Genomic DNA, 140,116 nt, shown 5'->3' on the forward strand with positions numbered 1-140,116 from the left:
AATCCAGGTGAAACAAATTTACTTAACAACGTCCCAGTCCCAGTCAGTCAGCGCGCGCGCGCGCGACCCCGAGAGCAGCTGACCCGACGGGAGCCCAGTGATTTGCCGTGACAAGCGCAAACATCTGCTGCGGAGAACGGCGCAGGTGAGCAGGGAGTGACTGGAGGTCCTGGCAGCCGCGCCGTGTATTCATATAGTGAGGCGTAATGAGGCTCAGGTGTGCAGACAGGTGCAGGCCCGGACGCGCGTCTGGGGCAGGCAAATTGTGGCGAACGCGCCGCAGTCGGCGCTTCGTGTAAGTGGGAGTGACAGGAAATGTGGTGGGAGGAAAGGGAACGGCGGGGAAACCCGACGGAGGGAGCGAGCTTCCACGGGAGAACCGGGCACGAGCTGCTAATACGGAGCAATTAAAGAGGACTTCAATCAGGCCACTGTGTCTACGGTAGGCGTTTCATTTACCTTCGCTGCTTTGATTAGTCAATACTTTTGAAGGTCCTTCGAGGGAAAAGGAAACGATTAGGCGTCAGTGGGAGCAGCTGGAGAAGGTCCGAGGCAGTGAAGACACAGCTGGAGTGGGTTTTAGTCATTTAGGCGTGACGTCCACTTGTTTGCGTCTCTCTCTCTCTCACACACACACACACACACACACACACACGTCTGCACATGCTGCTGCTTCTGCTGAAGTCAGGCAAACTAACTTAAGTGCTGCTTCTGCGCTGTGTGTGAGTCTAATTATTCACCTGGACTCCAGTAACAGGATGTGACGTTTGTTTTGCTTAAACTCTGGTGATTTCTCAATAACTACAACCTTAGGTGGGATTCACGTGGGACCTGTCAGCGTTCCCACATCCGTCCCATCGTCGGGACCGTCGCCTTTAAACCCGTTATAAAATGTGCTGACAGGGCACTTAGCAGGTTCCTGACCTGCGCAGCAATAAGTGCTTCTGCACATCTGATGAGTTAAACCTGACTCTGCCGCCTTTAAATACGCAAGGTTCACTTCACCAGCTGCAGCGCCGCTCTCTAATCAAACGGACACAAGGGTTTGTTTGTTTTAATTTCGTCCAGTCTCTGCGCGGGTGTTATCGTCTAAGAGACCGGCCCATAAGGCATTAATGGTGTGACAGCCCCTAATGGAGTGTTTATGTTCTCATGAGCGAGCCATAACAAGGACAGTGGGTGCAGCTGGAAAACATAGTGCTCCCTGTGACAGACCAATGGTCCCAGTGCGTCCATTCTAATGTGACTTTCACTGATCGCATTGGCCAGAACGCGTGCGCCATGGAAACGCCGCAGCATCTCCTCACGCCTGTGTGTCTCCATCACGCTGCCACTCGGTCCCTCTGTCAGAGCCGGAGGAAAGGGTCCAAAAGAACATGCATTATTATACAAAACGAGGGCGAAGAAACGCTCCACCTGCTCTAGCGGCTGGTAGCCCCGGTCCTTTACTGTGATTCGACCAATGTTCTGCAGAGACTGGAGGTGTAAGATGCATTTTGATTGGCAGCCATCCCTCTCGTCTTAATCATTTCAATAATCATTCCATCCAAGACTTTGGAAAAGAAGCCAAGCCCTCTGCTTCCCATCACCCAGCAACCGCTTCAGACCCCCAGAGGAGCCAATAACTGATCATTGTTCTCGTTATTGGGCGCGTATGCTGATGCCAGCACATTGGCAACGCTCCCTCCACCACCACAAAGACTCCATCAGCGCTTGGCTCATGACCAAGCTGGGACTGGGCTTTATTGGTCGATTATTGAATTCAACCCCATAATCGGGTTTTCTCCCCACGTAAGAAAATTGCCAATCGGATCTGTTTAATCAAGAAGTTTGAACTGCCCTCCTGGTTGAAATCTTCACACGTGCAGCGGGAACCGTGTGTTTTATAGACTCGAGCGCTCGCGGGAGCGCAGACCCAAACCTCCAGCGTGGCGCAGTTCAGGTTCAGCTCTGTGATTAAAGGGATGCTGTGTGTTAAGCAGCAGACGCTGCTCTGTAAACCACAGCCTCGAACGCTTTGGAGTTTTATTGTTTGTGTAAATCTTGTGCTTAGAGGTCACGCTGTCCGTTCCTGGAGCCCTGGGACAAGCTAATGAATAATGTCTCAGTCTCCGTCAGCTTTTGTTACCGGCAGTGAGGGATGCGTGTCACCGCTCCGATGATAGAAAGGCCGTAAAACCCAGATGAAGTGTCTGCTGCTGCATTCTCTGAATGGGCCGAGCTCTTGGATTCGACATCCAATCTGCACTGTAACGCTGAATATGCAGGAGGTTTCCTGCATCGCTGTGAATTTCCCAGCCCTGGTGCTTTAAGTGTGAATGAACCACGTCACCCCCCCCCCCCACCCCCCGCCCCCACCCGCAGACCCCCCCGGTTCCTGCTGGAGCTGGGTCACATAGAGGAGGCGAACTTGGTCCCGTGACTTAGAGCTGCAGCATCAATGCATGCAGTACAGTAACACTGTGGACCTGGTGCATGCTGGGAGGTTTAACCTGGAGCCACGACGTCCTGAAGCCTGTTGCTTCAAAGAAAATGAAATGCTTCTGAATTTAGGGATTCAAGCTTCAAACATAAAATGCATTTACTTTAATGAGAACTGACGTCAATGAAGAGATTTTCATGCTAATGTGTGAGTTTCACATTTAGCAAGGACAGGAGTTACGAAACCTTCAAAAGTTTCTAAATCCCTACTTGAGACTAATTATAATTATTGACCGACCTTTTCAAGCTAAGGATAATTGCTGATGTGGCCAAGTGAAAAAGACAAAGCGGTGCGTCACGCCCAGCTAATTGATTCGGCTGCTGCACTCGGGACTTTTCACTGCGATCAGCACTGTGACAGGAAGCCATCGCCCATCAATTCTCCGTGAGCGCTTTCAGAAGGTGCCGCGAAGGAGGCGCCGGTGCCGTCGACAGATCCCAGCGCTTCACACTGCCCCTGTCTGGCTGCAGGAAGCAACGCCGTCTGTGGGAGAGCGCGTTCCAGATCACCCACTCTCTGTGGGCGAGCGAGCGAGAGGGTGGAGAGAGCAAGAGAGGGAGGGAGACAAAGTTAAAAAGATGGGCGAGCGAGAGAGAGAGAGCCAGAGAGTATCTACAAGTCAGTAAATGCCAGATATCGCTCCACACTGTTCCACATAGAGCCTTGAATAATTTTCTGTTTATGTTGTTGCCATTTATTGACGGAGTGATTCATTTCCTGCGTCTATATAAAGCCGTGTACTGTAGCTACAGTGTCTCTGCCGTGGCAGAGCCTCGGTCTGAAGACGAGGACGACTCCATGGTTTCATAAAAGACTCAGATGTGTCTTGTGGGCTTGGCTCCGCTGTGAGCTCGTTGCACAGTCATTAGGCAGAATGCTTCCCACCTACTTTTTTTTTGTTTTTTTTTTACCAACCAGCCCTCCACCAGTTGCATAGAAACATTCCAAGTGAATCATCCTTTTCTGTGCATGTCTATTGTGTTTGCCCGTCAGTCAAAGTCCTGCTGATTGTCAGAGAAGCATGAAGATGCCAGTGAACTTTAAAAGCTGGATCCGTCGGTGCTGGGCCCACTGTGAGATGCTGATGCACGTACTGATGACTTGATGCAACTAACAAAATCCACAAAGCTCCTTTAAAAACATTTGGGTTCTGTTGTCATGGGAACACTGCATTTTTTTCACTACAGACTTTTAGGAAAAGTTGGCAGCTGCAGGTTTCTGTGGAGGGGTTCTCACTTAGCTAATTGGAGCGAGCTCTGGGCGAACTGCAGCCGGGCCGGGCCGGGCCGGGCCGGGCCCCAGCGCCGGGCCTGTGAATGCAGCGCGGCCACTCCTTTATGAATGGGGACTGCCCAACGTAAAGCCTGCGAGTCTTGGCTGCGTTTCTGCCCGAGCAGAAAGTGGTGGCACGCCAGACGTCCGTTGCCATGGACACGCGAGGTGCCCACTTCTTTTTGTCAGGCCTTGTGCAATCGTTTCATTTCCTCTGTAAGTTACTTATCTACTTGTTTATTTATTTAGCCATTTATTTGCGAGCCTGCTGCTTTCATAGTCGGGGTTACTTTAATTGGACTTCTTTTGGTTTCGCTGATTCACTCCAGGAATATTGGAGTACAGGGCTTTGACTATTAGCCAAACAACATTAGTGGAATGAGCTCTTGTCTTCAATAATTATACAGAGTAATAACAAAATCGTTAGCACGCTGTTGACACACTACACAGTGGTAATGGGTCTAGGTTGTTTTTCAAATATAATAATCGCACAGCTTATATGAGCTATTAGCACCTTCCTCCTGAAATGAAGGCGCACAACAGGAGCGGGCGTCGGAGTCAGCCGGCGCCGGCGTGGGGGGACGCCGGGCGCCGGATCTGTGCGAGTGCGTGTGCGAGTGCGTCCGGTGTCGTTTCTGCTGCGCCGCATGCCTGGGTGACTTCTGTTCGCCGTTCTGTTGGCGCATGAAAGATGCATGACGACCGGGCCCGGCAGTTATAAATCAGTTATAATAATGGGTATGACTGTTCAGACGGGTTTAACACTTTGCTCCCCTTGTTGTCTAAATACGCAGCTGGCTGTTATACAGTCGAAGGCTACCGCGGCTGGATGTATGTGAAACCAGGGAGTCCACAGCATGTGAATCCCAAAAGGGCACGTCCCACAAACTACTAAAGGGATGTCTGCACTTATGCATAACCTTGAATGGATTTACACTAAAAGAACAGGACAGCTTTTAAACGCGTGTTTATGGTGGCCTGGAAGAACGTGTGATTTTATTTCCTTGGCAACAGCTAAATGTTTAAATATAGAATCAGATTATTTCATAGGCACAGTCCAATGGGGTTAAGTTTCGGTTCGCAGACTGAAAATGAATGGCATCGTTACGTGTGCTGCATAGCACGCTCTGCTCTTCCCAAGGGGGGTGTCCTGGGTCCTGCGTTTCCGTCACAATGCCTGTAATGGGTACATGGCAGGAGGAGAGGGTGGTGGGTGGGATGCTGGGAAAGAAAGACGGAGCGATTCTATTTGGAACCCTAGGAATTTTTCCTCAAAAGAAAAAGACCATCGTGCACTCTTTGTGTGGTCTTTCTCCCTCTCTTTTATGTCCACGTTATGCAATCATCTGTTTCTTTTATTCCAAGCCTCGGAGGCTCTGGCTCTGACGGAGGAGGATAGAAGGCCTCAACAGGTGGACGTTTTTATTCTAGGGATGGAGGAGGAGGTGGGGGAGGAACGAGGGAGGGTAGCGAAGTCGTCCTTATCAGCCGTCCGCTTATGCTGCACTGTTCCTGCCTGAGTGGAAGTGGGTTTGCGACAGGCAGCCTTCGCGGAGCCCAGGCCTGCTAACGTGACCCCGTGCAGCATCTACACCATCTGTCTGCGATGGGACTCCAAGGCAACACTCAGAGGGAGATGCAGGCAGGGGCGGTGGGGGGATGGAGGGGGTGTTTTGTCAAAGCTCCCTGAGGACCCCCTGTGCTGCAGTGTTGATCTGCTAATTATGTTTAATTGAGGCTGGGTAATTCACTACCGTTGTCTCTCTTTCTCCTAAACTCACTCGTAGCTTTTTAACAAACTGTGGCGCTGACAAGGGAGCAATCATCATCATCAGCGGCGGTGGCATCAATAAACGTTTCAGTGCAGTATTTTTTTTCATTTGAAGGGAACCAGGCTTTAATTTTGGGGAAGTTGCGTGTGCGCATGGGGACCAGTGGAATGGGTTACAACAGTTCAGCGGATATTGAAATATTTTATCAGTGCGCAGTGGATGCTCTAAGGAGCGGAAGAGCGACGCGGGGACTTGTTTGAAGCCGAGACTGGCGTCACGGCGCGCGCGCGCGTGCACACGCTAACACACACACACACACACACACACACACACACACACACACGGAGAGGTGCAAAAATATTTGCAGGAAGGCGCGCACGCCTGTTCGTATATGGCGATGTGGCACCAGGTGATGGTTTAAGGACGAATGATGTGCGTCCACGCATTGTGGATGAGGCGCCCGGCGAAGCCACGCGCAGAGAGCGAAAGAGGATGAGACGCATCAAAATAAAAAAAGCGAGTTGAACTTCACAGCTCGTTAAAACTGGAGGTGTCGACGTGGCGAAATGTCTCCAGCGCGCACCCTCACTCGCCTTTTAGATGTTTTATAATGGACAGATGAAGTCACCCAAGTCCCCCCCTCCACTACACTCTATCTTTCTCTTATTCAGGCCCATGTGCCCATATGTTTAATTAACTAGGCTGATGTGTAAGTACCTTCAGCCAGTGAAGCGTGGGCGGGCGGGCTGCGGGGAAAAGAGACTGCCGGGGAATATTTCCTTATTTCTCTTCGCCCGGGCGCTCGGTCAGCTGCCTGAGCATCACCTCAGCCGCGCGGCGTAGCGAGCTACGAAAATAGCTCGACCCGTTTAAACTTGTTCCGAATTGTTTTTTTTTTTTTTGTTCTTGGGGAGTGCGGCGCTCGTTCGAAGAGCGCGTTACGGAGGTGCGGGTGCGGGTGAGTGAGGAGAGAGGGAGAGTTATTATACGGGCGTGCGAGCGTGTGCGTTTTGATGTTATTTGTGACGGAATCCCCCCTTCAGCCTCCAAGAATCGGCGAGCGGCGCGAGGAGGAGGAGGAGGACAGGAGAGGAGGAGGAGGAGGAGGCGGCGCGCGGACCTGTCCACGAGCCCTCACTGCGGAACGCGCGGGGCTGCCGCCGGAGATTCCGAACCAACGGTGTGTTTTGGATTTTTGCGTCTGACTGATCCCCGCGCGTCAACGGCCGCTTCCTCCGCCCGAGTCGCCGAACGGACGGTGTTTGACGCGTACACGGAGAGGAATACTACCCATCCGTCCTCTGAGGGAGACGCGCTGCTGGTGCGGAGGGGGGAAGGTGTTTGGAGGCAGACAGGTGGATTTATCCGTGGCGGTGTTTTGATGGGGGAGCCCGGATGGAGGAGGAATTGATGGATTAATTGACGGAGGAGAGACGTATGTGATCCCCACTCCTGCCGAGGGCACCCGAATGGAGTAACAGGCTGCAATGTCATCTCCACCTGACCGCCTGGAGAGATGTGTCACGGGAATGGGGTGAGTTCGCCTAATTAGTTTTCTTGCATTTCTTTTTTTTTTTGACCCAGCTCAACTCTCCGCGGGTGACGGGCGAACTGAGCGCCGGTCGTCGCGGTCCAGTGTTCCGGTATCTGTCGCGCAGCCACTCTCCCCAAAGTGGAGCGGCAGCGGCGAGGCGGTGTGACTGGTTCGCTCCCCTCTCTCCGCTCCTCCGCTCGTCCGAGTCCGCGACGCACAACCTGCTGCATGCCCTACATAGACGAGCCCGGCACCGCGCGAGGAGCGTGAGGGGAATATGCGCTGAGGAGCCACAGGCTGTTTTTAACGCGCACCCCTCCACCCCCCACCCCCCTCTGACACACACATGCAGTCCTAATTCATCTCTCTGACGGTACACAATTCTAGCGTCGCGTTCAACTTGTGCTGTCATCACACGACCTTTGCGTCCAATGAGCCCGTTTCCACCGGCACCTCCAAATGAGAGAGGCGCGCACACACACACACACACGCGCGCGCGCGCGCGCGCTCGTGCTGCGACGTGCACCAATATTTAACATAACACACATGCACGCATATACACGGACGCGCAAAACGCGCACAGGCGCACAGACGCCCGCGCTGGGAACAAGCTGGCATTTTGATGTGACTGGAAGACTTGAAATGTTAATGAGTCACGAGGATCGTAATGAAACTGGGTAATAATATTTATGTCTGAGGTGTAGGTCTCAAATATAGGCGAACGGCAGCAGCCTGCGCGCGCGCGTCCTTTTTATAGATCAGTCGAATTCAACAAGTCTGCGCTTTAATTTTATTTCTAGTGCAACGCGGCAACCCATAATATGTGGCGCCTTCTTGTTTTCAGATCAAGTTTGAACACTTTTCCTCTGGTTTCACCGACGCTGTGAGAAGGAACCGCGATGCCGGCGAGCGGACAGGTCACGGCGGCCGCCTGCACGGGCCCTCGCACCTCCGCAGTCGAAATCAACATGCGTCGCACGGACTCCGAAGAAGAAGGCGCAAAACCTCCGCGAGCGCAAACCAGCAGCAGCAGCCGCGCGTTGTGACACGGAAGGTAAGGACCGAGGGCTGGCGACGGCGCACGCGGGGGAGGGGAGGGAGGGAGGGACGGGGGGGGCGCACCGAGAGCGGCGCGGACCGCGCACCGCTAGGAGGCGCTGTTGCATCGCGCTATCCGCCCGCTTGCTGACGCGAGGCCGTGTAATGAATTCATATCTCAAATTACAGTTTTCAGGCTTTGAATGCAGTCACGTTGTAGAAACACATTTTCTTCCGTTCTCCCGTGCCAAGTCTGACACACGAAGTGTCTTCTCCTCCTCTCAGGACAGAAACCATCACACACTTGCGCACACGCACAGATGTTACATGGGGGAAGCTGTAAGAGTTTGACACGTCTGAGTAGGTTATAGACATAATGTATATCCACAGATCCTACAATTCTCTATTAGAATATTCCTTCCCGGTGGCAGGCGAAAGCCCATAATTATTTCTAAACATGGTTGGGATGTGTACACATGTGCGGCAGTGATGCATTGTGAAGCCAGGGTCGTCGGGTGTTGTACGGATCCGGGGAGGCAGGCGCACCCACGGCCTCCTCGGCCCGTTATTATGAATAACCAGTGGGACGACGCAAAGGACGAGCTCTGTGGGGCACAAACGCAGTGGAGGGGAGCTGCTGCGCTCTGCACTGGATTCTGGGTGTGATGTCATGGCACCACTAAACATCAACAGTGTTTTATAGTAGACCTACTTTTCTGTGCGCTTTTCTCTCGCTGTTGTTGTTGTTGTTGTTGTTGTTGTAACTCCAGAGAGCGTTTTCTGCTCAGCTGAGCCTTATATTTCCATCTCTTCCAGTCGGCTATTAGCCAGCTACCGAAACAAAGCTACGCAATAAAAGCATGAAAATGGAATATTCTCAGTGATGTGGTGCACAGCATATTCTGAGTCCCGTTCGGGCTCCAGCATGACACATGGTGTTGAAATGATGTGTTGAGACGCATCTGTCGCCAGCACCGCTGTTAGCAAAGCAGGTATAGAGGCAGAACTTAATTTCACCGAGCAGCTTCCCAGGGTCGACAGACGTAGGCCTGTTGTTCTCCTTCTGTGCAGTTAAAGCTATTTAATCCCTCACATTTATGTGCCTTTCTCAACATGTTATTGTGCTGCCTTTTAACAAGACGACTCTCTCGAGATCATTTTTATGGCACCTACGTGGAGCCCGCGATATTCACACAAACATTAGCTTCTTGTACCTGCTGACAAACATCCAAACAAATGGTGCCGTTTCACTTCTAGTCGTTTCATGGAAGCTCAACTTTGTTTGTGAGACATTTCAAAAAGTGGTTTCCTCTGGAAAACGCGCTTCAGAGGGGGAACGCGGGGAACGCGGGGAACGCTCTGCCGTCCTCGGCAGCGTGCGAGACATTTTTAGACCTAGAGCTCAAAATTAGCCCAAAATCTACATACACTGCAAGTGGGGGAAAGGTTCAGGGAGCAATTATGCAGACGTCTCTCCTTTCATGAAAGATGCATTCAGACTTCTTACCTCTGTTGAACTGTTGGCTTTGCTGAAGTGATCCAAAAGTATTGCAATTACATTTGTGCGTTAAGCGTGACACGGCCTTAAAGAACAGAATCAGCCCGATGACCTCTGATTACTGAGGCGTAGGAACATTTCCGAGGTTATTTCATTGTTTCATGTAGCACAGTTAAAGGCTTCAACACGGTAAATATTAGCCTCAAACCAAAGCCGTCTTCTTTTTACCCCTCGTCCTTTTTTCCTGTGAACAGAAGGGTTTAGGTACAGTCTCAATACAAACAGACTGCAACCTAGAGCTTATGAAGAACAATTACAGCAGCCAAAACGCAGTGGGCGGAATATGCACCTTCCTGCCCTGCATTGTAGCCGCATTTGTCCTGAAGGAGAAGCTATCGACATATCCTCAGATAAGAGCTACAGCAAATAATCCCCTTATCGGCGCCGTCTGTTTCTTTGCAGCTCGCCACCTATTTAGGTTGAAAATACGGCGGTTGAGGCCGGAGCAGCCGCCATCGGCTGAGTGAGCGTCTCAGAGTCAATTAAAGCCGAGCGGCGCCGCCCAGGACGTCGATCCGCGGGTTTGTTTACGCGGCGCGCGGCGCTCTGACCTCACGCCTGCTGTTTTCTCACATACAATCGCGGGTCAAACGCTGCGAACGCGAGCTCTGAGAGCATGAAAATGGGTGTTTTCATGATCCTGTTCATAGCAATTACCAGCGAAAAGAACCGAGTGACATGATGGTGAGTCATTTGACCCCCGCTGATCTTCTGTATATCGATGTGTGATAGTGCAGAGTCGCACAAGTTAATAACCCCTGAAAGCCTCTTGTGAACGTGTACTGTTTAATCATTTAATCAAAACACAGTTGGTGGCGTCATTCAGTGAGTTACTGAGCCATGGTGATATTAGGCAGGGGTTTGACTAATTCAGGGGTTTGAACAGATATTTTTAGTGTGAAGTGGTTTTGTAATCATCTAAATTTGGCAACGGTGTTCTGTAAAACACAAGACTGCCTTATTAAAACTCTGAAGTTAAAACTATTCTCCTCCGGTTTTTATAACGCTACCCGTGTTTGCCGCTGTGGCCAGAAGTGGCTGAGTTGGTGCTTTGACATGAGCCGAACGCTGTTTTCACAACACACCGATTTCCACCAAAGTTTACTGACAGGGTTGAGGTAAAGCGGAGTGGATGAATCAGAGAAAGCGCCTCATTGCTCAGGCGAGGATTTGGGCTTAGCATCGCATCCTATTTTTAATCAATCTTAAAGTGTATCTGTGTTTTTCATCACTCAAAGGCAAATAGTTCTGATGCTGGAAATCAGAATAATCCCATTTGGTTTCGGGGGGGTTTAGAGACATGTCAAGCATAAATGAGCTGTTCCCAGGAAGTAGCCACCTATACAGCATGTCTTTAGTATAGAGAACATTTTATTTTTCTATTTTAACCAACAAATCTGTCAAAACAGTCTCTCAGCTCATTACAGATGGAAGGGCCAGCCGGTCGATCACTACAACAGTCTTAATCTCCTGAAATTGTTATCATTTTTATAAATGTCTTTGAATTACACAGCAGACGTAACAAACACTCTCTTGAGATCTTTGTTGTATTTTTATGAAATCTGGCAGAATCCTGTTGTTGAGGCTGTTTGTTTAACAGGTTAGAGATGAATATTGCCAGTTGGAGAGACCCACACCGAAGCATATATGCACAGCAGGTGTCTGGCTGAGGAAGAGAAACATCCATGCAGGTATTTTTGTTACCGACTTGTTTTTGACCACCTTAGTGACAACATAATGAGCCGTAACCAAGCCTTAACAAATTATCACCTTTTTATAAAGGTGTTCTTGTAAATGTGTTGGCAAACAGTAGCTCGTCTAAACATCCAGTAGGCAACGTTAGCGTTGAAGTTCAGTTTAATTCAGCTCATTTATTTAGCTCCAGTTCACAGTGAATTTTATCTCAAAACACAAAATTCCCCCAAAATAACACAAACATGCAACAGAGGAGACGCTGGCTTTAATGGAAGACGGCTCCAGCAGAACCGGGCTCGGGGCGGGGGCCATCGGCCTCGACCGGTTGGGCTGAAGGGAAGGAGAGGAGGGAAGAACACGCAGGAAACCGAACACCGGCAGTGACTGCACATCGGAGACAAGGAGAGTCTTAAAAGCGGACGGTGTCTGAACTGGAAGTCCGGTATTCACTCCATTATGCTTTGTTGAGGGAAATTTAGTTACAGTGTTTAGGTGAGTGAGTGGTTTTCAAACCAAAAGTCAGGTTAGACACTAAACTGGATGAGCAGAAAGGCAGAAGAACTAAAAAGAACTAAAGTTGGATGATGAGCCATCACAACAAAGATGTTTTAACAGCAGATGGTTATTTGATCCGTAATAGTGCATCGGCTGAGCTTTGAAATCTCTACTTATTCTGGAAAGTGAGTCATGCAGGCTTCATATTGACAGCCAGTGGTCATTGTTCAAAGAAAGATGCGCCCAGATGTGCTCCCCTTTGATGTCGGCATTCATTTTTCAGTGGGAAGCTTAGGGCTTTTAAGACGGGGCATGCCTCATTTTGGATTGTAACCCCCAACGGCGTCTATTTGCATTCTGCTCTTTTGAATTAGCTTGATTAGTATTAAGCACAACATGTGGTCCTAAGAGTGGGAACATTTCCATCTTCCTAGGAAGCTTACTCCAGTTGTTACCTTGAGTGATGCTTTTCACACTTTGTCAGTCTGAGGGCTTTTCATGCTCAAAGAGGCTTAAACGTGCCTAAGTGTGGCCGGGCCGGCCCTGTCATTTTGGCCAACTTAACACTCCAAGCCCATATTCCAATTTAATGCCTTCACACACACCAGATTTCGCTCCAGACTGATAGAAGCTGTCCTAGCTAAGACATTCTTCAGCTTTTTCTCGTCTAATTCAGTTTTCCATGACCGATCGCCACATAAGTGTATCAGTGCTACTTCACCACCACTTTGTCTCCAGCAGAGATGATGGGGAGCGCCGAGGTCTCACTGATGGCACGGACCCCTTTCCTCTCTCCCGATTTACGTGTTACGTATGCTACAGCTCAATTAGCTCGACGTGTTAATGAAATGCTTAATGCATTTTTACAATGAATCTAAAATTATTACACCAGAGGAGATAACAAACGCGCAGCAGGCCTTTATTTAAACAATGGTGGTATGGAGCTGCAGCACCGTCGTCCTACTGGCAGAGGAGGCTGCCAAAAGAATAGTCATTTTAATTCTCTTGATAAGCCAGCAGCTATGTTATGGGGGGGTGCTGTGTGTACAGCACTAACTGTGCCAATGATGTTAAGTCCATAAGGAATTTCATCAGTCAGCTTCAGAATAAGGAAAACTGGCTCTGTTCTCCTCCCCTCATGTTTTCTTGTCAAAATAGACGTTTCTTAAATTCACATTAAACAATGAGTCAAACAGTCGTCGCGTGTAGCGTGAAGGCTTTGTGAACGCGTTCCAGAGTCATGGCATTCGTACGTACGACAGTGACAATATGCTCGGAGTCTTAAAATAATCTCTGCTCCCTAAAGGTGCAGATAATCTGATTGCACCTTGTGAAGCATGCGCTTTACTGAATTAACAGGCTGCAGTTTAGAAATATATGATGTTTCTAATGACTGGAGAAAAAGACCCACAACATTTTTATTACTTTCCAGTCAAAGTGTATTGGAAGGTGCTCACTGGTCCACTGTGCGTCTATTCCTGATTGGTGCTGATGCGTTTTAGGCAGATGGAGCAGGTGGACGACAAACACAACATGCTCCAGATTAGAGGAGATGCTGCTTTTACTGAACCTCGGCCAAGGAGGTTGTCCATGCTGGACATTTGTGCTGCTTTTTGCTGAAGAATGTGGTGCTTGGTTAATTAGGACGCTCATGATCCGCCTCCTAGACAGTCGGTTGGATTTCTACCATTTCATAACTTTGATCAAGTGCCTTGCACGGTGAACCGTTGTGTTTTATAGCACAAAGTCCCACATCATCTGTGGTGTTAACTTGTGAAAAATGGCTCATTGCAGCAAAGCAACAGTCAAGCAGGCAAACACAGAGCCTTTAGCCTCAGGTCTGGGCCTCCCAGTACAGGTCTGATGAGACGGTCTACAGTGCTGCTGATTGATGGCCAGCGCATAGTTTCCCTGACAGCTTTACTAAACATCTTCAGCGCGGTTCCTGTGGATAGATGAGCAACACAGGAGAGAGAAGCTACATCATTTTTGGAGTATTTCATATTTGGTCAGTACACTGAAAGCACAGTGTGGTGATTTCCACTCAGCTGTTGTCAAATCTGTTCTAAAGGACAAAATTACTGGAGCTCTAATTGATATGTTGTGAGCAAAACATAGATTTGAAGTTCACTGAAGAGCTGCTCAAGTTGTTTTTCCTATTCCAGCCATCTGGAGCTCCGCGCTAGCGTTTCTCTAATTCTGCTTCCTGTTTTTATGCGAACACTGAAGACGCAGACAGTTGATGCATCGTTCAAACTGCTCAGACATGCAGTCATTCCATTAATCTGCTGATACGGGAACATGTCGGCTTAATGCCTAAACGAGCACCACGGTCAATTTTCAGTAAGAGTGGGGACGACAATTATTTATAAATTTATGTGCCACATTCAACACGGCCGAGTCTGAACTGCATGATTTCTCATTAATGGATATGCGCCAGGGTTAATATTTAAAATGAAAATTAGCTTGGGCCCTATTAAATGAAGACGTGAGGTCACAATGTCAGTGAAAACACATGGAAGCTGCGCTGCGATTTTTAAATGAATAGTGAGATAAAATGCAGCCGGGTTCCGTCCATCACTTTATTATTGCAGCAGCTTCAGATCACGTTTTTCGTCTGTTTTACAGTTATCGAAAAGAAAACCCACAGCAGGTTGATGACTGAATGAGCTCTAGATGCCAAAGATGCATTTGTGTTCCATGTTGCATGGATGGTGCAGCAGCAGCATAGATGAAAGAACAATATATAGAAGGTTGTATAAATCTGCCATTTAGGAAAATAGAGCAGCTTTATTTACTATTGATTTAGTGGAAATCATCTATGATTTTATGTCCTCCCATTCGAACTGCTGTGCATATAATTAAGTTATTGCCTCACTCAGTTTCTCTCGTCTCCATTTTGTAGACGCTGCTGCAGGAGAAGTCATGGAGACTTTGCCGTTATTGATTCTGTTGTTCAATTTGCTTATTTGTTTGTTTGTGGAAAAACTGTAACAGTGGTTTAAAAAGTGCAATAGAAATATATTAGTGCTTTTATTATCTGAAATGAGACGAGTCAGTGAATCCATAAGCAGCGGCTGCAGTTTTTCTACTTTGGACGCACAGTACACTGAGTTCTAATGTTTAAACCACAAAGAGAAGCCAGTTAAAGCACATTTACAAACCAGGGAATAAGTAGAACATACAAATGACTGATTACAAGGGAAACAACTAATGACTTTTGCTATTAATTCTGATTGTTTGGAATATTTATAAACAAGTTGACATCAGCTCCTCTAAGACGCGTGTTGTAGTTCTTAAGGCAACATCCTGCTGAAATGATGCTACCTGCCAGGAAATGTGCTGATTTCCACATGAATAGGAGCTTGATCAGTCCATGATGCAGAGTGTCAGCGGCCGGTCGGCTTCATTCTGCCTCTTCGACCCGATCTCGATGAAAACTCTGCCAGGCAGCGAGATGCGGAGGCCAAAAATATTCCCAAAACATCCGCACGTCATCCAAAATACATTACTTCAGGTATAATGCTCGCCTCAATGCGGGCGACAGGTGCTGACGGGGCATCTGGTGATGCGGCTGCACTTGAAGTCTGCCAAATGAAATTTTTAATGACACTGAGCAACACATCAAAAAGCATATGTCGACCCGACACTTTGGAGAGATTCTCGGTGAAAGGTTCTGGAACGAGGGCCCTCAAACATCCACACTGACTGCAAACCCAGAGATTGTATTTATAGTAAGAACATATTAAAAGGTTTTAAAAATCTAAATGGCTTCAAGTTAGTGATGATTTCGCTCGATGTCGTTGTGGTGAGTTGGAAGATGAAGATTGAGGGCTCTCGACCCTCTCCCCGGCTTCAGCAGCGCTGGGCTTTAAACCATGTTTTGCTGTTGAAGACTTAATTAATGACCATCGTGTGCATGGGAGACACTCGCGCCCCCACTTCTCTCTATGAATCCCCTAATATGTTCACATCAGTTTATCACAAACAGAACTCTGCTTCCTAATTTCGTGATTTTTTTTTTTTACACTTTCATCTTTCCTTGAAAATTGTCGCTTCTTTTTATGTAACCCATAATTAATTGGAAAGAAATTCCAAGTTAACACACACACACACACACACACACACACACACACACACACACACACACACACACACACACCTCATCTGCTACCAGAACGCAAACAGTGGGAATTGGTTTATTGAGATAACAGCTGGAGGTGCTCATTTTCAGTTGAGTACCATTAAACAATTGCAGGAAGAGACTGTGCAATTGTTTGTAATTAAAGAGCACCAATCAAAGCTCACACGGAGGAAGATGATGTCTACGTGATATTGAAATGTGATAAGACATCAGTTGGTTCCATTCATTCTTTGGTGAACACGATCCTCTATGAATCCTGACGGACCCAAACTAATCACATTGAGACCATCATATATGGAGGTATCCGGTCCGTCTTTAAACCCTTTCGATCTGGCAGATGCTGCAGATGCTGCAGATGTGCGTTTCCATTGCAGCCCTTCCAACCGACCCAGTGTTCGCCGCTTGCTGGTCCTGTTGTCTCTCTCCTTTCCACTCGCCTGAGCGATCAGTGCAGAGACGCCCACCCTGAGCACGCTTCTGCTGGAGGCTTCTTTCGTTCCTTGTTGTTTATGCGTCCAGTGCCTCCAGAGTAGGTCTGTTGTAAACTGGTGCCGAACCCTAAATGTTGGGTGGTTGGATGATGATGTTGATGAATATGATGTGGGAAAAAAATATTTTTGTCACACTGCTTTTTCTACAATATAATATATTCTACATAATATACATTAAAGCTAGAAAAGCAACCAAACTAGTGCAAGCATAAGATTGTGGATAAATCCACTCTGTTCTGCTCTGAAATAGCTCTGCTTGTCTTTTACGCTTCGCCACGCTCCGCACACTGCTCTAGATAGTCATTATTATGAGGGCAGAGCACCTGCTGTCAAGGTGCATAGATGAGGGAGAGCTAACTGAAAAGATCAGACCTCCAGCAACACCTGCAGGTTACTGAGCAACACTCATCAGAATACTACACAGCGGATTTGTTTAATTTCTCTCTGTTTGCTGGCAGGACCTCGCTCACGGACCTTTAGGCAGCGAATATTTGTACGGCACCAACGTGTGGCGTCAGAAGCTTCAGCGGCGCCTCTTCATGTTCAGGTTGCTTGTACATTCTGCAGACTACATCAGTAAAACCTTCAGACTTCTTTCCAACTTATTTCTGCAATATTTAGTCTTTAGAAGAAAATTGGTGAATTAATACATTTCTTGGCTTTCATCAATAATGGATTGTTGAGAGATTGGTGCACTTGTCATGCATGAGTACAAATTCAGTGTTTGGTTAAAATTTAATGGAGGAATTTATTCCATGATTACATCAGATTGTCTAACAAGGCCAACCAATGATTGTCTACAACCATCCTGTGTCATTTTAATGTTTCAGGTCCTTTCAATAATTGAAAGCCCAAAAATTGCATCATATATTCATAAGAATGGCTCAGACTCCTCTCATCTCTAGACTTTACTGTGGTTTTTGGAAATATGGCTTCTTTGTAGGTCAGCTACACTTGTGATGTAAGGCAATATTAGCTGTAATATTATATATACAAACAATTCACGCTTTAAAATTTGTCTCCTTTTAACATTATAAATGCAGATAGGTGCTTCTTTAATGTGAAGTATAATGACACTCCTCAGAGTATCACATTATGACCTCACGCTATCATTTCAAGGTCAGAACCGTGCTGCCTGAGAGCCTGTGCTTTTCTTGACTCGATTAAGCTGCATAATAACTTTACATTCATGCCCTTTCCTTCCTCCCCTCGGCCCGGCCTACACCTTATGCCTTTTAGACGTCTCCACAGGCACTGTGCCTTTCGTTTGCCTCGCAGCCTGCTGCAGAAAAACACACATACTCTCAAAGCCAAACACAGTCACAGAAATTTCAAAAACACACAACGCAGGCCTCCAATGAACAGAGTGTCCTTTCTTGTGTCCTGGTCCTTGTTTATTCATTTTTATTACCACTAAAATATTAATGACCGAACTCTTGCAAATATTTTTTTTGCCATGCTTCCACACATACCACAAAAATCCCAAAAAGATACAACTGGCCAAAAGTGTGTCCCCTTAACACATGTACCCAGTTTTTTTTCCTGCATTGCTGAATTTTTGATATGAAAAAAGGTTGTTGGGCTGTTAAAAGGCTGTGTCTATGGGAGCAGGGGCCGCGGAGCAGGCAAGCGGTTTTATCGAGGACAAGCAGGCAGGCGCTTGGAGCTTGCATCAGTGTTAACCGAATATAAATGTGATATTTCAAATCTGCAGTCAAATCAAGACAACAAAGATTAGTGTCTTGGAATCCTGTATCTGGGTGATGATGCACCCTGTGCTTAGTAACCGCAGTGCAGTCTCTGGAAATATAAAGCCTGACACTCCCAGGTCAAAAAAAGCCTACGTACAGTATACTGTATATGTAGTATTCAGAAGTGATGCACTGCAGATGTTTGAAACTTAAACCATGAGTAGCAGAACTGAGACTTTACACTGACTAAGCCCTAGAATATATATTAAAATGTGTACCTTGATGTATGAGGTGGCTAAATACATTTGCTAAGGCGCACTGTTGAGTATTACATTTAAGTCCTCTTATAGATACACAGTATCAATTACAATATTGGCTTTGTGACAGTTAGAATCACTAGTTCACCCACCTTCAGAAGAGGAAACCTGCACTGATGATTGGAACTTAATCTGAACCAAAGCATAAAAAGTGTAATCATATAAAGACACAAGATACACAGAAATCAAATATCAGTTATCACAGAATTAAAGTAAGAACTTTGTCTGGAACTTCTATCTAGTGCCTCACACTCAGCTGAAATAATTGTAAAAGTAGCTTGGAGCACATTGATATAAAGTCTTGTGTTTAATTGGATATGACATGCTCTGTCCTCCACTGGAAGCCAGTGAAGCTGTAAGAACTGACACCTGTCAATGTGACTTCAAGCTTTAGGCCCCGTTCAGACAGAGTTTCAGTGTGTGTTAGGAATCCCAGGCCTTCACAATCAGTGCGAGTGGGGAATGATGCCACAGGGAGCTTCAGCAAAAAGTTGGCGATGACTGCTTAAACTTTTTCTGTATGTAAACACGCATCATATGGACAATATTTTATTTGTATATTTAAAAAGTAATAAGTAATGTGATTACATTGTAGTAATAGTTTTTTAGTAGTCTTGTAACTTACAAATTACAGTATGTAAATTAGAGTAGCAACAAGTAGTGCTAGTAATTTGACTATTACTATTACAGTAGCTACAGTAAATAGTAATACTTTATGTAAAGACTAACATCTTTCAAACATGGTGATTCATGAATCATTGTCTGCACGTAAAGTAAGGAGCAAAGAAATACGGTGCCAAAACCTGAAGGGGGCCAAAGATACTGCCTTGTGCCACACCATGATTATTTGTGTGTTGTGTTTTTGAAGCTACATTTTCTAACAGTAGTTATGAAAGGTTACAAAATGTTTCTATAAATTACAATGAGATTGTAGTTTAGTGTTTATAAAGTATAGCTGACGAATCCCCCTTTTAATTGTTTAGTTATGATTGATGAAATGCTAACTGATGGATGGAAGGATGCTAAGCTGCCAGTATCAGACTCACTAAACCCAGACGTAGATGTGGGGAGTGGAAATAATGAACATACATGTGTTGTAATGGTTGTGCTAACAGTAAGTTTTTCATTCTAGGGTTTTACAGTGTCTTCTACAGTATGATGGAGTATTTATAACCTTTGTGTTTATTCTTAGTCAGAGCCTTTGAACTGATAATGAGTTAAAAGGAAAGTAGAATACTGAAGTGGGGTGGAAAATGTTTTCAGATCTAGGTGCAAGATACAGAGGAAGTGATTGTATTTTATTTCTTTTCTTAATAGGAATGTTTGGAAGAGTTATGTCTTCTGGTTTTTCAATATTGGCAGAAACGCTGCTGAATGTGCATCTCTTTCCTCCACTGTGGAACCATTATGAAGTTACTACGTAAGATGCTGACTTTGTTGAAACTGAAAACACTTGCTGATGTGTGCCACTCACACTGACTTAGGAAAACTTCTCCTGCTATGTTTGAGTGTGAAAAATGCACCGAAAACAGGCAAAATGTTTTCCCCGATGATTCCACACCTTTGAGATGTCAGACGTCATTCCACCATCTGCAGTGTGTTTGGATTTTTTTTTTATCCAACTGAGACGCAGCTTAGCACAAACTGCCCATTAATGTGATAAGTTTGTCTGGTTTATCACAGCACGATTGCAGCCAAATTGAAGTAAGAAACAATAAAGGTGGGTGGCCTAGTCTTCCTTTAACGTCTGTACACTGTGAATCGCTCCCAGCAAACCTAATACAGAGAGACTACAGGCACTGAGTCCATCTGAGAGTGAGGAAACTTTCTTGAAGCTCAAAAAAATAGAAAGCAAGGGCATTTTGTGTTACAATTCATCAAAGCATTACTTAAAGCCTGATCAAATTAATTTGCCAATATTGTCTAGTCATATTTCTGAGCTAATACACTTGACTGACAACAAGAAACAGAAAAATCCCTTTTGTGCATGTCGTTCATTAAACAGACGCACTGGTCTGGAAGTGTGTTTGCCTGTCACTGGAAAGCCTGCATGTCGTCAGTGAAGTGGAGGAGGATGACAGGATTGTGTAGAAGAAGAAAAGAAAAGTACTGGCATAATAATACACCAAACCATGCATATTACACATTAAGTTTGCTTCTGGTGAATGTAGATTGAAGAATATTTGCAAAACACTGGCCAATACAGTCATTGAGCATTAATAACCCATGTGATAAATAAACATTTACACCACAAATGGAGAAAAAATCAGCAATTGGATGATGCGAGGTTTAATATAATACAGTGGTTTCTCATTAGTGTCTTGCTTAAGATACTTAAAAGTTGGGCTCAAGCAAATATAAAAAACTACAGTACATCAAGCATTTACAACTCATGGACACGCTTCATCTATGAAATAGTTTCAGTTTTAAAGTACATGTACTAACGTAATTACTGAGTCAAGGATAGATGAGATGAAAACTATTAGATTTCTCTACTACTAAGCTACTAACTCTTTACAAGCGTTTTACAAGCCTGCGAAGGTATGAAGCTGAGTGGAGCAGCGCTTTAAGATGTTCTGGGGGAAATAAGGGCCACATAACCAAGAGCCTAATTTGTGTTGTCATCTAGAGGCACTATATAGAGCTGCTTCACTGGCGATGAATGAAAAGAATGAAATTGCGGGCTGATAGATTTAAGCAATTACACCCACATGAGCTTTATTTAATTGGCGTTAGGGCTAACACTGTTGAACCACAAAATGTGCTTCTATGCGAGGAAAATCTCTCTGCGTTGCGGTAGCGTGCGAGACGTCCTCTAATTCCCTGAAGCAGCTTGAGGGGCAGTGGATGCCAGTTCCCATCCGGGCACATGTTGTTCCAGGCAAACTTTAGCCATGGAAATAAACCCATTTTCGGACAAAGGGAAATTTCTAAAACATGGTAAACGCACTTAAAGCATCTGAACATAAACTTTGATCAGTGGTGGGTAAAAACTCTCATTCTAAAGCACACATTTATGTTTAGCTGGCTGTGCCGTATTTTCAGTGTTGTTCTATAAGTTCTAACAAAAAGTAGCACAAACGTTCCCTCTCGACAACTCGTAAAAGCTGATCGCAGGAGTCAGTGCATGATTTTAAGCACATGTGCACATCCTCCCAGATGGCGGGAACACTCAGTGACCCACGGTTCCGCAGCTACTTTGACCGCTTCGGAAGCTGTGGCTCCTAGTTATGTTAGCTGTGATGCTAACTCCAGGGAAAGTTAGTGTAATCTTGTCCCGTTGCTTGGCGCTGACGCTAATTCCCTGGGACAGGAGTGTAGCGGTGTGTGATTTAGCGGCGTATGCTAAGTGCTGCTGGAGCTGCAGGCTAGTCTGTGGGCACCAGGGCAGAGAGAACAAGCTAGCGAGGTACTGACTTGACTAACTGGCCTGATTAGACCGGGTGTGAGCTGACATGGATCAGACACACACACCGAGCCAGCTAGAAATACGGGAGGAATTAGACAAAGACCCTCAAAGATGAAATGCATTAGGAGAAAATGAAGCTGCAGATGATGAGCAGACATGGACGCGGAGCGGAGGATGAAGAGGCGCAGACACACTGGGCTAATTTTGTGGACGTGATGTTTCCTCCTGGGGTGTTTTTCAGCTCTGCTGGACTGTGGTGGTGTAAGAAATTGGCTGAGACGCAACGTAGCGTTCGCATCATGGTTTCATTAGCTCTCACTCAGCCCGAGGCATTTCACACTGCATTTCCTCTACTCATCTGCTTCTCTTAGATCTGCTCACATTACAGCAAAGGTAATACGGAGGAAGCTGAGACTGGAACGCTCTCCTCTGTATCCGACGAGAACTTTACTCGGATTGGTTAGAGTTGTATTAAATGTTCTCTTTTCTTCTCAGCGAGTGCTCTTGATCGATGCAGACACATACGCGCCTTTAGTGATTTTGAATGTTTCCCCTTCGTACACCCACGGACTGGGTAAAATCAGATTACATTTATTTCAGCGTTATTTTAGCCATTAAAAGCTGGAACTTTACTGTGAACATTGCCCACAGATATAGATAATGTTCAAGTAAGCAGACAGTGGAAGAGATATTTGGGGCATCTCATGAAGCCCGATTAGCAGTTTAGCTAAAGTAAAGTTGGGTTAAACCCCGGTTTCCCGATCGCCGCCCACGCGCAGAGTGAATTAAGCTAATTTTTGGACAGTGGACAGAAATGGGTCAATGAACTCCCAGCCCCAGTTTACCCCATCTATCGCGTCACACCAATGATTAAATTCCAGTCACATATCAGAGGCGCTGTTTTTCTCCCAGATAAATGCAGGCTAATCTTGGAGGAAGCCGGCGGGTCATTGTACAGTACTTATTGCATCCTTGAAGCCGTGCTCAGAATACTCCTGACGCTCATGTCCTGCTGGTTCCAAATATTTCCTTTTCACAGCAGAGTGAAGTCGATCCTTAACAGATGTTTCAAGGTGCAACTGAATTTCTGTGTTTTGAAATGACAGCTTTTTGCTCCTCTCCAAGCTAAGATTGCGTGTGCAATATATTTCGGTACGATTTATAGAGAAACTAATCAAGTCTAACTTCTTGCAGCTGCCTTCTCATTCGGATTAACTACATTTGTCTTGTTACTTTTCTTACAGCTTAACACACTGCTCTCCACCGATCCATTATGCATGTGCTGAGGCTGTTTGTTACATCAACAGTCCCTTTCGCCTTCTGTGAAAACACATTGTTGGATTAGAACGTCCTGAAAAGACACATTTATCACCTTTTAAGGCTTTTTATCTTGCATTTATGTTCCACAAAGATTCATGCAGCTCATAAATTGACATGTCAGTATCTTGAACCTATAACCAGCAACACGTCACAGCCGCGTGGTCACATTTCATAGCGTTGTGCTGGTTAACATGGCGCTTGTGTTTGCCTCTTTTAGGGTATGATGGGTGTAGTGGGCTGGATGTTGCTCCTACTCTCACAAATGATGGTGCCTGCGGCGTCCCAGAAGCCTCCGGGGCTCAGCGTGGGTGTGATCATGGGTCAAACGCGCCTTGTATCCGATCAGGAGATCCGATTACCTCGTCAGCCTGATGATCCGCTTGATGTCTCTGTGGTGACACTGAGGATGAACCAGACAGACCCAAACTCTGTGATTACACAGGTGAGAATTGCTGTGAACATCCGGCGGTGCCGCCGTCTCGCAACACCCCTCGTTTGACGCCCGCTTGTTGTTACACTGTGCCCCCAAGGTGTGCGAGCTCCTGTCACGCACTCGTCTCCACGGCATCGTGTTCGCCGACGGCACCGATCAGGAGGCCATCGCCCAGATCCTTGACTTCCTCTCCGTGCAGACTCAGCTTCCAATCCTGGGAGTCCACGGAGGGTCCTCCATGATTATGGCTGACAAGGTGAGTGACCGTGACACCGGTGGGTTCAGGCGACACCTGCCTCGCTTTCTCCACAATGTTTGCGCATGGGAAGTGAGATTACTTTGTTGTAATCCCTGCTCTCAGCCAGCTCTGACTGTTGAAGGATAATGCCTGTCAGCTAAGTTTGTTTACGCAGACATTTATTTAGTTGACAGACAGGAATTCAGCCCAAAATTCCACACAGTCAACAAGCTCCGGAAAAAACACAGAAAACACATAAATTACGCATTTTTAAATATGTCCACATCCGAGACACAGACGATGCCTTCAGCTGGTGGGAAAGGGAAATAATGCCAAACCACAGACTTGGCTTCAAGTTCTAATGGGTGTTTTAACGGATGTGGTTCACTCATGTCTTACGTAAACTGTCTGAGGATGCTGTGTTCAGTGTATTGGTAGATTAGAAGCTCTCTTTGTTTAGGATAGAAACACTTGGATGTTGGACACAATCAAATGAAGCAACCAATCAAATAAAACTATTTATTATTGTAAATAGAGTTTTATTTGAATAAGTAGTAATTAACTGTATTTATTATTGTAAAACGTCAGCCGTATGTAGAGTACAGTTAAAATGAGGGAAGATTTGTTCCTAGTTTCTGAGGCTGGATTCGTTTTGCTTCGGTGCGATGCTCAGTCTCAGTTTGAGATGTGCATGTCTTCCTCAGCATTTCTTTCTCTCTGGTATTGGCTCTACCTGACAGACAGACTAAAAACGCTTTGATAAAAACACAACCGGTTCTTTAGCTCTTAAATCTCTCAGGGCGCAGCAGCCAAAACACAGGAACCAATAACAGCAGCCTTTTGAAGCTGTAGCTGATGGAAAATGCAGCGTGTCTGTGTGAGAGGCAGAAAACAGGAGCAGGGCTGGACGCAGTCAGAGTTTTCTGAAGTTGTTGGAGTGAAGTTGTATTGTGAAGGTCAGCGGTGTAAACCCCCCGCTGAGCTTATAATAATAGGGGGAATAAATAAATTGTGGTCTTCCCGCTTTCACTCGCTGCTGATGTGCCATTAAACGAGGTACTTAACCCCCAACTGCTCTAATTGAACTGCTCCATGGCTAAAAGTACAAGAGTGTGTCCGTTCCTGGCAGCTCCCAGGTGTGTGTGGGAGCATGTGGCCTGTAACTAACCAGCCCCCCTGCAAATGTTCCTGCAGGCCTGTCCTGTTGATAAAAAATCTTTCTGCTTGGTTTAAATTAAGGGCAAAAGCAGCCCACTGGCCAGCAGCTATTGAAGTTCAGTGAGTCAGCAAATAATGGAAAAGGAATTGTTGTTCTTTCTTTTCCTCTTCCTCTAAAGTGTGTGTGTGTGTGTGTGTGTGTGTGTGTGTGTGTGTGTGTGTGTGTGTGTGTGTGTGTGTGTGTGTGTGTGTGTGTGTGTGTGTGTGTGTGTGTGTGTGTGTGTGTGTGTGTGTGTGTGTGTGTGTGTGTGTGTGCGTCGTAGTGGGTTACGTACGTAGACCTGCACGCGTCTCAGAGGATGCACTTCATGTGTGGGGAAGATGAAAAGGGATATTGATTTGTCTTCATCTGCATCCAAGCTCTTCGTGTGAATTATTCAATAATCTTTCCTGCAGTCGTTATTGGAGCTGCAACTAAAAACTCTTTTCATTATTCACTGATTACATTTGGATTATTCATTTATTTGTGTCATCCATAAATGTCAAACTGTCCTTCGATCTCGTGGAAGAGATCCAGGTTGTATCATGAGGCGTGTGATCACTTCCATCATTCATACTTTTCTTATCTGAGACACCAGGAGTCTTTTATTATGTTTGACTAATTATTGGTGATTGAGTGATTGCTCAGAATTGCTGGCACTGTTTCCAGTCGATTACCTAATGATTCATCGATGAATCACTTCAGCACCTGTTGTTTGCTGGAGCGAGTTCCTGTCCTCTGAGCCGCACGGCACTGGGAGTGATGGCGATCTGGGCCGGACACGCCGTGACCTCGTCGTGACCTTGCCCGAGAGGTGCGGCAGCTCCTCTCAGCTCCTTCAGGACACGGCACGCGCGTCAGCGAGGTCAGAAAACAACCTGGACAAGCATCCAGGACAGAACTAAATCTGGCTCCTTGTTCGTGTGACCGTTGACTCACTTGCTGCCGGTGATGCAGTGGTAATTTGGAGTATCGAAGAAACCCCAGGGGGCCGTTAACCGTTCAGCGCGACCACTGTGAGCTTTTTGCAGCCTGAGCGTGCGGAGGCCTCGGCTCTGCCTCCACACCCAGTCCAGCGCTGTAGTAGCGGATGGAGAAGGAGCAGCTTGTCCTGTGGCTCTGCGTCGCCGCTGAGTTCACTCATTTTCCCATACGCCGCTTTTTAGACAGAGAGAAGAAAACAGACGGAAGAAGATGATGCCAAAAAAAAACCAACGTGCGCAGGCAGCCAAGTGCTCTAAAATAATGGATATACGTGGAGGTGGGCAGTACAAGTGTGAAAAACCTGGTGTTAAAGCGGCATTAAGCTGCCAAAATGCAAACTTAACTGTCATGATTATGTCACATTGCAAGAAAAGCCTTTCTCTGGTTGTCATTTTTATCTGTAGCTGGCGGCGAAGCCGTCGCGCCTTATCACAAACAGGAGCTCTGGCTGATTAGCAAAGTTGTGGTGACCAGTAGCTTCCTGCAGCTCAGGTTTGAAGAGCAGTTTTTTTTTTTTTTTCTCAGACGCGTTCATTGTTGAGTTGTGCGTCTGATTTCCAATTACCAGCGCTGCGCTTTGCCTTTGTGCCGCTTTGGGCTCATATATTAGCATAACGCGGAGCAATCCAACACTTCCACAAACAAGTTCCCCTAAATAATTTCTGCTTCATTGGGACATTTATTGCAGGATTGTTGTTGCGGTCAGTGCTCCTAACGCGCTGTCAGGCCGCTATGCATTGGTGAATAATACAGCGCATGCAGTATCTTTAGGGCTTGTTTAGCCGTCGCCCCTGGCAGATACAGCACGCGCCACCGCCATCCTCGCCCCTCATGAATTGTCCACACCATCATTTTAACTCCTGGGCCCAAATTAAATCTTCCTGCCGCAGACGGAACCGCACTTCGCCCGTACTGTATAAACAGCTTTCACAGATGTTTAGCATGAAGAGTCTTGGGGAAAAATGACCTCCTTTCGAGCTCAGAGTCCGCCGACGATTTGGGGCGCGCGCATAGCACACGCGCTTGTTATTGCATTACGAATGCATTCGTAGCCTCTTGTTTGGACACGTGGGCCGTTGCATGTGATTGAGGACGCTAATGTAGCGGCTCGGGACAAACCATGGAAACCTTGCTGACACTGAAATTGTTTTTGCATTACAGACTTGTTTTTTTTACTCTGAATCTCACAATCTGTTCCAAATGCATTCCACCTCAGTTGGTTCAGCCGTGAAAAATCAAAATAAAACCTTTTTGGTTTTCCAAAACCACGGGTTTTCCATCTTGTATTGTAGTATTGCAGCGTTCATGTCAGGTCCACACAGATCTGTCCCAGGCTCTGATCATCCCGTATAATGGATGTCAGTGTGGAACAGTCAGAATTAATCAGGGAGAAGCGGAATCGTGTGCTGTGAGGAGGAAGCCATGTTTGGAGAACATGGAACTGATGGGGAGAAGGGCATGTGTAAACCCCGGAGAGCTACCAGATTAGTTTGGAATATTGTACTTCCATTACAGAGGAGCCGCTTGGGGAAATAAGAAATGTTGTTGGCGCTCTTTTTTTTGACTTGTGTATGAGAGATAGAGGGTGAGGGTCACGGTGTGTAGCATAAGAACACAAGCCTGCTCAAATGGAAGACTGTAAATTAAACGTGTGTGTGTGTGTGCGCGTGTGTGTGCATGTGCGTGTGTGTATGTGTGTCAGCCTGGGATGTCCTGCATCAGTAGGGGACATTTGCTGACGGTCTCTGCCGAGTAGCTTTAATATTCAACGCCCGCTCCGCTCACCTGCTGTCACTCGGAGGAGATGCGCCGCTGTGTCACCGACTCGCTAAGTCCTTCCCTGCTTTCACCACTTATTGTCTCCCTGCGCTTAACTTCGTTTGTGTCTCCATCCATCTGCCTCTCCCACCATCTCCTTATCCACTGCCAGCCCATTCTTCTTCCCTGTCTGTTCATCCTCTGGAGGATGCAGCGGCCGCGGGAGGAGGAGCTAGCTACTGCACAGGCTTTGGGAAATCTTAGCCTTGAACCCTGAGAGAGAGAAGCAGGGATGCTTAATGTGGTTACCATGGCGACTAAACCAGACTAGAGCATTTGGAGTATTTGGTTCCGTTCTGATGACTCCTGGGCTTCTCTGGCTGTGTTTGTGTCACGGGTTTAAAGCCTTGTTCCTCCCGGCTTGACTGGACGGCGCAATAAATGCAATGGTGACTGATCACGTCTTTGTCTCAGTGCAGTAGCGGCTACAGCTGCCTCAACGCAGTGTCTAATTATATAGAAGCTATAAGACGATAAACCTCTGAGGGTAAAAGAAGGCAGTGGGGAGATCTGGAAAATATTCCTAATGACATCATTATCATCAACTGATTACAGCAACAGAATCTCAGCCGTATACACACATTTATGTCTGCATAAGGACGCACAGCTGATGTTTCAGAGTTAGTCACAGCATCCATGCAGAAAATGCAATTCAACTGGACCACGTTATGGTGAGCACGAATATCACAGAGACGTGTTGAAAGAACAGCGTAAGTGTAAAAGCGAGGCCAGAACGCCTCAGTTGTGCTGAGAACACTTGTACTTTCGGCTGTAACTTGGCCGTGACGCCGCCGCTCCTCACTGCCGCCTCGTCCTGGAGCCGCTTTCATCGTCGCACGTCGCTTGAAATATTCACTGTCGCGCTTTGGCTTCGAGACAGTCGCTCCTCGTGATCCCCTTTGAACTTGGAGTGCGTGTCTTTTTTCACGAGCATCGCGGTTCCATCAGTCCTGACCATCGCTGTTTCACCAGCCGCCTTTCGACTCGTTACCGCTAACAAAGCCGATAAAAGGTTCGTCACTGCACACCGGACATCCTGCACTGAGTTGAATGGTTCCAACTCAAGCAGACGCCCGCAGAACGCTCACAAACCCCAGTTCAAAGCAGCGTCTCTGCATCTCTGGTGCCTTGGCTTGTGTTTTGGTCCCACTGCTCCCGATTGAGTGCACTTCACGTACATCCTTGAATTTGCTGCTGCTGCTGCTTACTGAGTGCTTTTCATTGTTGTACCACCGGAGCCTTTACTCAGATGAAAAAGGGTCGACCCATTGTTCTCCTATTAGGATGTAGATCAGATGTATATGTGGAATTCACTTGCTGTATATATGGCCAATTCACAACATAAGGCACCCAAAGGCTGTGCTTTAAGAAATATGTGTTGTATTGAAAACACAACAGATGGACCGGGAAGCAACGGGTCAGGAGTCACACACTGGAAAGAGCCTGGCATCCAGAATTTAGTGGCCGCGAGTCCAGCTCAGCCTCATTTGGAATATCTGCGTTTGCTTGGTTTTGTTAAGAAAGTCGCCCATTCTCACAGAATACTTCACACTAAACTGGAATTGGATTCACATTCCAACAAAACAAGCCTTTGGTGCAACTCTCGGTTGCTGTTGACACCGGCCAACTGGAGCAAAAATCCTGTCCGTCACAGCTGACGTCCGACAGCTCGGCCTCGGCTTTGGCTGGCGGTGCTGCTGCCCAGTCACAACAGCCCGAGCCCGCGCTGCGTCCCCACAGTGGCGACTGTGGCTCACACAAGTCATCTTTGACGCTGACGACCAGTGGCGTTCGTGGGGGCAGGTTGCCCTTTTTCCTCTTGGGTGCAAATTGCCCTTTTCAACTGGCAATCAGAACTTTGCAGGCGCTGCCCCGGCCCTTTCACAGGCCGCGACCTTCTCCGGCTCAGCTGCGTTGGAGTTGAGGCTCCTGTTTATTAATTTATTTCGCCCGTGCCCCTGGAAGCGGCCCTCGCACGACACGCTGACAAAAGTTAGTCGATGTGAAATGATCCGCAGCGTCATCCGCGTGCCCATAGTGAGAATCGGGGGTGAACGCTATCTGGAGAAACCTGCCCTGCAGGTCCTTCCCCATCAGCTGGAGTCAGTGAGTGCCACTGGATCCCAACCACTCTGCTCCATCTGGCCCCAATGATAACGGGCTTCAGTGAATGGGTTACTCTATTAACATAAATACCGTTGGAATAAACTTGAGAATCAGCAAAGTTGTTGGCCGAGACGAGCCTCCTGTTACTTCACCACCTACTGTACTGTACGATACAATCCAGTAGAGTTCCTGCTGCTCCATCTCCTGTCTTGGCCTTTAAATCCTCATATTTCTAAGCCTTGATTGGAAAGGAGACAAGTCCAGATTCCCTATTAGAGCCGCTTTTTAACCTTGTGCACACATGTCGGACTTAAATTCTTTGGGAAACACGGTCGACAGTGTAACGACAACCGTGCGACTGTGTGTTTGCGCCTCCGCGTTCTGTTTATCCGTCTGTGTTTGGCAGCGATTGTCGCCGTCTCGCTGCAAACAGCTGCTGGAGACGCCGGTGTCCCCTGGGCTCGGCGGCTCCGCGTACACCGGGTCCATCGGCGCCGCCGGCGCCGGCAGATTGATGCTATCAGCCAACAGGTCCTCGCACGCAGTGAGCAGACACGTCGGCCGGACCCGCTGTCGCCGGCGCCCGTGAGTGTGTTTGTGACGGATCCGTCAGATCCGTCAGCAGTCGTCTCCGCTCCAGCGCCGAAACGCCGCTCCTCTGCCGCGGCCGCACACTAACAGGCGCCTTTATTATTATTATTATTATTATTATTATTATTATTATTATTATTATTATTATTATTATTATTATTATTATTATTATTATTATTATTATTATTATTATATCTGCTTTGCTTTTTTTCACCGCTGTCATCTCCCGCTCACACACTCACACCCGTCGCTCTCCAGCTTTTCCCACAGCATCTCAGCATCACCCCCCCCCCCCCCCTTCCTCTTGTCATCCCCCAGCTCTCCTCCCACTCTCACGCACCAGTTGGGGAATATAATGCGATGGCGATGGCGATGGCGATGGCCGGGCTGCGCTGCGCCTGTTTGTCTGTGTGATGTCACACCACAGCAGCTCTGTAGTAGCTCTCTCTTTTTTAATCCATGTGCTCACAGACCACACTGCTATTTTAGGATTCCATAAACCTTTTCAAAGGAGCTTCAAGGGAAAAGCTTGTCCGTGTACTGTGTGTGACTGCGTTTCGAGAGAAAAGTCTAGAAGAGCTGTTATTTCATGTGCGCTTATTTTCTTTAGTTTTAGCGCTTGGCTTTAATTACAGTCACAGACATGTATTTAAAGCCCATTTTGGACACAGTATAACAGGCGTGTGGCGCTGGAAAACAAACGTGCCATCAGACTGCTGTGGGTTTCAATCTATTTGGGGATTCATCCAGGTGTCTTTCGTTCGGCGACTGTCTGCAGCTCCCGTGGCAAATTTGCCTTCCTGCCGGTCCCATAAATATTAGAATGTCAAGGAAAAGTCAAGTTGAATATTTAGAAGCACAGCCGTCGCAGTCTTAATAAAACAGGCCTGATCTCCAGACAATAGACAGGCTCCGAGTATATTGCATGCTCATTATTGCCACAGCAATATAATATCTGCAGACTTGAACCGTGGGATCGCGTCTTTCATCATATGTAAATTTGGCGCAGAGGAGCCGTTCTCTCTGTGCAGCTGCGCTCGGTCCACTGTTTCGGAGGCGATTACCCCTTTTAAACCCAGAACCGGGCTCCGGGCTCGCTCCCGGACTCTGGGGAGGCACCGCTGCGAAGCGGGCGCTCTTCCACCAAATTAATGGATTAGTGGGAAAGCAGCAGGTGAATGTGAAGGTCACGACGCGCCGCGTGCTCCAGAATGGCCTCAAACGCGTGGTCCGACTCTGAATGACGCGGGGGCGCGAGTTCGACTTAAAGCAGCACTAACGGAGCTGTTTGTCCACTAGTGGGCAGCGAAACGCAGCGACGTCCCGCCGTTTCCTGGTGAGGCCGGTCTCCGGCGCTGCTCCGCGCTAATGAACGCGTCCGTCGGCGCCGGCTCGTGCCCCGTGGCGCTTTTCCGCTGCTAAATTCTGCTGTCCTCGACGGCTTTGAGCTCTTTCCTTCCTCACAGAGACTGTTCCCCACATGAAGTCTACAAGCTGCTGCTGACATGGTCCCCACCAGCCTCCTCAGGGGCTCTCTCCATATCGTCGGCCCAAGTGTCATCTCTGCTGTAAATAGCTCCATGGCCACTGGGGCTGTTCCATCCTATTTCATACGTGTAATAGGTCTGCCTGTTGTAAAAATGATACCGGTTTCTGCAGTGTCAGGTCCGTTTGTATGTTGCGTCTTTGTGATCTGTTGATCCGTAACGACGCGGATGGAAATCTGTTTGCTTTCAGGAATTGGCTGGTTTAAACCAAGGCCTCCCTGAGTGTTGGTTCTGACTGCGCCGTCCTCATGCTCCTCTTCGGCGGTAAATCATGTCGTTGTAAGTCACTGTCTGCTGCAAACGCCACCGTCCTTAGCTTATGTCATAACACGAGAACTGAGCCGTTGAGGCGAGCGCTCGTGCGCCTCGTCGAGGATCTCAGGGCTCCATTCAAACTCATTTTCTGTTCTGCGACACTTTGCTGCATCACTGAGTCATACTATTGGACCGGTCCCGTTCACCAAACGACTGCAACTTCCCCGTGTTGTCTGGAGCAACATTGTTACTGATCACACACTATTTTACAGACAAGAGCAAAGCAGATCTTTGTTTTTCTTCCATCTGTTTGGAACCATGTTGAACCTCCCTCTCTAGTTGGGTTTTTGTCACCACTACTTGTCAAATCTTTGAGCTTTTCAAAAGGCAGATAATGTCTAACGAAGTTCAGTGCAGTAATTTCGGTGGGGATCCAGTAGTTAAAACTCGGTGCCCTCCTGCGATGCATTTATCACATGTATAATAAAAATCATTCTAGCAGCAAATATTAAGTTATTATTATTAAAAATAACATAAGGACGACTTTATGTGAGGAAAAAATAATTTTAGCTGTAGAAGCCAACTGGAGGAAGCTGAGCTTGGCTCCGTGCCTGCACCTGGACATCAGGACACGCTCAAGGTCATGGAGCCGTGTGTTTTTATAACCTCACCTCCATCCGTCTATTATCTATACTGCTTAATGGTCACGGGGGGCTGGAGCCGATCCCAGCTGTCTTTCAGCGCGAGGCCGGGCATGCGCTGATTGTCAGCCTGACACGGAGGCAGACGGAGCAGGGTTCTGACAGATAACATTCATGCTCAGCTTCGCGTCTCTGGGCGATTCAGACACCAGTTAACCTGCACAGGTTGTAGGAGAAACGGAGGCGAGCGTGCACGCTGCACACAGAGTCCGCACCACGACGGAAAGGCTGCACAGCTCTGCAGTTTGCTGTGGAGCGATGTGGGAATCCAGACTTTACCCCTCAGTCTGTGATGTTGTACCTGCAGCACGCGTCCACCACAGCCCTCGCTGCAAATAAGCAAAGTCATCTCCCGTGCAGATTCTAGAGTAGTTTTCGTCCACTTGTGGGCAGCAGAACACGCCGACAAATAAAACACAGTCAAGTCCCTAAAAAGAACGACTGAATGATAATCGATTTTCAGGAGAAACAAGGCAGCAACTCTGGCTGAAAGTGGCCACCTTCAGTAGATGTAGACATAAAATCATCTTCTCGTGCGTCACTGTGCACAGTCAAGGCCAAACACGCGCTTTAATTGGCACTTTATTGATCGGGTGAGGCAACGCTCCTGCAGACGCCGGGCGTCTTTGGGAGCAGCACGTTCGGCGGCTGCAGCCGCCGGCCTCTCATCTGCTTCGCCCCGTTGCACGTGGGGATAAGAGAGCCGTGCACGCAGCTGGAATGCTGCTGCACAGGTGAGGTCGACCAGACACGACTCTGCTGCCACACACAGCGGTGTGTTTAAGGCCTGCTGTCGAACAGCAGCTATAAAACAGGTTGGGACTCAATACATTCCATCCTCTTAGATTTCACGTCCTGCCTTAGTTCAAGTGAGTTATACTCTCAGTGTACATACGCAGAAGCCTCACTCTAAGAATTGCAGGTTTTACCAGGTTTCCTTTCACACTATCTAATCTGACATCTCTGTATTTGTATTTTCATATGATGTCGTAGATGGCGACTCCTGTAAATATGAGGGAGCTCTTGGTATCGCTGCGCTGTAAGAAAACAGGATGCACTAGTAATCACAGCAGCACTGAGGTAGTGTTCAGTAATTAAATTTTTCATTAAAGGACCTTTATGTCTTTATGCAATATTCATTTAATCTGAATACATACTTATGAACACTATAGGTACAGAAAAACAAAGCTGCATTAATAATGTAAAATTCTAGTGTTTAATTAAAGTGGTTCTTCCCTGAAAACAAGCGCTCGCTGCAGCGTTCGTCTGCACGCTCTGATTTACATCCAGTTACTAATCACGTCGACTCGTTATTGCTGGAAAATATTCTGCTGTTCAACTGAAGAAAAATTAGTTTTGGTCCTAACTTGCTTATTATTGCACAGCATTACCCAAAGTGACAATGTTGGGGAAAATACATTTTCCAATTAAACTGCTGACGTGGGGGGATTTGGAATCAGCACAAACGATTGCATCTGAACATCCAGAGAGGCCAAGGAATAATTATTAGAAATATTTGTCTGTTTTACTTCACGTTATTTTACATGTATTTTGCATACATAACTCTTTATTTGTGTGGAAAAGATAACTGTGAGGCAGCTCTCAGATCAGAGGCTTCTGATTGTACAGTGTGGAGTTGCGCTGTGCGTTTGTGAGTCGTGCACATTTTGCGTGTTGTGAGAGAGGACCTGCGCTGGGAAACATTTGTTGAGCCTGAAGGATGGTGGACATTTTTTATGCGATTACAAGAAAACTCCACAATTGACCATTAAAGCTGCACCGACTGCAGCGGTGCAGCTTTAATTATTTATCAGTATTTGGGTGTTTGCTTCCCAATTTGTGACAGCGCTGGATTGAGACGTTTTGCCGGCTCGCGCTCGGCCTCGGGGCAGATCATTATTTTCTCCGCGAGAAGCACCACGGGCACCTAAACAAGCGTTAGTATTTGCATGAGATTACCTTTATTAATCCTCCAAAATTGGGAGCGCATATAATCAGGGAGGAGAAACTAATAACGGGAGCAAGTAATAAAGCTGTGCCTGCAGTCGTCTTCAGTGGGCTGTCGTCCGCGGGGACGACTGGCCACGACTGCCTGACTGTTGTGTAACTACCTGAAACAAAGGTAGGTGGCAGGATAAAAGTTCTGCTCGTCCTGATAGTTGTGCAGAGCCACTGCTGATGCACTCACTCACCATAATTGGAACGTGAACAAAAGGATGCATTCTCCGGAGCAAACGCTCCCCATAGGTGGACTATTACCCCACAACATTTCAATTTAATAAGCCGACGGCTGCAACAGGCCCGACGCCCGATCAATCACAGTTAGGCGAGCGCTTGACAAAGTTGCAGGACTTGAGGGACCAGTAGCTGCTGCCACCGCAGCGTCTTACATCAATCACAGCTCAAGTGCAAACTGTTCGTATGCGTTCGGAGCGTCGGCTCGCGCGCCGAGGCATTCACCGTGTGCTTCATGTGTTCAGGGAGGAAGAGGGGGGGAAAAAAAACAATGAAATGCTGGAAAACAGGGAGAGTTGAGTGAAGCCCGTGTCAAAGGAATAGCATGTTGGTGTCAGTTTCACTCCTCTTCCTCCATGTTAAGAAGTTTCTCTCTTTCTTTCTCTGAGGGAAAACACACCAGCTGGTCCTCGGAGAGAGAGAGAGAGAGAGAGAGAGAGAGAGAGGGAGGGGGAGGAGGAGGGATGAGTGATAGAAATGATGGAGAGGAGGTTACGAGAAGGGATGGGAAAAACAGGAGCGGAGTGAAGGATTTGTTAACAAAGCGTTACACGCGGCAGTGATGTCCAATTATGTGTTACAGCGCGAGTGTGTGCAGCGTGTCCACTCAACCTAACAGAGCTTTATCTCAATGTTTGTTATTGCGTCCCTTATGACATTTTATTACGTCGGTGGCTTACAGTGCAGAGCGTTGAAATGGCAGGCTATCGATCGCGTGCGGCATCGAGCTCATGGCGCGTCGCTGAACGCAGGAAGCATCAGCGAGCGTCTCAACCCCCCGGGGCGCGAAGACTGGCAACATAACTCTTCCTTAATTTGGCATTCTGGGATTTTTATACTCGGCCCACTGCAACCGATATCGCTGATTAGGTGCGTTGAGGCTGAGAGGCTGCAGCTAATTAGTAAAATCACCTGGTGTAATAATTAAATGGAAAGGGGAAAAATGCATTTGCTCCATGCGTTTTAGCTTCTCTGTCCCCTTTTCACAGCAATCAAGAGGCCGTTTTGCCGCATGTAATTGGACATCGCTAATAATCAGAGTACGTGACACACACACACAGATGTGGGAGTGAGCGGAGCAGTCTGAAACCACCTATTCATTTTCATATAAAAGGTGTCTCTGCTCTGTTGGTGGAGCCTTCTATTCAGTAATCGTGTCAATTAGTGAGTATTAATGTGAGCGCGTCTCCCGCTGTGGGAGAGAGGCTACTGGTCCGTCTGTTGCCCCACAGCCCGTGTGAGCAGCCCGAGGCTGCAGCAGGAGCCTGGCTCCCTGGAACTGGACCTGGAACTGGAACAGGTGCAGTGGGTCTGAGACCGACCACCTCGTCTCACGCAGCCTATTAATCAGCATCGCTTCGCTCTGTACCCAAGTTCCCCCTCAATAGTGATGATGAGAGCATTATCAGCCGTCGCTGCTCTCCTGGCCCCGGAGTTGAACCCGGCCACAGGCGGGACGGTGCCAAGCGCTTCCTTCCAAACCACCTGGTCACTCTGCTGCTTCCAATAAGCGTCGCTCCGCTCAGCGCTCAGCATTACAGACAGCGACTGAACGGGCAGCACACATTAGTACTGGCTTAATGTCCTTTTTAAGAGGTAGGGCTGCTTTATTACAGGCCTGATGAACAGCTGCTGGAGCTCCAGCTCAGGGACATTCTCATGTCTCCCCTTCACGTCGCAGATGGTGCCGTCCTTCTGACTCCATCAGCCTGTGACCTCTGACCTCTGCGCTGAAGGGTTAGCGCCCCCAAAGGCCGCGGTTCCTGCACCAAACAAGGCAGCCTTCTGTGTTGGGATGAAAAGGGAGAGCGGCGGCGCCCATGAGCCAGGGTCAAACGGGCTCCTCAGACACCTCGTCCCTGTGTTCATGAACCTCAGGTTGTGTCTGGAGGAGGGAAAATGCTGATAAACGCTTCTTGTGCAGCGACTCGCCAGCCTCGGCCTTCGTGAGAGCAGCCGCCTTAGGCTCCGGTCTCTGTGAATCCTGCGTAAAGCTCATCACCTGGTTGTAACTGTGTGAGAGGACAGGCAGCTCTGTGCGATTAGAGTTTTCAGCTGACGTGGTGACCTCACAAGATCCTTGAAGAGGTTTAATAAATGTCGTCAGTCTCAGTGGCATCGCAGGTACTACACAAAACACGCAATAATGGCAAAAGTATGGTGCCTTTCTCTTCCAAGTAAAGGTCCTGTGTTCAGGAAATAATGGCTCTTTACTGCTTTTAATACCATATTTGTCATATCAATGAATAAATAATTGGATAAAAACTCTAGCATTAGGATGCTGATCACTTTAACTTTCCATCTGCTAAAGATTAAGCTTCACACCAGAAATAACAAACCCTCTAATCTGAATCTGACTAAACAAATATGGTAAAAGTCCAATGTTTGCATCCAAAGTGAGTGAAGTTGCAGAACCAGGCAGCAGAATGTGGGAGCGCTTGTGCAGTGAGCTGTCAGTTGATTGTGGTCAGGTTTCAGGCGTCGACTTGTTTCTCCTTCTCATTAAATTCCAATTAAATATCTGTCAGGTTCACACTGTTTGTCTGAAGGAGCCTGGTCGCTTACGTTTGGATGTACTTTATAATTTGTTGATTATATTAATAAGTTGTTAATCAAATTAAAATTTATTTTAATCAAACTCCTCACAATCATTCCTGGTTACAGCCTCAAGTCAAAAAACACTCGGCCTGTGAAATAAATATAAAGCTGGTGAGTTTTGTCTGCGTCAAATTCAGTTTATTAAAATATTTGTCGTCCTCGAGCCACAATAGCGTTTGTCTTAATATTTACTGTAGCACTTGTGTGAAAGTGCCTATTTAAAGAAATAAGAGACAAAAGATGCAAATTAGGAAAAAAGAAAACGGAATTTAAGTAGAATAAGACGGATGAGGAAGCAGGAGAGGGGGAGACGCTCGCGATGCGCACTGGGATTTATTTTTCTATTTTTATCCATGTAAAGTTGAGTGAAGATGCATGTTATTCTTCATTAGATTTTCCCAGCCAGTCAATAATTCATACAGCAACCTTTGAGTCACAGTCCCACTACTCTGACCCTCCGTACAGCTCTGACTCATTTCACATACAGCAACGTTTTTAAATACACGGTTCAGGAAAAAGCTGCTACAGATGCATTTTTTGTCGACGCATGTCTCAGTCCCACAGAGCATTCAGTTTCCATAAGGATGTGCTGCTGATGCTCCCTTTATCATTTGAGCGGATGCTCCCTTTAACTACTGTACGTTCTTTGTGCGCGGGCCTAAGAGGATAGTATGAAGAGTGAAGATGTGATGAGATAGCGAGAAAACGAGTGGTGTAAAGATGGATGGAGTAAAAGAGAGAAAAGTTGCGTTTCTGAGGTGATGCCCACTTTGGCAAGTCAAACTCCCTTCACTGCTCTGTTCTGCTCTGCTCCACTCTGCGTGGGTTGTTGCTGTATAAATAACACTCTCAGAGCAGATCAGAGAGGGAGAGAGAAAGAGAGAGAGGAACGGAGAGGATGAGGGACGCAATAACGGCAGAGAAAGGGAAAGAAATGGCGAGGGAGACGGGGGAGGAGGGGGGGGGGCGCAATGGGGTAATCTAAAACTGGTGATGGAGAGAGAAAGGGAAGACGGGAGGAACGCAGCTTATCACAGCGATGTTAGATGTTCAAGAGGAGCAGGGAATGAAAAGAACTGTAGGGAGATGGAGAGAGAGAGCGAGAGGAGAACGAGAGGGCTTGTAGAATAATTGAACCATATATGGTAACAGTTTAAGCATGAGGTGATTTGAGAGGATGAGAGAGAGAGAACAAGTGCGAGAGGAATGGATGTACAGTATGAGCCCCTCAGAGACGGGAGCAGTGTGTGTTTGGTGTCAGGAGATGGCTTGAATGACACCATCGGCATTAGTCACGGAGGAGATGATTAACACGAGCGATGCTGCGGCAGCGCCTCGCTCCAAACGTCACATGTCATCGCTTCGCTCCCACCACCGTTTAAGGCATTAGCACCTCCGGCGAGACGCGTCGCGCGGCCCCTCAGGAGGAGCTGAATGTTTATGGCCCCACGCGGCTCCTGTCTCTGAGAAGCAACGCTGCGAGCGGGGGTGAGGACCGCCCGTCCGGAGGCGGCGCCGCTGCTCGAGGACCAATGGGAGCGAGGTCCGTCCGTCCCCGTCCCCGTCCTCGCCTCCGAACACGGTGCGAAGTGGGCGCTTCCAGAACGGGTCAGGCAAAAAGGGAGTTCGGTTTCGCAACATGGCCGCTTCTCGTAACGGCGCAGGCTCTTCACATACATGCTTGTGAGTCCATCTCATCGTGGTCGGGACGTTTCCCAGCCTGTTCCATTCACTTAGCGTCCACTCCGTCTGCAGCAGTACCGGCCCAAAAGCACTGGTTCCTGCAGCAGCACATCACATCGACGTTGGCCTGAAGAGGCGCTGCGTTTAGACGAACGTCCAGTGAAATAACGTCCAAACGTTCCCGTGGCGTATTTATTGCACACAGAATAACCTTTAAGTATTGATGCGAGAACCCATTAGAATCTGCACAAAGCTCACATTTATCTTCACGCTGACATTTTCCAAATCCGTGACATCGTCCCACAGGTCCCACCTGCATCGGCCCCGCGGGACGAGACGAGGAAGCGCCGCACGGCGACGTCGTCAGAGGCCGACGCCTCCGCCTCCTCGCATCACTGCGGCCGCTGATATTTAAAGTCATTGGGCCACTTTCACCTCCTTGCACGACTGTCAGTGGCATGAAGCCAAGCGTTACTGTACCGGCCCTGCTGCACGCGCTGCACAGCTCATTTCCTTGGAGATGAGCCTGTGCAGTGTGATAAGTCACAAAACAAACCATCGCTGACCTTTTCTAGTCAAACTGCAGCTCAGGACTTTGGAGGGTCTGGCAGTAATTAGTTGTCTATGGAGAGTCTAAAACACTGTAAAAGACTTAATTAGCAAATTGTAAAAGTGCATGTGTTAATTCAACGTGTTCGGAGGAAAGAATTTACCCATAAGTACATGAGCATGTGAAGTCGTAAACAAAAATTAAACCATTATTAACCACCCGCAGGAGTGTGACTGTGTGTGTATGGATGAAATGAGCAATATGGAACAAAACTGCCTACCTCGCTGCAGCAGTTTAATGATGGCCGGAGGTGTTGCTCGGCTAGATGATGGTGATGCATCCTAGAACATTGTTCTCCAGACCAGTACTAATCAGCTGTTATTGGTACGAGGCTAACTAGACGATCTGGACCGGGGTAGTGGGGAGAGGCCTATATGGCCACGGCAAATTAATGATGGCCAGCGGTGCTGTGAGCCTGACACATCCTTAAAGATCCCTCACAGATCAGCACACTGCAGATGCTTACATCACATCCATGGACGGCTTTATATAGATTTTGTTCACATTTAATTAGCCCGACTGAAAGATTCTCCCTCTGTGCAGACCCTTCACGAATCTGTCTCGTTTTTTTTTTTTTTTTTTTTCCTATTTGTGTTTGTTTTCTCATTAGAAGATGGGAAGGGGGAAAAAAACGCAGCAATCATCTCAAATGTCATCTGATAATAGCAATCCAGCTCAAAGTGACACGGTTATAATCTCAATAATGGCTTTGTCCTGCGCCGGCGAGAAGACTGTCATTAGGCCTGAGCTGGAGGCGGCGCGGTTTCTGACCTCGCAGGCGCCGGCTAGGTGGAAGCGGGCCGTGCTGGACTCTGGGCCGCGTCTTTAACAGACCAGAAGGCATCTGAATCGAGGATTCTTTATCCTGTACGAATGATCCGTGAAATCACGCACGGTAAAACTAATCCAGTTTGAATAGAGTTATAGATCGAGGAGTGTGGACGGGTTCCTCCGCGAGGCCGAGCCCACGCCAGGCGGTGCCAGTTCTGGTTCTGGTGCCGGTTCTGGTGCCGGTTCTGGGTGTTAAGTGGCCACGCCATGCGGGCCTGTGGCTCCTGTTGCTGTAATAAAAGCTCCCATTCTCAGCCGCGCCCGACTGCTGCTAATTGCCTTAATTGAGAAAGTGACCTACATCTGAAAGAGGCTTTGGTGGATCAGCAGCACAGCTGGTAAACCTGGAGAGACGGCGGCGGAGGCTGAGATGGAACGAATGGCGGGCGCATTAGGAGAGACGGAAGTGGACGCAATAAAGGAGCAGCGTCTGGATCCTGACAGATTGTTGGAACCAACGTATCGGAGCACGGCGACGCCTAATGCTAAAGTCTAAACTTTATTCTAATCTTTGTGCACACATGCTCAGTTGGAGACACATCCTGGTTCTTGGACCCAATTAGGCATCAAATGTTCCGTCAAAGCCAAATTTAACCAGTGGAGTGAGAGCGAGGGGAAGAGGGTGGAAAAGCAGGTCGAACAGATAGAGGGGAAAAAGGAGCAGGAGGAGAAAGCTGACGGTGACATCATGCTTTTAGAGCAGAGGCCGAGCCTCAGGCCAGCGCTCAACGCACTCCTAACAGTCTTGTGTACTTCCCTCGTGCTGAATTATTCAGCGCACTCCTGATGGAGAGACCGGCTGCGGCCGTGCGCGTCTCCGCATGTGCGAGGAGCACGCATGAGCGGCTTCGCCCGGAGAGCGGCGGCGGCGGCGACGACGTGCATGCGAGAGACACAACTCTTCATTTGTGAACTGGAGCCACGTAGCAGCGAGGCTGAATGAAAGCCTGAAAGCCGGCGCCGCGTGGGGGCGTGTGCACGTGTCTGTCAGCTGCCGAAGGGGGTGTGTGTGTGTGTGTGTGTGTGTGTGTGTGTGTGTGTGTGTGTGTGTGTGTGTGTGTGTGTGTGTGTGTGTGTGTGTGTGTGTGTGTGTGTGTGTGTGTGTGTGTGTGTGTGTGTGTGTGTGTGTGTGTGTGTTGGATCAGGTCTCGGTTCTGTTCTGCACTAAAACACTAAAAAGTGCTCCATCAATCGTCCCGCTCCCCGAGTCGCACCAGAATGTGTGTGTCGACGTCTTTGCCCCAACGCCCACACACACGCTGTCACACACACACACGCACACACACATGCTGTCACACACACACACACGCACACACACACGCTGTCACACACACTCACTCACTGTGTGCTGGGGATTTTAAGCTGCGCTGCTCTTCTGCGTGCCCCCATTTCTTGTTTTTGTGTGTGTGTGTGTGTGTGTGTGTGTGTGTGTGTGTGTGTGTGTGTGTGTGGACATTGAGTGTTAGGGTTTGATCCTGTGCTAATGATCTCCCAGTGGTTCAAACTTCTGTAAAGTGTGTTGAGGAGGAGGAGGAGGAGAGGAAGAGGAGGAAGTGAACGCCCGGCCGTCGCAGTCATCTTCATCGTCACTTAACCTCCCAGTGAAGCCGCTTCCTCCTCTGCTTCTGGAGGATAATCCCTCCTCCTCCGGCGCCGCAGCCCTGACCTACAGCGTCACGTCGCCGGAGCAGAAGCGCTGCTGCACGACGCTGCCTGGTGACGGGAGGACGGACAGACGTGTGACACACGCACGCACGCACGCACGCACGCACGCACACACGCACGCACACACACACACACGCACGCACGCACGCACGCACGCACACACACACACGCACGCACACGAGACAACGTCAGCCGCAGACGAACAGATATTTGAACTGGGGACTTTTTTTGTTCCTTTGCTTGGATGTCACATTGACGGGGGAGGAGGGGGAGGGGGGGGGGGGGGGCTCACATCTCTCCTTACTCCTTTCTGCCTGTCTCCCTGTGTCACTCTCTCGCTCCTCCTCTCATCCCCCTCTACTCTCCCTGTCAACTCGCGGCTCATCTTCTTGCTTACACGGACGGTAATGCACTTTTGTTTTCTGAATGTGTTAGCACTTCCTCCGCTCCTTCGCTCTCACCCCCCCCCCCCCTCCCCATCTGGAAAAGATCTGTCTCACTAATAGGGGGCCCGGCAAATTAGCGTCCTATCCTTCCTTTCCGTGGCTACTATCTCCTCCTCTCCTCTCTCATCTGGCTCTCCAAGCATGCGCTGCCCAGTAGAGCGCACTCATGCACACCCACAGACATAAAAATACACGCACAAGGACAAATTTGCCTCTCGTGTGTGTGTGTGTGTGTCTGCGTGTCTCCAGGTTGGGTACTGGCTAATAGGGCGTAGTAGGTAATGGCAGCCGTAGCCTATTATCTCTGCTCTGCTGTCTAATAGCCACTGGCTTTAAGCATCTGCCATGTAGCTGCTCTGAGTCCCCCAATGGATACTTAACAACTAAGCACAAACACTGATAGACGCACAGACACACACACAGACAACCCACCCCCACAGATGCACAGTGGAGATAATGTACACACTGCCAAAAGTCATTTGTGCACACGCGAGTGTGCGCGCGCACGTGTGGGTGCGTGCAAAACGCCAGTGCCTGTGCGTGTTTGCGGTTATCACATCTGACACGCGGCGCCCTGGCGTTGGCTGTGCTCTCGTTTCCTCGGGGACCACAGCCTCACTCTAATTAGTAAAGGAAATGGATTTACTTATCTGATCTCTGACACGTCGGCCGCACACGCTCACACAAACACCTATCGGTCGCCAAATGCGGGAATGGGGAGCGAGGGGTGTGTGTGTGTGTGTGTGTGTGTGTGTGTGTGTGTGTGTGTGTGTGTGTGTGTGTGTGTGTGTGTGTGTGTGTGTGTGTGTGTGTGTGTGTGTGTGTGTGTGTGTGTGTGTGTGTGTGTGTGTGTGTGTGTGTGTGTGTGTGTGTGTGCACGCTAGGGAGAAATTAATCTGCTCCCATCTGTAGACTGACCATTGATTTGCCATGGTAACGGTGGATGGTGACTGTCGGGCGAACAAAAGCGATGAGAACAAGTGGCTGGACCGAGAGCGGGGGGGGGGGGTGGAGCTGTGCTGGTATCGAACTGGAGCAAATGGACCCGCGCGGGCGGGGAGTTTAGCGCCCGTTAGCGTTAGCCTGTTGCTGGTTTAACTAAATGTAGCGGCAACACGAGTTCTTGTGTGCGCCCGTGCACAGTTGTGTTGCGGGGGTGTTTTGGTCCAAAAAGGCTTACACAGACCTGAGTAAGGCTCATATATAATGAATGGATCCCCTTCAGCGAGCGTTTTTCGTTCCTCTGCAGAATTAGTGATTTGTCTGGCCCCCTCCTGCTGCGGCGTCTTCCCCACTTTCGGGCCTTCCTGCCTGGATCCAGATGCACCCGGCTGACACCCTGTAAACCTATTCTGTAGTGTGCAGTGCACACAATGCCCCGGCTGTCAACAGCTCATTCCAGAAACACTTGGCTGATGCAGTTTTAACCAAAACAGGGCATAAACCAATGTTTCACTATTCAGCAGGGCCCGCGGCTCTTGTAGAGCAGGAAGACTAACACTCGGCGGATGGTCTAATTAATGGTCTGGCTCGTGATATCCTGCTCCAGACCCGTGCTCGCGCTCCGGTTCTGCAGCCGTGCTGGACAGGTGCCCTGACCCCAACCCCGGCTGGCCGTCCTCTTCTCATACCTGCGGCAGTCGGCCTGTTTAGCATGGTCCAGCAATCAACACTGAGGTAGTCAGCCGAGATGGGATGACTCACAGCTTGCTGCCATTTTTACACCAGGCCTAAGGTTTCCAAAGTCCAACAGAGTCACCATCAGTGGGCAGGGAGAGAGAGGGAAAGACAGTAAGAGCAAAAGTGTTTTTTTTTTTTACCCAAAGGCACTTCAGCTATAAATATCAAACTGGCTATTCTTTGATTTACCAATGAAGGCAGCCAGAGGAGGGAGCAGGATGCAGGGTCTTGTTCCGTTCTTGAGCTGTTCATTCATTTACTGATGGGGGCAGAAGGAAAACCGAGGGAGGAATGAGGTTTGCTGCGTCATTTATTTCCAGCGTAGTGGGGTGAAATAACATTAACATCTCTTTCTCTCTGAAATTCTATAAGTCAAGTTATTATTGCTCGGCACACACACACACACACACACACACACACACACACACACACACACACACACACACATCTGAATCTGTCTCTGCCGCACAGATGCTCGTGTGCGTGTGAAATCCCCAGCCCTGAGCACAGAGCTGGGTTTTAATAAAGCAGAACTCTTTTCGCACTCTGGCGGATGCTGTTGTAATCTCCTCTAAACAGGTGCTGTGATTAGGTTCTGCTGTGAGCAGCATCCTGACACCTGGACGGGCAGGACCGCCACCATTGCCCCGGCGCCGGCCCAGCGTGCTCGGTGGGTTCACTGCTGCAGACAACCGCTCTCTGCACTCCGTGGATTCGCTTCCTCTCGGCCGATCATTGCCGTTTCTTTGCATCCGGCAGCAGCCGAGTCTTTGCACGCTGACGCAGCACCTCACGCGCCGGCTCCGGCTCCCGATACACAATTCAGTCAAATTTACGTGTTTTTGAAGACGTGCACATGGAATATTTATGCACGAATTACAATAACAAATTAATACCCAGTAATTATTGGATTAGTTGTTTATTCGCACTTTGATGAAGCTGCTGCAACATAAAAAAACAACAGTTCGACTTGCTTTCAGTCCCAATTATGAATAATATCTTTCCTAAAAACATCTGCATCAAAAAGTTTAGCTAATTATTTCCAAATTTTACTAGAGGCTGTTTCACACTCTCAACCTAAAAAGAGTGTTCTTTGTATTCTGCTGTAATTTTAATTGATCAAAACACAAAACACAAAGTAACCAAATGTAACTAGACCTCACTGTATCAGCGACCGTGTGATTCATTCTGTAAATATGATGCTGATGGTTCCAACACTGGTTCCATACTGAACTTTATGCCTCTGGCTCATTATCAGAAGTACTGTACCGTACTGACTCTATTGCTGATCCCATCATGCATTGGGAATTAATAATGTGCATTTGCTACCTTTTAAACAAACAAATGCCAACAAAACTGTGAAAACCCGTCGACAGGAAAGGAATATATTTCCTGCACGTGATGGATGACTGTACGTTCTCCAAGGCAGCAGTGCTGCATGTCTGCGAGCAGTTTTTAATGGAATGTAGAAAACAAGTTTTATGACTTCCCTGAGATAATGAAGGTAAACCTTTGCTGGAACAGAGTGTATTAGTTTCTCACTGTGGCGTCGGAGTTTTATGGCCATTAAAGACAATGAAGAAGTAAAAGTCGCAGCAAACGCTGGAAACAGAACTTTGATGTGGAGATGAGTGTTTAAGGCTAATGTGCCTCACCCTTCATTCCGTGTCGCGCGTCAGAACCGCGTTGACCCGCCGGGCAGGAAGCCGTCAGTCAGAGGCCTTCAGCCCGTTTGGACCGGAGCGCTGCGCTGGAGACTGTTGTGAGCGTCAGGAGACGGGCCGCGTTCCGCTAAGGTGGAGCACGGCCCACGCTGCCGTCCATTACACGCTCGTCTGGGTCGGTGGCGAGGCCCGGCCCAGACTGGTGCAGCGCCGGCTCGGGGGCTCTGCGCCGTGTTAAATGCTATTCTGTGTTTGCCCGGGGACTTTGAGACTCTTAAATACTACAGTAGACTTCAGCTCTGGGACTCGCCTCTTGTTAAATACTGAAGTAGTCTTTGTTAGCGTTCGCAGCCAGTGTTTGCGAGTGAAATGCTGCGGTTCCCTGTCGATGCCGGGAACGGGGAAAGCTCAGTGGGTCCGGGCCCTGGGACCGCGTGTGCTCTCAGAGCCTTTCAGCGCCGCTCGCTCCCTCGCTCGCCCGCTCCCTCGCTGGCTGTCGAGGCCCTGCCTGTACATGCTGTCGGCGCCGGGAGGATTCCTCATGCTATGGAGGACGTCGGCTGTGCCTCCTTGTTCTCGGCTCTTGGAAGTTGGATCGCTGCTGCTGCTGCTGCTGCTGCTGCTGTTTGTCACACGTTTGCGCGGCGATCGATGCGCCGCCTCGCGGGCCTTTTCCCGCGGGGACACGGGAGCGTCTGGCGCCGGGCGAGCGACAGCCGCTTCCTCTCCCCGGCCGGACTAGGTGCTCTGTTTGTAAGTGGCTTTGCCGGGCTAATGCTTTGTTAGCGGATGGATTTACTGCCGTGTTTGTTCGCACTTTGTGCAACATCTGTTGAGCGTTTACTGAGAATTAGACTGCAACACAAACTGTGTCCCGTCTACCAGCGTCGCTCTTTAGTGCAGTGTTAATGTTTTACAGGCCCCGGTTTGGCGTGTCTGACTTCCAGCCTCCTCACATATCAACAAGCAGAGCTTAATTAATCCTACAGTAATTGAGCAGATTAAAATTGTTAAAAAAAAGAAACACAATAACTTCATGCCATTTTTGTGTTCCACTAACTCAGCAGGGTTTTTTCATATTTAAGCTTGAGTCTTCGTCATGTGAGAATATCGTCCTCTAATAAAACCTGATAACAGTAACATATGGACCAACATATTAAACCCTCATATGCACATATATTGTTACATATTAAAACATTGTGTGATTGAAAATATGTTGACAAAGATGTTGTCTCATGTTTTTCACCATTTCAGATTCACGCTACAAAACTCAACATTCTTTGATCCTACTTTTTTTTCAGTCAGCTGTTTTTCACTGTCTCATGCTGTGTATAATCCCATACAATTGTATGACTTTATGCTGATCTGGGTAGAAAGACATTCACATCACTTCCATTTGTTTGGGGCATATCTTTAAATCACTGGGCCGGATCTTTGTCCGCAAACACGCTTTCTGGAAATCTACTGAGATAATTGCTTCACCAAATTAGTTTCTGGTGTTTTGTCACTTACCTATACCTCAAACGCCAGGGACTCGGCAAAAGTAATATTTCAGCGCCGCGCGCTCGGCGAATTTTAATGCGCCGTTCACTGTAATAATGTGGGAGTGTGTTTTAGGCCGTCGCCGTTGCTATAAGCAGAATCTCATTGCAGAAATTTGCATGTGTACCGCTGCCTCTGTGCCCCTCCTGGTTTTTGAGCTGGTGAATTATTTTGCATTTTGCATGTGACCCCAGAAGCTGCTGCGAGCTTCATTTTGTTGACACAGGCCTTATTTTGCCACGCTACTTTGTTTGCACTTTTGTGCAGATTTAAGTGGGATGGTACTTAGCAGCATCTGGGGGCCGTACTTTGTCAGGCCAACTTAATGTAGCAGCTATCTCCTAGCTGACCTACTAAATTAAATATTAATACGGCACGTTGCTCGTCGGCCTCCTCCTTACTGTCATCTATTTCTCATTATTTTGCACGCTGGAACCCGCCTCTTGTGCCGCTGATGTCACGTACTCCTCTTCCAGCTCGTCATTTATTGTTTGGCTTCGCCACCTTCCCCGCTCGCAGCGCTCGGCTCCTCCTCCTGCAGCCCACGTACTGCGGCTCCTTCTCCCCACCGTTTCCAAAAATGTGTCAGTGCGTCCCTCATTAGCCTCAATCTGTACACTCCTCGCTACACTTTTCATATTTTCTTAATCTGACTGCTGTAAACAAAAATTGGACTTGACGTGGAGCTGAGTGTGTGTGTTGGGGAAGATGGAATAAGTGAGATACTGTCTTGGTTTTGGTGGTGTATTATTTATGGCCGTGCTGGCTCATGAGTAAAGCCACATGTATTTGAGGGGCCTTTATACACATGCTGTGTGCATGCATGTGAGCGGATGGGAAGCTGTACATAAAGTTCACTGTATTTGTATAATTCATGCACAATGTCTTCAGTAAAACTGGGTTATAATGTGGACGTGTGTGTGTGTGTGTGTGTGTGTGTGTGTGTGTGTGTGTGTGTGTGTGTGTGTGTGTGTGTGTGTGTGTGTGTGTGTGTGTGTGTGTGTGTGTGTGCATTATTTATATTTGCGCTTCTTGGTGGGCTTGTGTGATTTGATGAGTAGATGCAGGTCACCTCTTAGTCTTTTAAAGTCTCTTACCTCATTCATAAATTCTACATTAGCTCCTCTCCTCTGGTCCTAACACTGTGGAGGCGCGTGGCCGAGACCAGTGACTCGAGTAAATAATGAACACGTTTAAAGCATTTTTATTGGATTGGAGTTCACATTGTTATGATTAGTGGACTTAATAAAACATAATGTAATCATACTGTTTTTCACCAGCCAGAGTGTAATCGATTAGGTTCACTGAGGGTCATTATCAGCTGTTGATGACTGTTAAGTTCATATCATCGGTGCAGTTGTTTTATTTAACGCCTGTAACTAATTATCTGTATTCTTATTTATTAAATGCACAAAATGTCAGAAAATAATAAAAGACCACAATAAGTCCCCAGAGCTCACGCTGACATTTTTAAATGACTTGTTATGACCAATCCTGCTGCAGCGAAAAACAAACAAATCATCGCTTTTGAGAAGCAGCACATGTTTGGCATTTTTGCTTGATAAATAGCCCGGAGGATAATTCCAGCTTATTACATTATATTACAGCAGCGTAATTGTGTAGGTTTCACGCAACCTCCAAGGTTGGCCAACTTTATTTGGACGAGGAGCGGCGCTGAATGTCAGGATCATTACCCGAACCGTGACTTTTAATGAATGATCAGGTTTTACAGCCAGTCAGGGGCTGCTCTGACCCTTTGTATCAGCCTGCAGCTGCGTTCACCCAGGTCTGTGATCAACCGTCGCTGCGTGTCACTCATAGATACACACGATCCAAACTTGGGTGAAGTTGTTTGGGTCCCGCGGTGCTTTTGCTTTTGTCGTCATGGATCTGCTGTTCGGCTCGGACCGACTCTCCTCAGCCTCGCTCGCCCGTCCCACCGGTTTGTTCCCTTACATGTGACTGTCATGAGCAGCTCCGTCACGCAGCCGCCTGCACACTTTCTGGCCTCATGCTCCTCTGCACCTAAACTGATCTGAGCCTCGAGCAAACGCGACTGGACCCAGCTGCACCTGAACGCCACATTCCACATTCATGCGTTGCAGTTGTCGTGGCTCTGTTTAATCAGTGTTACAGTAATATTGTCTTTGTCAGTAATAGCATTGCCATCACACTAGTCCCACTTTACTGTGCTGTGTTTGTGCGTATCAGTGTTTGCGTGTTGGCGTTATCTGGGAAGAACCGAGGATCTGCTTGATGCCACATACAGGGAGGTTTTTTTTCTTTAAATCTGAGTGAAGTATAAAGACACACACGCACACACAGATGGAAGCAGCCAGATAGATCTTTTTGAAGTACAATTTCATCCTCTTTCCTTCTCTCCTCTCTCCATCTTTTCTGTAGCAGTGGAGGGAGGAGAGTTGAATCTCTGCAGGGGTGTGTGTGTGTGTGTGTGTGTGTGTGTGTGTGTGTGTGTGTGTGTGTGTGTGTGTGTGTGTGTGTGTGTGTGTGTGTGTGTGTGTGTGTGTGTGTGTGTGTGTGTGTGTGTGTGTGTGTGTGTGTGTCCAGAGCCGAGAGCTTTGTGCTAAACGAAAGGACGAGGCTGGGAAAGTAATATCAGGCTTACACGCGTACAGTGGCTTCAGAGAGTGTCACACGCCGTTCATACTTTAAAAACTGTAGATAAAATTGTCACTTCTGCTGAATCACTCGCTCACGTTGCCACAGGGAGATTATTCAGACTCCTCATTGAGTCTGAAGCCTGTGCAGCCTCCTGGACTGTTTTCACATTTGATCCCCTTGGACCTGTAAAGCTACATGGGGCTGAATAGGAAAGAACCTGGACCCCTGAACGCAGCTGATTGGGTTTGTGGAGCCACAGCGAAGCGTCTGAATTGTTCTCAGTTTGAATTCGGATGAGGCCTGACTTTGTCGCCGATGCTGCACAAAGCGAAGGGCTGCGAGTCCCGTGTGAAGCCCCCGCGTGACTGCACGCGTGCCGCGACGCTGGGGCTGGTGCAGCAGAGACGGGCGCTGACAGCTGATTCTCCATGTGTGTTCATGAGGGCTTTGATGTATAATGTGTCACGTTCTTTGATGTGTCCTGTAGTGGCGGCGGCGGCGCGCGTGCATGTGGTCTGATTGTGCAGCGGAGAGAGAGGGAACCGTGGCAGGGCATTGTGAGTTCCATTGCTTTCTGCAGCAGGTATCGTAATGTATCGAAGACTGGAACGTTTCTCTCCTCCTCCCCCTCAGCCTCCCCCCTCCCCCTCCCTCCCTGCCTTCTCAGTTCTGACCCAAAGGGGAAACTCGGCTCACACTTAAGGCAAAACTCGCTCTTTTTCCCCGTCATTACTACATATTTGAAAGTGGTCCTGGGTTTCGTTGCTTTTACCCGCTGCTGCATGTTTTTCATGTTTATGTCTGGCTCTTCCACTTAAGCCGACCTCTGCTCAGCGCCGCGTGGTGGATTTACAGTTTGCAGAACTCATCCGTTCAGCCGCGACATTTCCCCTGCATTACGTTTCAGCCGCTGAGCCGGTTCGATAACGAAGCACCTCACAACTCAGGAAGCGCATCAGTATTTCGCTTAATTAGCTTAACGCGGTTGTAGCGGCCGCGCAGCGGCGAAGTGAATGAGACCTGTGAGTTACGAGGCTGTTTTCTCCGACCATTAGGCCTCCTGTTGCCGGCAGACACTCGCCTGCACTTGTTGCCTCAGTATCTGCCTCTTCTCCCTCTTTCCCCCGCGTGAACGCTCTTATCTCCCGTCCTCTGATTGCAAAATGGAAAGCGGCTCCTCTAATTCCGTGGGCTTTTTGAGGCTGATTTGCCTTCTTTCCAGACACTTTTATGCAATTAATTCAGCCCCTCAGACAAATCTGCTGACGGTCTCTGCCTGTTTGTCTTTGCAGGATGAGAAGTCTACGTTCTTCCAGTTTGGAGCCGCTCTGCAGCAGGAGGCCCTGCTCATGCTCGCCATCATGGAGGAGTACGACTGGCACGTTTTCTCCATTGTCACTTCCAAGTTCCCTGGGTACCAGGACTTCATCAGCACGCTGAGGATAACTGTGGATCACAGGTGATGAACACGCGGCCCCGCGTGCACGCTTTACGCTCTCAGCCTTAATTTACGGCCGCTGGTCCGATTGAGCACCGTGTGTGATTTACCGGCGTGTTGCTGCAGCTTTGTGCGCTGGGACCTGCAGAGTGTGGTGACTCTAGATGCCGTGGATGGCGACCCGAACTCCAAATCACACATCGCCCTCAAGAGGATCCAGAGTCCCGTTATACTGCTCTACTGCTCCAAGGACGAGGCCTTGTGAGTGCTTTTCTGTTTCATTTGTCTGTCCCACGCTTTCTGTCATACGCGGCCAAATGCGAGGCGTAAATTTTTATTACCTCTGTGACTGCTCCGCAGGTATATAATGGAGGAAGCTCGGTCCTTGGGCCTGATAGGAGCCGGTTATATCTGGATCGTGTCCAGTCTCACCACTGGCAACACAGACTTCACCCCGGAGGTAGCGAAGCCCCATATGTCGTAACAGGTGGCCACTTTTGAGTGGTTTGACATGACAAGCCCTGTTTCTGATTCCAGGCCGTTCCAGGTCGTCTGCTACCACTTCTGTGCTGCACCGCTCCTTTATTCCCTGCAGCTAATACGAAATACAACATCAAATCAATAGTTTGACATTCTGGGAAATGTCTCTCATCTGTCTGTTGAATATGAGCGCAAAGCTGGAGTCTGAAGAAGCAGCGGAAGCAGCTAGCTGGCCTGTCAGATTCAAACAAAACGCACCCACAAGCAAGAAATAGTAAAATGTCAAAGTGTGGTTTTTAATCTCCGTTAGCTAGAAGGACAGAGCTAAGCTGCCTATGATGTGAGATGCATCCAGCTGAATTATTGCACCAGGATTGTAATGAAAGGCAACTTTACAACATCATTTCTGCTTTATCAGCCGCTTTAGCCGGTTTTTATTAATTGTCATTGAAGCCTGAAGGGTAACAGGTGGTGGCAGAGCAGAGAGAAGGAGGACTGGGTTCTAACACTCTCAAATTAGTTATTGTAGCTTTAATCATGGCTTCAATAAAGAACATACTGTACAAGTGACTTCACACGCTGGGAAACTGAACATTGTAAACTTTGTGAAGGTCCAGTGTTGCTTGGGCTTTGTGCTGAATTGTAATGGATTTAGAGCTTTAGAGGTGCTGATACGTGGATTTCTCCATCTGGACTGAGCCAAGCGCGCGCTCTCCAGTCTTTGTGCTAAACTGTGCTAATCAGCTGCTGGATGTACAGTCGCTGCACATTCCGCCAACAGACACAGTCGAGCGCAGGCTTGACTCTTCTCATCCAACTCTTTGGCTGAGACAAATATTTCCTGAAATGCCAAGCTGCTGCGTTGAGCCCAAGACAGTGCAGCGACTGGTTAACTTCATTTGAGTTTGATGAAGCAGCCGCTCCTCACACCGCCTTGTTTACATTCCCTCCGTACCCAGCAACACTTGCTCAGCCCCTAAAATGGGTGTTTGACAGCCTCACGTACACATTCAGCCTCAAAATGTAGGACAGCTACATAACTATTATCCAAACGGCATAAAAATATGTGCATAAATAATTCAAAGTATAATCAGCTCAAATGTTCCACTCACATTAAAAATGGACACAAATCAAATGTTGCTTACCTTTCCTCCGAAGCCTGGCACGCGCGCCTTCTCCTCCTCCTCTTTGCCGTCATTCTCCGTGACTCAACGTTCCGAGTCGTGTGTCTTTTTTGTATCCTGCAGGTTTGGACCGGGGTTCGGTTGTGTTTACTAAGCACCGCGGGGCAGATTGACGGGTTTCTGTGCCGCTATGTTTTGATGGTTTAGAGTAATAACCTCAGCGGGTCAAATATGTTTCATTTTGTAAGTTGGGCGATGACTGGAGTTATCTATATTCAGGTTGCGGACATGCAGCCAGCTCATACTTATTACCCATAGCCAGCTCTGAATTATTCCAGGAAGGCACCAATAAATCATCCTCTTGACACCACTGAGAGATAGAGAGAGATTAAAAAATGTCAAATCCAAATCAAATTAATCTTACGCACGCATGTGCCACTTCACTTCTCCTCTCAGATGTTTCCTTTGGGAATGATCTCGGTGTCCTACGACGACTGGGAGTACCCGCTGGAGACGCGGGTGCGGGACGGGGTGGGCATCATCTCCTCCGGAGCCACCTCCATGCTGCGGGAGAAGGGGGAGCTGCCGGAGGCCCAAAGCAGCTGCTACAGCACGGCGTCAGACCGGAGCCCGGGGAAGCTGCCGCCTAGTGCCCTGCGCAGGTGTGTGTGTGTGTGTGTGTGTGTGTGTGTGTGTGTGTGTGTGTGTGTGTGTGTGTGTGTGTGTGGAGATCAAGGTCTAGGGACTTGCATAACTCTGTTTGTCTTTGTAGCTGAGCATTGAGCGCGCTTATGTAACTCTTTTTAACGCACTAATGAGAAGGGTGGAGGAGAGAAACAAAGCAGAGATGACAGAGCGCTTCAGCGCTGTGATGTCTGATGACATTTAATGCTTTTAGCTTGTGTGCACGCAGCTGCTCGCATCATGAGCTGAATCTGCTGAGCTGGGCAGGAGGCGGTGAAGTGAACTCCAGGCAGACCTCGGCGCTCCTGTGCCTCCGCTAGGTCCTCGTGACCCCGCGTTTGGCGGCTGCGTTCCTTTGCGTTTCCGGGTGCACGTCTGATCTCGGTGTCATTAAGCCGGTATTAAATCAGCTTTTGCTGGCTTTGTTTCATCTCTCCGATCCTCTCGTGCGGCTTCCAGGGTGGATGTTGGTCAGTGTGCCTGTGTCTGTGTGTCCCCGTGCTCCTCAGCGATGAGAAAACAGTCACATCTATTAGACAAGAGGGCAGGATAAATGGGAACACGCATGCGAGCGCATTAACACTCAACATCCACGAATGTAAAAGCGCAGATAGGGAATGTGTTGGCGGAGCGGCTGCCTGTCAGGTTTTACGTTCTGAATATGCAGCATACAGAGGCTAAAATATGATTATTAATTCAGATATCTATATAAAGCTGCCGTGGAAATGTGAAGGTCAGAGAGCGATGCACTGATGCACGTGATGACTTAGTGTTGCCTCATTAGAATCAGGGCCACATTATCAGCCTTATTAACCCATCTTTCCTGCCTTTTGGCCCATTACGGTATAAATCTGAGCCCAGACAACGCTGCCGTTGTTGGTAGGATGACCCAGTATAGACCTCAGCAGGGGGCCGCTTATTTATCCGTCTCTTAGAGGCACCTTGTTTGCCTCTAACTTATTAGACACAGTACAACTTGCATATTTGTCAAAGGAGCTGCAGTCGGCTTCTGTGAAAACAACCCGACTCTGATTTGGGAGGAGTGGGGGCTCCATCAGAGTTCTGCATACATTAGTCTAGATACAATCTTGCCGCAGTGTGGATATAAACATCGGCAGGTGCACGGGAAGTGAACGACATAATCTGCTGCTTAAAGACGCGATCAGCCCCCGCTGGAGTCACCGTCATTCTCTCCTGACAGGAATTAAAGTCTTAGACTGCAGTTCGGCGTGTTCGGACGCTTTTTCCTGGGGTTTGTCTTTGTAGTACATTTCAAAAGGTTATTCTCTGCGATTGAACCACTGTACCATGCAACGCCCTAAGCCGTCACCTTTTGTGGATGAAATGCTCGCTGCCATAATGCAGAATTTGGAGAGTGCCCGCCTTCCCTCTTTATTCATACTTTTATTAAGTGCCCACACAATGGCTACTCTAGTTCTTCAGCAATAGAGAAATCTTCTGCGCACAATAGCAGCCAGATTAAGTTGCTCTTGCAGTAGCAGAGGCTCTAAATTTCTGTGATGCCACTGATGCTTCTTCTTAAATCCTCACTGAGTTTCTGGTTAATGCAAATAGGTCTGCATACAATTAAGAAACCATTGAAGCCCTGTCTAATGTAGTTGTACGCTCGGCTCCGAAGCATCAGATGGTATCACAAGGTGACATGAATATACATATGTATATAAATATGAATACATGAAGTGGAATCTGCCTGCTTTGCATGGCTTTAAAGCACACACACACACACACACACACACACACACACACACACACACACACACACACACACACACACGCATGCCAGCCTCATCAGTTTAGATCAAAATCTTTTTCCAAAAATGGTAACAAACCTGCAATAGGAGGAGACAGCAGTTTCCCAGAATAGACCGCAACAGAGTTTCCGCTATATGTATTCAGCTGTGGCGATGCACTGTGACAAGGGCATCACCTGCTGCACCGCGGAGATTTTTCAAACGCAAAAACATATATTTGACCTGACATGCAACTAATAGTTGAAGGGATCGAGGCCGGCGATAACAGATCGATGAAGCGGCTCCGAGGTGCCTCCCGTGTGTGCGTTTGCACGTTGGTATTTGATTATTTGTGCTCGCGGAGGGAGGGAGGGGGGGTCAGAGCGGCTGCAGAGGCTGCATGCGAGGGAGACGGGGACCTTTTTATTTACCATTCATTCAGTGTGAGTGGAGCCCGGTTTGAAAGAGCACAGGGCGGCTTCCAAGTCGGAGTCAAAACAAGTTATTTATGCACCTCTCTGAACTCCACTGTCCAAAGGTCCGCGTCGTCCTGTGGATGTGACACGCTCCACTCCTGCCTTGTTAAATTAGCTGAATTTCACCTGAGGAGCGTAACACGTTCATTCATGAATCATCTGTGATCCTTCCCGCATGTTGAGTCGCTCTATCTCGTCTACGAATGACATACAATGACCCACACACTCATTTGGATGGATTAAAAAGAAATGTTATTGGATTCAAAAGAAGAATCTTTTGTGTGTGAACCTGAAGTAATGTCGCATATTCTCGAAAGGTTGTAAAGCTCACTTTGAAATATTCTTTCAGTCAGATGATATTTTGGTCGCGAAGCATCAACCAACCAACCAACCGTGTTGACACGGTGTCAAAATGCATCAGAACCATTTCTGGTAAAACAGAACACAAGGCATCAAAGAACGCCGCCGCCGCGGTCCCTGTCGTGATTTTATTCCTTCGACAGTTTCTGTGTTCTCCACCGGTGGGAATTTAAACTATCATCGCAACGAGCGTGGCCTTCTGAGAAACCGTTGCACTGCAGTCTGTGAGTTCTTATTGCCGTATCGCTGAGTGTGATGCTGCTTTATTTATTTCTGTCTGCTACACTTTACCGAGTGTAAATGCTTCAGCAAATGGTGTGTTTGCGTATGCGCGATGACTCCAGTGAGTAAGAGAGCGAGGGCCGCCTTGTTGCACCACTGACTTGTCTTTCAGGCGTATATCTGTGGAGAAATCAATGCAGAGTGTTGATGGAAGCGATATGTGGCCTTTGACTCTTCTTCCGCCCACGCACAAACAGACACACACATGCTCGGGCGTGCGTGCGCGCACACGCAGTGGGTGAAGACGGCATTGATTTGAAGAGGATATTACAGGGCGCTTAACTCCTTATTTCAACGCATCTGCTCTCGGGCGCGCACACAAACATTTGCAGATGCAAAGCAAATGAGAGCTTGCTACTCTTCGCCTTCGCTTTCAGACACATGATGCACGTGTGGAACGAAGGCCGGGATTTGTCCTTTACCCCGGACGGTTACCAGGCCAACCCCAAACTGCTGGTCATCGTCCTGAACAGCGAGAGGAAATGGGAGAAGGTAACAAGCGCGCACAGAGCGGCGAGCAAATTAAAAGTGCGACGGCTTTCATGAAGATGTGTGTCTCTGGTTTTCTGCGTTTTGTGTGCGTTTTGTGTGCGTTTTACGCAGATGGGCCGCTGGGAGAACGGCACGCTGTCGCTGCTGTTCGCCGTGTGGCCGAGGTACAACTCCCACGGGGACGAGGAGGCGGACGAGAACCACCTCTCCATCGTCACCCTGGAGGAGAAGCCCTTCGTCATCGTGGACAACGTGGACATCCTCACGGGCACCTGCATGAGAAACTCCGTGCCTTGCCGCAAGCATGTCAAAGAGTAAGTACCCACACGCGGCGGGCGGGCGGGCGGGCGAGCGAGGGAGGGAGCGAGCGAGGGAGCGAGTACACCCACGTTTAGCCGCCTGCCCACTCACATGAGCATCGAGAGCCATTTGAAAGCCACACTTGTTTAAAGGCGCCGCGCTCCCTGAGCTGCAGGTAGTGCTGCAAGTGAGACAGGCACCCGTTTAGTTGTTTCTTGGTGCCGCTCTGTTGGTTTCGCTCCGATCTGTTTAGTGTTGCTTGTTTCAGCCTAAAATGTCTTGAATGGCGCCGCTCAAGTCTGTCTGAGAACATAATTGTCAATCAGCTGCCCTTTGCTTGTCCACTTTTGTTCTGCAAGGATCTCTGCTGGGCCCACTCGTTTTTACTTTATATAAGGATGACTCATCCTCTGTCTGTCCTCCAGACTCAAACACAAACGTACAGTATGTGGCTGACGAGGTAGTTCATGCAGACGGAGGAGACGGCTGTAGCGCTACGTCAGTCCCGGTGTGGATGTTGCTGCGCTGCGACGTCAGTGTTGCGACGTTGTTTTCCAGATGTTTGCGTCTCTGACATCATCGCCTTTTGCTAGTTTGTGTTATTTGCAAACAAAGCGTGGAACTCCCTCGTGACTTTAACACACGTCGCCAAAGTTGCTCTCATTTGGTTCACAGTTCATCAGTTCTGTCAACAGTAATAATGAACTGCTCTGTGTGGCTGCCAGCTTGTTAATACCAACCTATGTTGCCTATTGTGGGTTTTGATTAATTCAGGGACAGTCGTGTGTTAAGTACTAAATGTTTTCGCTTTTTTAAATATGACAGTTACTAACCGTAAAATTGCTAATTGTTTTCCTCTAGAGTACATATTTTATGACTCATTAGTGCTCTGTATGATGTAATATTCGTTTTCATTCAATTTATTTTCAACATTACGATGCGGCCGCGTACGGGAGGAAAAACCTAAAGTTGTCTGACTGTAATAATTCTTTTCAGAAGATTTTTCCTAGTGTTTTTCTTTCACCACAGCCTTTCAGTTATTGTTTACTTTTTCTTGTATAAAACTTTCCGAAGTTTTTTTAAACTTACATTATTGTAGGTGTTTATTAAACAGGATAAAAATGTATTGGAGTTTTTTGGCTAATCCAGAGACTTGCATGTTTTAAAGAAGACTGCTTTCATTACTTTTCATGTTTTCGTGCTAAAAAGGCCTTTAGATCATCCACACGGCTGTCTGCGTGTATTTGTGGAAACACTGTTTTAAGGGTCTGTTGCACGTTACGTTCGTGGCCACACATGTACAGTACACGACGTCATAGGGGTCACAGGTTACAGCATCCAGCTTGGCACGCCAACGGCTTGTTAACGACCCGTTCGTGGCCAAAGCAACACCAGAACCTTTCAACTTGACAGCAGCTGCTTAGCTCTGTCGCTGGAGCACGTTGCTGTCTGTGGTAGACGGCTATGCTGCAGCTCCTATGTCCAATGATGTGCCAGATGCTGCGTTCAGGGCTCTTACACACCGTATCTGCAGGCTATGGTTCAGCCTCATTCTCCAGCCTGTGCTGTCCTACAACGGTCACTTAGCTCCTCGCTCCCTCTGGAAGCGCGGTCAGCGCTTCACCTGGATTTGACTCAGTCTTTCATTGAACTGTGAAGCGAGAATTACACTGTATCCTCTGTAATGAAGCAAATAAACCTTATCTGAATACGCCCTTCTCATTTACACTCACTTAAAAAACATCTCGTACCTGCTTTCTTATTTTTACCACGTTTATTTGACGACATCGTATATGGATATTTAGTTTCTGTCATCACTGTTGAATGATAACAGTCATATTTGTAGTGCTGCTTGATCAAATACGATTTTATAGGATATTTAACATTTTATTAGTGTCATCATAAAATTAATGCTGTGTAAAGCTGACGACTTTTAACATATACACATTGTATATTGATATGAGGCGTAAACGTTGAGGATTTTGGTTTTAGTGTTTCTATATGTGCGTCATTAGCCCAGCTGAGAACTTTAAACAGCCCTTTCAACATCGACGTGTCAAACTAAAGTTTTTGTCTTTGAACAATAACTTAAAAGACATCATTGCGGCGTCTGAAACATGTTGCCGACCCTCTCAAGTGTGTAAACAAGGCAGAAGGATTTCTCAAAGAAGCTCCAATTATCTATTATATATATGACATCTCAATAGGAACCGTGACAGGACACGGCCGACTCTTTTTCTTTCCGATTCTTTATAATATAGTTCATATCTGAGCTCATCTGTATGCAGCCTGATATTATGGGTACATTAATCATAATTGCTACAGGTTTATTTGTCACTGGCTCATCGCTCTGCCTGCAATTTATATTATATTTCTGGTCGATCACTAGCTACAACACAGTCCCGGCTCCACAATCCATCTTTTCTACAGACTTTTTCTTATGAGTCATTATAGCATTATTGTCATAAATTCAATAAATGTCCAAATACCAGACAATAGAGAAATTGATTAAATGGTTCTGGGTTAATTGGAATAGGATGAAATAGGACAAGACAAGCGTTACATGTAGCTCAGGAAAACCGGAGGAATAAACTGTAATCAGTGTTATTGAAGATTAATTTACTATTAACTGAACAAAATCCATCTTCTTTTCTACGAGTCTCTCAGAAAAGAATGAGATTCTTTTACTTTTAGCAAACAGACCGCATGACCAATATAAGTGCTGCATAGTTTCAACTTTCTGCGTGTGTGTGTGTGTGTGTGTGTGTGTGTGTGTGTGTGTGTGTGTGTGTGTGTGTGTGTGTGTGTGTGTGTGTGTGTGTGTGTGTGTGTGTGTGTGTGTGTGTGCGTGCGTGCGTGCGTGTGTGTGTGTCTACATGGTGACATACGGACACTGGGGAGGCTCAGCTGGGCCTGAGCTAATGTATGCGTTACGTTTGCATTCCAGCACCTGGGGCGCCTACTGTACACACACACACACACACACACACACACACACACACACACACACACACACACAATCTGGAGCCTGTGTTCTCGTTTACTGTACACATTACTTACACATAGACACATAGCACACATTGCAGTCGGGCGCTGTTAGCAGATCTTTAAATCCTTTGATTTTCATTTCTTTGACAGTCCTTCCTGTGTTCACTGTGTGCAAATCCGTCAGTTCTTTATGAACTTTCTCTCGAGCGGGAGTCAGCTAAAATGGCAAGTGAAAAGGTCACAGACTTGCTGTTCCAATCCATGTATGCTACATCAAAGATTGCTCACATGGAAACTGAATTATTTTTTCATGGAAATGCCTTTGAAAATGCTGGTAGGGTTTAATAGATTATGAGAATAACTTGATCCAGCCATTCAGTTTAGTTCACTTCTGCGGCGTCCGCTGGGACGCCTGTCAGAAAAGTTTACTCAAACATGCGTTTCCGTCCTGCGTCCGGCCTGCGCGGCTGCGGTGTGTGTAGGTAGAACGTAGGTGAGCTTTGGAGAAGCGCTTGCTCCAACACGGGAGGACACAGCAGAGGAATGAGGAGCGAGACAAGGGGAAGGACAGCTGATATTTTAATCATGGGGGCTGGTTGTTCTGCAGAGCCCGGCTCTATTTAAAGCCCGGCAGCATCTGCTCAGTACCCTTGTGTTTTCATCTGGTTTGGTTAGCTGGCACTAAGGGGAGCGCACACGCATCCACACACGCCGCCCTTCAGCGCTGTTTATGGTTAGTCTGCACTGTCATAATTCCCTTTTACAGCTTGATGGAACCACCAGATGTGCAGGCGGCGAGCGGACGGTTACTCACGTGCCACGCGAAACGCCCCACTGTCCCCTGGTACGTGACAGTATGACCTAAATGCGAGCGCGTGTGTGTCTGTGTGTTGCAGCAACAGCACCACGGGCGGCGCCTACATCAAGCAGTGCTGCAAGGGATTCTGCATCGACATCCTGAAGAAGATCGCGAGGAACGTGAAGTTCACCTACGACCTCTACCTGGTCACCAACGGAAAGCACGGCAAGAAGATCAACAACGTGTGGAACGGCATGGTGGGAGAGGTACGCGGCCGCTCCCGGAAGTCAAATGAGACCAGCGACGCCCGCCGCGTCCGCGTCTCTGGAGCCACTGCCGGCAGCGGATGAGCTCAGTTTAGCACAGAGGCTGGAAACGGGAGCGAAGCGCTGGGCCGGCTGGTTTTTAGCTGTACAAACATCCACCCACTTGAACCTCTAAAGATCAGCGATAAGTCTGTGTCTTCCAGCTGTAGCCCCAGGCCTTATTGTAAGCTAGGCAAAGCGACTGCTGGCTGTAGCTTCATATTTCAGAGCAGATGTGGAAGTGGCATCGATCCTCCGGTGGAGAAGCACTGTAGCTCCTAACAAACATTAACAAACTGCCAAAGGTGCAGCATTTGATCGAAATGTAAACTGAGCTGTGGCCTCAGCTGCAAAGCTGCAGTCTACAGATGCGCTAAGCTGAGGAGGCGCCCACACGCTTATATGCACAGAGCTTATATTGTTAATAGTGTTTTCTTCTCAGGCTCCAAAGTGCAGATTTGGACGTTTCATCAGACGCGTGATGCCTCCAGGCTTCTTCGATGATTATCATTTATCTTTCTGCGAATGATTTATTCAGTCGTGGACATAATTAAAGCTAAGTGCCAACAGTAAAATACTTAAAGGTTACAGCTGAAATTCCAAGTTTCTGATAATGCGACGTGACAGTGTGATCTATACATTGTAATAATGTTTATGGGAGCAGACTGCGACGAGCCTTCAGACAATTACGCCTGAGAGAAGCTAATCTGAGGGAACATAACATTTTACTTTCTACTAAAGGCGACAGCTTTCGAGCAAATTCTCCATCTGTCAGAAAACATCCCGACACCCAGAAACGGTGGCGCCGCGAAGAAGACAGCTGCATTTTTACTTTTCATCTAAGATGGTTGAAAAATGCCCCGCAACCACAGCTGACATTCTGAGCTCGTGCCCCCGGTCGCTGATATTTCACATCCCAGATAAAAGAAGGAGGCTGTGTGACGCCGTCCAAACATTGAGCTCTGTAACGTTGTCAGCGAGTCGCGTGCTCAGTGTGTGTGTGTGTGTGTGTGTGTGTGTGTGTGTGTGTGTGTGTGTGTGTGTGTGTGTGATTCCCAGGTGGTGTACCAGAAGGCAGCCATGGCAGTCGGTTCCCTGACCATCAACGAGGAGAGGTCAGAGGTCATCGACTTCTCCGTGCCCTTTGTGGAGACCGGTATCAGCGTGATGGTGTCTCGCAGCAACGGGACCGTGTCGCCCTCTGCTTTCCTCGGTGCGTCCGTCTTTTTGTCCTCCTCCGCCATAAATCTCCCCTTTTTATTCATCTTTTACTCCGTTTCATGTCCCCAGCGAGCCAACTTCTGGGGGCAGAGAAGAGGGAGGTGCTTACATGTTGGCAAAATCCTGCACATAAAATGGAATATTTTATTCAGACAGTATGTGCTGGCCAAATTCTACTTGTACTCTGACTTTATCTGGGCCTCAACACCCTAAGCACATTAATATTTTCTACCAGCGCAGAGGAAGTGGAGCGTGCCAGCTGTTTTTTGAAAAGTCAGCTCAGACAAAGCATCCTTGATACTGGCCTCCTCTCCTCCTCCTCCTCCTCTTCGTCTCCTCCACTTGCTCAGGCGACTGGAAGTTGAAGCGCTCCTCTGTGTTTGCCTAATGTCTTGCATTGTCATCGGCGCGAGGCAGCGAGTGAGAGGATTTATTGGACCGTGTGTGCGTCTCGGTCCCTGTGTTTCGAGCCTCGTGCCGGTGTTTGTGTGTGTGTGTGTACAAAAAAAAACGCGGCGCGTCAGGTTTTTTTGTGTGTTGAACTAAGGACGTGTGGAAAAGAAAAACGCTCCGTCCGTACGTGTGTTAAGACACAAATGGTTTGTGTGTGTTGAGCCTGGGCCAGGGTATCAGTGACGGTTCAGTATCTCTCGCACTCATATTAGAGGCACCTCAGCGCACAATCTCTCAGGGTTGGCTAACCCTGGCAGTCACATACTTGCACATACAGTGACACACACACACACACTCACACACTCGCACACAATTTGTCTGGGTTCAGTGTCCCTGGCGCTCATCCCGCTCTCTGAACTCGTGCCCTGCTACACATGCAGCCTCTCGCACACATGCACAGATCACACACAAACAGATCACACACACATGCCTACAGCTGGGCACATCAGATCCTTGTGAGTTTGATTCTTCTCGCTCTCCCTCTCTCTCTCTCTCTCTCTCTCTCTCTCCCTCTCTCTCTCTCTCTCTCTCTCTCTCCCTCTCCCTCTTTCTCTCTCTCTCTTTCTCTCTCTCTCTCTCTCTCTCTCTCTCTCCCTCTCTCTCTCTCTCTCCCTCCCTCTCTCTCTCTCTTCCCTACCATCCCCCCGCCCCAGGCCTCTCCCTCTCTCAGCTCTGATCCAAGGGAATAATGAGAAATATGGAAATGTGCTCCATCAAGCTCTCTGTGACTAACTCTCCCTCTCCTCCCATCCTCCCCCGCCTCGTCACTCTGTCTGCCTCCCTTTCTCCCCATCATCTTTTCTTCCTCCCCTCTCCGGCCCTCGCTCCCCGTGCGTCTTCCGCTCCCCCGCCGCACCATCGGCGTCTGGCGTACAGTATTTGATTTGTCTTTAACCCGCCCTCTCTCTGCTTCCTCCAGAGCCCTTCAGTGCATCTGTTTGGGTGATGATGTTTGTGATGCTGCTCATCGTCACAGCCATCGCCGTCTTCCTCTTTGAGTTTGTCAGTCCGCTGGGCTTTAACCGCAACTTGGCCCAAGGCAAAGGTAGACACACACACACACACACACGCACGCACGCACACACGCACATACACATACACACACATACATACACACACACATACACACACATACACACACATACATACACACACTCACTCATACACACACATACACACACATACACACACTCAAACACACTCCTCGCTTCCCCTGAAGCAGCAATGACCCGTTATGACTCCGGCTTTGAACGGATCAGTTACGCAGCATTAATGATTCTCCTTCCTAGTGACGCAATCGCAGGCGGAACCTGAAGTCGAACCTCTGACAGCTACTGTTTTGTTCACAGTAAAGGCCAACACAGGTGCTCAAGGAAATGAATGTGTAAATCATACGTTTCCTCTCTTTTCTGTTCAATGTGTTTAACAAGCGATGGCAAATATGTTACTTCACAAACACTTTGGTCTTTTATGAGAATCGTGAAAGTGACTTAAAGGAAATCCTCTCCTCGTGTCTGGACTGTAAATACGAGCTATAACTGTCGTCAGACGACAAGGAAGGGACGGGGAACACTGGCTGATCTTTGTCCAGTGATATTCACCTCATGTGTAATTTACTGTGTTCAACATATAAAAAACGAATCATAAAATGACACATTGTTCTTTTGTTGTGTTATTTACTAGGTCAATTTTAAGTTTTAGTGTCACGGTGAGGTTTGAAGTAAAAACTACCCGTTTATCTTTTTATTCTTATGGTTCTGTCTGTGAAGTCAAGAGTATTATCAGTGTTTAATCTAGCTTTAATTAAAGGTCAAACTATTCTTCCAGCCGTAAAACTCTGAGCTTTATGTGCAGCAGCTGCAACGACTCCAGACCAAAGTCAATTCACATCGTGTGCGCGACTGCTTCAGGAAAATCTGTCTTCTGTGTTTCTACCACTTTAACTCCTTGATTTGTTGCTTGTATCGAGTATTTTGTGCATCACAGCATCATATCTGCTGCACGACGATTTTGTTTATATCCATCAGATTCGTGGGCAGAGTTTTGCGAGTTGCATTCGTTAATGGCTTCATCATTAGAAGTGAACGCGGATGTATTTAAGCAACTGACTGAGCTGTGGTCATAAATAAAAATAAAATCTTATAATTTGGTCATACTTTTTACAGTGTCGCTGCCGTGGTGAGAGCCTCTCTGTTCCTCCAGCTCCTTATTACATCCAGATGCATTATACAGCAGCAGTTGATTAACAAATACATCACATTTAGAAAACATGATGCCCTCAAAGTGCATCACAATGACTCAGTGTGTTAATGAGCAGGACAGGACCAAAAACGGAGCGTCTGCGATGATGGAAAACAAGCCTGCGTCATTTTCCAGCACATCCTCTTCTTCTCTTTGCTTTCTAGAGCCGCACGGCCCGTCCTTCACCATCGGTAAGGCCATATGGCTGCTGTGGGGCCTGGTGTTCAACAACTCCGTGCCCGTGCAGAACCCAAAAGGAACCACCAGTAAGTTCATCGTGTCGGTGTGGGCCTTCTTCGCCGTCATCTTCCTGGCCTCCTACACCGCCAACCTGGCCGCCTTCATGATCCAGGAGGAGTTTGTGGACCAAGTCACTGGACTGTCTGACAAGAAGGTGGGATGGCACGCACGCACGTACACACACACACACACACACACACACACACACACACACACACACACACACACACACACACACACACACACACACACACACAGGGCTGCTCTTGTAATGGATGCCAGCCCTGAGGCCAGACACTGCTCTCCTGGGAGCCCCCCTGGGCTTCGACAGCCCAGACCCTCTGGCCGTAGCTGTCACCGCACTGGCCCTGCCAGCGCAGCGCACCCACGTGCACACGCACGTGCACGCCGCACGGATCAGAGGTGCATGCGTGCGTTTACGTGTGTGTGTGTGTGTGTGTGTGTGTGTGTGTGTGTGTGTGTGTGTGTGTGTGTGTGTGTGTGTGTGTGTGTGTGTGTGTGGCAGTGGTCGCTAGGCTGGACACACAATGATGATGACTGATGAGTGGGTCCCACTGTCTCTGCCGCCTCCCTCCTCCTCCTCCTCTTCCTCCGTCTCTTGTCACTCGCCGCTCTTCCTCTTTTCTGCTCCGCGCGCGTCTCTCATTCACGTTCGCACCCTTCGCCTGACGTCCTCTCTCGACTCCTTTCCTCTTGCCGTCTCTCCTTCCTCCTCGTTGCTTTCGAGCCCGTTGCTCTCGCTCCTCTCTTCCTTTGTGAGCGCTTGTCTCCTCCAGACACGTTCTTCTTTAAATAATCCATCTCTGTTTCCTCTCCTCCTTTCTCCCCTGCAGTTCCAGAGTCCGTTCTCCTACTCCCCTCCATTTCGCTTCGGGACGGTTCCTAACGGCAGCACCGAGCGCAACATCAGGAAGAACTACCCAGACATGCATCAGTACATGACCAGATACCATCAAAATGGCGTCGTGGATGCGCTGATCAGCCTCAAGACCGGGTACTTTAAACCTGTCAGGCCAACTCACGTCAGCTTGAGATTTATTATACCTGAGAGGGTAATTCTGTTTTGGAGACAGCAAGTATGCTTAAGAACATGTGAAAACAAACAGAAAAAGACGTCGCGTCGCACAGAGAGCAGACCCCAGGGTGCCCAGCAGGAATAGCTCATGCTAAAACGCTGCAGTGGCTGTGCCGAGTGTTTCTGTCACTGGCGGTAAAACGCAGACCCTGTCTCCAAGTGCTCATTATGGAGTCTTGTTGCTGCTGGAAAGAGGGAGCTGCCAAAACAGGGAGACTGTAATTTGTTCTCCAGTTTGCTACCTTCATTGTCGCTGCTAAACGGCGCCACGGCTGATATTTGTTCATTAGCTTTGCCCGCTTTGATCGTCAGGATATTTTCTCCAAACATGGTTTTACATTTTTGCCTCCTACATTTACGTTATTGATGCGGCACATCAGAAAGATGAGGTTACTTCTTCATGTCTCATATATTAGACTTTGCTTATACAGAACAACTTGGAAACTATATAATAAAGCACAGGGGTCTTTAATTGAATCCTTAGGCAAGAATCTGTGTTTGAACAGAAGCATCTGTAAACACTGGAGCTCTAGAGTCAAATTCACTTCCACTGTCTCACTCACAGACTCACTGGCCACTTTATTAGGTACAGCTTTTATTACTTTGAAGCTGGGTGTAATCTACTGTTTTTAAGTGCATGGTGGACTTTTATTACAGTGTGTTTGAGTAACGAACATTAGAAAACATTAGAACTAGAACTTCTTAATATACTACACTAATGCGGCCTCTGTGATAAACATATAGTAGAATTATCACCGGCTTTGCCTTTTATAATTAATGGAAATAGTTATGTTAAATTAGACTTTCTAGTACGGTGGCAGATGAGTGTATCCTACAAATGCAAAGAGCTGCATGCTTTAATACTGTCTGTGCAAATACTAAATTCAAGGGTTATTCTGTTCATTCATATATCATGTGCCCCTAGGTGAACGGATGAATTCCTGTTTATATACATGCATATGTTGGAGATGGGCTCTGGGGTCCTGGTTGCAGATGCATCAGGCCCAAACACAGACTGTGGCCCCTAAGTTTGCATTCACCCTGTCACAGCAGAATAAAGCCCAAACCTAAACGACGCCGCCTGTGCCCAGACAAAGACATCTTTGTGAGCCTGAATATTTGCCAGCGTGCACGCTGGGGAGTGCTCTCAGTCACAGCCTGAGTCCAAATCTGATTTGCATGAGAAATTTCAGCTCCAAGAAAGCAGAGAACTGTCGGTAATGAAAGTGGTTTGTTTGTGGACGTGAGGAAAGGTCTGTCACAGCCTGTGCGTTAGGAGGATCAGCTGGACCACAAAAGTCCCACAGTGCAGTGTTATTAGTATTCACATGGAATCAATACAAACTCAAACTTAGACTTTCATTTGAAAACGACCTTTTTTTCTTGTAAACTGTTGAAGTAAAGTGATCACAGTATTTGGTACTGGGTCTCATGTCACTCTTTCACTTTCCGAGCTCAGTACAGACCCCTTGAACTGTGCCAGTGATGTGAATCCAGAATGTTTGTGCTACAGGAAGCTGGACGCCTTCATCTACGACGCTGCGGTGCTGAACTACATGGCCGGCAGAGACGACGGCTGTAAACTGGTGACCATAGGCAGCGGCTACATCTTCGCCACCACGGGCTACGGCATCGCTCTGCAGAAGGGCTCCTACTGGAAGCGGCTGGTGGACCTGGCCATACTGAGCATCATAGGCGACGGTGAGGCGCTGCCGGAGGCCACTTGTTGGAGTTATTACAGATGATGCGCTCCTCAGCACCCCCCCCCCCCAGCTATCAGGCGCCAGTCTTAACACACCATTTCATCATCATTACTCTGCGTAGATGTGTGTGTGCCCACCGTGTCCTGCTATGTTTACTCCTCCAGATTGTTCTGTATAATAAGGTGTGAGATGGTGCGAGTGGAGGAATGAGAATGAGCCAGACACAAATCAAACGGCTGAACCCGGCGAAGGGCTGCGCTTTACATCGGGCCTTTCATTCAGGACAAGCGCACGCGTCTGTGTGCAGACACGCGAGCGCTGATAATAATTCCTCCCATCATTTCTTATCGCTCCATCACTATCAATTTTTCCCCCTCCTCCAGCAAAGCCGTTTCCACTCCACCTCCTGTCTCCTTTCCATTACAGGCTATTTACCACTTCACCTCTCTCCTTTCCTCTCTTCTGCTCTCCATCTTCCCTCATTATGATGTGTCTGTGCTGCCCACTGCTCCCTCCCTAGTTTTTGCGCCTGCTACTGTTTCTCACCTTGTTCTTCTCCACGACCCTCTGCCGTAAACGTCACTTTGGCCTTGGTCCCTTTCCAACAGGTGAGATGGAGGAGCTGGAGGCCCAGTGGCTCACTGGGATCTGCCACAACGAGAAGAATGAGGTGATGTCCAGCCAGCTAGATGTGGATAATATGGCCGGGGTCTTCTACATGCTGGCCACGGCCATGGGCCTCTCCATCCTCACCTTCATTTCTGAACACCTTTTCTACTGGAGGCTGAGATACTGCTTCACTGGCGTCTGCTCCGGGAGGCCAGGGCTGCTCTTCACTATCAGCAGGGTGAGAAGGAAGGAAAGCGTTCTAATTAGCTGAGCGATCAAACGTCCTAGCACGGATTCAGGTTGTACGAGCAACTGTTGCAACCTCCACATCAGAACCACAGCATGAAAGAGAACGCAGAGAACACATGGGGAGCCACAGGATAAATGAAATGTATTTATATTCAATTAACATAAATGTTTCAGTGCGGTTACAGTGCAGAAAAATAACTGAAACCCCTCTGGTGTCAAGTTTGATGATCACACGGTACATCAAAATAATTACTCTGTTGCCGTCTCCAGTGCAAAAGCTGCATCTCAAAGAAAGCTTCCGATTTTTCGCTCTCTGAAACCCACACAACTGTCAAAAGGAAATGTGTGGACATCTCTATCTCTGTGCTGTGGAATCAAGGGTAGAGTGATTAAGAGCCCGCGTCAGAGAGGGCAGAGATGCATTCAGTACTGCACATGTGGATGGAAGGACAGAGGAATGAGGACGAGAACGTGGACGCACACTCACAAAGCTGTCTCTCTCTCTCTCTCTCTCTCTCTCTCTCTCTCTCTCTCTCTCTCTCTCTCTCTCGCTTTATCTCGCCCACACAAGCAACTCTGGTCTGACAAAGTTAAAAATGGTTCCACACATGCAGGTGCAATGAGCTGTGGGACGAGCTTGACCACACACACACAGAGCCAGACGAATGCACGCACACACACACACACACACAAACACAAACCTACAGTCCATGTACGCACACACACAAACCTACAGTCCATGTACGCACACAAAGCACAAATGGGCACACCCAGACAGACCATTCTTTCATTATTTATGTGCCTCTGTGTTAGGCAGGGCTTTTATTCCAGACGAGCAGCATTTCACACATTAAGTGTTTTACAAAAAGAGTGCAATGTGTGTCTATGGGTGTGTGTGTCTCCCGGTGCGCGTACGACGCTGAAGCAGCGATGCTGGAGGTTAAGTGGATCTAGGAAGAACATCTCCTTGCACTCAAAGGCCCCCTCCAGTGACATCATCACCTAAATTTAATTTTCCAGGCGCCTCTGCAGCAGTTCATCTAAAGAGGTGGTGATTATTTCTTCCAGCTACATCACACAACAATACGAGGTTAAGGTTTGCAGGCGCACTGGAGCAATGGATGCGGAGGTCCCGGCTAATAGACCCTGCAAATAAACCAGTTTTCCTCACATTCCCCTCCTCTCCCCCTCAGGGTATATGGAGCTGCATCCACGGCGTCCATATAGACATGAAGAAGAAGACTCCTGAGCTGGACTTCAGTCCTCAGGCCAACATGCTGCACTTGCTCAAGTCTGCCAAGTCCATCGCCATGGCCTCGCCCAAACGCAACACGGTCCTGCTGCAGCCGGGCATCCTGGATATGATGTCGGGGAAAGGTACCGTCCACTGACCGGGTCCGTTCGGTGTTTCATGCCCATGTGACATCAGGGACAGCACTGCTGTCACGTACAGAGGTTGTTTGGTCTTTTCTTTACAGTCGACGTATGCCAGAGTGAAGGTGACTCCCCTCACCTTGTTGTGGACTCCATACAGTAATTAAATTGACGGCCGAGGACGAGGTTGCCCAATGATTAGAAAGGCGTTAGCTGCTCCCAACGGCCCCTCACGGCAACAGATAATGTGTCGGCTAAGAGGCCGAGCATCCGGCCAAACATCCATCTTTTGTATCTGCTGTCTGAGGTGCATCTCTCCTTGTCTCCTAGGTAACTCACTCCATAGTCTGCCTCAGAAGGGTCCTGGTCTCTATAGCAACGCCGCTGGTCCGCAGGGTTTCCTGTCATTGTCCGGGCGACACAAAAACCTCCTTAACAATGCTGCACCCTTTCCCGGGCAACAGAAAGCCCCGCACCAGAGCCCCAACAAGCCCCAGCTGTCAATCACCAACGACAACAGCAAGACCCGGCTCGCCGGGCCGGCCTGCTCCGCGTCCAAGCCGCGGGCCCTGTGGAAGAAAAGCGTGGAGACTCTGAAGACCCAGCCCACTGTCATATCTCCCGGGCCCGGCTCGAGCCCGGCCGCGGCCGCCGGAGCGGTGCCCCCGCAGATGAAGAGCCAGCGCTACCTGCCCGAGGAGCCGCCCCACTCCGACATCTCCGAGTGCTCCAGCCGGCCGCCGTCGCACAAGGACTCGGACTCCATGGCGGCGAGGGGCGGCTTTAAGCCTATCAATCAGCTGAGGAAGCGGGGCGGCGGCAAGATCTACTCCATTGATTCGGACCAGGCCAGCCTCCAGTCGGCTCCCCCCTACCAGCGGGACAGCCAGGGGGGAGGCGACGAGCACAGTTACCCCCCTGACCTGTTTCCACCCGACAGCACGTACGCACACACTCACACGCACTCGCATCAGGCGGACGCGCCCATCCTGCAGCTGAGCGCCAGCCTGCTGCATCACAGCCACAGCGCCGAGGCCGACTTACACTCCCTGAAGGACAAGAAGTACAGCACGTACACACACAGCAGGTACGCTGGCTTCCTTGCTCTGCATGTGTGGCTGTGACGCCTGCCCGTGCGTTTAACGCTTCTCGCTCGCCCTCTCTCTCTCCCTCCCTCCAGCGCCAAGGACAAGTCCGGAGGCTCGTTCGACGGCCCGGGGGCCGGTCAGGGCTCGCAGGGCGCGCGGCCCGGCCACTGCCGCTCCTGCCTGACCAAGCTGAGCGGCTACTCCGGCCTCTACACCGTGCGCTCGGCGCAGGCCCGCTGCGACGCCTGCACCCACCTGGGCAACCTGTACGACATCAGCGAGGACCACCTGCACTCGCACTACTCGCACCCGCACGGCGCCGACATGTTCACGCACTACCTGCCCCAGAGCGAGCTGGGCCTGGTGGGCGAAGGCGACGGCCTGGTCAGCCACTTCGAGCCCTCCTCCCCGTCCCCGTCCCCCCTCCCCGCCCTCCTCGTCTGCCCAGCAGCTGCAGCTGAGTCGCCAGCACTCCTATGAGAACATGCTTCCCGACGGCGTTCCGGAGCGGCAGCCGCAGCCGCACGCCCACCTGCGGGGGCTGAGCCTGCCTGACAGGGACAGGGAGCGGGAGCTGACCCTGGATGAGGGCGCCTACGCTAACGTGCTCACCATGCGCTCCGACCGTCCCTTCAGCAGCCGCAGCCCGCCCTCCCCGTCTCCCTCCCACCACCACAGCCTGGACGCCCCGCTGCCGCTGCCGCGCCGCTCCAAGAGCCTCTTCCCCGACCGGCCGTCCCACAACCCGTTCCTCCAGTCGGCCCCGGGCACCGCGCAGCGGGACTCGGGCTCGCAGGCGGCCAACCGCGCGCCGCAGAGGAGCTCCGCCCACGAGCTCTACAAGCAGCGGATGCCCATGTCGCTGACCCTCGGTAACCACGGCAACCACCACATCAACCAGCACGGCGGCCTCGTTGACCAGCAGGTGTTCTACCCGCAGCAGGAGCCCGCGGTGGTGGCCTACATGGTGCCGCCCGCCGCCTCCCAGCCCATGAGCTACGTGACGGCGCCGCGCGCCTCCAGCGCCGGCGGCAACAGGCCCCGGCTGTACCGGCGCATGCCCAGCATCGAGTCCGACGTCTGAGAGCCGCACGCAGCACACTTAGTCCTACTCAAACACCATGACACGCGCGCACGCGAGCGCGAGGCGTGTGTGACCGGACCAGGCAGCTCTGATTCTAAGCACACACACACACACACACACGCATACACACACACACGCACAGGTGAACGACAGGACGCTCCGCTCCGGACTAAAAGGTTAATGGTGATGCCGAGTGAATAATTTATTGTTTCTTTATCACACCTTGTATAAGGGCAGGTCTAGGGCCACGGGGAAACCTGGAGGCACCATAAAAGATGAAAGCAGGGGTGTGTGTGCGTGTCGGTGTGTGCAGAGGCCTCGAGCTGCGGCCGACGAGGCGCAAACACACCATAACTCTGACGAGAGCGATGGACATGGAACAACTGGGAGCCTGAAGCCGGTGGAACTGTTTGGAAGACGAGCCGCCCTGTCACCAGCATCCTGGAGACGACGGGGGACGCAGGACCCCCCCCCCCATTGATTCACACACAGGTTCCACCCGCACACGCCCACCCTCCTGGTGCCTCCCGTTGCACTACGATCCCTGCAGTCGGCCCGTCCGTGGTCTGAGCCTCCACACTGCACTGCTGGTTCCCCACACGAGAGCGGTCCCGGCCGGAACCGGTCCGCGCCGGTGCCGCTCGGACCACCGGCCGCCAGGAGCGTGTCAGCCTCTGCCCCTCAGATGTACAAACACTCGAACACACACGGGAGGGGGGAGCAGCGTGCGTAACAATACATACGTCACACACAGGCAGACTGTTTGCTATCGTTGATGTCAGTTGATTGAACATTCCAAAAAGCGGACCAAACGTGAAAGCGGGTCGACGCCTCTCAGGACGAGAGTGTGTGTTCTAGTGTTTCTAGATCTAGAGACACACAGTCGAGCGTCTCTGCTTCCTCTTCCTCTTAGCTAGCCTTCAGGTCATACTGCATGCTTCCTACTGCCCTGTGTTACAGTCTAACTCCTATACAGGGTCATATATGCACACACACACACACACACACACACACAGATATATATTTATATATAAATATATATGTATGCACACACACACACACACATGCACATACGCAGTAGTGTAGGATCGTAGTTTAGGGTGGGTGTGTGTGTCGAGGCTATGAGATAGCTTCTCTTTGTGCACTTTGTAGATTTTATACCCTGCCACCGAACACAGACGTTTGACCAAAAACACTTTTATACTGAAAACTATGAATATTCTCAGTCATTCGCTGTATCGATGTTTTCCTTTCTCTTATTTCTCTCTGCCGCTGGGTTTTAGGGCACCGTTAGGGACAGTTTTCATTGTGAAGTGTGGTTTTTATTTTTCAAGATAATGGTTACAGCATCAAACAGTAAACACAACAACAACTCTTAATCTTTCTCTTCTTTTTTTTATTGTGCTCATCCTCCTTCTAGCACTTTGCTTCTCCCACCATCAGTTTTGGTTTATTCTATTTATTATTCCTTTGTCTTCTGTTCTTCCCCTGCTTCTATCTATAGCATAGATTGAGTGTCAGACCAATAAAGTTCAGTAGTAGGATTCATCCTATTCAGCACTGGATCTCGTAGGATGCAGTACTTTGTTTCTAATAACTTTCTGTATTGAACAAAAAAAGAACTCGAGGCCGGAGTTAATGTTTCCGCAGTGAATTTAGAGGCCGAGTGCGCCGCCGCTGCACATTTAATCAGATTCAATTTCCCCGACGAGCGTCAGAGTATCTGGTGCTTGTGTGGCTCTCTGTTGGCAAGAACACGGTGCTGTGTGTCAGCAGGGAGTCACGTGGCAACGCGGAGAGTTTGCAAAGTGACTCGCTACAGAGGCAACGCTCACTTACACACACACACACACACACACACACACACACACTCGACCAGCCGGCAGTGTGTGCATGAGTGTAGAAATCCATAATCTACTGAGTGGGGCATTGATTTTTGAGCACAAGGATTTTGATGGAAAAAGGACTTGATACCCTATTAGCTGAGCGTCTGTCTCCATTACTCCTATTCTCTAAACGCTCACGCTCACGTGCACACGCATACACAAACACGTACATATATATAATATATATATATATTGGCTGCAGGAAATGCAACAGTTTGGAATTTCTGAAAGCAAACGCTGCCCCTCTTTTGGTCACCTTATACGATTTGGTGTGTGAGTTATATGCACAATATCAGGTTGCAATATTATAATTCTGTACAGAGAAATCTTTGTTTTAAGTGTTAGAAACTGATTTCATTTGTTTGATTTGAATGGTATTAAGTGTTGAATTCATTTCAATGACGATGTGGCTTTTTCTTCTGCTTCTTTGAAAAAAGACTGGCATGTTTTAGATTCTTCTGTGAGTTCTTTTCTTGCCTTTTCTTTCCTTCTGGCGTGTCGGTCGGGGCCTCACTGTACAGTCCTCACGCTGCTGGGTTAGACTGGTTACCAGTCACCTACCTACACGTAGCTGGGTCTCATGTGAGTCACGCTCAGTGAATAATGATAGTCCAGCCTGTGTGGTTTATCAGAACCCCCTCCCACCCACACGGTTCTTTTCCACTACGAGCCTGTGTTTCACCTCTGTGTGTGTGTGCGTGTGTGTGTGCGTGTGTGTGTGTGTGTGTGTGTGTGTGTGTGTGTGTGTGCGTGTGTGTGTGTGTGTGTGTTTTTACACTGTGCAGGCATTTATGTAAGAATGAGGATGATATTTGTATTTAGAGGTTGTTCGTGGCGTGTTTGTGTGTTTGTGTGTGTGTGTGATTGCGTGCGTCTGCGTGTGTGTTCGCACACTCGTGTTCTTCCCTTCGTCCCACACGTAACATTTGACCTGGCCTCTTACTGATGTTACACAAAAAGCAGCCTCACACACATGTTGCTTCTGTACTGTTGTGGTTAAGGGAACATGTAGAATGAGTTTTGTGTGTCCACCATCACAAAGATTTTTACACCAACCTTCAGTTTAGTTTTCTTTCTTTTTTAATTTGGACTTTTCTTTTCTTGCATGACGTGCTCGTGTTTCTGGTGGTACCTATTTTGCTGCGACACCTGAGTTCTCCCTGAGTTAGACCTACGGGGCTCCACGCGCCAACGTCCGCCTCGACCCCTGCTCAGTGCACCACATACATTACGCTTCTCGGCTTCTGCACAACGCCGGCTGTGGGAAATGTCACCACAGTTATCATTTCAGGCCAGGTGTACACACACACACACACACACACACACACACACACACACACTACAGTCTAATAACGGGGGAGGTGTGCGTTGGTGTGTAGTTCTCTCGGTCTCCTTGCTGTGTATCTCACTTGTGTATGAGTTCAGGGGTTTTTAAGCTACTAGTTGTGTTGTAAATACCTTGTCACTCAGTACCTCTGTACAATCTGTAAATAAGTAAAGGTTACATTTTTCTAATTGTCTGGGTCTGTTTGATTCCCTGTCATGAAGCTGCTCAGGTTCAGTGTCTCTACCCGTTCTCTTGGTTCTCAGTGGTTGGCAGTAGATTTATATTCAGACATGACAGCACTGAGCATCTCACTGTCCAGTTCTCCAAAGCAGGAGAAAAACCTATTTCCTAAAACGTTGAAGTTTTCCATTACTGGCTAAAAGCAGGTTTTATAGCCGCTGTTAGAAAACGTATCAAAGTATGAGTCCGGCACTGAGAAGTTCTTACTTTGCTGCTCTCTCTCTAAAAATGATTACCCTGTCGACAGCGTGGTTCTCACTGCTTCACTGTGCTTTTTGCTAAAGGGGACTAATTAAAGACAGATTATTCAAGTAGTGCAGGATGACATTTACATTTTCTCATAATCACTCATAATCTACAACGGATAAAACTAATGTATAAATGACATCGTGCAAAATTGCTGACAACATAATTCAGGTTGTAGCTCGTTAATACTTGCGCATCAGCCTCGCCCTGACTGATATCTCAGCAGCATCACACAGAGACAGGTGGTCGTTGTCCACAGAGGATGAGTGATTCCCTGATTATTACGTAGTTTCCTCATGGTTGACAATAAACTGTTATCAGTTCAAATATATGTGAAAGTAATAAAAACCCAGTGCTACACTAAGATAGTAAAGACTGTGGAAGCTGCCATGCCCTCACTTTGTTACTGAGAGTTTTTGTATGTTAGCGCTGCCAGTTGTGTGAGTGGATGTTCTCAGTGCTGTCATAAAGGTGAGTGTATACTGTAACTGTTTACTTTGGGTAAATAACCAAAGGTGGTCAAGCTGGAGCACGATGAACTACAGCAGCAGAGATCTGTTACAAGCTGACGACCCATGGGCTGTCGTTATTAATGGCTATATTAATCTATCAATCCTCCACATCTGGATTCTGCTGCTAGGACGCTCTGTGCCGCATTCGCTGTAGGCTTTCATATTGCACCGTGTGTGTGTGTGTGTGTGTGTGTGTGTGTGTGTGTGTGTGTGTGTGTGTGTGTGTGTGTGTGTGTGTGTGTTTAGATCAGTGTTCTGGTAAAAAGCTTTATTTTTATATTTTTTCCTCCCTAAGGAGACGGACGCTCTAATCTGGGCTGAAGTGGGACAGGAGAATAGCAGAGAGGAGCACGCACACAAACACACTCGCAAACACAAACCTATGTGCACGTGCACACACACACACACACACACACACACACACACACACACAGAGGGGCTGGAGGATCTGTCACAAGCCATAGACCAGCTGCAGCCAGAGGAGAAAGAGGAAGGGGAGAGGAGAACAAAGGCGCGAGGAGTCCCTCTGCAGTCGTCTGGGCTTTCTTTGAAACAGCTCGCATGGAAAACATAACAAAACATGCCTTAAAAGCCTGTTTGTGAGGAGTGGGCAATTATGTGCATATGTGCTCAGCTGTGTATTGCTTCCTCTGAGACAGCGTGAGGACCACAGCGGCCTAATTCTTCCTGACATGATCCATATGCTGGTAATGGACAGAGCGACAGCACGCACTCCAACTCGAGCCCCTGCCTCGTATTTAATTAATAGCCTATAATGCAATTACAGTAACACACAGGAGCAGGATTTAAGTTCCCTGTGTTGAACATGTGCATGTTTCTTCAGACACGATCCCAGGGCTACACACACACACACACACTAGACTGGGCATTCTCCCACATATAGCCACACTGTAGGGGTGTGAGATGAAGCAGATAAATGAAGATAATTAATTTCCCGGATTAAGAACGTCTCCATCTGAGCAACCCCGCGGCTGGAGAGGAGTCAGAGGGAAAACGAGAGGCGTAAGTCAGGGAGACGGAGCAGAGGATGATGGAGGACGATCACGGCGATAGCGCTGACTTGGACATGCTGCTGTGGGCTGTTGGCTCTAGCCAGGACTCCAAACATCCTCATTAACCAGCAGTCAACCTACACACTTAACACGTGTGTGTGTGGTTTACATGCACAGTTGTGTTCTTAAACTGTTGTGACTGTATGTGTGAGATAGATGGAGAGATAGAAGAAGGGGAGCAGCGAGCGAGCGAGAGAGAGAGAGGGAGAGAGAGAGCGTGTCAGCCTACACACTAAACAAACCCATGAAAATTCATAAGGACCTGGCAACGCCTACTCACAAATACTAAAAATACTGGCGTGAGTGAGTTGAGCCTAGTCAGAGGAGAGGAAAGAGGAGGAAGAAGCGTGTGAGAGAGAGAGACAGAGGAGATGAATAGAAAGAGAAGAGAGCAGCAGCAGAGGAGGAGACCACATAGGTGTAGCATGAACCAGGAGCGCGTAGAGGAGAGATAATAGTTACATCAACTGCATCTATTCTCAGCCTCCAGCGGTCAGCGCTCACTTGGTGCACCAGCGCGTGTGTTTTGGTGTAAGAATCCTTCCCCTGGATGGCATCAGCTGGAGGAGAAACAAATAAACCCTTTAATACGTTTTCCTGAACATTTTGACATTTAGGCGTCTGTTCATAATGAATTGATGGACATTGAGCATAAGTCAAAGTCACGGGAGGCTGTGTGTGATGGAGTGACCTGGCCTTCAGCACCGATGGAGTCAGAGGAGCTGCAGCTGATGTGGACACGGGTGATGTTTGATTGACGGCACGAACCTCCAGAGCGTCTCATTATAGGGATTTATGGCTAAAACAACCGTTTGTGTTGCCTTTTAAAACTGCAAAAACCAATACGTCGAAACGCTCTCTCGACAAAATGTTTTGTCCGTCTCCAGATCCTCAGCAGAGTCAGAGTGGGTCACAGGAGCAGCGTTGTGTTGCACCAAGAGGCTGAAGGCTTTGAGCAGGAGGAACGTGAAGTTGAACAAACAGGACAGGAGGTTAGAGAGAATCGGTACGTGGCCCGGAGTTCGCTGCGGCTCCAGAACTCTCTCTGAAAACAGTTCGAGGGCCTTCGAGAGCTCGGACAAATGAAGTGTGACGTAGCCCAGACAGGGGCGGTGGGTTCATCCCCACCTGTGGAATCCATCACCGCAGACCTGGACTCTGTTCTGCTCTGTTCCACTGATAGAGACGCAGCTGTGCTGAAATGTGCGCTCGCAGCATTAAAAGCAGCAGATCTATCAGCGCGCTGCCGTCTGTCCTCCAAAATGCTGTCGGTGTGAGAAGCACCTGATCCAGCTCCATGTTGTTGGATGGCTCTGCTGAGACACACGTCTGCTGGAAGACGCTTCACATTCACCAAGGAGCAAACAGCCGCCATCCAGTGCTTCAATACTGCAATTCGTATGAATTATCGGTTAAAGCAGCATTAAGTGTTTCCTCCCAGGTCACCGCGTGTTTTGTCGCCTTTGAGGATGTTAGCAAACAATCGCTCTGTTTCGGTTTACACCAAATCCTGAGAGAAATATCTGTCTGTGAATTCATCAGAGGTGTTTCACTGGAAACGGCTGCAGCTGAGGAACGGTGCCGAGGAGAGAGTTCTGGAGCGGAGAAGCGAAACAAGCTGACGGACGCGAGAAAGGCCCCGTGAATCAGCTGGTGATTGTTTGTTTGGGCGGAAATCTTGATCAATGGAGTTTAAATGTAGCTTCAATGGACTTTTGAGCAACATTTCCAACGCCTGCATGAGATTTTGACTTTGAGACAAAGCATCATGTCTGGAGGTTCAAGGTTATTTATACTTGACACGCACATGCACTTAAGCACTTAACATTCGTCTCTCTCGATTAAGCTGGTTTCCTAATTTGGACGCCATAATTGGGAGAGGGAATTCGACTTCCCCAGGTAGATTTCTTCGGGAGAATGCCAATTCCTCTGATCTGTGTGCGGTTTTAAATCGGCTTTTTGCAAAAGACCAGGAACGCGGCGTCGTGAAGTGGCTGCATGAAACGCGCACGCCTCCTCGTCTGCCCTCCCTCAGGAAGAGATTGTGTCAGACTGAGGGAGCTGCTGCATTAAACCAACCGGCCCAATTAAAACATATTAAATAAAAACAGATTGAACGCTCGTGCACAGAGAGGCTTGAAGTGAAATGGGCCCAAAGTGCGTCACAAGCGCTTAATCAAACAACAAGCGTCGACCAGCGGAGGGGCTTTAATGAAAGAGGCTTGTTTTAGGGTCCTTTTTTAAACCATCCTTTCTTTAATCTGTCTCCAACTTCATGAAAGTGCAATTCCCCATCAGCGGAGTGTGTCTTTAATCCTGAACTTTCTGGGGCCGACTCTGAGGCGCTCGGAGGTGAGTCTCAGGGACGAAGCGTGTGACCTATGGCGGCCTCTCCCTCTGCCACACACACAGTGGGGCCGATGCTTATGCTAATGGCTGTTTACTAATCAGGACGCCTCCAGGTGCAGGAATAGACACAGGACATTAAGGGTAAATTTAGCTTTAATAACCTGGCTAATCACACCATTAATGTTACATCCAGGCCGTCGCACACGTCCGGCCGCAGCCTTGTTGCTGCTCTAATAGAGGGTTTCCACCCGACTGCTGCTGGCTGAGGGATGCTGGGAGGCAGGAACAAGAAGTTGGACAAAGTCGGCCTCCGTGCGCATCAGAAACGCGCCCACCCCCACCCCACCCCTCCCCCACCCGGCGCGCACGCGCGGGAGCCGCAGCTCCCAGACTTCACGCCGTTTTGTTGTGTTTGTTTTATTTTGTCTCCTCTATAAATGATGAAGCTCCAGGCGGGAGAGAGAGAGGCACTCAGCCGTCCCCCGGGGGGGAAGTGCTCGCCGCTGGGCATCGTCCCCCTCAGCATCACCCACCTCCCCCAGCCATAACGCCCCCGTCACAGACAAATGAGGACAGCCTGTGCAGCATGTGACGACGGAAATGAATGATTACATGTGAGATGTCCCGGCATCCAGAGGCTGTGTTTGGAGAATCCTTAGTTATAATGTTGAGACGGCCGCCCATGAAAAGGTAATATAGGAGCCATTACTCATTGTAAAAGATGGCATTCATTTTAAATGCTGTTGCTTCACTCATTACTTCCTGGAAACAGTAATTTGTCAGAGCGTTTTCATCTCCCTGTTTACAGCCGTGCCGTCTCCGTGAGTGATCAGCGTGACCCGCCACAATAGCACTCGTGTCCCTGTCATCCGCCCGCAGGGGAAAATTAAAGTTGTGGGAATCATTTGCGTTTGAGCGAAGGTAAATCTTTGCTAAATGAGAGCGGGTGCGGGTGAAGGCGCGGGTTCGGTTCAGGTGACACACACACAGAAACGTCAAGGAGGACACGACGTTCAGAAGATGCAGATGAACAGGTGAAGTAAACAAAACAATCTCATTATATTTAATTACATCTTTCTTAAAAGCAGTTATTCTAATTACTATCAAATTATTGTGAATGGATGTGTGCCTATATGTGGACACAGGATAAGGTTCATACACAGAATAATCTCTTTGAAATGCTCCATGACTTTTCTAGTTCCCAGCAACTAAAATGACTGACGACAGATTTATGTGTTCATTATGTGTTTATTAAGAACACTGTTAGTTAAACAGCGGACGGTCCTGGTTTGTGTACTTATTCTTATTCTGGGCCTGATTTTCCACTTTGCTACAGACTGATACACACTCATCCAGAGATGGCCCTGTTCAGTTATGGCCTGGTCCTCTGCTACACACACACACACACACACACACACACACACACACACACACACACACACACACACACACACACACTGCAGCCATGCCGTCCTCAGCTGCAGCCAATTAGCCGATTGGCTGCAGTCTCTCCATAAATACCCTCTTTGCTCAGATCAGCCCCTGTCAGATGCTCCTTCGGCTCCCGGTCCCCGGCCTTCGCATTATGTTGGACATTGATCCGTGTCTTGTTGTCTTGTAACTTTCACCTAATGGGCTGAGCTTTGTGATTTCCCTTTGGTTCTTATTGTTTTAGTGACTTTAATCCCTGGTTCTGTGGCTGCTGCTCTGTTTTGGGGCCGTTCCAGGTTCACTCCCGTTGTTTCGCATCCAAATAAAGCCATTTCAAGTTTAGTCTTCACAGTTTAGTGGTTTCTTTGTTCCTTGGTAGTGAGTATTAACTACTTTGTTCACTGCTTTGTTAAACTGTGACAGGGGACACTATTCTCTCCCACTGACTCATCAAACCACAGACCAGCTGATCTTTACCTTCACATAAGCTTTGAACACTGTGCTAAACCTCTGTGTTCGGGCACGATTAGCTCCAGGAGCAGTTCATTCTTAATAACCTTGTCTGGGTTCAGCCATTTGTGCTTTTTGTTTTATTATTACATTATCTAATTTAAACTGTTGTTATGGGGCTTTACATTAGACATTATGTAGCGTGACTTCAGTTTATTACTATAATCCAGATGTAAAGGACCTCAAACAGTCCATTGTGTCCAATAAGTGCTTTATAAGTAAAACTGACGATGACAATATTCCTTCTCATCTATGTCTGATTGGACAAATACTTCATAATAGGCTTAAACACCAGCACTGACCCACTGAACTCACCAGTAGCTCTTTACATACATTATAAACCTCACAGCACCATTTGGCTCCAACAGTTAAAGACGAGGAGCAGCTGAGCTTTGACACCATAAAAGTAAACTCATCACGTCTTTTTAATACAGTCCCAAATAAAAACGTGAAACTCATGAGTTTGTGATTTTAAGTGAGGTTTAAGTGAGGTCCGTCTCAGGTCCAGGCTGTACCAGCAGACAGGCAAGCATGTGGTTGTTGCTACAGTAACTGAACTGGACAAACTGAACATCCTTTTGTGATTTAGTGGAAAAATTCAAATTCAACCTGACATTGGATTAAAATAGGAATAACAACGTTGTCATTAGCAACAGAGAGTTGTTTTAAATAAATGCTTATTTACTGTGATTTAAGTTTTATGTTGATGAAAATTCACGTTTCAAAATAAAAATTGTTGTGTTGTATATATTGTGAGACTCTGATTTCTAATGTCTATGCACTGACACTGACACTGGTCTTCACCTCGCCGCTTCGTGCACTTCCTCAAAGTTAAAAAATAAAATCGAGGTTTGTTAAAGTACTTGTCAGTGTTAAAAGTGTTAAGTGTCTCTCAGCTGAGTAAACTCCATCCAGAGGCCATAAATTATCCAGCCGTAACCACAACGCCGTTTAGAAAATGGGTCATCTGTGCAGCCGACGTGTGCCCTGCTGCTTTTAACCGTCGCCGGCTGGCGTTTTTTAAGAGCTTAACGTGGACAGAGGAAATGCCCATAAGTCTGCGCTACAAGACGAACCCTTGTACCAACATGCATTGAATTATGTTCACACAGGGAGTAAAAGCCAAAGCTGGGGACTCACAACCAGCACCAAGTATTACTTCTGCCTTAAATGGCAGCTCGACGCCGGATATGGATTCACACTTAATTCATCCATCTAGAACAATATGCAGCCTTTTAATGTTTCACGGCCTGTTGCTGCAAATTCAAGCCCTCTGTGCTGAAACTCTGACTTTATGCAGCGCGGCGTCTCCGTCCGAGGCGCCGATAGTGGAGCTGTCAGCAAAGCAGGAGCCGTCGACGGCCTTTGAGGAGCTTCGTGCTGACTGCGACGTCTGCTGCCAGTGGGAAGCACTCCGGCGATGTCACATCCTTCTTACTTAATCACCAACGCATTATTTGTGACTGTCTGCTTGAATATGCAGACAGTGGGAGCTTCACTCCTCGCTGGGACGCGGACAGTGGCGCTTCTGTTTATCCATGTGATCAATGTGTGTCTGCTCCGAACCCCGAGGCGTTCAGTCGCTGCTGCTACACCTGCCAAAACTGTTTCATCTGCACAATCCAGCGCCAGCTAAATTCCCAGTACTTTTAATAACAATGCGTCCTGATTGCAGCCTGATTTCAGCGTTGCTGCTGCCATAATTGCGTCCATGTTTCCCTTTCTTGCATCTTAGCTGCTCACAGAATTTAGTTTATTCCTGATTTCTTTCAGTTCCTGTACCGCAATCGGAGCAGATACACTAAGTACATGCAGGTTGGGGTACTTGTATTTACTTGTAGTTACTCTGATAATGTACTTCTCAATTTCAGAGCACAATATAATGTTTCAATCTGCTGTATTGCTCTGAATCATGACATCTTATTAGTAGCAGTGTGTAAAGAAACTCAACTCTCTAGGAAATCAAACAGCAGATCAGTCAGCGACAGCCGCGCAGATGTTTGCCCGATCATGTACGTAGAGGTCAACAAACTCTATCGATTTCGTGAAAAGGCGAGACTAGACCAGAGCCAAGGCATGTTACCAGTAAACACAGTGAGCTGAGGCGTCATGATGGGAACAAGATGGACTAACTGCACGCTTCCTGCTGGGGAACAGCCGCTGCCCCACTGACCTCCGCTGGAGACGTCCACAGGCCCGGCCTCAGAAGAGCTGCTTCACCGCCTCTGTGCTGTTTGCCACATTTAACTTGTGTTTTTTTTACAGCAAGCAAAAGCACAGGTGTAATTGAAACCATGAAAAGATGTTGTTGTGCTTGTTGGCTCACGGAGGCACTCGATGGAGCCGAGCCACGGAGAATATAAAAATACGGATTTGACGGCCTTGTCGAGCCTCCAATTCATTTCCCTTCACCAGCAGCTGCAGCCGATCCCACTGCACACAGGCAAATAATAATTCATTCAGTCGGTCTGTTCTCACACCATGTTCAGGGTCCATCACACACGCATCGCTTCCTAAATCTAAGTTTGTTTGCTCTGTGGTGCAGCTGCCGTTCGGCTCAAAAACTGTAGATGTGGGAGAACGGAGGACGGGCGGCGCTGATCATGAGCAGCAAAGCAGGAGACGCCGTGAAAAGGCCGATCGCGCTTCCACTCCATCAGGATACTGTTGACATCCTATGTTTAACCTGTCCTGTTAATGGTTCCCTGCTGGAAGCCGCAGCCATGGGCAGGAGCATTAACAGCTCACTTCAAGACACCGAAGAAAGAATATGTTTGATGAAACAAAAAAACTATTTTTATGAAGGTTTTCTTATAGAAACAACTTAAATTAAACACTAAATTAAAAATGAGACAGATTAAAACCTAAGAACAACTGCAAACAATGTGACAACTATTTATTTTGCAGGTATCAAGTAAAATGTAGGACACAAACCTATTTAAACGTATCAGTACTTTGCTCATCAAAGGTCCCTGTGATAAAAGGTCCTTTTGCACTGATTCCAGGTCAGTGTCTCCCAGAGGATTCAGGTCATTATGGAGCGCTGTCACCTTCCTGCTCCTGCACACGCCGGCTCCTGGGTCGAAGCGCTCAGACAAGCAGAACTGTCACTCAGACCAGAAGCAGGGCAGGAATTTGCTGCGCAAAGTGAGACATCGTCCGGCCCATTCTAAGAGACGCATGACAGCCAATCACACACGAGTGGAGGCGGTGGGAGACGGTCGGACGCACAAATCTAAAGAAAAGTCAGCGTGAATGCGGCAAACAGCAACAAACCGCAATCGCATTTCAGATTTCTTCTGCTTCTTCATGTCTGTACTGTCACTGGTCTGATGTCGCCTCAGCCTCTTTGTGTCCCGCACTCTTTCACTCTTTACGGCCTTGGTCTCCAACAATACCCACAATGCACTGTCCTGCAAAGGCTCGCAGCCCACGGCAACATGCTCAGTCTTCTGAACTCTGGAGGCCTGGTGTGTGTGTGTGTGTGTGTGTGTGTGTGTGTGTGTGTGTGTGTGTGTGTGTGTGTGTGTGTGTGTGTGTGTGTGTGTGTGTGTGTGTGTGTGTGTGTGTGTGTGATAAGAGCAATACACTGGCAAAAGATAGCGACACACACACACACACACAGCCATGCATGAAACATAGTTTGCATTAAATACTTGATGAGGTGTGTGAGGCTGTCAGGCGTCGTTCTGTAGCTCAGTGAGAATAGTTGTCACATCCAATGAACAATTTTGTCTTGTGTAACGTCTCCTGAGCCGCAGTATGTGGATTCAGCCCTGAGACACAAACAGCCAACGTATATACAGCGCGGCATATGCGCACGCCACCGCCCGCGCCAGTGCAAAATCTAACATTCAGATGAGAAGTCACCGCTTTAACCTATTTAAAATATGAACGCAGCACAACGCAGCTCTCCGTTCATCCACTTTGTTTGTTCCTAAATGGCTTTAAAGTGAGAAAAACCATTAAACTTCACTCTTTCAGACGTTCGCTGTACGTCTTAATGGTTTTCAGTTCACAGCCAATTAAAAGGCTCCATCTAAGGAACATTTCCAGTGTTCCCAATGTTCGCGTGGATACTTCTGAAATCACTGGAATCTTTGGGAGGAATTCTAATTAGGTTGCGTGGGTTTGAACTTTGTCTGGCTGTTTGCCATTAAACGCTGCAGTCAGTTTTAAAACAAAATGTTTGAAATATACAAGTCAGCAGCCAACGTGCAGTGCATCCTTAGATTCAGCTGTAAATGCTGTAACTGTAAGAGCCCATAAATGCTTTGGACACGTTCTGAGCCACTCATACAGCATCATTTACTGCCTTTTATAATCCACCACTAAGCAGTGTTCATCACTTCAAATGTCAGTAGTCAGAATGTCAGGCCTGATCATGTTCAGCAAATAATAGCAAAGAAACAAACAAAGCGCTGAGGGAACTGGCAGCGCTCACAGATCACATCTGACTGGCTTCAGAGGAGACAGAGACGGAGGTGAGGAGACCGTCAGCGAGGAGCGAGACGAGCGTTCGGCCTCCTTAACGAAGGTGATAATGAGTGGGTGAGTGTGGTGGTGATGAGCGAGTGAATGTGGATGACGGTGGTGATGAGCGAGTGAGTGTGGATGACGGTGCTGATGAGCGGGTGAGTGTGGTGGTGATGAGCGGGTGAGGGTGGTGGTGATGAGCGAGTGAATGTGGATGACGGTGGTGATGAGCGAGTGAGTGTGGATGACGGTGCTGATGAGCGGGTGAGTGTGGTGGTGATGAGCGGGTGAGGGTGGATGGTGGTGGTGATGAGTGGGTGAGGGTGCACGGTGGTGGTGATGAGCGGGTGAATGTGGATGACGGTGGTGATGAGTGGGTGAGTGTGGTGCTGATGAGCGGGTGAGTGTGGTGGTGATGAGCGGGTGAGGGTGGATGGTGGTGGTGATGAGCGGGTGAGGGTGCACGGTGGTGGTGATGAGCGGGTGAATGTGGATGACGGTGGTGATGAGTGGGTGAGTGTGGTGGTGATGAGCGGGTGAGGGTGGTGATGAGCAGGTGGAGGTGGATGGTGGTGGTGATGAGCGGGTGAGGGTGGACGGTGGTGGTGATGAGTGGGTGAGGGTGGATGACGGTGCTGATGAGTGGGTGAGTGTGGTGGTGATGAGCGGGTGAGGGTGGATGACGGTGCTGATGAGCGAGTGAGTGTGGTGGTGATGAGCGGGTGAGGGTGGACGGTGGTGGTGATGAGCGGGTGAGGGTGGAGGGTGGTGGTGATGAGCGGGTGAATGTGGATAACGGTGGTGATGAGCGGGTGAGGGTGGAGGGTGGTGGTGATGAGCGGGTGAGGGTGGACGGTGGTGGTGATGAGCGGGTGAATGTGGATGACGGTGCTGATGAGCGGGTGGGTGTGGTGGTGATGAGCGGGTGAGGGTGGATGACGGTGCTGATGAGCGGGTGAGTGTGGTGGTGATGAGCGGGTGAGGGTGGATGACGGTGCTGATGAGCGAGTGAGTGTGGTGGTGATGAGCGGGTGAGGGTGGACGGTGGTGGTGATGAGCGGCTGAATGTGGATGACGGTGGTGATGAGCGGGTGAGGGTGGACGTGGTGGTGATGAGCGGGTGAGGGTGAACCAGGCGATCAGAACACAGCGGCCCAGGAGCCAAAGGCTCCGCCGTCAAACCTTCCGGCTCGTTCTCCCCTGCTGCCGAACAAAAGCTTTAAAAAGATCCACCGGTGACGCTGGCCTCAAACAGCTGCAGCGTCGCTGCAGCGTCGCTCCAGCGGGCGTTACTCAAACAGAAGTAAACGGCGCATTTGTTGTGAACTATTTTCAGTGACAGTATCCGCATTTTGTGCTCCAGTGAGTATTTACAGCAGCAGAATGGGATTAACTCAAGCCCAACCACAGCGTGTGTGCGAGCGCGGTAACAATGCGAACGGCACAAGTGATCCGCCGCGACAGTCGGACTTATTTTTAATGTTTTAGTGCGTTTTGTGGAGGTGTGTGTCATTAGGAAATGATCTTACTTCACCACACGGACAATTAATACTTTTAAAGTGATTTAGGTCAGCACTAAATAAAAATGAATGGATGAATGTCATACAAAAAGATATTATGAAAAATCTTATTTTAGCCATTGGCTTTGAGCGAATGCTGTGAATAAACACGTACACACATAAATAAACACACACCCACATCTAAGATGAGACATAAATAGGCAAACACCAAACACATATAGATGCAGACGGTGGAGGTCTCTGGAGCTGCACCTTCAGGCCACATTAGTCTGAGTGACTCAGACGCAGCTCTCCCGTGCCGTGTAGCTCAACATCGCGCTGCAGCTTCACGCACACGCTCGTACGCCGGGTCCTCCCGAATCTCCCCCAAAGTGAGAAACAAAGGGGTCGTAAACGGGAGAGAGGAGCCGAGAAGGGACCGGGGAGGAAGTGGGAGGGAGCAGGGGAGAGGAGAGGTGAGGGGGCGAGGAAGAGGTGAGGGGGCGAGAGAGAAGAGGGGGCGAGCGAGCGGAGAGAGAGGCGAAGACAGGGACGAGGAGAGAGAGAGCGACGGGAAGGAGGAAACCAGAGGAGAGTTACAGGAGCGCGAAGGCTCGGACAAAGGTTTGACTTCCACAAGGTTTCAGTGCCCCCTCGGCTCTGCAGCTGTCACCCCCCCCCCCCCCCCCTTTCATCTGTCAGGTCTGATTCCATCACTGGGAAGTCGGTCACATACCTGTAGCAGCAGCAGAAACACTGACACCGCTGACGTCAGTGACAGTGACGGCCGCCATCTTAGGCATCTAAGTGTGTGTGAGTGTGTGTGTGTGTGTGTGTGTGTGTGTGTGTGTGTGTGTGTGTGTAAGCCTAATAGAGCTGCACCCAGCAGACTGGCGTGACGCGCAGGCATTAGCTTCAGCGTGACAGTCACAGCGCTCACTGGGAAAGTAAAGTTCGATGATGTCACCAGCAGAACGGCTGAAACATCTGCCTCGACGGCGCTCACGGCGTGCGCATGTGACCAAACACCGGCCGTCGCAGAGCGGACGACAGCTTCGTTGGTTGAAGCGACTTCGCTGCTTCTCACTCCTCAGTCAGCGCAAGCTGTGAAACACTGTTTGACACAGATAGTGTTTGGAGTCTTCTCAGATTCATCAACTCGACAAAACTCACCAAACGTATCAGCAGTTTGTTTGGTCCGTGTTCACGCAGCACAGCTAAACAGTTTGCTTTGCGTTTCATGACTTGCCATAATGAAAATCGCCGTAGCAACGGTGAAGGATGGCGCTCAGACGACGCGCTGGTGTCAGAGTGAGACGGTGCCGTCATCAGGCATTGGTTCCAGACGAGAGGACGCACAGAACCGGTGCTGGGCCCAAAGCACCTGCGGAGGCTGCGTGAGGTAAAGTCTCCCCCAACACCTAAAGCAGCACACGGGGACGACGGCGCCATTAAAACCGCATCCGCTGCTGTAACCGGAGGTCTCGGTTTGTGACTGGCATCCTCTCTCTCTCTCTCTCTCTCTCTCTCTCTCTCTCTCTCTCTCTCTCTCTCTCTCTCCCTCTCTCTCTCCTCGCTCCTCCTCTCTCTCCTCTCTCTCTCTCCTCTCTCTCTCTCTCTCTCTCTCTCTCTCTCTCTCTCTCTCTCTCTCTCTCTCTCTCTCTCTCTCTCTCTCTCTCTCTCTCTCTCTCTGTAGAGCATGTTGCCACCCCTGGATAGCGTTTAGCTCCGCCCATGGCACAAGGTTAAAACAGCTGGATGAGTGTAAATGTTAGCGTTTTTGCTGAGTCACGTTCCACGCAGAGATCCAGCTTATTGCACCGCAAAGCAAACAAGGACCAGGATGTACTGACGCTCTTCACACACGTGAAACCTGATGCTGAGCAAAGATGTCCTCGTTCTTATGCAACCAGTGTCAGACGTATTGGCTCATGGGCTCAAAGACCCCCTCATAAATATTAAAGGCGTTGCAAATTAACATTTACATTAAGAGCACTTTTTTTGATTACAGCAGTGGCTGAGTATATTTTTTAATACTTCCATCGACAGTCGCACCACTGCTCTGAGGCCAGAGTTCCATCCCGTACGACGGCCTAATGGCATTTTCATAAATGTCTGTTTCATTTTTATTTTCCAATAAAAGCACGTTCTGCCGCGCTGAGAACGATCCGGCGCCGCGTGAAGGTGAGAAGCAGCTATGAACCGCTGTTTACAGTGAAGTGGAGCCAGGGATCCGTTTGAAGAGGACTGACCGGGTTGCAGATGAGCGCGAGCGCGGCCTCCGAGGGGATTCGGGCGGCTGTAACGGATGCTCATATCCATATCAGTCAGCGCGGAGCGGAGTCAGCTCTGCTTGAGTCACACATCTAATGACTTAAAGCTCAGCAAAACCACTGACCTGTGTCCTCGCGCTGACTCGCGCCACTCCCAAGCAAAGCCGACAGCTCGTTTGACCCAACGAGCTAATTGATGTATCGGCAACATATAGCTGTTAATTATGTTAATTTAGATTTTATATTTATGCCAAGGATGAAGTCAACACATTACGCCCCCTCATTAGCATCTCATGAGTTCATATGTCATGCATTTATTCATATGTTAATTCATGCTGAGACTTGCTCTTATTAATGCATGAATTACACACAAGTTACGTCCCCTCGTAATAAAGTGTTACGTTACTTCACCAGCGAGTTCGCCTTTTAAAAGGTGGATGAGTCTAGAGGTCGCAGATGTGAGCCGTAAATAAGGGGGTCGCGATTGCGACAGCGCATTGTGAGACGCACATATTTATGCTGAATTCAGAATTCGAGCAGCAGCGCAGTTCAAACGCCTTTTCTTAAAGCGCTAGAGCCGAAGTCGAAAGGAGTAATTAGAGCTGGACCTCAACTCCAACAACATCAGACATCGTTTAAAGCTAAACCAAGCTTTTCATACAGGACCTAACGCTCACATTATTGCAAATTAGCCGCATCTGACGTAGCTGAAACGCTCAGCGCTGGTTAGATAGCGGAGGAAGCCTCGTTGTGTGATATTTAATTTAACCCCCCCTCCCGAAGCAGATCACGTGACCACCTCCCTGCAACTTTCATCGTAAACTTACGCCAATTTCCTTCAGATGCTCGGGGGGGTTTCTGGGCTCCGGGTCACGTGACGCCAGCAGTGAAGGCTCATAGCAGTGACCCTGGCACCTCGCTCGCCTGCAGCACCTCTGACAGGACACCTCGGGGAAAACAGGGATAAGCCGCTTCTAAATCCACAAAACACGTTTCCACGGGATTAGTAATTCCCTGGACGTCTGCGTTATCTGTGTCAAGAAGGAGCGGACCGTTTGGAGGCGGCGAGCGGTCTGAACATCAGCAGTTGAGTCTCTCCTCGGGGCTTCAGGCCGGCGTGCGCGTGGAGGAGGCCGCGTGGACGTGCGGCGGTGAGGCGTTCACTGCAGACGCGCTCATTTAAAACGCGTCCGCCCACGTCCCGCAACAGCTGTCCAGAGACTCGTTCGAGCAAAGTGATTTGTAAGCGCAGCCTACACGCGACGCACCAACGGTGGCGGCGTCACGTCGCCGGCAAATTGCAGACAGCTTTTAAAAGTCCTACCGGGCGCTTTCACGCTTACGCGGCGGGTCACGGGTCCGCTGTTTGTTTTGATTAGTGAAACGTGTCAAAACGAAAGCGAGAGGAGATGAGATCACGTCGCAAATTGCTGCTTCGCGTGTTGCAAACTTGATAATGCGGTCCCGAGGGCGAGCGCAGGTGTGAACGCGGACCGCGCTCCCGCTGCCTCCGCGCCGACGGCGACGCAGACGCGTCACGCGACGCGGCGAGCGTCGCCCTCGCGAGCTTCAACTAACGAGGTCCGACAAATTTAGAAGCTTTCTGGCAGATGCGATTAGCGGTCAGTCATTGGGCCCGAGCAGGTTGGATGGATGCTGTGAAAGAGGTTCTTTGTGGCTCAAAAGAAGCGGAGGAATGATCGCCGTGACCGGAACCGTTCAACGTTCTATGGGAATGAGAGAGGTTGTCACCGTGAATCTCCTCCTCCTCTCTATTTACCGCAGGTGTAATTTCCCCGCGTACAAGGAGACCTGTCATCCCTAATATTTCCCATAAATCATTTATCCGTCCTCAATTAAGTTTATGGAGTGTCCACAACAATGTCCTCAAACGCGGGAGGAAAAGTGAAGCCCACGCGGAGGAGAGTGTCTGATTCCGAGCGGTCGCGTCAGCGGCGAGTTCATTAACTGGGGGAAAAAAATGGGCTTTGCTGTTTCACAGGAGAAAAGACATCAGTCTGTGTCCAGCTAACGGCTAAAAGCTAACGGTTCGATCCATCCACCTCCTGTCTCCTCGCCCCATGATCGGCTCAGGTGTAGAGGCCATTAACGCACCTGGAGCCGAGCACAACGAGGCCCAGCCCCCGATTCATCAGCACCTCCCCCTTCATTGGACCGGAACCTGGACCCTGTACGTCCACAATGTAATGAACTAAAACGTGTTTCCTCTGTGTTCAGATCCAAACGTAGCGAACTGTGCAACTCACAAACAACCTGTTGTTGTCCCACAGCATCACCTGCTGCTGATGTCACGGTGGAGTGCTGCGTTTGAGGCACGTCAGATTAAACGGGAACCCCGGCTTCCGCTAGCTTAACTCCTGACTCATCGCAGAGGACCCAAAAGATGTGCGGGCTCTTCGGGTGGAGGCGAAACCCACCCGAGTTGTTTCCGTGTCATCGCTGCCAGGTCACGATAGCCGACGTTCGACTGGGGCAGCGAAGGCAGCACTTCCTGGATGAGTCACGCGCCCCCGCTAAATGTGGAAGCCGCTTCTAGGAACGCTCCAAAGCTCCATTTGTGGAGTCAGGTGGACGCGTGGGGTCCCGGGGGCTTGGGTGAAGCAAGAACCGTTATGTGCGTGCTATGTGGGGCGCCTTTGGGTCCGCTTCATGAGCGTCGCTCAGACGTGAAATGCTGCTCTGTGTCCATGTGCTGGTTCTGCTGCTCAGGTCAGCGTGCCACAGGATCCCATTAGGAACACAGTGAGCTTGAAGAATGGAACCCGCAGCATCTCCAGCGGTTCCCTGAGGGCCCAAACACCGGCCTCCGCTGAGGACAGAGGCCTTTTTGGGTCTTTGAACACAACCCAACCCCCACCAGGCTCCTGAAAATGATCCCCCAACACTCAGACAGCAGCTCGCTCAGCTGTTCCCAGGTCAGTGATCTGCCTCCTCACCCAAAGGAGGTTTTTCTACCACTTTGATGCTCCCTCACACACGTCTCCCTCTAAGTTGGACCTTTTCAGCTCACACCGTTTTGTTGGATTCTCTTCACCTCAAACAGGTTTGAAAGGCTCCCTTTCTCACCTGAGCAGCCTCACTGAACATCCTCCGTCCGTCGCTGCTTCTAAAATTGCTTCAGCAGTTCCTTTTTCGGACTGGAGAACCGACCGAAGCCTCAGTGCAGCCTAATGTAACGTGTGATGCAGCTTTACTTTTTAATTCTTGCAAATCATGCTGATGATGCACCTCTTATAAGTCTGCACAAAGTAAACTAAACATTTATCAAATGTTTGTTCGTTTAGTTTGACTGGATTAATTGAAAAATAGTTTCAGCTCTCGCCAACAAGTGGCCTCATCTGCACATTTCATGTCCTCGACCTCCAACAAAGGAGCACAACAAGGTGCCGCTCGAAACCACTTGGCTGAAAACAACATTTTCTGTTTTGCCGGCTCATTTTTCCAACTTAATGGTGAGGAGAGTCCTGCGAGGGCCCGAATGTGAGCGATCGACCCACAGAGGTGGCGCGCGGGTCGGCCGCCGTCGAGGCATAATGGCTCATGAAGTCGCACCAGGTAACGGCTGCTAAAAAATTTAAAATGTACCGAAACGAAATATCACTTCAAGCTGCGAATATTGGAAAACTGGAGCGATGCTGAAGAGAGGGCAAGTGGGACCGCGAGCGTGTACGTGAGGGCAAGTGTGTAGGTGTGTATGAGTGAGTGAGCACGAAGAGGAGCTGATCCTATCAGACGCTTGTCAGGTCCTGTTGGGTTTCTCTCTATAAACCTGCGAACGAGGAGACTTGTGCTGCACTTACACTTTTTGCCCTCCTTCCAGTCTATATGTCTCTCGCTCACACACTCTCTCTGTCAGTCGCTTCCTGTTTTCCTCTGTCTTCCTACATTTCCCCTTTTCTCACATCATTAGTCTCTCGGTGTCTCCCCTTGTTCTCTCCCAGGAGCTCAGTGAGGATTTAGGCCTCCTCTCCTCCTAGACTCACCTACATCCTTTCATCCTTCCCTCAGCCTCCTCCTCCTTCTCACTCTCCTCTCCTCATTTTCTACCCTTCTCTCTCTCTCTCTCTCTCTCTCTCGCCCTTGCTCGCTCGCTCGCTCCACTTCACCTGCTTTCTTAGCCCAAAAAATAAACCCACACATACGCACACTCTGACACGTCACACGCGCACACAGAATCAAGCCCAAACCCATCTGCAGCCAGCAGCACAACATCTAATCCTTATGCTTGAGGAGGGGGGGGGGGCTCGCAATCACTCCTGCTCTGGTTCTTCCCCACCACTCATTTCCTTTCCTCTTCCTCAGTCATCGTCTCCAACCTTCAACGCATCCCGCTGGTCGGTGCTGATGCTGAGGGGAACCGCTTCCCCTGTTTGAGCGGCCCTCGTCTCGTCCGGCGCCGATGTTAAAGGCCCACGTCGCCTATCCAGACATCTTCTAATACAGAAATGCGATAAGCCGCTGAAGCCATTGGCCGGAAAGATACCTGCCGCCTGTGAGCTCATGGCTCCAAGCCCCCGGTGGTAAAGCGATGATGTCTGGTGATGCTGCTGCCTCGCCGCTGCGCTGGACGCTGCTGCCGCCCTGTGGCCACTGACGTGAACTGCACGCCCCCCTTTTCCTATAATGACTGTTTGATTTTCAGAGTTGCATCACGACCCCCCTCACATACACACGCATACCACAACCGCCACCACCTCCACCTCCCTTCTCCTTCCACCCCCACTACCACAGTCCCTCCCCTCTTGCTTGGATAAATATTGCTGGAAGATATATAACGTGTTGCTATGGTGATCAGCTCGTGGATTTTTTTTTCCTTTCATGGCGTTTGTGGAAGACAGGGACATGGTGGTGCGCAGGAGCTCTGAAGATCTGTTGTGTGTGTGTGTGACTGTGTGTGTGTGTGAGAGGATGAAGGAGGGGAGGAAAGGTGGCGGCGGCGGTGACGGTGGGGGTCCTTTCAAAAACATAGCAGACCCAAAAATAGTGCCAACAAGCTCTGAGTCCTCGTGTTTTCATGCACGCCACGCGCCGCTCACCTACCGTAGCCTGTGTGCACAAAACTAACAGCCCCAACTAGCAGCTCCTCTGGGGAGTGTTTAACCTCTCTTCCTCCTCCTCTCCTCCTCTCCTGTCTCCTTCACCACCTCTCCATCTCCCACCACCACCCCTGCTCTCCGGCTGCTGTATCTCTCGGGGGACGCATTCTCAGTCTGCCTGATTGGCTTCTGTTTATGTGCATGTGCCAATGTGTTAATGCGTGCGTGCGCGTGTGTGTGTGTGTGTGTGCGTGTGCGAGCACGCTGCCCTCTATCAATTAGCGCAAGCTGCTGCAGCAATTACCATCGCCCATTGTGTTTGTGCTGTGTATGTCGTCGCACACGAGGGATAACCAGTGCTTCATTGATCGCCAGCTGTCTGCAGTTGAAGGTTCCCTAATGGTCAAGCTCACACATAGGCACGATTGCTATGATGGAAGGGATGCTTGTGTGTGTGTGTGTGTGTCTTGTGAACCTTTTCAGAAACACACTTCCAACTCGCTCTTTCAGACCAGACGGCATCCTAGGAGACACCTATGCATGCGCGTGTGTGTGTGTGTGTGTGTGTGTGTGTGTGTGTGTGTGTGTGTGTGTGTGTGTGTGTGTGTGAGCTGATATCAGTGCGGCCCAGATGGCCATCTTCGAGGGGTTTTCTGGAACATTCAGGCACTTGTTGCTTCTTCTTGTGTCTCTCCCTTTCTCTCTCTCCCTCACACACACACACACACACACACACACACACACACACACACACACACAAACAGTGCTTCTTTTGAAGTGCGAAACAGCTTGCGGTCAGCTCTGCTCCTCTTCCACGGTTCCGCCGAACGGCAGCCTTTAGAGCTGCAGATACGCGATGAAACAAGCGCAGGCAGAGGAATAACAGGCGCTCCGGCCGCTCGTGGTGTGAGACGGCGCGGCTCTTTGTCTGCCTCCACGGTGATGGACTGGCAGAGTCCAACTGTTCCCTGAAACGTCCAGGTCAAGTGTCTGCTGTTAGCCCAGTAGCTTTCTTGCAGCACATCAAAGTCTGTGGCTCCTTTAGAGCTGTCCTCAGTTCTGGTGGGCCCTTAGCAGTGATTTAGTGAAGATAGACAGCGGCGCTTAGTTTCCAAGAGCTTTTGTGCGTGTGCTGTCACCGAGGTCAAACCTGCTGTCAGATCAGAAGGAGACACGGAGCCAGAAACGGCTCCGACTTCTGCTTGAAAGGGGAAACATCACTTTGGCTTGTTTTAGCGATGATGGGGCGGAAAAGGGGGATGTTTTCTCTAATCAGATCGAGTGTTTCTCCTCACATTCGATGCCACCGATTGGATAATAGTTTCCTGCTTACTTTGTTCCATTCAGGTAATAGGAACTATGCAAAGCATAGCATCAATTCTTTATGTTTTTATCTTTTAGGGATGAGGCCCTAAACAAATATAAAGTTCTGCTGGTCTGAGACATGGAGAAGGACGAACCTGCATTAAAAGCAGCTTTAGCTCCCCTCCAGTTGTGTAACCGTAAAAAATTGCTTTCCAACCAGGCCCATTAAGCGGAGAGCACCCAGACTGCTTTTACTGCCACCAAGACTGCACAGTCACATAAATTTGTGATTCTAATATTTGAACATTTTTTTCTCATCTTTGTCTGGAGCCAAGTGAGCTCACAAACCAGCCCGGTTTGGGTGGAGCGCTCAAAATGAATGTAAAACATCTGTGTAGGTGGAAGAAATGCGGCCTTTTTGACCAGATATCGGTGGAAAACAAATCATTTTCCTTCTTTGTTCAGTGATTGGACTTTTTGCACCTATTTAATGCAGACAGTCAAAGTTCACCTTGGATTTTGAGCTTGATTTGCAGCTGCTTCAACACAAATGTGTTAAGTACCTTTAAGGATCATCGTTATTGAGGTTGTACATTAGAGGAGCGAGCGTGTCATCGCAGGTCTGTCTCAATCACTTGATGTTTAACACCGTTAGATGTCACTGTTAGATGTCACTGGCTCCATCTAATTACTTGCGCTTCACAAATGCAATGAGTCACGTCAGATGACACTTGAAATGCTTCAATTTGAATAATTACGTGTTTTCTTTCTTTGTTTCTTTGTGTTGTGACTGGCTCTGTTGCACTCTGATATTTTCTGTGTTGATTATATGTAAATATTTTAAAACCTTTGAAAAGGTGGAGTTTTAAACTAAATAATTTTCTCATATCCGTCGTTGGACAAACATTAAAATGTTTAGAGCTACTTGTATTTGCTGTATAATCTTGTGGCATTTCGGTTTCTTGGTTCGAAACAACAGCTTGAGTGCAGATTTGTCTCCCCCGTGTGTTGGACGTTTTGAACTGCATAATATTCTAGGTTGTTTGAAGTTTGTTTACGATCTGCTTCTACAAAGCTCTGCCAGTCAGAACACACTCATGCAAACGCAGAGTAAACATTATTTGTTGATCCTACGTGACAGGTGGACTTGAAACTAATTGGAGGGTTTTTTTTCGAGCAGGTGCTAAATGGCAACGAAAACTTTTATTCTTTTAACTATTCATGTTACTTTTCTTGAGAACTGTTACATCAGATAATATATATAAACTGCACTCAAATAAGACCTCGTCAGGAACATAAGTCTGTAAATCAAGTCCAATAAATAGAAATGTCAAACAAGTTAAACACCTGTATGTTTTTAATGTCAGAATTGTTATTGTACATGGACAACCCGATGGATCTGCACTTCTTTTTACAATATGTACCACATATAAGAGCACCTACATGTTATTTACACATTACACAAGATTGTATCACACAGCAGCGTGTGAAACTAGCAGAAAACAAGTGCCCCAAGCTTTGCTGAATCATCACATCAACCAGTCCATGAATTGGCTGAACCAAACAGAAAAATCACAGCCGTCGGCCCCTACCAGTTCACAGGCAACTGCTCTTCATAAATGTCTAGATTTAAAGCTAAACTCACAAGTGCGAACATTTTGGGAGTCTTCTCTCCGAACTTCAAGAGACAAAATGATAACGCACCGGTTTTAATTCTTAACAGTGAGCGAAATGTAAACATAAAGTAGGCGAAATGCAACACTTCAGACAGTGTTACTGCACTTTATGCAAAAACCACCAGTCAAATGTATTCTGATGTGAACAGGAAAACTCTGAATTTGTGTAAACCTGACTATCTCTATGAATAACTCCATCGTTAAAAAAAGAAAGCAGGACACATAAGAAAAGTAAGCTTTGATGAAAACAGATCTTGTTGCCTCTACTGAAACAGTCGCCATTGACTGAATGTAAGGTAGATACACCTGCTTTGTGATAACACCATGGTTCAGAGCAACTAGAGCAACTGAAAAAAAGTAAAAACAGGAAATAATTCTGTGGTTTCTGGAATTCCTATAATCCTGTATCCACAAGGGCACGCACTCATACCCACACGCACACACAGTTGCACAACAACCAGAGATACTGTAGCAGCTTTCTCAAAGGCAAAGACAAGTACAACACAGTAAGTGGCAGTTCTGCTGTCAGATACACAAACACATGCAGCAGAATGGGATACACACGCTGACAAGCGTTGAGTGGAGTCAAACAGCAGAGAGGCAGTTCACCCTCCAGAAGAGCCAGAGTTTCAGACCAGTTTAGTTTGGCCAGCACTCCAAAGATGGAGGAGGAAGAATGCTTGGGGAAAAAAAAGTGAGGGGATGATAACTGCAGTTCAGTTCATCAGATTATCAGACTTGGAGCACAAAAGAGCCAGACTGATAAACAATGTCTAAACAAAATTTAGGGATCTGTGATTGTTGCAAGTGCTCTGTTTGTTATGAGATCTACCAAGGGCCACTAAACTTAGATGACAGAAAAGATTACCAAAAAAAGATAAGTTTGCCACAGGCCCTGGGTGTGAGTGAGAGAGGGGGAGCAAAAGAAAAAAAACTAGGGGAATACATGGTTGGTAATAGTATTTTTTATTTCTAGTACTGTAACTAAGGGGAAGGACAGGAAGCTTTCAGTGGCCAAGGCATTACCAGTCTTGATCGACTGTCAAGCTGGCCACCATCAGAGAGGGATTAGTGGTGTAGGAAAAGTTCAGAGCATCCGGTTACGTTTATGAGTGGGTGAGTCTGTGATAACATCACTACAGGGGGCAGGGCCTCTTTTACGATTGCCTGTGGAATCCAAATGGAGTGCCATCTCTTCAGCGATAAAGGTGTTGAGGTCCACATCATGAAGACCATTCCTACGACGAGTGAGGGACTGTGCGGGATGAGTTGGGGAACCAGGAGGGCCAGAACGTACAGATATGCTAGCCATGGCACCACTAAGGCCTGAAAAGCAAACAGAAAAAAACATATTATCACAGCAAACTGTACAATATCGTGCTGTGTAACATTCTTACACAGCACAGGCTTTTAGCTGAAGGTAACGTTCTGACTGACCGTGCAGTGCAATTGCCTCTCTGAAAGGCTGCAGATCAGTCTCGACAGAGTTGCCGGTCTCTGGGACCGACGGTCGGCTTGCAGACACCATGGCAACTCTAGGTGGGGCACGAGATGTTCGTGGAGGCGGGACTTTGCCACATAGGAAGCTGATGAGGTCTTCTCGTCTGATATTTCTTCTACGTTTCTTCACCCATGCGATTACCTCCTTATTCCTGCGCTGGTAGCCCAAGTGGATACCTAGGTCATAGCTTCTCTGACGAGCCTCCATACTCTCTGATGTCACACAAGAAAAGATCAACAATCAAAATGGACAATGGACAAGAACAATCAAAATGCATCAGTTGTTTCCATAATGACTTTCCTGCCAGGGCACCAAACAAAAAATGATGAGCAATAGCCAGTTTCTTGTTACTTGCCTTTATACAGGTTAGTGACAGCTGTGGCTGCATTCTGGAAAGGCACCCAGAGAGAGAGGCCTTGCTGCTGACATACTCTATCTGTAAATAACACAAAAGGCTGGTCAGCTCTTAGATGACAATGTCGCTCCATAAACCCAAAGCGCCAACAAGAATAGTATATTTCTTCTCCAAGGATTTGAGTACAAACACGCAGAATTTGGATCTTACAATCGAACTGTGTATATCTCAGGAGATATTGTATCTCGGGACTTTGGAAGAAGTATTTTCAAGATCATACAAAAAACCTATTAAAAGCAATCAAGGTCTCACAACAGCTTCATGGGATTAAAATACTCTGACAATGTGAAATGTGACTTGTTACATTTTTATCAGTTCTCTTCAAAAGGGTCCTTACTGCCTAGTGCAAAGAGTAAAGATAACATGGGATAAGAAATACATGCTGTTAACAAACCTCAGCTAAAGACTGAATATATATATATATATATATATATATATATATATATATATATATATATATATATATATACACACTAGCAGTCAATCATTACGTATTATCTGCAGGGGGTGTCCTAGTACAAATTTTAGGAAAACAGTTGTTGTATTCTGAGTAGGCAGGATGTGCCAATTATTCATTTGTCTACCAGTGATCCACTTACTGCTAAAGTCTAACCAGCGATAAAGTCACAGTCACGGACAGGTTCATTCCCCGTTTAAAGCATGAAGTAATAGCTGAAGCTTAACCCACGCTAATTCCAAGAAACACAAGTTCATCGTAATGTTCTGAACACTTGATCGCTTCGTGTTAGTCGCTTCGCCATTTTGTTCTGGATATTAAAAACTACGCAGCCCTTGTTCGAGGTGCACGGATTTGCCCATTGCAATAACGGGCTTTGTTTCGTTGGCCTTAACTTCGTGGCATCCGCCGCTCCCCTGCGACAATTATCGCTGCATTTGACCGTAAACAAACGGGTTGTTGTCAACTGGTAAACTCCTCCCCGTGTATCGCCATTTTGACGAGGGTTGGCAACTGTTAACGGGATGGACAAAACATTTTTAGTGCGAGCCATGTTGTGACCGAATAGAAACACATGATCTGGAAGCTGCGAACAGACCCACTTTATTATATAACCGGTCTAATCGACAGCTCGACGATTAATCAATGCGCTTGACCCCGAGGGGCCTCTTGACAGCTCAGGCCACCGTGATCACCCCTCAGCCCTGCTGTCTCCCACTCTGACACGGTGACCGGCTGTTAGCGGCTGCTAGCTTTAGCTAGTGGTTAATGGTAGCTACCGGTCTACTTTACCCCGTGTCCGCTAGCAAAGCCGGTTCACGCAACCGAAACGGGAACTAGAGTAGTATCTACTTCGTGAAATTAGAATTTAATGTAACTATTACTGACACACATAACTATGATGGGGAAAATCACCGCTTGATATATTGTAAAAAGGCAAATGCGGGTGGTTAGCTATGTTAGCCTAGGCAGTGCCCTTTGTGTCGCTCCGCCCGGCTGTGTTGCTAGCTAGTGGGGCTAGCGCTCATTAGCACCAGCGCTGGCAATTAGCTTAACTTGAACTTCAGTACGGACCTTTGTAAAGCTGCGCTACGGCGGTGGCTGAGTTTTGAAAGAGGTGCCACAGTTTCTGTTGACTTTGTTCCGTCTCCTCTTCGTTCGAATCGCCCTGCTCGGCCTCGGCCAAGCACTGTCGTTCCCATTTGGTGAACCAGTGTTCAGGGCCGTGTTCCTGGATCTCTGACTCTCCCTCTTCTTTCCTCTCCTCCATAGCTAACCTTTAGCGTTAGCTAGTAGCCTACAAACAAGCCTTCGTGTGAAATGTAGGACTTTTTTGGTTTTCCGAGACGGTCCACTGTCTGTTTCAGTTCTCTATTAGAGAAGAACGTTACAAAAGCGTAACAGTCTATAGGAGAGAAAGAAATACTGCTGCTATTGGCTCCGCATTGTGTACATTTAAAACGCCATACGAACCCCAGTGTAAAACACACCAAACTAAAGAACGCGATGACAACACCTTAGACTTTCTGGAACTAGCCACGCCCGTCCCGGGTCGTCCTGAAAGGCTATTGGCTGTATAGATTTTTCTGGGTGGGTCATTGTGCTGAGCACGAGGCCTGATTGGCCAACAGCTAAAAGAGGAAAGGTCAGAGGAAAAACAAGGTTGAGCTCCCTCAGCAGGCTGACGTGCAGCATTCTGTACAGCAGGGGGCAGCCTGGCCCGCTACACTCAGATGGAGCAGGCACTCAAAGTCCTGCCTGAAGTAAAAAATAATAATGCAACTCTCCGTGCGTCCGTGTGTAACCAGGTTACACTTCACCTTTAGGCGCCCAATTCCTCAGCCGCCGTGTGAACGCCTGGTGCGGGGGAATCCCCAGGCTCTGCTTTCCCTGCAACATACATGCAAACAGCATGAACACAATCCAAACCGACTGGGTTGTGTTCATTTGCTGTCATCTCTCTCAATACACATATCAATACGCATGGAAGCCTTTTCTTTTCTCACAGAGCACAAAATAGAATTATGTCATGTAGAAAACCCAACAAATCCGACAACGTGACAGAGAAAACCTCGAGCAGAAACAGAGTCTCGTACTCAGAGGAGCTTTGTAGCTGAAGGTCTGCCTCCCATTCTACATACTTCTACCTAATTTAGATATTTGACCTTGCTTATTTATAAAGAACTCAGCATTTTATTAACTGGAGGACAGTTAAGGAAGCTCCTAACTTTAACAGTATTCCTCAGGTGGAAGAAGCAGGTTGTAGGTAAAGGATCTATCCTGACTAACTTTTTATTATTCCTGTAACTCAGTTTCCCTGGGTAACCGGGCGCATACAAAGGCGGTCATTGTAAAATTACGTCAACGCAAGCATGGTTGGTTTAATGAAATCTCGCACCGACGCACACCATTAAAGCTAACAGAACAGAGTCCAACAAGGAAGTCTTTGTAAATCATTGATGTATCACATGCATGTGTAGCTTCCTACGAAAAAGGAAACCGATGGCACCAATTAAAACATCATAAAAGTTTAGTAATTTGTCAGTGGAGTATTTTAATTCCTTGTGCATTTAGTTAGTTATTTTAGGACAATGCTTGTTTTAGTGAAACTGATAAAAAACAAAACAAGAAAATGCAGTTTCACAAAAAACACATGAAAATCCACACTTACTGTAAGACTCATCATCAAAAACTCCTATGAAAGGAAGAGCAGGCTTGGGATGGGTGGCCGTCTGCTATGACACTGATATGAAGGTTTATTTGAGGAACGTCTTTTAAATCAAATGTTATTTTATTTTGATTCACTTTAGGCCCTTTTGTTTAGTATTTGCTTTTTGGTGGGTTAACTAATGACAGAATGAGAACACCAACATGTGATACACAACAAATGATGACTTGAAAACTTAACAATGATATATGACAATGAATTTGACATGTTGTTTGGGTAAAGAAATCTATAAAGGCAAGTTTACTGCTTTATTACGAGCTGCAGGTCTGTCAGCACCAGTGCTTCATAACTAACACCGGAATTCCCCTATTCAGGAAAACAAAAGGCTAATTTACTGTAATCCATTTCTCATGTAATATGATCATACTTATCACCTATATTAAATAAGGAGTTTTGCTTCCTGGATGGAATAACTGGGAATTTAGCTTGACACTTCCTTAAATCACTGGGCTGAGTCCAAAGATCAGAGGTGTTATAACAGTAGCTGCCTGGTTCAGTGCTGCTATCGCTGTCTGTCTGTTGTGCAGCACAGGTCTTCGTGCCTGTCTGTACCTTCTCCTGTCTTTCAACCAAACTCTTAGACTCCACTCGGTCTCTTTATTAATAGCTCTGTCATGAAGATGGCTAATAATAGCGTTAGTCCTGGGGAGAATTTCCAGCAAGAAGGGCCGACCCTCACGTTCAGCCAGTTAAATTATGTCATTCAAGAAACACGATGCTGCCGCAAGATAGGTCCTGAAAAACACATCCTCAAAAATGTAAGGTAAGATTTGATTTCTTCCTGCGAGTTTGTATGGATACAGTTATCAGCATGATTTGTCATTGTGCTATGCAACCGTATCCTTTGTTTCACTATAACTTATTATTTTCAGTTTTTTGTCTTTTTGTTGAAATAAAAACTGATGTATGTAAAAAGATGTATTTGTTATTGCAGTGGCATCATGCGCCCTGGAGTCAACGCTATCATGGGAGCCACGGGAAGTGGCAAAACATCGTAAGAAACATTTGTATAAACGAGTACAGATGAATGTATTCTTGTTCTCGTGCGTGTGTACAACAACAACCCAACCACTTCAGTGACGGGCTCTTTCTCTCACTCATCAGACTCCTGGACGTAATCGCAGGCAGAAAAAATCCTGCTGGATTGCGTCAAGGTCGGGTCATGGTGAACGGCAAAGTGGTCACATCTAAACTGGGGATCAGCTCTGGATACGTGGTTCAGGTACTGTACGCGGATACCAATGCACACTGGGTGGGTGACTTCATGACTAAACGCTCGTTTATGCTGTGATTTTTCAGGACGATGTCCTGATGGGAACGTTCTCCGTGCGAGAGAACTTGTTGTTCAGCGCCAATCTGCGCCTCAACCCTTCACTTTACTCCAACATGGACAAACAGGCCAAAGTAAATGAGATCATAAAAGAACTGGGCCTTGAGGACTGTGCGAACACTAAGGTACAGACACTGCATGATTCAGATTCTTATAAACAGTAAGGTGCATGTGCAGAAACGCATGTGTCTGAACTGTTTCACGGATGAAGGCCTTTACGTTTTGCTCGGGGCTCCGCGTTCTGCTCCGGGTTCCTCGTGTTCCTCACGGCTCTGTGTTCTTGCTCAGATCGGGACCGAGTTCCTGCGCGGCGTGTCGGGAGGCGAGAGGAAGAGGTGCAGCATCGGGATGGAGCTGGTCACGTCTCCGTCGCTGCTGTTTCTGGACGAACCCACCACCGGGCTGGATTCAAACACCGCCAACAGCATCATCAGCCAACTGCACAAGTACGACACAATCACTCATTCATCCCACCAGGAACTGTTGCTCACTAGACTGTACTTAGTGTTAATACTTTGCATAGCTTCAATTTACTTACTTAAAGGTCTATTTCTACTATTAACTACTTGTAAGTAAATACACTACCACGTCTCTTACAGATTTAAAGAAGCGTAAACTGTCAGGTTTAAGGTTGGTTTTATATCATCATTAACTAGTGTTCACATACACTTGACATGTTTCTGCAGCCTGTCCAGGAAAGGCACCACCGTCATCTTCTCCATCCACCAGCCGCGCTACTCCATCTTCAAACTGTTTGACCAGCTGACTCTGATGCATAAAGGGGAGATGGTGTATTCTGGGCCAGCAAACTACGCACTAGAATACTTCGCAAACCTCGGTAAACAACGCGTTTTGGCGCTAAAAGTTGGAGGAGTTTCCATAGAAATGTGTTGTTTTATTATTTATTTGTGTGATTTTTATTTTATTATGGGATCGTGTTTGTGTTCAGGCTACCACATCGACCAGTTCAACAATCCCGCTGACTTCCTCATGGACATCACGAATGGCCAAGTAACATCAAGTGTAATGGAATTCGAGAAGCAACACTGTAAGTGTGACTTCCGTGGTTCAGATCAGAAGATGTGCAGACGTTAGTATTCTGAGCACTTAACATTTAACCCACACATAAAACCGAAAACTTCTTAGTTTTGGCTGAAGGATGTTTACAGTAAAGAGGTACATTTGTCATATTGTCTATTGCCCTACATCACTTCTGTTTCTCTGCCTACAGATGCAGATGGTCAAAACACACTGGCCACAAGATACCAGCAGTCGCACATATATCAGCATGTTCTTCAGGAGTTGGACCAAATGAACCAAAGTAACTTTGTCAAAGGTCAAGCTAAATCCGGGGGCTACGCCACATCTTTCTTCTACCAGGTCAGACAAATCTTCACATCTGGACTGTTTCATACTGATAATAGTTTTGCTTATAAAACACCTTATGTAAAAACCATAATAATCTAGGAAATATGATGTGCATTTATACGACTGTTCCAGGCAGCTCTTATTTCCATCTGCTTTGCTGCCCAGCCTGTAAGGCCTCTTTATTACTGCCATCATGCCATAAAAGCGCTTTGTGTTTTTGCACGTGAAACAGCTGCATGTGGTGTGCAGACGGACCATCCTGAACATGCTGAGGAACCCTCAGACCTCCTACGCCCAGATGTCAGTCAACATCGTGTTCGGCATCCTGTCGGGACTGATTTACTACCAGATCCCCCTGACCCTGCCCGAGGCCATACAGAACAGGTACTGTTCAGAACAGCCAGCCTCCTTCCAGTGCTCCATTTAAACGCCACTCAACCACACTGTAAGTGTGTCACCCTGCGCTCGAGGACAAGCTACAACCGGCCCCATTAATGGAAAGAAAAGATCAAATCACAGCGTTTGTTCAGAAAAGATGGCGAGAATGAACTGAATTGTGAATTGAATTGTTAAATTGTATGGGTTGTGATGAGTCAATTAGTGAAATGAGGCAGATAAGAAGTGAACAAGAAGTAGTGTCAGCGTTGAAGCTCGTGGCCTCAGGCTGACTTTCATTTAAATTCCTAGTTATCTATGATATCTCCAATAATAGTTAATGCTAAATCTCCCCCGATAACAGGACTGGAGCCTTCTTCTTCCTCATCATGAACATGGTGTTTGCAAACCTCTCTGCTGTTGAAATCTTCATCAACGAACGAGCCATTTTCATGTGAGTGAAAGACAAACGGATCGTCTCTCATCGCTCTGTTAATACGTCAAATCTGATCGGATCCGTTCCACCCGACACTGAACTCTCATCAGCCGCAACAATGAATCTGCAGCCGTTTTGTGCTTCCAGTCACGAGAACTCCAGTGGATATTACCGCACGTCCGTCTACTTCTTGTCCAAGATCTTCGCTGATCTCCTTCCGAACCGCCTGATTCCCATCACTGCGTTTTCAGCCATCGCCTACTACATGATGGGTAATAGCGCCACACAGTGTGTTCAAACACTCTTTTCACAGAGAACCTTCGGTCTGATTGACACGTCTCAACGCTCTTTTCAGGGTTGAATCCCGGCATCAAGTATTTCGCCTGCTTCGCTCTGACCATGGTTCTGACCAGCCTGGCAGCCGTCAGCGTGGCCTTCCTCGTCTCTGCCAGTGTCTCATTGTTCGCCATAGCCAACCTATTCGTGGCTCTGCCCTTCGTCTTCATGATGGTAAGACTCAATGAACTATAATAATAATCATGGGATAGTTTAGTCTCTTGACTGTGGCCTGTTTGTTTTAGGTTTTTGGTGGATTTCTTGTGGATCTCAACAGCATGCTGAGCTGGCTGTCCTGGATTAAATGGTTCAGCATTTTCAAGTATGGATTGGATGTGAGTGAAAAGCAAGAGCAAGAACAGGGGGGAGGCTGTGAAGTTCATTTTATTTGGGGGTGTTGTCACTTAATCTCCATGTCTGACGCTAAAGTGTCGCTCAGCCTGGGTTTTGACTCCCTCAGGCGGCGTTCATCAACGAATTTGAAGGACAGAACTTCATCTCCAATGGCAGTGTGTGAGTACAGATGTCAGTCACCCCTACTGAAACCCAATAGTCCTCACGCCAACAGAAAAGTGCAGCCAGCTTCTCTTCTACAGGATCCCAGGGGTGGTGTTCTTGGAAAGGCAGGGCCTGGATTCCTCTGCGTGGGGCTTCTGGCAGAACCAGGTGGCTCTGCTGGGGATCATAACTGTGTGCATGTTCCTGTCCTACGTGCAGCTGAGGCGAATCAACCGCTGGAAATAGTCCCCGTGTGTTCAGCCGTCGGCCGCATAGTTTCTTTATGGTATGAATGAAAATCAAAGCAGAAGAAGTCAGGAAATTGATTCATTTAATTATGTCGAGTCTGAGAATTTGTGAAACACTCCTCTCGTTACATGTGAAATCTCTCACTCGCAAACACACGTGTTGTAACATTTGACTGCGAGGCGGGTAAGCTGCCGCTAAGCACACTTGGTCTGAGCACGAGGGAGCGTACGGCGACAGCCAAGCCCACGTCTAAGACCTCACAAAGCAGCTTAGAGTGATCCTCGCAGAGATCCTCACAGCAGCACATCACCGCTCAGGGACCTGAACAGGGATGTGCTGCCTTATTCAAATTACAAGCCTTTCTGCACACACAAATGTAGACGCTGAAAGCCTTTTGCACAGACTCTGTTCACAGATGTCAGTCGTGTCTTTTTCAGTCAGTGCCTCATTTCTAGAGCAGCACAGTTGCTGGGTTCGGTCCCAGGTGATGCGCTGGTGAGTCGCGACTGCAGCTTTCTCCTGTTGCTGCTCTGGGTTTTTAACAAACGCATTACATGTTATAGGTTTTTGAGATTTAAGTTGTTTTGCAATGGATGCAAAAATTAATATTAAAGTTTTCTATTTACATGCCAGTCCTGCTTTGTGTCATATTACCTTGCTGGAAAATGAGGTTCACATTTTTAAACACTAAATGTAAGATTGCGCTTTGTACATTTCCCTCTAGAATAAATCTAATGTCTCGCTAAAAAAAAGCAATACATGATCTGATTTTTGAGGAGATGAACAAAACCTGGCATTTAAAAAACAGGCACATCCTGTCTCAAAGTGATGGTGTTAAAGTGAAGTTCTTACCATAAAACTACCATATAACTCAGTTATATTAAAAATAGTTTGCAGTTCGTTCCCACGTTGGGCCTTTTAGAAACTCTTAGTGCTCAAGCGCTTATTCGGACTGGTCGCTACGGTTACGGGTGTGCTCTCCAGCCCACGGAGCCACTCGGTACATTTCAGGATCACGTGTTCGTCCACACCAGAGCTCTCCTCTTCCTCGTACTCCACATCATCGTACTTGTGCTGCTCGTTCAGGAGGGAGATTTTAACGATGGAGCTGATGTCTCCTGAGTCAGCGTCGCTGTTGCTTTTCACGGCGCCTCTGCTGCTCGTGCAGTGCTTCTGTGCTGCGGGCGGATGCCGTTTAGAGGCGCTTTCCCTCCTGCGCCTGGAATCTGGCGCACTTCCACAAGCACCAGCTCCACCGCCAGCATTTCTGGCGGCCGATCGTTGGTGTCTCTCGCTGTTCCGCCTCTGCAGCAGCAGAACTGCCTCGGGAGTGAGCGTCAGCGTGAAGCTGGTCTCCTCCTGGTGCCTGCTCCTCACCTTCACGGCTGGTTCGGCCTTTTCCGAACGGCTCACGTGCCGGCGCTGCTGCGTCTTCGCCAGAGACTCGCCCGAGCTGGAGGCTGGGAGGCTGTCTGTCTGCGAGGACAGCAGCAGTCGATCCCGTCTCCTGGGTGGCAGCTCCACTGCAGATGTGCCTTTGGCAGCTGGAAGATGACTGCTCTTTTTCCCCAGCTGCTTGAAGTTCAAAGCCAGTCTCTGCTTCACTGTGCTGCCGTAGTCGTCCCTTGGGACGCTGGGCCTGGCCACAACAGCTGTAGATGCAGTGCTGTTGGTAGGTTTCTCCTTCCCCGTCAGGCCCGACACGGAGCATGCAATAGACATCTGTGGTATGAACGGCATTTTGGCCAGACACAGCGCCAGGTAGGAGAGGAGTTCGGTTCCACGGGTGAAGTGCAGGAAGAAGAAAGACGACGGCGCCAAGGAGGAAACTGACTTGGTGAAGGCGTTGAGGTTCTCCGACGCATCCTCGGCCATGCAGTGGTCAACCAGCGCTCATCCACCCCCGAGTAATCAAAATGCTTAAAGTGTTTTATACCTAAGCAGCAGGGGGAGGTGGCATGGCCTCGCTTCAAACGGCATGCGTGATGTCACACAAGTGGGATGAGGGGTTTTCTGCATCTCACATGCTCATTAGTCTCAGGCTCAAAGATCTAAAATTAAACCTTCTAATCTGGCTGTGTCATCAGTGAGGACACATTTACTATGGTGCGAGTACACCTGCAGCCCTAATCCATACACTGTGGCCGGTCTTAATGACAATTAGGATGTGTGCAATGAGCTTTGTGGTGGCATCAGTGAAAACAAGTCTAACGTATCCATTATAAAAGTTGACTTTGAATCCTATTTCATGTCAAGGATTTCATTAGCAGATAGTCCCTTTGTCTAATGCTAATTTAAGTTTCAGACATTTTATAACAGAAAGCTTAATGGTATTTTATTTATCTATTTAGTTTGATAACTTATGTAAAATACAATAAAAATAGTTACAAAAGACACATGACCCAATAGATAAAACTGCAAATACTTTAGTTATCTCTGTTGACCTTTGCATGACTGATCAACTTTACAACACTAAGCAGTTCATAAGTAGCTGAAAAGTACCTGATACTGTTGGTACTAAAACCTGTGCATCGTCCTGTGCACATAGAAAAGCAGTTGACAGCGAGGAAATGTGTGGTTTAGGAAAAAGGGGAAGAGGCAACATCCCAGGACCAACCCGTGATATGGGACCCATTCACAAATCAACATGTTCTGAATCCATGTGCTTGCTATTTACACCAAATAATTAGTGATTAAAATATAAATGTCATTCTTAAAATGAATAAAATCCAATTATTTTAAAGGCAAGCACAGGCTAAATGACCTGGGAGCACGTAGAGCAGCCAAAAGGAAGTGAACGGTTCAAAAACAGGTTGATATGACCTATCCTTACTTCTTGCCCTGTTTGAATTTCTTCTGGGAAAATCCATTAGCACCTTTTATCAAACATGTTTATTTTGGGCTCTGCAAACAGAAGTAATATGTTTTGTTTTTCTTTTACCTTGCAAAAGGTAAGGTGGAGGTGTGGGACATGACACCATTTGTTACGTTAAGTGATGTATGGCAAAGAAAACTGAGCTTAAGGCCTAAAAATGGTTCCTTGCTTGCAGCCAGCAGCCGTTCAGCTGGACGTCTGCCAGGCGCCATTAATTGAGCTCAGCGCTGACTGGCTGTAGTCTGAAAGGCCTGAGTCAAAGCAAGAACGCTGGTAAGGATGCAAAATGCTGTAAAACAACCTGCCTTGGGCAACGTCATTACACTGTACAAATCTGCATTCTATATTTAGCACACAAGGTTGATATAGTGCAGACTTTGAATTGACTCCCTGAATCTGTCTGCATCTTTCTGAATTTTCTAAAAAATTGGACAAAATATGCTAAAAAATAAGGCAATTTAAAAATAAATAGATTATAATGTGTGTTCGAAAAACAGACTTTGACACCATCTGTCTCGTAGAGGGAATAAAGGCCCATAGCTCACCTTGTATCAATGAAACTTTATTAGACAAAAAAAATTGGAGTAAATCTCTGGATCTCCTGGATTCAGGGTCCCCTGAGGCTGCACCTGTTGCTGACTTCTTGCCGGAGTCGTCCCACTGTGAGGTGTCGTGAGGATCCACTTCCCCTGTGGACGTTCGTCCACATGTGCACTAGATGGGAGTGTTTTGTAACCGGCCAGACCAGTTCGACTATTCCCATTTCAGCCACTAAGGGGCGCGCTTTCTGCTCGTCGTAGTCCGTGCGCGACTTCGACGTGAGCGAGATTATTCAGCTGAATGTAAATGCTAGCGTGACGATGCTAAGCTAGCTGTCAGCCAGGGATCCACGGCTTTGCTGCAGACTTCGCTACCGGATGCTCCTGGACGCGTCTTCCTGGCCGTCTTGACATTCCCTCAATATTCCTGGACGAATTCGTGTCGACTGACCAGAGTCCGCGAATTCAGGTCCACTCCCGACACAACCGCTCCCCGCTAGCGATAACATAGCTCGCCGGCTATCGAGAGTGCACACTCGGAGAACCGGACTGACGAGGTGAGTTCAGCTAGCTCGGGAGCTAGCGGAATGCGTGGCTAGTAGCTGCTCGTCGGGAGTGAGTGAGGAAGGGGGAGAAGCTGGGGTTTGGAGCTGTGAACGAGGCCTTCTGGTAAACGTGTAATTAGAAAAAGGTCAGTGTGCTTCTTAAAGCGACCAGCGTGGCTTCCGGGCCTTTCTGGGTAACACCGGTCAGTTAGCATTTTGTATGATTTAAGCTGCTAGTAGCGTTAGCCTCGGTAACGTTGATGTCCTGATAGTCAGTGTTAGCGATTTACTGAGGCAACTATTCTTATGAAGACAGAATTTTGGTAGTCTGCAAGGAAAATCGACATCGGCTCAGAAAATATGCTTTTCATGTCCTGTCATATCAAGAAAGCCCCGAAACTAGCTGGCTAACCTCATCCTGGTTATTTAGCTAGCGTTAACGTTAGCTACCAGTAGCAGCCTGTCATTCTTGAGAGTGATTGTGATGAAGTTAGTTGAAGTAACCAAGTTAATTAGTTAGGTTGCTCTAAAGTTAAGTTCGTGTCAGCTGGTTGTTGTGTTTGGACAAGTAACCCGGTTCGTGGTACTCGCTGATGTGTGCTAAGTTTTATTAGAGGCAAAGTTCAGTCCGGCTGTGCGCTCAGGTCGTCTTGGTCGCTAGTCGCTAAAACAACTTGTGCTGTGTGACTTCGCAGAGTTCAGCCTAAGGACCACACCCAGACAAGATGTCCCTTCATCAGTTTCTGTTGGAACCCATCACCTGCCACGCGTGGAACCGCGACAGGACACGTAAGGGTCACGCATCTCATTGTCTCTGTCAGTGAAGAATGTGTAAAATGCTACAGGTGATGTCAGTGTTTGCTTAGTGATCTGTCATTGTTGACACGCTGAGGCTGGTAGTTGGTAGAAACTAGAAACGGGTTTGGCCTGTTTATTACACTACCTTCAAGTCAGTGCTGATAACTTGCCACTTATTCTGTAGAAATTGCCATCAGTCCTAATAACCACGAAGTTCACATCTATAAGAAGAGCGGCAACCAGTGGGTGAAGACCCATGAGCTGAAAGAGCATAATGGACACATAACAGGTATTTGTTTCATAATTTAAGGAATTGCAGTTATTCGAAATATTAAATAACACAGAGGCCAAAGACAAGTTAAGTCTGAATGACTTTTAAACAATGTCTTGATTGAAATAATCATTTCAGTCAGTAATAATGTTAAGACTGCAACTAATGATTGTGTGTCTAAATAGTATTTTGACTCGTTATTACAACTTGTAAACAAAGAGTTGTACAGTAATTCTTCCTTTTGGTTTTAGGTATTGACTGGGCTCCCAAAAGTGACCGTATCGTGACATGTGGAGCAGACCGTAATGCCTATGTGTGGTCCCAGAAGGAGGGGGTGTGGAAGCCCACACTGGTCATCCTCAGGATCAACCGTGCTGCCACCTTTGTCAAGTGGTCTCCGCTGGAGAACAAATTTGCAGTCGGCAGTGGGGCCAGACTCATCTCTGTCTGCTACTTTGAGTCTGAGAATGACTGGTGAGTTATTAAGGTTAAGTGTTATTTTTCTGTTTCATTAAATGCTTTGTTGCTTTGAAAAGTGTCACCTGTCTTACGTACTTAAGGTAATCCATGTTAATTTCATAGACACAATGTGCTATGTATTGTTTAATTATAGTACTAAGTTCACAGTTCAGAGCATTTCTAAGTTCTTGAGCTTAGTGATTGTAAGTTGATTTGTCCCTGTTTTTACATTTTTGTTCTTTTTTGCAAAATTCCTGCCATTATCACATTTTTTGCGTTAGCACACAAAGTACCACAAATCAAACTTGCCATTTATCTGCACGTTCCAGTTTGCACTTGGTTTAAAACCAGAGGACCATACATCCAAATCAATGCCAATGAACCATGTCTTTTCCTGGCTCTGTGTAAACCTGCTTTGTTTCCTGGAATTTAAACATTTTCCAGATGATGTTTTCCATTTGTGACACTTTTGTGACACTCTGTCTCCCTGGGCTGTCTCTCCGTTTCAGCTTTTGATTGTATGTATGTCACTGTATGTCATTTTGACCACATGGTTGTGTTTTAACTGAAGGCTGTGCTAGTTATCATGGTTAAAATGATGTCACACTTGGACATGATAAGCGTCTTAGTCTTAGTAACCTGCATTGAGAAACGCTTGAAGCAAGTTTTCACATTTATAGTTAGTCTTTTTTTGTTTTCAGGTGGGTGAGCAAGCACATCAAGAAGCCAATACGCTCCACCATCCTCAGTCTCGACTGGCATCCTAACAATGTTCTGCTGGCTGCTGGATCCTGTGACTTCAAGTGCAGGTTAGTACTGGGAAATACAAGACTAAATATGAACATTAAAGACTTAAAAACCTGATAACATTCTCTCTTCCTCCATTGCTTGGACACTGTTGTAACTCCCTCTCTCTGCACTCCAGGGTTTTTTCAGCCTACATTAAGGAGGTCGAGGAGAAACCAGGCCCCACTCCCTGGGGCAGTAAAATGCCATTTGGAGCTGTGCTAGCAGAATTTGGAGGAGCAGGTCTGTTTTTCGTCTTTGTGCAAAAATAAATATCCTTTTTCATAAGTGTTGTAGCATGCTTAAACTAAAACACATCTGCTTTTTCATTCACTTTGTTAGGCGGAGGGGGTTGGGTCCACTCTGTCTCGTTCTCGGCCTCTGGTAACCGCCTGGCCTGGGTCAGCCATGACAGCACGGTCACTGTGGTAGACAGCTCCAAGACTGCCAGGTACATTCATCTCTTATATAAAACGATTACTCAGCTTCAGTCCTGAGCAAACAACCTGTCAAACATCAAGTTAACCCACGCATGTTAGTCAGGAGGGTAAATGAGCTAAAACTGGAATCATGTGCAATAAAAAGAAAAAAACATTAATTCACTCTTGTTTATTAATTGCGTAAGGTGTCATTTGAGGTGACTGTGGACAGGTAAATGCGAGTTGAGACTGGTCCAGGACTATACTTGCACAATAACAGGGTGTTGTCAACAGGGTGCAGGTGATGCAGACTAAAGCAATAACATTTCAGACTGAGCTGATTTCAACATGTTCTGTCTGGAAACCTGCAGCAGCAGCTGTTGTCTCAACACTGCCCTGATGTCTACAGCTACAGTGTGTTGTCTGTTCAGTCTTTTAACATCATTAATTGGAGTTTGTTTGTGCAGTCCTTCACAGCTGAAGACGGAGTTCCTTCCTCTCCTCAGTGTCATTTTTGTTTCAGAGAACAGTCTAGTAGCTGCGGTAAGAATCAAAAAAATATTATATATCATTCATAGAAATCTCTGTGCATACATATAATATGTAATGCTGTTGTATCTCCAGGGCCATGACTGTTGCCCCATGCTGTTCCGTTGCGATGACGGTGGAACGCTGACGTTTGTGTCAAAGCTCGACCTTCCCAAGCAGAGTATCCAGAGGAACATCTCTGCCATGGAGCGCTTTAGGAACATGGACAAGAGAGCCACCACTGAGGACCGCAACACTGCCCTGGACACACTCCACCAGAACAGCATCACGTAGGTCACACACCAACAAAAAGACCAAAGACAAGTGTGTTTTTAACTAAGGATTTTATTACTTTATTAGTAACACGTTAACTGAATTATGAATTGTCTGGTATAGGTCATACTGGATACCTTTTTATAGGCGCTTTGGGCAGTTTCACTCTGGCTTGGTAGCACTCCCTTGTTAACTTAAGCTGATAACGTTTGCTCTCAGCTTGCTGTTGAACTGGAGAAGCTCATTTGAATTCATGCCTTGAAAAACTTTGGTCAGCTTCCCATCCTCATTTAGTAACGTCATTTAAATGGTTTGGCAAATGTGTGTGACAAGCTTATTATGCTTCTTGTTAACAGAGTCACAGATTACTCTCTCCTGTGAAGCTACATATAGAATTGATAGACTGCTGTTTTTGATCCATCCGGCCATTATGCTTACCTAGCTTCAAGATCCATTTGGTTACTGTGAGAGAGGCAGGGTCACCACATCGCATTCATCTTTTGAATATTTTGCTAGTTCAAGCTTCACAAGTGGAATAAAACACGTTTTCTTGGGTGCCAGCAAGTAGAAAGCTATGCAGTCTGTTTTTTGCAAACTGTTTCCTTAAAGATCCTGATGCTCGTTCTTATCGTAGTGATACTGTTCCTTTTATTCAAAACTCCTCCATATGTGTGTTTTAGCCAAGTGTCTATCTATGAGGGAGACAAAAGGGATTGTCGCAAGTTCTGCACCACAGGTATCGACGGAGCGATGACTATTTGGGACTTCAAGGTAAATACCCACATGAGCAGTCTGTTTACTTCAGAGCTTCACTCCACCATCTGTCGCAGCTCAAACTCTCCTGTGGGTTTTCTGTTTGTCTCCTTAGAGTCTAGAAGCTTCTATCCAGGGTCTCCGCATCATGTGAAGAAGTCTTGTGAATGAATGAAGAGACGCTGCGGCCTCACTTCTTGTTCCTCGCCATCTCTGTCCTCACCCCTCCTCCCTTTCCACCTCACGCCCCACCGCTCCTGCGACGCAGCCAGTAACACACACAACTGACCTTATTGAGTGTCTGCTGAAGCACTGATAAGCCCATAACACACTGTCGCGGGCTGTGTGTTACACTCGCACACTAAAATACACAATCACGCATACACTACGCACACATACACACTGAGCTGACGTGTGACATTACTGTTGATTTTTTTTGTTTGTTTTTAAATGAAGGTTAACCAGGTGTCAAAGTGGGAAGGTCCTCTGACACGTATTAAACGTGACGTGAAATGTGTGTTTTTATGTTCTCTAACCTCCTTTACCAAAAGTTGAACACTAAAGGTGCGTTTTATCCAAAAATCGGACTGTATTTCACCTCAGATTAACCTCAACATTGACCTCTGAACTATCAGTGTTTTGGTACATCACAGGTCATGGCCTCTCTTCCTGGAGGGTTTTAATTATTTTCCAGCTGGTGAAGCCATTGTTGAGATTAGCATCTTCTGATATTCTGAGGTCATGTTGCTGGTTGGCTGTAAAGAGCAGTACAGGATCTGATGGTGGAGAGAGAAAGCAGCTGTCTTAACTCTGTGCGGAGTCACGGCTGACCAGCATTAGGCTCTGTAGCTACTGAAACCACGAGATGGAGGATTTCTATGTAACTGATCATGAGGTAGACATGAAATAAAGACAAAATACATTTACAGTACACAACTCACTTGACTGTTCTCTTTTGTTTTCACATCTCTGACACCGTAGACAAATGGTGAATGTGTAATTGTGAAGTGGTTCTTTTAAGTGGACTCTGCATTGTGAGACGCTAATGACTCTGTGTTCTTGTAAACAAACAAATCCACAGTCTAACGTCTTTCAGCATGATGCTGTGTTTGTTTTCGTCTTGACAGACACTGTGAATGGTGTGGATCTAATGTCTGGGATGAATATGGCCTAGAAAACACGAGGCGCTCTCTTTAAACATATGTGACACTGCAAACCTTTCTTTACATAGGATTCAAATTTGCAAAGGGATATCTGCTGAAACTAGTAAATGAGATTTAAGATTATAGTAAACTAGGGTTGGAATTCAATACTAGGAATCTGGATGAATGGAGACAACTGATCATGGCTGACATATGACTTATTAACAGTCATTGTTTATTATAAAATGTAAATTAGATATGCAATATGTAAAAAAACACCAAGCTAAGTGCATTTTCTTTTTATCAGTCCTGGTTCCTGAAAAGAATCAAAACAGTTTCCCAAATTCAAAATGTGTGAATTATAGAAATAGTGTGTAGTAATAATACTTATCGGCCATTGATACTGGTAAGCAGTTGCATGAGGGTTGGCTGAAAGTGCAGGCAACAGTTGGACTCCACCCTGTCCTGCCCCTTCATCCCTCCCTGTTCTCGTCTTCCTCCCCCTTTATGCAGAGCTCCCATACATCCCTCCCCCTCCTTCTCCACTCTTTCCATGCTTCATAAGTCTTTTCTTTTTTTGCCTCCCCTCTCTGTCTGCCTCCCCTTCTCGCAGAACATTGCATTGTGCTCTTGCTCCTCCCTCTCGTCACAGTTTTACTGAAGCAAAACTTCCATTTTCCTTCTCGTTCCTATATAAAAAAAAGTAAAAGTTTGACCCCATTCTGTGACATTAAAGTGTGTTCCACCCATGTTTTTCCACCCTAGGCACGAACCTGCCGTAACTTCCTGTCTGTCTCCCCTCGGTCCCCTCCTCCCCTTCCCCCCTTTCACCTCCCCTCCCGCTCTTCTGCTCAGCCTCTCTCTTCCTGAGCTCACTCTGTCGTTGGCGTTCGCGTTGACTGGCCAGAGTCCGCGAGCTGAACACCCTCTCTTATTTGATCCGCCACCTTCCTCTCTTCTCCATCCATCTCTATCCTGCCCTCAGGGTAAGTAGCCTAGAGAACCTTTAGCAAGCAGTTGGCTGAGTGTGTCTAGACATGTCAGTCACACCCACACACACAAAATGCATTTTAAGGAAGTAGAAGGCTGTTGAACAGGGCTGCTTTAAACATGGTCCACTTCGTCTAGGATGTGTTTTTTGTTACTTAATGTAAGTACGATGGTCATGTTTGAGTAGTTTTGCTTTATTTTTGTAGTGTTTTTGTGCGTTTGCTAACCTTGACCTGTGTTGTTCCTCGCGTTCATTTGATAATCTGGATTTTACTGGTGCACTAGAGTGAGTTTAGTGTTTTCTCTGGACATAGAGCTGAAATAGTCACCACCAGCTCTGCATCTTGAGCAACAGTTAGGATATGTGCAGTGTCTTTATTGTGTCTGTGTGAACTAACACATCTGAACTTCTGTTTTTCTGCGTTGGTTATCTTCCAGCCCACCAGCCTCTGGTTCCTCAACCCACTTCCTCGTCTGGTTCTGACCTCTGATTGGACATGGCTTACTATAGCTTCCTGCTGGAACCAATTAGCTGCCATGCTTGGAACAAAGATCGGACCCGTAAGTCTCCCCCTCTCTGATTGGTCACTTCCGTGATTTTGAGCCATTTTTTTTGCCAAACTAAACCTTTTATCATGTTTATTGTTTTGATGGAGAACACCTTGCTTCGTCCAGCACCAGCGTCAGACAGCAGTAGGCTGTGTCTGATTGGCTCCCAGGTGGGCGTAGGTATTTCCTGTTTCCTGTAACAGTGAGGGTGGTGTCTGGCCGTCGTGAGAGGCTCTTGTGCTCCGTTAGCTGCAGGAAACTTTTGCCATATTTGGTTGTTTTGATCAGCTCTTTGCCGTCTGGGCCGAAGCGGATGTTACAAGACTGTGGTGGAGTCACACACTTGCACAGATGTGGTTTCGTTCGCATTAGTTCATTTTGCAGGATGAGCACTCGGGATTAAAAAAGCCACACACACATCAGTAACCACACTGCAGCGTTCAGACAAGCGGAGCTCCTGACTCATCGGCTGACTAAGACATAAACTGAGCTTGCTACAACATTGTGGGAAGAAAGGTCCAGTTCTGGCTTATGGTCTGTCTATTTAAAGATGCCATGTGTTTGTTCTGCCTTCAGGCAGACGCGTACTGTATTTCTCTGTTCTGTACACAGTCAGCTGTTCTTTGTTACTCCCCACTGACCAACCCATTATGAAGCTCTCCTGACAATTACACTGGACTTGACTCTCTCTCTAATGCGCTTCCCGTTTCACGTTTCACTAATTTGTGCGCTCTCTAATGCACAGCATGCTTTTTCTTTTTTTTTTGCAGAGATCGCCCTGTGCCCCAACAACCATGACGTTCATATCTACAAGAAAGATGGGGCCAAGTGGACGAAGATTCACGAGCTGAAGGAGCATAATGGGCAGGTCACAGGTGGGACATAATCAACTAAATTACCCCAGAAAACTACAAGCTGCCAGAATAACGGCACGTGAACAAGGATAAAATATCCTTCTTGTGCAGGTATCGACTGGGCTCCAGACAGCAACCGCATCGTTACCTGTGGAGCCGACCGGAACGCCTACGTGTGGACCCTGAAGGACGGCGCGTGGAAGCCCACCCTCGTCATCCTCAGGATCAACCGCGCCGCCCGCTGCGTGAAGTGGTCGCCGAAGGAGAACAAGTTCGCCGTGGGCAGCGGCTCCCGCCTCATCTCCATCTGCTACTTCGAGCAGGAGAACGACTGGTGAGCTTCAGATTCCGGCTTTCCACTAAAGGCGCTGGATGGGTCTGTGCTGCGGATGCCAACGTGCTGCGTTGTCTCCCGCAGGTGGGTGTGTAAGCACATCAAGAAGCCCATACGCTCCACCATCCTCAGCCTGGACTGGCATCCTAACAACATCCTGCTGGCAGCCGGATCCTGTGACTTCAAGTGCAGGTATGACAGAGTAGACAGACTCCCACTACTACTAACCTGTGTGGCCTGTGTGTCTGATGATCCAAGACGCTCTCACCTGCAGAGTGTTTTCAGCCTACATCAAGGAAGTGGAGGAAAAGCCTGGACCGACCCCCTGGGGGAACAAGATGCCGTTTGGGGAGATGCTGTTTGAGTCCGGGGGCTCCGGAGCGGCGAGCGAGGCCTCGGCGGGGGGCGGCGGCTGGGTGCACAGCGTGTGCTTCTCCCACTCCGGCAACCGCCTGGCCTGGACCTCCCACGACTCCACCGTGTCCGTGGCCGAGGGAGGAAAGGCCAGCACGTAAGCGGGGGGGGCGGGGCGGGGGCGGGGCTTCATACCTGCGCGTGCTGGGCGTCGGCGCTGACCTTTGTTACCACCTCCACAGGGTGAGCAGCCTCAGCTCGGAGACGCTGCCCCTGCTGTGCGTCACCTTCATTACAGAGAACAGCCTCGTGGCAGCTGTGAGTATCAGATGCACATGGAACATTTAACTCCAGCTCCGACAGACGGACAGTGTGCTGTTCACACGTCGGCGCCTCCCAGGGATTGCATTGAAAACGCCCTGTGTGTCGTTCCAGGGCCACGACTGTTTCCCGGTGCTGTTCGTGTTCGACGGGGCCAAAGGCAGCTTGAAGTACGGTGGCAAACTGGACATTCCCAAGCAGGCGGCCCAGAAGGGCATCAGCGCCAGGGAGCGCTTCCAGAACCTGGACCGTCGGGCCTCGGAGAGCCAGAACACCGACAAGGACCTGAACACCCTGCACAAGAACAGCATCAGGTGGAGGACGTTTTATGTGAACGAAGAGAAGACCCAGGTGAAGACGAGACCCTTTAAAATGTTAAACTACTTTCTCTGACTGTATTTCAGCCAAATCTCAGTGCTGGAGGGAGGAAGGAACCAGTGCACCAAGTTCTGCACCACCGGCATGGACGGAGGAATGGGCATCTGGGATGTCAAGGTAACACACAAACACGCTTACGACCTGCTGACGTGTTTCCACAGCCACAATGTCATTGGCGGTGATGTAATGTTTTTCGTTCCAGACTTTGGAGTCAGCAATGAAAGATTTGAAGATTGTGTGAGCTGCAGTTCACAGCTGGTCCAACGTTCAGTAGCACCGCTGCCTTGTTACCCAAAGCTTCTTGGCCTTATTGTAATCAGGTATTATTTTCATATGCAAGTGAAACAGTGTTTGTAACTCTTCAGAACAGCTCCATAAATGGTACTTTCAGAGTTAGATTAGTGGAATTACAGAGGGCTCAGTCTGAGCTGATGGTTCAAAGCTGGAATTTTATATCAAAGCTGGAAAACGTGTTGAAAGCTTATGCTGGTCATAATACTCCTTTAATAAACGATGCTGTTACAGGACGGATTGTGGTGTGAATGTGGGTGTGTCCTTACACTTCAGCAGCTCGAACCAAGAAATGTTCTGCAACTATCCATTAGTACAACAGAGTGTTTGTCTCACTGATCACAGTGTCAGCAGTTCAGCTCCTCCTGTGTGAGCAGGAACATCTGGCCCTTCCATTGAGTTTGACACACACATACACCACTATCATCATTCAGTCATTGGCCTCTTTATTAGGAACACCTGTACAGTCTAACTCAGCCCAAAGCAGAAGTTATTATTTCTCATGTTTTACACTGAAGCTGTCAACAAGGTGATAATTCTACTATGTGTGTGTTACAGAGCTCGTACAGAACTGATTATGATAAGACTTGTTCTAATGCTTTGCCCCCACAAACATTATATTAATGCATAATAACATTAGAATAAAAGTCCTTAAATATAAACGTATAGTAGAAATGTCACTTTTCTTACAACATGTATTGTAAAAGTAAAATAAATTTTTGTTGGTTTGGATTAGAGGTGGTCTTAATACAGTGAGTATCGTCGACCAGACTCCAACTCTGGGACTACACCGCCACCTAGAGGCGGAGCCGGGAGCTGCACGTGCAGGCGCAGACCGGCACGACCCCCCCTCCACCCACCCCCGTCATGAATCAGAGCCTCAGAAAATGAGGCGGCATCCTTCAGTGATGAAAACCAGCGCTGCCCGGCGAGTCGTGATGAAGTGAACCAACGAGCGAGCGAGAGAGAGAGAGAGAGAGAGAGAGAGAGAGAGAGAGAGAGAGAGCGAGACCACCGCCATCACCGACTGAGCTGCGTCCACAGAGACCCTTCCCGACGCCCACCCTTCCGGACCGGATCCTCTGGAGGCAGCTGGATCGGGATGCGTCCGTCTCCCGGCGCTGCTTGAGATGAGCATAAAGACGTCGACGCGTTCCCGTTGAAGCGGCGTTGCGTCTCGTTGCGTTGGACCCGTAGAACCGGCTGAGAGGGGATCGAGGCTCGAGCCCGTCCGTCCGCTTGCTGTCAACTGTTGCTTATTTCCTTGTAAATGAATCTAGTAAGGTAGGTGAAGCCGCTTCATACGGATGTCTCCCCCGGTGATGTGATTCAGGAATAATAACGCTGGGTTTTAGTGATGCTGAGACAGAGGAGGATGCTGAGGTTTTTAAAAAGGTCCACATTTCTATTTCAACATGTGACACTCAGTGATGCTAGTAGTCCATTATTTTGCTCCAGAAGCGTTTTGAAGAGTAGGACACACTTCCCTCCTCGTCATCATCTCGCTGCCTCCTCTTTATGTGTCTGTGACTCACACAACACAACACAAACAAACACACATCCTGCCTGTGCTCAGCCTCCTTGACTGATGGACACTAGAGCTGCACTGCAACTTCGTTAGATGGCGACTACAGCTGGTTGTGTCCGAGCTCTGTCAGATTCACAACAACTCCACAAAGCGAGAGGACAGCAGCAAATCCTTGTGTTTGATGAGCTGGAGATGAATTGTTTTTATATTGTAGCCTGAGAAACACCTCAAGCTCTTGGTGGTATTTCCACTGGACTCCACGCTGCATTAGACCTTTTCAACCTTCAAAGCGGCCTGCGGCTAATACATAACATATGGAAATCGGTTGTGGAAAACCCTCTGCGTGTGTGGAAAGTCTGTCCGCAGAGTTATGGTGCTCCATAGACTGATGCTGAACTCAACAAAAGGCTTTAAGAACAAACAGGTCAACAAGGTGCGATGCGGTGTTTGAATAAGAACAACGTTCACTTAATTAGCGCTACAACTAACTAATAATGTATCTGTTAATTTATAAAATAAATGAAGGTGTCAGCCTCAAATTGTCATCACTTGACCAGAGAAAAACAATACTTATATAATAATGAAAAAAAGATTATATATAATAATGAATTCAAATAATTATAAATGTTATTATTTCAAAGCTGTATCATCCGCTGCAGCCTGATTGTGTGTGAGAGCAGCGATGACGCTTCCAGCTGCTCCTCTCTGGCCACTCAGTGTCTCTGTGCCTGGCCTCTGGCCCGGTAATTATCAGGCAGCTTGATGAAGTCATTGCTGACCCGAGCAGGCCCGCCGGGCCTGGCGCTGCCTCGCGCAGCTACGAGGGAGTCACTCAGACGGCGCCAGGCCAGTGCTGCAGAAGGACCGGGAAGCTGTTCATTTGGGACAGAGCCGCACGATCCTGAGCCGGGTCACTTAGTGTTAATGGCCACAACAATGTGTGTGTCTACAAACAGCGGCTGGAAGAAAAGGGGCTTGAAGACGGACGGAATGAGGATCACTTCCACTAAATCATTATCTGTCACACTGACTTTTATTTGTCCCTTTCTGCGATTTTGAGCTGAAGATGGTTTAAAAGCGTCGACGTGTAGGAGGGAAGCGTGATGTTCAGCGTGTTTCACACTCACTCAAATGACATTCACCATTTAAGGCAGTCTACGAGCTTTCAGGTGTTTCTAGCTCTGGGGACTGGGACGTGTGGAGGACTGGCTGTTCTTCGGATTCAAATGTGAAAGAATGAATATTTCATCAGCATTCCCTCTGATGGGAACCTCTTTCTCTCCACTAATCTTGGAACTGTGTGTGTGAGCGCGACAAAAAGAGCGACACATCACTGGATCTAGGTCTCTTATGAAATGCAGCCCTGCGAGATGCAGCCTGAACACAGGGAGGGGATGTGGTTCCTCGGCTCACGTGCCGCTGTCTGTCTGCCTTCCTGCATGTTAATTCAATCACGGGGACGAGGACGGAGACGCAGAAGCAGTCGCAGGAAGACGGGAGGAACCATGAACGAAACGCGTCGCTTTCTGGTGCGGGAACAGCCAAAAAAGGACAATCCCTGCACGGCGGTTACCATGACGACGGTGACATCAGCCGCGTAGAGCTGCCCCGTGTTTGTTTGGGCTCCACGTGCGTTTTTTTACTTCTGGCTTTTACGTTTCTACTGGAATTCGCAGATGCATCCGTGCACGTGGGCGGTTTTATGAACGAGGCGATCGGGACAGACCTCGGGTTCAGTTGGTCGGTGGTTACCCAGTGTTGCTTGGCAACGGTAGTCATGGCAACACGTTGAAGCATGCTCTGGCGTTGCTTAGTGATCAAAAAATGGAGGGCGGGGTGGAATTTTACGGGACACCACACACACACACACACACACACGGATACAAACGTTTGAATTGTGGAATGTGTTTTCAGGACATTAAATAGAAGCAAAATATAAGAGATGAGTTCATCATAATAGTTTCAACAGATGCTTTTATTAAGATCATTTTAATTTTAAACAGTAACAAAATTGATTTATTTTCTTTTCACACAGAACAAAGTGGCCCAATATTTTCATGACTAAGCTTCATTTCCTTGAAACTTCCAAAGCCCAAAGGTTTGGAACTCTTCCTTGAATGTTTGTTTTGTCTGAGCAACATCCTTAAATAAGAAAATCAGAAAGTATTTAAATTAACTTACTGTAACTCATTTTGTCACTAGTCCAATAGTTTCAGCTTTACAGAAGCTATTGATTCTGTTGATCATGTGAACTTATTTTTGTTTTGTGACTGATTTATTTCTAGGTTTATGAACAACCGCGTTCCTCCCAACAAGCGATACCAGCCCACAGATTATGAGCATGCTGCCAACTGTGCCACGCATGCGGTGAATGCACGCACACGCACAAACACACACACACACACACACACACACACACACACACACACACACACACACACACACACACACACACACACAGAACCCTGCTCAGCTTCGACCCTCTCTCGCCCCCACTGGTTTCCTGTAGCTATGGATAATTCCCAGTCTGCTGGGCAGCTCGCTGCTGCACTTCCAGTCCGAGGACCAATGGGAGCGGCTGTCGGCCTGGGTGTACGGCGCCGGGCTCAGCTCCCTCTTCATCATCTCCACCCTGTTCCACACTGTAGCCTGGAAGAAGAGCCACTTACGGTACTTACACCCACACGGCAGCAGAACCCAGCGCGTTGCTCCCCAGCAGGTGCTTTCCATCACCCGTGTGTCTCTCTGTCCCAGCTCTGTGGAGCACTGCTTCCACATGTGCGACCGGATGGTCATCTACTTCTTCATCGCCGCCTCCTACTCGCCGTGGTAAACCGCTCACCCGTTCTTCGCGTGTGCGTGCAGGCAGCGTGTGTACTTACTGTCCATCTCCACCAGGCTGAACCTGCGTGAGCTGGGCCCGTGGGCGTGCCACATGCGCTGGCTGGTGTGGGTCATGGCGTCCTTCGGTACCACCTACGTCTTCTTCTTCCACGAGAGGTCAGCTCTTAGGTTTGCGGCTCCAGGCTCCGTCACAAGCTCTACCTGCTGACTTACTGACTTCCTTATTGCTGTGTCAGGTATAAGATCATGGAGTTGATCTGCTACACGGTGATGGGAGTCTTTCCTGCCCTCGTCATCCTCTCAATGGTGAGTTCTGCTCCCCTGCAGCCTGTGTGGGTTTAACGCGAGCCTAAATGCGGCTGAAGCCCCTCCCTCTTCTCAGCCGGAGCAGTCGGGGCTGTACGAGCTGCTGGTGGGTGGAGCCTTCTACTGCCTGGGCATGGTCTTCTTCAAAAGCGACGGCATCGTGCCCTTCGCCCACGCCATCTGGCACATGTTCGTGGCCACGGGGGCGGCGATACACTACTACGCCATCTGGAAGTACCTGTACGCGCAGCCGTCCGGCCAGGTCCAGACGTCCAGATGACAGCGGCGCTGAACCTCGAGGGAGAGGAGACGCGGGCTGTGTTCAGATTCAGGGGCCGTGAACGGGCAGATTAACAGAGTAAGACTGACGCTGGTCCTCATCCACTCATAAAGTCACTCAGAGCCATCAGACAGCAGCAGCAGCAGCCTCAGGCTCAGGGTGGGAGGTCATCTGCCTCCACCGGTTGGTTTTAACCAAAACGTCATGAGGTGTTTTAGGAAAGTCTCACCTTTATAAGTATTTTTGCGACTGAACCTTTTGGTCCTGAATCCTATATGCAGCTGCACTGTAAAGGCCAATTAGCCTGTGAGACCGCACCCGGGGTAAAATACCACGCTACGATGCTTCACGTGTACAGTGAACGGCGCAGGGGACCTGAGTGAGCACATCGGCCTCTACATCCACGGCTTCTGCCTCTTAGTTTGTGGCGGCTGCACAGCCAGAGCCGTGTTTACAGAGATGCAGCCAGTCTATCGTTCCCACAGACGTGGCCACGGCTTCCTGACTTATGAGTGGATGAGGACACTGGACCCGCGTGCAGCAGACCGCAGGAGCAAGCGAAGCAGCTGCTGGCGACAAATCTGGACAGCTCATGAATAGAAACACAGCTTTTTGTTGTTTTACGTCCTCAGTCGATCTCAAATCCAAGCGACAGTGTTTGGTTCCATTCCAGTCATCAGGGTTTGAACGGCTTCAGCTTCACAACGTTTACGACGAGCTGACGTTTATATTATAGGTCATTATTTTAAGTATTACTGCCATTCTCCAAAGAGTGTTTGCTTTCATTTTGTTTTATTATCAGTAATTTACTACTTAAGTCCACAGCTCTAGATAGTAACATTACTCTTCTTGATATTACTCGTGCTACGGTTTAGCAGTGGTTGCTTTAGTCGGTGATTTACTGTGATTTCCAAGTCGAGCATGACTGTAGATTCATTTTCTGTTGAACACAGACATTGGTTTTTACCTGTGTGCTTCCATCGTTAGTGGACAACTCGATTATCAAACATGTTGGTTGAATTCCGATAGTTCACTGTTGTTGACTAGGTTTAGAAGTGAAACAACGGCCTGTATTTATGACTTGCAGTATTTATTAATTTCATCTATATTTTTTTAATGTACATATATTGTGGGTTGAGTATCTTCGTTAGCCCATCCTAAATGAGCGGGACCCGTCTGATGAGGGGAACCCTCTGTCAGATCCAGCACTGCCAGTACTGACTTACTGCCACAACCGATAGCACAGCCCGACCAAAACCCGACCCAACCACGCGCATCTCACACTTGAAGGGAAACTGAAGCTATAGCATTGTTGAACAATCTGGCCCGATATTAAGGCATCTCAGGTGTGTGTGTGTGTGTGTGTGTGTGTGTGTGTGTGTGTGTGTGTGTGTGTGTGTGTGTGTGTGTGTGTGTGTGTGTGTGTGTGTGTGTGTGTGTCCCGGTCTAACTGGCTCCCACGAATCCAAAGCCGCTAATCGGCCGAGTGTTTACACGTAGATGAATTTACACCATATTCACATAACCACAGCATGTGTGTCCTCAGTGTGTGTGTGTGTGTGTGTGTGTGTGTGTGTGTGTGTGTGTGTGTGTGTGTGTGTGTGTGTGCGCGTGTGTGTGTGTGTGGTGAATAGGGTTCAGGCCCGTATCGTCCGACGGCCGCTTGACTGATAGGTTACACTGGCAGGTATTTGTACGTCTCGCTGCTGTCTGTCTCTCAGGATTTGGGTCATTTAGGCTTAAAAGCATGTGACGGCACATTCAAGTCGATGCCCCACTTGTTTAGGTGAAGTCTGAAGCAGTGACGCGATGAAATCGCTTCGCGGGGCTTCATTTATTGCTGGCTACGGGTGTTTATCTCTCAGTAGAGCAGCCCTTCTCCAAATCTTCTGCCAACTTTACTTTACTGAACTACTATAAGGCGACCAAACAGGAGAAGGGGATAAAAGCTGCAAAATCCACTGTGGAGAAAGGTGAAACCATACACAACCAGTCTGCCCAGTCAACACAGTCTAATATACTTTACCTCTAATAGTCAGTATTTAATCCTCAATCACATTTACAATCTGGCAACCAGTGCATAAATGCAGCATCATCCTGATGGAAACGGCCGCTAGTCGTCCTGTCATTCATTATTTTTGCAGGATGTGAACCCAGGGTTTATCGTCCGTTGCCTTTTTCTCCTCTCAGCAGGAAGCGTTAATGTAACATGAGCTGACTGGGAGTCCCGTTTGCCACACGGTGCAGTGTTTACATGAACCCGCGGGCGCCTACTGAGAATCCTCCATAGACACGTTTGGCCGCTCTGAGATGACGCGTTGGACGATTCTGTCTTGTCTTTATTATGATACGTGGCTCATTCAGACTTACGGCCACTTTATATAGAGCTCTGTGATATTATAAACTCTCCGTGATGCCTTCATGGACCCTCTGTACATCATTCATAGACGCTCTGTGATTGTGGAGCCACTGACTCTGTTCTCAGTGCTGCTAGTGTTTTGATTACATTGATTATATTATCCTATCTTTCTCTACCTTTCTCTGTGTCTCTGTGGTGCTTCTGTGCTGTGATAAGCCTTTATGATGGCGACAACGCTTTTATCTTTTCTATCTCTCTTGTAATAAAAAAGCTTTTTCATGCAGTTTATTCCTTGACTCAACATTTTATGATGTTTCGCCTCCCGAGAGAACCTGCTTCTTTGTCTACAGAAGCTCCTGAAAGGACAGCTGCAACAATATAGTCAAATGTAAAGATATAATATTGTCGGTGCACATCCATGCAGCGCGCAGAGGAAAATAAAAATTATATCAGATAAAATTACAAAAAGATCAAAGGTATGAGCTAAAAATGACCAACATTCACTTAAACATGCTCTGTGATCTGGAATAAACATATTGTTTTTGTAGAAAAACAAGAAGACACATATTACATATTTTCTTTATATTTATTATCAAATTGCATCAAAACAGTTAGATATTTTCAACATATTGTCCTATCTGATGCGTCGTGGTCATTTATCTTGGGCACAACAGAAAGATGAACAAAAAACCTCTGCTGAACTAAATCTTACACCGTGAGTTTACGTTCCTGCCCAGGATTATGAACGTATATTCTGGGGGGGGCTCTCTAATATTGGCCAGGCGGAGGATCCCCTCCGCGCTGCGCTCGCTCGCCCGCGTCCACCAGGCGGAGTCCTCCGCCTCGCGCGCGCGCGCGCGTGCACGCTCGCGCCTCGGAGCAGGTGCGCCGAGGTGAAGCGTCGCGCGGAGCTCGGCTGTTTCCGTCGCGCCTCGGCAGCGGACCGCTGTGGACGTGGGAATGCGGTTGCCGGAGGCTGTGGGCATTGCCGGACACTCGGCGGAGATGCGCGCACGGACGCAGCAGCGGTGAGCGGCTGGCTGGCGTCCAAGTTGTCGGGCTGTTCCGGGGATGTTGGACGGGGGCCGCGCACGGCTGCGTGTCGCTCGGAAGCAGTGCAGCCGGCTGTTTTTCCCCCGCCGCTCGCTGCAGCGGGGAGCGGATGAGAGCGGAGCGGAGGAGGATTCCCCGGCACCATGGAGCCACGCACTGCAGGCAGCGTGAGTATTAACGCACCGCCACGCAGGAGAGCGCTCCTCGCGGGACTGGGCTCGTCACCGCTGGAATTGCGTGTCAACTTTTTGTGGAGCTGCTTTACGCGCACGCAGACGTGTCGCAGCCTTTAGCTCCGCCATAATGAAAGCATCTATATTTAATTAAGTGTTCTCGGGGTGTCAAAACAATGTTTAGGCTCATTAATAATTGCTCGCTTGTGACGAGCGCGGCTCCGCTGATTAGACGCACGCGCGGCCGCCTCGGGCCGAGCCGCGCCTGGCGACTCGTCAGCGGATTAATTTCGGAGGATCTTCTCCTGCCTTTTGTTGCTACGCCGGTTGCTACTGGCGACCGCGGAGCCCGACGCCGCAAACAGACGGACGTGACACGAACCTGGAGGACGCCTCGTGGCGGACGCGGGCTCCGCCGCCCGGTTGTGCGTGCGCCGTGTTTTTCGCACGCGGGGCTGAGTTGTGACCTTCGTGTCCAGACAAGGACGGGCGGCGAGTTGAAAGGTGCGGGACAAGTTGGAGACGCTGTCCGTGAACGCAACGCAGCCTCGCGGTGCAAAACGCAGCCCGCACACTCGCTTTATTTGTGCGTCTCCACGCGCTGTTGGGGGTTTGTCGGTCCCAGGATTGACTTAACTGCAGCCAAGTAGCCAGATTACTGTGGATTAGCGGGCATTTAAATAGTCACGTTATCCCACGAGAGCTTGCAGAGTCAGCTACAGCAGCGACTTTTGGGCCGCCCGCCAGATATTTGCTGAAAGGAACTAGACGGGGACACGTTGCAGGAGGTGGTGGCGTCACCTGCTGCCCTGCACTGAAACGCTCAGATGGGGTCACCTGCGCTGAGAGCTCACCCACACAAACAACTGTATTCTGACCAACATTGAGGACATGGCTTTATTATGAAATTCATAAAGCTACCAGTTGATTTTGAAATCACATTCTACTTACAACCTCCACTGCCTCTGAACCAACGCCATTGTTCTGTCTTTTGCTCCTTCAGTGTGAAAGGTGACAGCAACATTAAATGCAAAACATCTGACCTTCAACTCTAACCAGAGGAGACAAAATAAACCGCATCAAGGTACGCTGATGGTTTATATTATTAATATGTGCATCGATGGATTCAGAGCGGATCTCCTTCGTGTTCCAGACCTCCACTCGTTGTCCATTTGTGTGTGTGTGGGCTCGCTTTGTGTTTGCGTAAAGGCTTTGTTCTCTTCACCAGTCGTGGAGGTTGTGGACCGAGCAGCGGCATCATGTTCTACGGCTCCTCCTCCGGGGCCAGTATGTCCCTGCCGTCCAAGAGCCGCCTGAAGCGGCAGAGCAGGACCTTCACCCAGGTACGCGTCCGCACGCAGCGCCGCTCAGTCACAGCAAGCGCTGCGGCCGTCCACACTCTGATACCGTGTGCGTGAGCATTTACAACCACCAGAGGATGAATCTCACTGGTCCCGATGAGGAGTCGGCTCCGTTACAGCCACTTTCTTCCCTTTTGGATCCACTTCCAAGTGATGCTGATCCGTTAGATCCATTCAAATTCAATAGACAACAATGGCTAGTAAAACTAATGAATGAAGCAACGGGTGGTGTGTGATGTGAGGACCTTCAGCATGTGTGTCTGCTCACCAGGTCCTGTACCGCACTCTGAGCTACAGGGACCGCGTGGCGGCCGAGACCGGGACCAACACCCGCGGGGACCGCCGCGCCGCCACCGAGGCCCCGGAGCACCCGGCCGACGACCCCGCCGAGCTCTCCACGCAGAGCTCGGCCCCCGGCGTGCTCAAGATCTTCGGGGACGAGATCTGCGCCGGCGCCAACTACAAGAGCGTCCTGGCCACGCCGCGCTCCAGCGCCCAGGAGCTGGTGAAGGAGGCGCTGGAGCGCTACTCGCTCAACAAGGACGCCGCCCACTGCTACGTGCTGTGCGACGTGATCGGGCGCCTGGAGGGGGGGGGCCCGGTCGGGGGCGGGGGGTGGAGGACCGAGTGCCTGCGGGCGCTGGGCGACAACGAGAAGCCGCTGCTGCTCCAGGAGCTGTGGAAGCCCAGAGAGGGCCACGCTCGCAGGTTTGAGCTGCGCCGGAGGGCGGAGGTGGAGGAGCTCAACGCCAAGGAGAAGGACACCATCACTGCCGGTGAGGAAGCACAGCTGCTCCGAGCCCTTTGTTAACACGTCAAAGTCAGCAGAAAAGCACAGCTCGTTAGCTTCTCCGCAGCGCGTGTGTGCGTGTGTGTGTGTGTGCGTGTGTGCGTGTGTGTGTGCGCGCGCGTGTGTGTGCGTGTGTGTGTGTGCGCGTGCGTGTGCGCACATGTGTGCCGTCGTGCATCTGCGTGTGTGAGCGTGTGCAGATATGCAGAACAGGAATAGTCATTCTGCAGAGAAGGTTTTGTTCCAAGGTGGAGACATTTTTTTTCTCGTACTGTAACTGAGATCTTGAAGGAACGGCCTCGGAGCAGTAGAAACGCTTGGACAGCTGGTCGATGGATTGAGTGAAAGCTGAATCCTCTGTGCTCTGTTTTTATGAATGAGTCAGTGCACTCTCGACTCGCACCTTCAACCGATCTCCACTCCAGAAGCCCAGAGATCAGTGCAGTGAAACCCATCCATCTCAGGAGCCACTCGCTCCATTAGCAGTTAGCTTATTGTGATGGAGCTCCTCGTCTCCGCGTCGGGGCCGTGACTTCGGCTCGCAGTCGGAGCGTTGCAGCAGCGCCGACGCTTCTCAAGGAGCGTGCCAGAGTTTCCCGGTTGCCATGCCAACACTCAGCACGTCATCGATCCCGTCCTGTTGTCATTGTTGAATGTGCAGTTGTACCAGCGTGTAAGAGCACGAGGCACAGAAAGGAAAAGGCTGCAATAATAGTTCATATCATATAAATAATAATGTTGAAGGTCAACATACAGGATGTGTTTTTATTACATTGTCAACTTATTTTATTCGTAGAACACAGAATATATTTGCTAATTTATGATTTTTTATTTAAAGTCTCGTATTTTTTTCGCACGTGTGTGTGTGTGTGTGTGTGTGTGTGTGTGTGTGTGTGTGTGTGTGTGTGTCGTTTGCGTGTAACAGGTGGATTTTTACAGATTTGCCTCAATCAATAAAAATTATTGATTGTTTTCCAGCTCTAACTGTAGAAACTGAGATTACTGCCAGCCTCATTCATTCTATGAAACATTCTTTACTGAGCTTAAGAGCAGAGCGTGTGATAAATAAAACCCTTTTGCACACGAGGCTCCTGACTGAGCCTTTGCAACATAAATAAGAAAGTTGTTGTTTAAATTTTAATCTACACAAAGCGAGCAGAACATGAGGATCTGATGCTCCTTAGAGCTGCAGTATAAACTCAGCAAAGAATGATGGAACTGCTTTTTCTGACGTACGTTTTGACCACTAACCCTCTGCTCTCACTCCCTGAAGTCTCCTTTCTCTAACTTGTCATCTTCTTCCCTCCTCGTTGTGTCCACGTTTGCACGTGTGACTGTCTCGTATCCTCGCACACACGTTAAACAAGATTGGACTTGAAAGGTTCTGTAGGAATTTTGTTAAGTGCATGAACACATTCCAGCCAGATGTTCTAGTTTGTAATATGATGTGATACAAACCTGGAAAATCCTGCAGCTCACGCATGTGCTGCATCCACGGTACATGCGTGTTTCCTTGTGTGTGTGTGTGTGTGTGTGCGTGTGTGTGTGTATGTGTCGGTCCGTGCTGTGCTTAGCATTTTGGTGGGGGGGGGGGTGTTGTCTCAGCCTCCACCCCACCCGTCCTAACCCCTCCCACCCTGCTGTAGGGCCCAAGACCCCCCAATTCCTGGCGGCTCTCATGGGTTGGTCTGGGCTCGGCAAGCACAGGAGCTCCCCCCTGCGGTGCGGCCGCGTGGTACAGTGCAGCTCTAAAGGTGGGGACTGGCCTCAGGTAGGGCGGCTGCCCGTCATTGCCATGAAGACCACCTCTACCTGCGTTGTCACCCCATTGCAAGCGATTCAGAGCGCGTGTGTGTGTGTGTGTGTGTGTGCGTACATCGTGAGGAACTGCTGAGGTGACATTTCATCAGGTTCACTGTTGTCAGACATGTGCTGCTCCATCCAGCGCCATTTACATCTGACTGGCCTCACTCAGTTTCCACTCAGCTCACACATTAGGACAGACAATTTTACCCAGATCTCCCAGAACTGCATGTCACAATCAGACACTTTATTGTCCCTTTCGTTTTCATGACTCCCTCCTGCCTCTCTCTCTCTCTCTCTCTCTCTCTCTCTGTCTCTCGCCCGCCCTGCTCGTCCTCTCTGCCTCCCTGCAGACATCAACGCCCAGGCCCGTAAGCTCCAGAGGAACAGGGCGAAGGGGACGCTGACCCTGCCCCGGTCCAGCAACTCGTCCTTCTGCCGCAGCCTCAGTGAGACCAGCCTCAACCAGGTGGGGCCTCCTGGAAAAGCCCAGTCGCAGTCATGTATCGGCGTCAGTGGCTCAAACCCTGAACGCGTATGTGTTTTCAGTTGGGAGTGGGAGAGGAGCCCAAGCGTTATTACTCCACCCTGCCGGGACCCGTGAGGGCGCGAGAGCGCGAGGCCTCCAGCGGCCGGAGGAAAGAGGAGGGGAGTCAGGGAGGAGGAGGAGGGGTGAGGCACTCGCTGTACCAGTCGCCTCATCTGTTGCTGCTGCAGGGATTCAATCAGCAGGTGAGGACGCCGGGCATCACGCTGTTCCAGACGAGCGGCGCCGACCGTGACCGTCGTGAGTCGTGTGTTGCAGGACTGCCTGGTGTACCTGCTCAACAGGGAGCAGCACACGGTGGGTCAGGAGACGCCGTCGGCCCGGCCCAACATCTGCCTCTTCTCCCCCGACATCCTGCCCCTGCACTGCCGGCTGCGCCGCGTGCCCGCGCCCCGTCGCCACGGCAACAGCAAGGCGGAGGATCCGGAGAGCGCGCGCTCCTGCGTGGCGGTGGAGCCCGTGCTGCACGCCACCGTCCTGGTCAACTTCTCCCGCTGCGAGCGCTCCACCACGCTGCGGCACGGCGACCTCCTGTCCTTCGGCGCCCACTACATCTTCCTGTACAAGGACCCCACGGGCGCCAAGCCCCTGCCGGCGCAGACGCTGGCCCGCCTGCGCACGCTGGGGCAGCTGTACGACGCGGGCGCGTCGGCGGAGGAGGCGGAGGGGGGGGCGCAGACCTGCAGGGTGTGCGGCTCGGTGCTGAAGGACAGGGCGGCGCAGGCGGCGAGCGTCCCGGCCGCCAGGCGCGGCTTCAAGCCGCACCTGGTGAAGCCGCGGGGGCGCGGGCCGGACGGGGGCGGGGGGCCACGGGGGGCGGGAGGAGGGGGGCAGAAGAGGAGGCTGCAGCTGGAGTTCGAGCAGGCGCACGAGGACCAGCTGCTGAACCGGATCATGTCGCTCATAGAACCTGGAGGTGCGTGTTCCGCTTCAGTCATCAGAACACGCTGAGGTTAAAGTTTGAGCCGCACACTGAGCTGCTGTTAATCATCTCCTGACCCCTTGTGGGGGTTCTGATCCAGCAGATAATCTACAGGTCTCGCTCTAACAGCTGATGCACAGCAGGGGCTGTGTGTCGTCTTATTGATTTCCATGCATGTTGGAACCTGCTAGCGAACCCTGCAGACCCTCTGAACCTGTCGCTCTCTCTCTCTCTCTCTCGCTCTCTCTCTCTCTCTCTCTCTCTCTCTCAGGAGACGACCACAAGCTGACGCCAGCCTACCTGCTGTGTCTCTGCATCCAGCACTCTGCCTCCTCCTTCCCACCTGGGAGCTTCGGGAAGCTGCTGCTCAAGATCGTGCGGCGAATTCAGAGCGTGGCGTGGGTCAGTGTCTTCCCGCCTGGTTAAAATGAGCTCACGTGAGGTGAAACTGGTCGGCCATGACGGGTCAGATGAATGCACAGGGTCACGTTTCACCTCGCTGGCACATGCACAGTTTTTAGCTCTACGTATACAATGAACGGTCTGTTGCCATAGCAACAAACAGTAGATGGAGTTTAGGGATCTGGACGAAAATTTAGAATGTCGTACACCAGCATTTTGTGCCTTAAGGACGAGGACCTAAACACTTCTCTACTAACATGAGGAGTGAGGTTCAGTGAAGTCGACCTCTGACCTGTAGTATTAAGTATTTGGCTTTTGCTTTTAGCCTTAAATGGTTTAGCATTCTCAGTTAGGATTCAAGTCTTTACTTACAGTCGGCTGCTGTTGCAACAAGCAGTTTTATTTTTAAATTCAGCATCCCATAATATTCAGGCACAAGAATAACTGTAAAGCTCAACTATGATAGCAGCGTTTGTTCCTTTCTTTTTGCAGGTTAGAGATAACATCACATCACAATGTGAGGTTCACCTACGCACAGTCTAAAAGTGTAATGACTTCTTAATTGCTGTGTGTGTGTGTGTGTGTGTGTGTGTGTGTGTGTGTGTGTGTGTGTGTGTGTGTGTGTGTGTGTGTGTGTGTGTGTGTGTGTGTGTGTGTGTGTGTGTGTGTGTGTGTGTGTGTGTGCGTGCGCTCGTGCATGTTGCAGGACAAGACAAAGGAGCTGGCTCAGAAGCAAGCTCAGCAGTGAGTATCACATTTCAACATGTGGTAGAAAGTGTGTGCCAAATATGAGTATGTGCTGTATGTGTGTGTGTGTGTGTCCATACAGCCAGGACCCGGCCTCTCTGTCTCTGCTCAATATCTCAGACTTGGTCCCCGACTTGCAGACGATCTTCTTCTGGATGTCCAACTCCATTGAAATTCTCTACTTCATACAGCAGAGAGCACCAGCGTACACACACAGCATAGAGACGCTGCAAGGTATACACACACACACACACACGCAGCGTGGAGGATGAGCGGTGGAAGCAACTTGTCTGAGGAGTCATTACTCACGCTGACTAGCAGTAGCTACTGATAAGGTCCCTCACTATTTTCCCATTAAGTCTGACTCCATCTCTGTCATCTGCGTCCAGGGTCAAAGGAGTCGCTGCTGTCTGCGACAATATCAGCCAATGAGGAGGCGATGACTATCTTGGAAGAAGTGATCATGTACACTTTCCAGCAATGCGTCTACTATATCACTAAGGTAATCTTTCATCGCCGTCTCCTTTTCGAGGCCACATGTCGTTATCTCGCCCTTAGAGTCAGGCCGTATAAATATTAAGGCACACGCAGTCACAGGGATTATGAGGTGAGGGTCTGGAGGCACCGTCGATCACGTCTGTCTCCGTTCCCGTGTCTTTGTTTGTGTCTGTGTCCAGGCTCTGTATGTGGTGTTACCTGCTTTGTTGGACTGTAATCCGTTCCCGGTCGACAGCTCTGAGCCCTGCTGGAAAGGAGGTGTAGGATTTCCTGAGCCTGTGCGTAAGGTGCTGCAGGTGAGCTGACGTGCGTGTCTGTCGCTAAAGCTGTCAGAATCGTCAAAATCAGCACAAATGTCCCGAAGTCGAGTTATATGCATCAGTGGTTTGGACTTAAAATGCTGGATGCTTAATTTTCCACAGCAAAGAAGGTCAAACATCAGCGTGACACTAATCAGAAACTAATGAATGAACGATAATGAAGAGGTGGACCTTAATGTAATAGGTTCATAAATATGCACTGAAGACAAAAACAAGCTATTATGTTGTTTTCTAGGGAATAAAATACAAATATTATCGTTACACAATGAATCAACTATTATTCATCATACATGATGTTTGTGTGCAGGTGTTTCAGAGCTCCCAGGAGCTTTTGCAGGGCTGCCAGGTTCACCCGGAGATCCAGGCGCAGATGTTCGCTTATCTCTTCTTCTTCTCCAACGTGTCGCTCTTAAACCAGCTGCTGGACAAAGGTACGAGACCCCGCATCCTCGCCCTCGCCCCCCTTACGCCTCCCCCAGGGTTTTTACACTTGCTGTTGTTGCGCAGACGCATCTCGGTGAGAGTGTGTCCTTACGTCCTTGTCAGCATTTTGACAGAGACTAACCCAGATTTGTCCTCAGTGCCCTTCTCCTGTCTGCATTCTGCACCCCCTCCTCACTCCTCCTCCTCCGCCTCCTCGTCTTCTTACCTTCCATCTGGCCATCAGGGAGGGAGACAAGGAAAGGTTGGGGAAGAGTGGGCTTGGATGGAGGAGAGGGAGCAGAGGGACACAGAGGGCAGAGTGAAGGTCAGGAGTTTTCAGACGGCCTGGCTGATGGTGTTTTACCTTAGCAGCGGTGACGTGCATGCGTCTGCCTCCCCGTCAGTACCAGGCTCTCCACGCTCTCCTTTGCATCCAGCTGCATACACACACTTAAACACAACCATGCACGCACCATATGTCTTCATTAGCCGGTGGGGACAGGACAGATCACAAGTCTGGCAAGTGGAGAAGGAGAAATACCTTTATATTCATGCAGAGGCTGCGCTGTGTCCCCCGCCTCCCCTCCCTCCCCTCACTCCCATTCTCTGTCTGGCTTTCCCTCCCTCGCCACCCTCCCCATGCTCATTGGTATCTCTGCGCCGGTGGTGTCCATGGTAACAGGGAAGTGAGTTAGTGGCAGGTAACGCTGACGTTTGCATGCTCACGTTCTGCACACACACACACACACACACACACACACACTCCTGCCGTAAATGTGTGTGTGAGCATGTTGTGCATTATGACACCTTCGCCATCGACGCTGCCTCACACACAGATAAGCCTATTACAGTGTGCCCATCCTGAGCATATGGCAGAATATTTCAGGGGTTATGTGAGCTCTCTGAACATGAAGCTGTCAGTTTATTGTCTGAAATAAGCCTCTTGTTATGTCGATCCTGTATGAAGCTTTTCACCATAGTCTGTTCTCTTCGTGTCATGTTACAGCCGCTTTGTTGTGCTGCTGATGTTGTACATTACGGTAGAGTTTTTAATCAAATTTCAGCGTCTTGCCTTGTCAGATTCTATTAAATCAGACTCAACGGAGCAGCTGATGAGTGAACGGACACGGTCAGACCAATTAGAAGGCCTTACGCTTATGTGGCATGCTACGAGCCCTGTGATTGGTTAGCTGCCATTTCGACTTTTGGGGGCTTTATTCAAACTTTGTTGCTTCATCTTTTTAAA

The 140,116-nt window shown here is 48.4% G+C and overlaps 8 protein-coding genes and 2 long non-coding RNA genes across 17 annotated transcripts in view; 7 read left to right on the forward strand and 3 right to left on the reverse strand.

The window, feature by feature from the left end:
* LOC129604029 (uncharacterized) overlaps positions 1-196 on the reverse strand; it is a 2,971-nt gene extending 2,775 nt beyond the window's left edge. The window contains exon 1 of the long non-coding RNA XR_008694560.1: positions 1-196. This exon is cut by the window's left edge and continues 214 nt beyond it. This is a non-coding gene — a long non-coding RNA (uncharacterized LOC129604029).
* Positions 197-6,239: 6,043 nt separating this feature from the next.
* grin2ab (glutamate receptor, ionotropic, N-methyl D-aspartate 2A, b) lies at positions 6,240-76,904 on the forward strand. The gene is given in 21 exon segments (XM_029162041.3): positions 6,240-7,060; positions 7,905-8,114; positions 23,436-23,660; positions 23,749-23,907; positions 51,958-52,124; positions 52,230-52,364; positions 52,464-52,563; positions 54,164-54,369; positions 57,638-57,752; positions 57,864-58,066; positions 61,937-62,105; positions 63,204-63,357; positions 64,738-64,863; positions 66,224-66,453; positions 67,154-67,314; positions 68,909-69,096; positions 69,707-69,945; positions 71,150-71,333; positions 71,661-72,417; positions 72,511-72,850; positions 72,852-76,904. Coding segments are annotated over 21 exon segments (4,737 nt in total). The 5' UTR covers positions 6,240-7,042; the 3' UTR covers positions 73,503-76,904.
* A 15,284-nt stretch (positions 76,905-92,188) lies between these two features.
* On the forward strand, positions 92,189-95,292 carry LOC114863799 (uncharacterized). 2 transcript variants are annotated; one of them, XR_003787163.2, is made up of 3 exons: positions 92,189-93,528; positions 93,616-94,260; positions 94,389-95,292. It is a non-coding gene; the product is annotated as an uncharacterized LOC114863799 (long non-coding RNA). The 2 variants fall into 2 exon arrangements; XR_008695605.1 differs by having other exon boundaries at positions 92,189-93,515.
* A 3,733-nt stretch (positions 95,293-99,025) lies between these two features.
* Positions 99,026-103,244, reverse strand: hapstr1b (HUWE1 associated protein modifying stress responses b). The gene is made up of 4 exons (XM_029157401.3): positions 102,810-103,244; positions 101,219-101,299; positions 100,800-101,075; positions 99,026-100,688 (listed from the first exon to the last, which is right to left on the reverse strand). The coding sequence occupies exons 1-4, from the start codon at positions 103,003-103,005 to the stop codon at positions 100,450-100,452; spliced, it is 792 nt and encodes a 263-aa protein (XP_029013234.1). The 5' UTR covers positions 103,006-103,244; the 3' UTR covers positions 99,026-100,449.
* A 1,697-nt stretch (positions 103,245-104,941) lies between these two features.
* On the forward strand, positions 104,942-109,682 carry abcg2b (ATP-binding cassette, sub-family G (WHITE), member 2b). The gene is made up of 15 exons (XM_029163210.3): positions 104,942-105,226; positions 105,398-105,457; positions 105,568-105,685; positions 105,763-105,918; positions 106,082-106,239; positions 106,480-106,631; positions 106,743-106,841; positions 107,025-107,173; positions 107,394-107,545; positions 107,901-107,990; positions 108,120-108,244; positions 108,328-108,482; positions 108,554-108,643; positions 108,769-108,821; positions 108,905-109,682. The coding sequence occupies exons 1-15, from the start codon at positions 105,078-105,080 to the stop codon at positions 109,050-109,052; spliced, it is 1,854 nt and encodes a 617-aa protein (XP_029019043.1). The 5' UTR covers positions 104,942-105,077; the 3' UTR covers positions 109,053-109,682.
* Positions 109,683-109,709: 27 nt separating this feature from the next.
* Positions 109,710-111,066, reverse strand: LOC114862659 (proline-rich protein 18-like). The gene has a single exon (XM_029163222.3). The coding sequence runs from the start codon at positions 110,928-110,930 to the stop codon at positions 109,974-109,976; it is 957 nt and encodes a 318-aa protein (XP_029019055.1). The 5' UTR covers positions 110,931-111,066; the 3' UTR covers positions 109,710-109,973.
* Positions 111,067-112,568: 1,502 nt separating this feature from the next.
* On the forward strand, positions 112,569-118,237 carry LOC114858468 (actin related protein 2/3 complex, subunit 1A). Of its 2 annotated transcripts, none has more exons than XM_029155749.3 (11): positions 112,569-113,026; positions 113,710-113,803; positions 113,997-114,101; positions 114,335-114,557; positions 115,244-115,351; positions 115,468-115,571; positions 115,671-115,779; positions 116,215-116,290; positions 116,372-116,565; positions 117,229-117,319; positions 117,417-118,237. In XM_029155749.3, the coding sequence occupies exons 2-11, from the start codon at positions 113,740-113,742 to the stop codon at positions 117,453-117,455; spliced, it is 1,113 nt and encodes a 370-aa protein (XP_029011582.1). In that variant the 5' UTR covers positions 112,569-113,026; positions 113,710-113,739; the 3' UTR covers positions 117,456-118,237. The 2 variants fall into 2 exon arrangements, with proteins under 2 accessions (XP_029011582.1, XP_029011592.1); XM_029155759.3 differs by having other exon boundaries at positions 113,019-113,160.
* A 1,032-nt stretch (positions 118,238-119,269) lies between these two features.
* Positions 119,270-122,750, forward strand: LOC114858454 (actin-related protein 2/3 complex subunit 1B-A-like). 2 transcript variants are annotated; one of them, XM_029155729.3, is made up of 10 exons: positions 119,270-119,429; positions 119,872-119,994; positions 120,753-120,857; positions 120,948-121,170; positions 121,255-121,362; positions 121,445-121,681; positions 121,767-121,842; positions 121,960-122,159; positions 122,250-122,340; positions 122,426-122,750. In XM_029155729.3, the coding sequence occupies exons 2-10, from the start codon at positions 119,931-119,933 to the stop codon at positions 122,462-122,464; spliced, it is 1,143 nt and encodes a 380-aa protein (XP_029011562.1). In that variant the 5' UTR covers positions 119,270-119,429; positions 119,872-119,930; the 3' UTR covers positions 122,465-122,750. The 2 variants fall into 2 exon arrangements, with proteins under 2 accessions (XP_029011562.1, XP_055364762.1); XM_055508787.1 differs by lacking the exon at positions 119,270-119,429 and adding an exon at positions 119,472-119,593.
* Positions 122,751-122,897: 147 nt separating this feature from the next.
* On the forward strand, positions 122,898-130,119 carry LOC114858482 (monocyte to macrophage differentiation factor 2-like). Of its 2 annotated transcripts, none has more exons than XM_055508827.1 (8): positions 122,898-125,671; positions 126,078-126,140; positions 126,328-126,409; positions 126,552-126,712; positions 126,797-126,871; positions 126,941-127,042; positions 127,123-127,192; positions 127,269-130,119. In XM_055508827.1, exons 2-8 carry the CDS (start codon positions 126,100-126,102, stop codon positions 127,470-127,472), a joined length of 735 nt encoding a protein of 244 aa, XP_055364802.1. In that variant the 5' UTR covers positions 122,898-125,671; positions 126,078-126,099; the 3' UTR covers positions 127,473-130,119. The 2 variants fall into 2 exon arrangements, with proteins under 2 accessions (XP_055364802.1, XP_029011619.1); XM_029155786.3 differs by having other exon boundaries at positions 122,898-123,798.
* Positions 130,120-130,685: 566 nt separating this feature from the next.
* radil (Ras association and DIL domains) overlaps positions 130,686-140,116 on the forward strand; it is a 15,259-nt gene continuing 5,828 nt past the window's right edge. For 2 of the 4 annotated variants that reach the window (XM_029155626.3, XM_029155643.3), the window contains exons 1-14: positions 130,686-131,051; positions 132,061-132,141; positions 132,286-132,400; positions 132,690-133,194; positions 134,855-134,962; positions 135,365-135,480; positions 135,561-135,743; positions 135,817-136,474; positions 136,752-136,882; positions 137,589-137,626; positions 137,712-137,863; positions 138,019-138,131; positions 138,307-138,423; positions 138,755-138,878. In XM_029155626.3, coding sequence (XP_029011459.1) covers positions 132,317-132,400; positions 132,690-133,194; positions 134,855-134,962; positions 135,365-135,480; positions 135,561-135,743; positions 135,817-136,474; positions 136,752-136,882; positions 137,589-137,626; positions 137,712-137,863; positions 138,019-138,131; positions 138,307-138,423; positions 138,755-138,878 — 2,329 coding nt within the window. In that variant the 5' untranslated portion in view covers positions 130,686-131,051; positions 132,061-132,141; positions 132,286-132,316. Of the gene's footprint in view, positions 131,052-131,199; positions 131,562-132,060; positions 132,142-132,285; positions 132,401-132,689; positions 133,195-134,854; positions 134,963-135,364; positions 135,481-135,560; positions 135,744-135,816; positions 136,475-136,751; positions 136,883-137,588; positions 137,627-137,711; positions 137,864-138,018; positions 138,132-138,306; positions 138,424-138,754; positions 138,879-140,116 lie in introns of those variants that run through there. The other 2 variants (XM_029155635.3, XM_029155654.3) reach the window with 2 other exon arrangements.

Source organism: Betta splendens, chromosome 1 (assembly GCF_900634795.4).
Source record: "Betta splendens chromosome 1, fBetSpl5.4, whole genome shotgun sequence".
Taxonomy (NCBI): Eukaryota; Metazoa; Chordata; class Actinopteri; order Anabantiformes; family Osphronemidae; genus Betta; species Betta splendens.

Excerpts from the sequence above, each read along its gene's own strand:
- hapstr1b (XM_029157401.3), bottom strand. The coding sequence starts at position 103,005 with ATGGAGGAGAGGAAAGAAGAGGGAGAGTCAGAGATCCAGGAACACGGC. Across the intron at positions 101,300-102,809 it reads CGTAGCGCAGCTTTACAAAG|ATAGAGTATGTCAGCAGCAA; the intron begins GTCCGTACTGAA and ends TGTTATTTACAG. Across the intron at positions 100,689-100,799 it reads AGAGGCAATTGCACTGCACG|GCCTTAGTGGTGCCATGGCT; the intron begins GTCAGTCAGAAC and ends TTTGCTTTTCAG.
- abcg2b (XM_029163210.3), top strand. The coding sequence starts at position 105,078 with ATGAAGATGGCTAATAATAGCGTTAGTCCTGGGGAGAATTTCCAGCAA. Across the intron at positions 107,174-107,393 it reads CCACATCTTTCTTCTACCAG|CTGCATGTGGTGTGCAGACG; the intron begins GTCAGACAAATC and ends CACGTGAAACAG. Across the intron at positions 108,644-108,768 it reads TTTTCAAGTATGGATTGGAT|GCGGCGTTCATCAACGAATT; the intron begins GTGAGTGAAAAG and ends TGACTCCCTCAG.
- LOC114862659 (XM_029163222.3), bottom strand. The coding sequence starts at position 110,930 with ATGGCCGAGGATGCGTCGGAGAACCTCAACGCCTTCACCAAGTCAGTT.
- LOC114858468 (XM_029155749.3), top strand. The coding sequence starts at position 113,740 with ATGTCCCTTCATCAGTTTCTGTTGGAACCCATCACCTGCCACGCGTGG. Across the intron at positions 115,352-115,467 it reads TCCTGTGACTTCAAGTGCAG|GGTTTTTTCAGCCTACATTA; the intron begins GTTAGTACTGGG and ends TCTGCACTCCAG. Across the intron at positions 115,780-116,214 it reads GACAGCTCCAAGACTGCCAG|TCCTTCACAGCTGAAGACGG; the intron begins GTACATTCATCT and ends TTGTTTGTGCAG.
- LOC114858454 (XM_029155729.3), top strand. The coding sequence starts at position 119,931 with ATGGCTTACTATAGCTTCCTGCTGGAACCAATTAGCTGCCATGCTTGG. Across the intron at positions 121,363-121,444 it reads TCCTGTGACTTCAAGTGCAG|AGTGTTTTCAGCCTACATCA; the intron begins GTATGACAGAGT and ends TCTCACCTGCAG. Across the intron at positions 121,843-121,959 it reads AGAACAGCCTCGTGGCAGCT|GGCCACGACTGTTTCCCGGT; the intron begins GTGAGTATCAGA and ends GTGTCGTTCCAG.
- LOC114858482 (XM_029155786.3), top strand. Across the intron at positions 126,410-126,551 it reads CCAACTGTGCCACGCATGCG|CTATGGATAATTCCCAGTCT; the intron begins GTGAATGCACGC and ends GGTTTCCTGTAG. Across the intron at positions 126,713-126,796 it reads TGGAAGAAGAGCCACTTACG|CTCTGTGGAGCACTGCTTCC; the intron begins GTACTTACACCC and ends TCTCTGTCCCAG.